Raw genomic sequence first — 120,752 nt, 5'->3', positions numbered from 1 at the left:
ATATGTGGAGCCTAAATCATATGTCTTTAAGGTGATCAAAATCGATAAAGAGGTGATGGAGGTGTTGGGCTTCCTAAGTAGTTCTAACAAATCTTTAAACGTTTTTGTGAAGGGTGGGATTAGGTCAGATGTTGGGGCAAATGATGGGCAGATGATGGGTTAGAGTCTGGGGCAGGTGATGGGGAATATCAGCCTTCTCTTAAAGAGGTACTCTCAAACTTACCTACTATAGATTCAAGTGAAGGGGATTGTGTGCTTCAAAGGTATGATGGATCAGTAACCAGTGACTCCAAGAGTGAATATATGCCCTCTAACGAGGAAGAAACTGATGAGGATGATGATCCTAATAGGGAACGTGTATAGATGATGAAGAATATTTGGATGTTAGGCAAAAAAAGAAGGATGAAGGTCCTGCTACTTGGGTTGGGGAGTTAATAGAGAAGTCTCAGTCTGAAAAATATGAAGAAAATGTATCAGAGTATGAGGAATCTGATGAAGATGTTTATAGTAGTGAGAGTGACAGGGTGAAGAGAAGATGGTAAGACCTAAGAAGAAAAAGAGTAGGTATGATCCAAAATTTGATTAGAAACAGCTTGATATCACGCTAGAGCTCAAATTTGCAGATGGGCATGAGTGTAAGGTAGCTTTAACAAGCTGGGTAATTGCAAATGAAAAGTTTATTCAATTTAGGAGAGTATCACAAGATCAATGTGAGGCTATTTGTAAGCCTACATGTCCATGGGGGCTTTATGCCTATGTTTTAAAAAAGGGGCTCATTAGGTATTTGAATGAGGAACCATCAACCTATGTCAGTGAATACTACACAGTTAGTAGGTACTTGCAGACATGCAAATATGCTTTGGAATGATGAGCTGTTGTGGTGACAGTGTGATGGTGACAACTTAACATCAACTGAATGATTTATTCAACTTAACATCAACCGACATCTGATATTCAAATATAATACTCCCTCTGTCCATGAAAAAGAGTCCCATTTGGGACTCGGCACGAGTTTTAAGAAAGTTGTTAAAGTAGGTGTAAGTGGGGAAAGAAGTAAATTTATAGGGGTAGTGTTAATGATTTTTTTTAAATTCTTAATCCTAAATTAAGTTTTGAACTTCAACACCATTGCTACACCATCATTCAATCACCATTTCTCGGCTGAAACTTGAATTCATTCATCAAAAAAAGCTTAGTAACCCTCATACCTCAATTGTCATCACAGGGCGACACAGACCAAGACAAAGCATCAAATGCAGTTTCATGTTCTGATCCAACAGACATCACAAAAATATGGCATCACCAGCCCCCCCACAAAACCAACATTTCAGCCACCACGTAAAATCGAAAAATAGAACAAATTCACCACCACATAAGTAGATTCACCACCTAAAATCGAACAAAAAGAACAGAGGCGGCGAGTCATAGAGAGGCGGCGACTGTGAATCAATTTGTCTATTTGTCGATTCATCTCCGAAAATCAGAGGAAGACGGCGATTTGCGGGAGGCGGCGCCTTAGGGTTTAGGGCTCAGAGGGAGGCGGCGATTTGAGGGAGACGACACCTTAGGGTTTCGGGATCAGAGGGAGGCGGCGATTTGAGGGAGACGACACCTTAGGGTTTCGGGCTCAGAGGAAGGCCGCAATTTGAGGGAGACGATACCTTAGGGTTTCGGGCTCAGATGGAGGCAGCGATTTGAGAGAGGCGGCGCCGAGTTTCGGGCTCAGAGGGAAGAGAGGCGGTCGGCGGTGGCCTTCTTCGCCGGGGAAGAGAGGCTGCGCCGCGCTGCCTGATGTCGCGCCTCTCTCTCTCTAAAATCCCGCTGGCACCGCCACGTTCTCTGTCGCCACCTACATAGGCCATCAATGATCACCAACTTAGGCCATCAGGAGGGGCGGCCTCAGCGGAGAGAGGCGTCACCCTCGCCGGAGAAAGGCGGCGCAAGTGTGGAAGAAAACTAGGGTTCCAAAGAAATGAAAGAAAGTGAAATGCGTTTGATGGAATCAAAAAAGGGGGAAGGATTTTTATTAAGAAAATTGATTATGGTTTAAAATGAAATAAGTAGATTGTTTATGATTTATTGTGGTGGGTCCATAAATGGCAAATAGAGTAAATATGTAAGTTAAAGAAGGGTAAAATTGTATAAAAAGCAAAACAAGACTCTTTTTTGTGGACAAAAAAAAGAGGGGAAACATGACTCTTTTTCGTGGACGGATGGAGTAATCATTTGCAATGATTTATGCACTTTGAAATATTATTTTGTTATTGTTCAATTGATGAAAACAATATATGAGTTTAAATAATAATTTTTTGATAAAGAAAATTTATTGATATTGATTTTTTTATTAAATTATGAAATAATACATATTTATATATTATATAAAGAAATTGTGTTTATCAATATCAATATGAAAAAATTGATATTGGCCTAATTGAAGGGGAGAAGGAGTGCGAAAATATAAATGACAGACTTGAGGAGGGGAGAAAGCGAGATGAGAGAGATATAAACTTAAAATTGAGGTGAATGAGTGAGGATGAGATATAGTTTACTTTGTTGCACCTGTAAAATTAAATTAATGTATTTTTTACGCTTTTGAATTTATTTGATATTTGTATATAGAATATTTCCATTGAATTTTCTTTCCATGTATTATTTTAAGAATATCAATGGTAATTTAAAGGGTGGTCTGTTCTTTTAAATTATTGGTGTTGTAAAAGATGGTCATAGTGTTGTTAAAGTACCACGTGATATTTTGCTCAATCGTTTTGGAGGTTCGTTGCATGAGATAGTGTCAAACACTTACCCACTGTATACTGATGATGATTATTAATTACAGGATATAGCTTACTTGCAATTGAAATGATGCATGTAAATCTAACTAAATTACCAATTTTTTGGCTAATATTTACATGTCTAAATTTTTAAATAAAATTAGGTGTTCGGATATACATAATCATCAATTATTTTTGAAAGTTGAAACTCCAGTTGCTCTATAAAGAAACATAGATAACTGTAATGGAATTATATTGATTATTATTGGTTTGCAAGTTTATAAGGAGAGATTGTGGAGTGGACATAATGTTTAAAATAAGATTTTAAGACCTTGATTATCGTTTACGTCATCAGATCCAAAATTATTGTTCAAGTTCCAATGTTGGCATTTTTATTTGTTGTGTCTTATGTAATAACGATTAATACAAGTTTGGTCAATCTGTATCAAAAGTTACTAATCATCGAGGTATGAAAATTATGATATATATGGAGATGATGATGAAAATTGTACTCATAATATAATTCATATTTAAGTTTTCTAGAATGTTTTATGCAATTATCTTTAATATATATTACTTCAATCGTACACAATATTTTCTTTTTTGAGAACTACTAATTATATTTTATATCCATTCATAGTCAATATTTAAAACAAGACACTACTATTTAACACATCAACTTTGATTTGTCTCTTTCTCCCCTCAATTTTAGAGGATCATTTTTTCCTCTCTTTTTTTCCCTTTATAATATTTATTTAGTGTAATGTTGATATTTCTTGAAATAATCGTTTTTACTTTCTAAGAAATGTTTGTGCTTGACTGTTTTAATTATATAGTAAGTCGTATGTTGTGAAACTCTTTTGTTTTTTCAGTTCCTATTTTTTGTATTATGTAGTGTAAATTTTGAATTTGATTTGATTATTTTCAATTCTAATTCTAAACCCTTTAAGATTCTACTTAGATAAATACGAACTGACGAATTCCTCAAAAAAATTGGCTCAGGGGCTTCCGCCCCCAAACTCTCATGTAGATATTTGCATATGTCTGCTTCAATAAATTTTGTAAACCCTAATAACTAATGATGGATCCACAACTGTTTATGTTGTACTATCTTATAATATAACTGTATGATATGAAAGTCTTTTATTTTTTTATTTTTATTTTTTCCAGATTTTGTATTATGTAATATAAATTTCCATTTTCATTTACTTACTTTGTATTTTATTTTATATCACCTAATATATATTTAAAATTATAGACTACTCTTATTATATATGATAAATACGTATGAATAATCGGACCGTGCACTGTACATCTGGGTGCACTGTACACCCGGGTACACTGTACATCGGAGTGCACAGTCACATCAATTTATATATTACACGTATTATGTATCATAAATACGTAAAAATAATTGGACCGTGCGTAGCACGAGTATAATCAAGAGAACAAATTGTTCGGTGGGATGATGTATATAAAATAATTATTTTATATTTTATGACATAGATAAAAAAATCTAAAACTTTTCCTTTTTTTATTATTTAAATAAATAATAAAAAAATTGATATGTAGAATCTAAAACTTTTTTTTCGTAAGTCCAATACATATTTAATGCTTTTAGTCCGATTACTTACTTGCTCTTGGGCCTTCATATTTTGTTGTGGGCCAAATTAAAATAATAATAAAAGAAACTATGGATTTTGGTTCATATGTAGAATTACTTTATATGCACATAGATTTTTTTTTTATGTTTTTTAAATATTTTTAATACATAAGTTACTTATTTAATTATTTAATGCTTTATATTTATAAAAGAAAATATAATTCTAAATATATATTCGATACAATATCAAAGTTTTTCTGTATATCATTTTGTAGAGTCAAAGTGCTTACATATATAATTTTATGTAGTAATATAAGTAACGAAATATAATTCTAAATATATATTTGTGTCGTACTATCATTATATTTGTGTTGTACTATCTTTTAATATGAACTGTATGATATGAAAGTTATTTATTATTTTTATTCCTATTTTTTGTATTATGTAATGTACATGATTAATTTTGTTTAACCACTTTCTACTATGTTTTGTATCACTTTTGTTTTTCTTTTTACAATTCTATAGTACCGCTACTGTAATACCCCGTTTCCTCGAGCTAAGTTTAGAATAATTTTGAACTTAGATTTAAGATGATTCACGCCGGATTGAGAAAAAAGAATTTATTTAATTCCAACAAAAATGATTTACGAAAGCATTTGTAAATTTTCAAGTTATTTAAATTTTATTTTGTGCATTGCATATTAACTTTTTAAGAGGGTGATTCCTCTGGCGAGTGATTTCTCTGCCGAGTGATTCCTCTGGCGAGTGATTCCTCTGCGAGTGATTCCTCTGGCGAGTGATTTCTCTGCCGAGTGATTCCTCTGGCGAGTGATTTCTCTGCCGAGTGATTCCTCTGGCGAGTGATTCCTCTGCCGAGTGATTCCTCTGGCGAGTGATTTCTCTGCCGGGTGATTCCTCTGGCGAGTGATTTCTCTGCCGAGTGATTCCTCTGGCGAGTGATTCCTCTGCCGAGTGATTCCTCTACCAAGTGATTCCTCTGGCAAGTGATTCCTCTGCCGAGTGATTCCTCTGGCGAGTGATTCCTCTGGAGGGTGATTCCTCTGGCGGGAGTGATTTCTCTGCCGAGTGATTCCTCTGGCGAAAGCTATCTCACTGCTCCCCGTGTTTTCCCTGGTATCACCATTCCTCTGCTCAGACAGAGAAATCACCATTCCCCTGCTCTGGTGCGGAACTAACTTTAGAGAGAGAGAAGTCAAAGCAAGTGGATAAACATAGTTAACGGATAAGATATTTTATGCAAGTGGATAATTAAGCATGTGTTATTTATCCAATACTTGCTGAAATAGAAATTTTATTGAAGAAACACAAAAACCCTTGAGAGCACAGGCGCAAACAAGTATTTATCCAATACTTGATGGCTAAGTAAATGGGGTTATATAAATAACACCTTTCTCTTTCATCCCTCATAACAGACGTCTTTTTCCTCTCTCTTCTCTCTCTCCTCTCTCGACTGTCATCACCCAACACCATTGATAAGATTACTCCACCCTTCTCGGTACATTCGTTATCCGTTCAGTAAGAAGTTAAACCATCAACTCCTCATTCAAGCAACAACAAGAAAGAATCTCAACCGAAACCTCTTAAGGTTCCCTCTTGAGCCCTTATCTCTTTTACTCAACTGTAAATTCAAGCATATCAATGGTGTCATTCCAGTAAACCAACATACCAGTATAATTTTTTGCAAGTGCATACACTCTGTTCGTTTATAATTTTACAAGCATGACATGAAATTGTATTTTTATTTTTCAATAAAGTATTTATGATTTAATTGGTTTTATTTATAATTCCATTTACTAAAGAAAGATGAGTAAGAATATTGTTGGTGTTCTTAACTCAAGAGAAACGTTTTCAATTATTTATTCATTAAATTTTGAAAACCCGGCTAAGTGAATCATAGAATATTAAGCACTTCACCGTGACTTAAGATTAGATTCAAGGAGACCTATTGAGAATAGATTTCTTGTAGGCTTTGAACGTCAGGAGGATTAGCACTGCTATTCCGATTCAGAGATAACGTTAACGACAGGCTTTGCCTATACAGGTGGGCTTATTTTTTCAAATGTATGATTTAGCTACTGAGCTTAAATGTTCGTGAAAAATAAACTGTTTATCCAATAAAATGTTTATGTGCACTCTGCTCTGTTTAAGGCTCGCCACAACGAATCAATTGAGGTTCTCTTATGGCCTAACACGTTATTTGAGAATTGTGTACACCGTTAGCTGACTCGGTGGGTTGATCTCCATTCGGGCACTAACTAAGAGGCGTTATAAGGGTGCTTGCTGGATGTGTTCCGAAGCATGTAATGTAAGGGCCTGTCTGGGTAGCGTCCCGAGGTCAAAAGTAAACTTGTCTGGGTTACGCCCTCAGTTCGAGTAAATGGGAGAAATGGATCCGTCGGTGGCTAAAAGGTCCGGGATCACAGCGAGTAACAGAAATGAGTGTGACATTTGCGCGCAAAACTAAGTATATCTATATATATGAAATGTTTTAACATGCTTAGAAGTTCTTTCATTTTTAAAACCTTCTAAGTCATGTCAAGTACGATTGGATAAACTGTTCTTCAGGTTACGAAATGTTTTAAAGTTGCAGCCCACTAAGTACATTAGTACTTAGCCCAAATATTTTCAAATGTTTTTCAGGTTGATGGCTGGTGTTGACGGGGAGAGCTGAGGCTAGAGTTCAACTCCGTGTTTTGACTTTCGCTGTAATACTAGCCTTTATTTGTCTTTTATTTCTCTGACTTAAGACCTATATGTAAATTCTGAATTATGTTTCTTATTGAGCTTAGACTCTCAACTTTTATATATATTTTGTTGAGCCGAGACTATTATTTCACAAGTATTTCATTCTAAATGTTGGTTATCAGAAGCATGACACTAAACTTGTGATCCAAAGGGGACTAGCCCGACTTGTTATTTTATTCGGGTTTTAACAAGGTTGTTCCTTGTTTATTTCTATGAATTAGTTGCACCTCGATTATAGTTTTTTTTCCTTCCAGAATTGGGGTGTGACAGAGTGGTATCAGAACATAAGTTTTCTTTCATGTCTCTGATAACCAAAAGCTTCTAATGATTAAAGTCTAGATTAGTACCTCTAGACTTCTAAGAAAGTTGTTGAACCTCAGCTCGCCGTTACACTGTCGCAAGTAAGGTACGTTTTAAAAGTTATTAAATATTTTGAGAATTTTCAAGAAGTGCGCGCTTTCAATGAATGATGCTATGTGAATTGCTTAACGCTTTCCATATGCTATAAGTTATGAATTGCAAATCGCTTTCATATTGTTATTTTGAGTCTTCGACTCATATAACCAATGTTATATCGTGTTAGGGACTACCCGAACCCTTAACGATAGTTTCGTGTTTGGGACTACTCGAGCCCTTAACGAATCAATGATAAACGGTCGAGTTTGATTCCTTGAATCTTTCCGGCAAAAGCAAAAGTTTTTAAAGAATGAGACATTTATTGTCCACGTGTTTTAAAGGTTTCAAAAGAAACAAACAAATGAATGAACGAATGAGAAAGTTTATGTTATCGTTTTAGGTTCACTGCCTATACGATCAGAATGTTAGGTCCTCTTACGAACTGTTTGAGTATCACCCAAGAATACCTTAGGAATGTTAGTCGTGAAAGCTCAGCTTGATCGATTTAAGTAAGGACTGGTAAGATAGAGACGTTAAACATAGATATGTTATAACGTAGAAGCAACGAGATGAGATTAAGAATTCACATAAGTACTCCACTAAGTTAAGATCAGTTTCCACATAAAATTAGCCTTTCACAGGGTTACACTATAGAAGCATACCTTGGGTATATCTATGTATGTATACATGTATGCATGCATGCGGAATGAGTCTCACTTTTGTGTTGATATCGTCCGTTAATCAGAATGGCAGATGCGCCGAGAGGACGCGCTAGGGGACGAGGACGTGGTCGCGGCAGGGGATTCATCCCTGAACAACCTATCCCTCAAGTAGCACCAGAGCGTACTGCTGAGGAAAAGTTTCGTAAGGAAAAACCTCCAACGTTTGATGGTCTAGGCGATCCCGCGGACGCCGAGAAATGGGTCAGGGCAGTAGAGCGAATCTTCAGCTACATCCGTTGCGATGACGAGGACAAAGTGACTTGCGCGACTTACCAACTGGTAGACGAAGCCGACTTCTGGTGGGAGTCGGTGAAGCGCACAATGACTGAAGAACAGTGGGAAAATTTTACATGGGAGGATTTTAAGAATGAGTTATACGAGAAGTATATACCAGGCTGCTATCGACAGAAGAAACAGAACGAGTTCTGGAATTTGAAGCAAAGGGCTGGGACAGTAACTGAGTATGATAGGGCCTTTAACCAGCTGTCAAGGTATGCTCCACTCTTAGTAGACACTGATGAGAAACGCGCAGAGAAATTCAGGAACGGACTGCGCCACGAGATATCAATCTCCCTAGCAAGTCAGGGAGGTTTCACTTACGCACAAACACTGAGCAGGGCTCTCACCATTGAGTCATTGCTACCAAGGGAGAAAGGAAAAGCTCCGGGACAGTCTGGATTTGTACCACCTCAAGATGGTGGTAAAGGAAAAAGGAAATGGAACGAGAGAATGGGTGGAAACCCTGGAAATGGAAATGGATTTGGAAAGAAACCATGGGCTGTAAACCAAAATCAGAATCAGCCTCAGAACCAACAACATCAGGCAATTATTAAAACACCTTGCCCGAAGTGTCAGAAACTCCATCTGGGAGAATGCCTGAGAGGAATGAATGTCTGCTTTACCTGCGGAGAAACTGGGCACTATGCTCCGGCATGTCCAAGGAAGAGAGGAGGAGCACCGCAACAGCCACAGAACCAGGGTCGTGGAGGACATCGGGGGCCACCCCAAAATGCTAGGGCATATGCCCTTAACCAAAATCAAGCAGCGGGAAACCAAGGAAACTTGGCAGGTATGATTAATGTCCTTAACGTGCCGATAATAGCTTTGTTTGACACTGGAGCGTCCCACTCTTTCATTTCACATGCTGCTTGTAAGAGATTAGAACTGACTCCACAATTGGCTGAGACAACTTTAGAGGTTAGCACCCCTGGTGGTGGAAGATTGGCTGCTAAGGACGTTATCTTGAACTTAGAGCTAAATATAGGTGCTGAAACGTTTAAGGCAAAATTGTATGTCATCACTATAATAGATTTTGACATGATCCTAGGGATGGACTGGCTTACTCAAGTCGGTGCCACGATACTATGTAACGAGAGAAAGATCTCTTTCCAATCCGCTGGAAAGGAGAAAGCAAGTTTTCATGGTATAAGAATGGGAGAAAGAGTACCAGTGATTTCAGCAATAAAGTCCACGAAGATGATGGGAAAGGGAAAATGTCAGGCTTTCCTAGTCAGTTTGACAGGAGAACATGAAGTAGAGAAAACGATCGAAGAAGTTCACGTGGTTCGAGAGTTCAAAGATGTGTTTCCTGAAGAATTGCCCGGTTTGCCACCAGACCGACAATTAGAATTCACGGTAGATCTGGAACCTGGAGCAGCACCAGTGTCCAAGGCACCATACAGAATGGCCCCGCCGGAGTTACAAGAATTGAAAGTGCAACTACAAGAATTGTTGGACCTAGGTTTCATACGACCTAGCGTATCACCGTGGGGAGCACCGGTCCTTTTCGTCAAGAAGAAAGATGGCTCACTAAGGATGTGTATCGATTATAGGGAATTTAACAAGCTCACGATAAAGAATAGATATCCTCTTCCGAGGATAGATGACCTATTCGATCAGTTGAGTGGAGCCGGTGTGTTTTCCAAAATTGACCTAAGATCTGGTTACCACCAACTAAGAATGAAAAGAGAAGACATCCCAAAGACAGCGTTTCGAACGCGTTATGGACATTACGAGTTCACCGTGATGCCTTTTGGTTTAACGAATGCCCCAGCAGTCTTCATGGACCTGATGAACAGAGTTTTCCATCAGTATCTCGATAGTTTTGTCTTAGTGTTCATTGACGACATCCTCATATACTCTAAGACTGAAGAGCAACACGAGGAACACTTGCGCATCGTACTCGAAACCCTGCGTAATGAGAGACTGTTTGCCAAATTCAGCAAGTGTGAATTTTGGTTGAAGGAAGTGATGTTTCTCGGTCACATAGTGTCGACTGAAGGAATCAAAGTAGACCCCGCCAAGGTCGAAGCGGTCAAGGAATGGAAAGCACCATCAAATGTCAATGAGATTAGAAGTTTCCTCGGGTTAGCAGGTTACTACAGAAGATTCATCGAAGGATTCTCAAAATTGGCCAGGCCATTGACTCAGCTTTTGAGAAAAGGGACTAAATACGTTTGGTCTGAAGCGTGCGAACAAAGTTTTAAGGAGCTCAAGACTAGGCTGACTACTGCGCCAGTGTTAGCAATACCAAAAGAGAATGAAGAATTCGTGGTGTACACTGATGCCTCGAAACTAGGATTGGGTTGCGTGTTGATGCAAAATCAGAAAGTGATAGCATACGCGTCTCGTCAATTGAAACCCCATGAGCTTAACTACCCAACTCATGATTTAGAACTAGCAGCCGTCGTGCACGCGCTGAAGATTTGGAGACACTACCTCTATGGAGTTAGGTGTGAGATCTTTACAGATCATAAGAGTTTGAAGTACTTCTTCGAGCAAAAGGATTTGAACATGAGACAACGAAGATGGCTCGAATTAGTAAAGGATTACGATTGCACCATTAGTTATCATCCAGGAAAAGCGAATGTAGTAGCTAACGCCCTGAGTCGAAAGACGAAGGCTAAGTTAGGGTATTTCATCACCCAGCAGAGGGAACTGATTCGTGACTTCGCCTCCCTCAGTTTAGAGATTGTTTATCCTCCGAACACAGTATCGGGTTGTGTAGCTGCCTTGATAGCTAAACCTGATTTGAGAAAAAGAATTGTGCAAGCACAAAGAGAAGATTGGTTCTTGGAGAAGATGCGTCTCGCTGCAAGGACGAATGAAACGAAAGGATTCACTGAAGCCAAGGATAACGCACTTATGGTTGGTGAAAGATTGTGTGTGCCACATAAGGAAGAGATAAAGAACGAGATTATGAGCGAGGCTCATCATACTCCTTACACTGCACATCCAGGCAGCACAAAGATGTACCAGGATTTAAAGAAAATTTTCTGGTGGAAAGGGCTCTGTCACACCCCAATTCTGGAAGGAAAAAAAAACTATAATCGAGGTGCAACTAATTCATAGAAATAAACAAGGAACAACCTTGTTAAAACCCGAATAAAATAACAAGTCGGGCTAGTCCCCTTTGGATCACAAGTTTAGTGTCATGCTTCTGATAACCAACATTTAGAATGAAATACTTGTGAAATAATAGTCTCGGCTCAACAAAATATATATAAAAGTTGAGAGTCTAAGCTCAATAAGAAACATAATTCAGAATTTACATATAGGTCTTAAGTCAGAGAAATAAAAGACAAATAAAGGCTAGTATTACAGCGAAAGTCAAAACACGAAGTTGAACTCTAGCCTCAGCTCTCCCCGTCAACACCAGCCATCAACCTGAAAAACATTTGAAAATATTTGGGCTAAGTACTAATGTACTTAGTGGGCTGCAACTTTAAAACATTTCGTAACCTGAAGAACAGTTTATCCAATCGTACTTGACATGACTTAGAAGGTTTTAAAAATGAAAGAACTTCTAAGCATGTTAAAACATTTCATATATATAGATATACTTAGTTTTGCGCGCAAATGTCACACTCATTTCTGTTACTCGCTGTGATCCCGGACCTTTTAGCCACCGACAGATCCATTTCTCTCATTTACTCGAACTGAGGGCGTAACCCAGACAAGTTTACTTTTGACCTCGGGACGCTACCCAGACAGGCCCTTACATTACATGCTTCGGAACACATCCAGCAAGCACCCTTATAACGCCTCTTAGTTAGTGCCCGAATGGAGATCAACCCACCGAGTCAGCTAACGGTGTACACAATTCTCAAATAACGTGTTAGGCCATAAGAGAACCTCAATTGATTCGTTGTGGCGAGCCTTAAACAGAGCAGAGTGCACATAAACATTTTATTGGATAAACAGTTTATTTTTCACGAACATTTAAGCTCAGTAGCTAAATCATACATTTGAAAAAATAAGCCCACCTGTATAGGCAAAGCCTGTCGTTAACGTTATCTCTGAATCGGAATAGCAGTGCTAATCCTCCTGACGTTCAAAGCCTACAAGAAATCTATTCTCAATAGGTCTCCTTGAATCTAATCTTAAGTCACGGTGAAGTGCTTAATATTCTATGATTCACTTAGCCGGGTTTTCAAAATTTAATGAATAAATAATTGAAAACGTTTCTCTTGAGTTAAGAACACCAACAATATTCTTACTCATCTTTCTTTAGTAAATGGAATTATAAATAAAACCAATTAAATCATAAATACTTTATTGAAAAATAAAAATACAATTTCATGTCATGCTTGTAAAATTATAAACGAACAGAGTGTATGCACTTGCAAAATATTATACTGGTATGTTGGTTTATTGGAATGACACCATTGATATGCTTGAATTTACAGTTGAGTAAAAGAGATAAGGGCTCAAGAGGGAACCTTAAGAGGTTTCGGTTGAGATTCTTTCTTGTTGTTGCTTGAATGAGGAGTTGATGGTTTAACTTCTTACTGAAGGGATAACGAATGTGCCGAGAAGGGTGGAGTAATCTTATCAATGGTGTTGGGTGATGACAGTCGAGAGAGGAGAGAGAGAAGAGAGAGGAAAAAGACGTCTGTTATGAGGGATGAAAGAGAAAGGTGTTGTTTATATAACCCCATTTACTTAGCCATCAAGTATTGGATAAATACTTGTTTGCGCCTGTGCTCTCAAGGGTTTTTGTTTTTCTTCAATAAAATTTCTATTTCAGCAAGTATTGGATAAATAACACATGCTTAATTATCCACTTGCATAAAATATCTTATCCGTTAACTATGTTTATCCACTTGCTTTGACTTCTCTCTCTCTAAAGTTAGTTCCGCACCAGAGCAGGGGAATGGTGATTTCTCTGTCTGAGCAGAGGAATGGTGATACCAGGGAAAACACGGGGAGCAGTGAGATAGCTTTCGCCAGAGGAATCACTCGGCAGAGAAATCACTCCCGCCAGAGGAATCACCCTCCAGAGAAATCACTCGCCAGAGGAATCACCCTCTTAAAAAGTTAATATGCAATGCACAAAATAAAATTTAAATAACTTGAAAATTTACAAATGCTTTCGTAAATCATTTTTGTTGGAATTAAATAAATTCTTTTTTCTCAATCCGGCGTGAATCATCTTAAATCTAAGTTCAAAATTATTCTAAACTTAGCTCGAGGAAACGGGGTATTACATCCCTCCCTCCTTAAAGAAAATTTCGTCCACGAAATTACATACCTTGGCACCAACTAAGAATGAAAAGAGATGTAGCCTTATTTGTGGAGCGATGTCTCGCTTGTCAACAAGTGAAGGCCGTGCATCAGAGGCCGTATGGAATGCTGCAACCACTACCAATTCCCGAGTGGAAGTGGGAGCACATCAACATGGACTTCGTAGTGAGCCTACCGAAGTCGGCACGTGGAAACACTGCTATTTGGGTCATAGTGGACCGATTATCAAAGTCAGTGCACTTTCTGCCAATTCAAATGACTTTTGGATTGGAGAAACTTGCAAAGTTATATGTCAAAGAGATAGTACGCCTTCATGGTGTACCTGTATCTATCACGTCAGATCGTGACACCAGATTCACATCGCGTTTCTGGAAAGGTTTACAAGAAGCAATGGGCACTCAACTGAATTTCAGCACAGCGTACCATCCTCAGACTGACGGGCAGTTAGAAAGAACGATTCAGATTCTAGAAGATATGTTGCGAACGATTGTCACAGACAAAGGTGGAAGTTGGGAGGACTTGTTACCTCTTGTGGAATTCGCTTATAACAACAGTTATCAAGCAACAATTGGAATGGCTCCATATGAGGCTTTGTATGGCCGAAAATGTCGATCACCACTTTACTGGGATGAAGTGGGTGAAAGAAAGCTGTTAGGTCCTGAACTGGTCCAACAGATGGTTGAGAAAGTCGACCACATCAAGCAAAGAATCAAAGAAGCTCAAGATAGACAAAAGTCTTACGCTGATAAACGTCGATCAGAGTTAGAATTCAATGTTGGGGATCGAGTTTTCCTCAAAGTTTCTCCCTCAAAGGGAGTTATACGTTTCGGAAAGAGGGGCAAGTTACGACCCCGTTATATAGGACCTTTTGAGATCCTAGATAAGATAGGCCCCGTCGCCTATAGGTTGGCTTTGCCGCCCAGTTTTGGAGACGTGCACAATGTGTTTCATGTCTCTCAATTAAGAAAGTATGTGTTTGATCCAAAACATGTGATTAAGCACGATGAAGTAGTCCTGGCCCAGGACTTAAGTTATGAAGAGAAACCAGTCCAGATACTTGATCGCAAGGTTCAAGTTTTACGGAACAAGAACATTGTTCTTGTCAAAGTGAAATGGAACCATCACGGGATGGAAGAGGCCACATGGGAACTTGAAGATTCAATGAAAGTCAAGTATCCCGAGCTAGATTACCAAGGTATGTAATTTCGTGGACGAAATTTTCTTTAAGGAGGGAGGGATGTAATACCCCGTTTCCTCGAGCTAAGTTTAGAATAATTTTGAACTTAGATTTAAGATGATTCACGCCGGATTGAGAAAAAAGAATTTATTTAATTCCAACAAAAATGATTTACGAAAGCATTTGTAAATTTTCAAGTTATTTAAATTTTATTTTGTGCATTGCATATTAACTTTTTAAGAGGGTGATTCCTCTGGCGAGTGATTTCTCTGCCGAGTGATTCCTCTGGCGAGTGATTCCTCTGGCGAGTGATTCCTCTGGCGAGTGATTTCTCTGCCGAGTGATTCCTCTGGTGAGTGATTCCTCTGGAGGGTGATTCCTCTGGCGGGAGTGATTTCTCTGCCGAGTGATTCCTCTGGCGAAAGCTATCTCACTGCTCCCCGTGTTTTCCCTGGTATCACCATTCCTCTGCTCAGACAGAGAAATCACCATTCCCCTGCTCTGGTGCGGAACTAACTTTAGAGAGAGAGAAGTCAAAGCAAGTGGATAAACATAGTTAACGGATAAGATATTTTATGCAAGTGGATAATTAAGCATGTGTTATTTATCCAATACTTGCTGAAATAGAAATTTTATTGAAGAAAAACAAAAACCCTTGAGAGCACAGGCGCAAACAAGTATTTATCCAATACTTGATGGCTAAGTAAATGGGGTTATATAAACAACACCTTTCTCTTTCAACCCTCATAACAGACGTCTTTTTCCTCTCTCTTCTCTCTCTCCTCTCTCGACTGTCATCACCCAACACCATTGATAAGATTACTCCACCCTTCTCGGCACATTCGTTATCCCTTCAGTAAGAAGTTAAACCATCAACTCCTCATTCAAGCAACAACAAGAAAGAATCTCAACCGAAACCTCTTAAGGTTCCCTTTTGAGCCCTTATCTCTTTTACTCAACTGTAAATTCAAGCATATCAATGGTGTCATTCCAGTAAACCAACATACCAGTATAATTTTTTGCAAGTGCATACACTCTGTTCGTTTATAATTTTACAAGCATGACATGAAATTGTATTTTTATTTTTCAATAAAGTATTTATGATTTAATTGGTTTTATTTATAATTCCATTTACTAAAGAAAGATGAGTAAGAATATTGTTGGTGTTCTTAACTCAAGAGAAACGTTTTCAATTATTTATTCATTAAATTTTGAAAATCCGGCTAAGTGAATCATAGAATATTAAGCACTTCACCGTGACTTAAGATTAGATTCAAGGAGACCTATTGAGAATAGATTTCTTGTAGGCTTTGAACGTCAGGAGGATTAGCACTGCTATTCCGATTCAGAGATAACGTTAACGACAGGCTTTGCCTATACAGGTGGGCTTATTTTTCCAAATGTATGATTTAGCTACTGAGCTTAAATGTTCGTGAAAAATAAACTGTTTATCCAATAAAATGTTTATGTGCACTCTGCTCTGTTTAAGGCTCGCCACAATGAATCAATTGAGGTTCTCTTATGGCCTAACATGTTATTTGAGAATTGTGTACACCGTTAGCTGACTCGGTGGGTTGATCTCCATTCGGGCACTAACTAAGAGGCGTTATAAGGGTGCTTGCTGGATGTGTTCCGAAGCATGTAATGTAAGGGCCTGTCTGGGTAGCGTCCCGAGGTCAAAAGTAAACTTGTCTGGGTTACGCCCTCAGTTCGAGTAAATGGGAGAAATGGATCCGTCGGTGGCTAAAAGGTCCGGGATCACAGCGAGTAACAGAAATGAGTGTGACATTTGCGCGCAAAACTAAGTATATCTATATATATGAAATGTTTTAACATGCTTAGAAGTTCTTTCATTTTTAAAACCTTCTAAGTCATGTCAAGTACGATTGGATAAACTGTTCTTCAGGTTACGAAATGTTTTAAAGTTGCAGCCCACTAAGTACATTAGTACTTAGCCCAAATATTTTCAAATGTTTTTCAGGTTGATGGCTGGTGTTGACGGGGAGAGCTGAGGCTAGAGTTCAACTCCGTGTTTTGACTTTCGCTGTAATACTAGCCTTTATTTGTCTTTTGTTTCTCTGACTTAAGACCTATATGTAAATTCTGAATTATGTTTCTTATCGAGCTTAGACTCTCAACTTTTATATATATTTTGTTGAGCCGAGACTATTATTTCACAAGTATTTCATTCTAAATGTTGGTTATCAGAAGCATGACACTAAACTTGTGATCCAAAGGGGACTAGCCCGACTTGTTATTTTATTCGGGTTTTAACAAGGTTGTTCCTTGTTTATTTCTATGAATTAGTTGCACCTCGATTATAGTTTTTTTTTCCTTCCAGAATTGGGGTGTGACAGCTACAATACTTCACAAATACGTATCAATATTCATGTCGTGCGAAGCACGGGTATGTTACTCTTATTATATATGTTGTGCGAAGCACTGGTATGTTTTGTATCATTTTTTTTTTTTGCTTTTTACAATTCTATATATTAATGTTATTATATATGATAAATACGTATGAATAATTGGGTCGTGCGTAGCACGGGTATAATACTAGTTTATAAGTATACTGAAAAACTAAATTCAACTAAATATATTTGGGCTGAATATTAAAAAAAAATCAAAAAATAATTAAGAATTCATAATAATAAAAATTGACATAATGAAAAGGCAAAAAAAAATAAGTTAAAAAAATAAAAACAATATTAAAAAATAGAATTATTCAAAAAAAAAGGATGAGAGGAGGAGATAGATTTTTTTAAAAATATTTAAAATATAATTTTTACATTTTAAATCAAATATTTACATAAAATATATCAAATAAAAGCTTTTATCGTGATCATTAATTTGATATGGAAATTAAATATTTTTATAATTAGTAGAATTTTATAATTTTGGAAATAAATAAAACAAAAAATAAGAAGATAAAAGAAGAAAAATATAGTTTACAAACAAATCTTCAATTTCATTATAACTTCAAAATTCTCACCCAATCTTGAAATTAATTTCAAATTAAAAGTTACTTTTTTAATATATTATAGATTATAGATATTTAATAGAACTACAACTTAATTTATATTAAAATAGTCAAATCTTATTTATAATAGGATTAAGCCTTAACCTATGTGGCATATGCCGCATATCTAGAATCTCACCATTTAAAAATTTACCATATATAATCTTCACCATTTATTAATTAATAACTATTACATTCTATCTAAAGATTCATTAATCTTAATAAATATAATTAATAATAAATGTATATATATATATATATATAATAACTTGCATATAATCTAAATTAATAAATTTTACTATTATTATTTTATCTCGATAAAAATTAGATTTACATGTCTGAGAAGAAAAAAATTATAATTTATATACAATAAATGATTTTAATTGAATTATTAAATGCGATTTTATTAAAAGAGAAAAAACCTAAAGAAAACCCTTGAAAGCACAAGAGGAGCAGACTAAGGGCCGGGCCTCATTAAAACCTTTTTACGGAAAACCCAGTGGGAAAAACCGTAAAAAGGAAAAAGAGTACCCGTCTAAAAGAGAGGAGAGAGCGGAAGAGAAAGTTTCCGGGACTCCGGCCTAACCATCGTCCCCAAACAATCCCGGCTCTCACCCAAATAACGTAGAAGGAAAAAACGTAGAAGGCCGAAGAGCCAAAACAGAGAAAGCTAAACGGCCGGTTAGGCTCCGTCGCCGTTAGCACAAACCAGAAAACCCAAACTAACAAAATGTTAGTGATTAGATGTATATTTGTTATTAATTTTATATTTCTCAAAAGTGTATATATTATATGTATATGTTGCAATATATTATACTGTATGAATATATATATATATATATATATATATAATATTTATCTTCTTAATTTTCAATAAAATCAATTTTAAATTGAGTTTGAATTGAGACATGCACGTGTATGTAAATTATAAACGGGTTCGGTCATTGATTTACATGTTTTAATAATAAGGCAAAAATTCTATAACCCGATTACTTTAAAAGAAAATCTTATTTTATGTCTATCAAAATAATTAAAATTTTATTTTTATTTTTTATAAAATATATCCGTACATTTTATTTGTATAGGGAAGAAAAATATATTTTTCATATCTAAAAACTTTATTTGTTTCAGTTTCGTCAATAATAATAATAATAATAGATAAATTATGAAATTAGTAATGCATAAATGAAGAATTTAGATAAAGAACAATAGAGGATATGATGTTAAAATACATTACAAATCTTTAATTATGTTTAAATTTATAATAATCTCAATCGAGTGAAGAATTCATATAAATCACCTCATTTCACATTGATTATTTTTTATAAGGTTTCACTAAAATAAAACTTATACAAGAAGAAGCTCTTGCTCTCCAAATTAAAAATTTATACTTAATTGGCGGAATGATTGAGACTAATACAATTTGAATATCTCCTAGCGAGATGATTCTCGGAACCCAATTAAATGATGATACTCACAAGTTAAATTTATTTTTTCAAACTCTAAACGAGATGATACTTCGAACCCAATTATAATATTTGAAACTAATAATGCATAAAAGTTTGTCAAGATTTTTTCAAGTTCCATACAAAATGATGTTTACAAGTTAGTTATGATATTAGAAGCTTACAAGTTCCATATTCGACGGGCTAAAATATATGTTTAGAAGTAGTTATGATCCTACAAGCTTAAAATGATAATGATCTTTAAAGCTGCACACGAGATAATTTTTGTAACTTAGTTGTGGTCATTAAAAGTTCAAATGAGATGTTACTCACAAGTTAAATTTGTTATTTCAAACTCCAAACGAGATGATTCTCGAAACTCAATTATAATATTTGAAGCTAATAATGCATAAAATTTTGGGCAAGATTTTTTCAAGTTCCATATAAAATAATGTTTACAAGTTAGTTATGATGATGGAAGCTCCAAATCATATAATCTCACAAGTCAACTTTGAGTTTTGAAGCTTCAAATAGTGGTGTTAAAAAAATTGATGCATAAAAACTCATTTTTTGTATTTTAAAGTCTACACGAGATGATGCTCAAAAGTTTAGTGTTCAAACATTAGATATCGTCTTTCAGGCGATAGATAATAATATGATCCTACATAGTTTAGACGAGATGATGCTCAGATGAAAATCTTCAATCTTATATCGACCTTTTCCAAAACATTATTAAATAAAAATTTATATAAAAATAATATTTATTATTCTAATAAAAAATTAACATTTAATTAAAAAATATGGTTCAGATTAATATAATTTCAATTATATTACCTCAAATTAAATAAATTTAAAAATAATTTATATATAAATAAATGTTCATATAAAAATAATATTATATAATTTAAATAATAATATAAAATAATGAGCAAATGGGCTCACTTAGCCCTTCCAACTTAATAAAAGGAAAAAATGTCCACTCAAATTAAAACATGGAAATAGTAGCCTTTAAGACTTTTTTACCCTTATTTGAATTTTTAATAATTTATGAAAACTGAAAAATTAAATCCTATTTTGTTCAATTAAAAATATAATTAAATCAAATAAAATTACATCAAAAAATTACCATATCAAATTTACCACACCCAAAATTCACACTCAAACCCTAACATCTCCCCCCCCATCGCCTTTGAGTTCTCACGCCGCCGCCGTGTCCGGCGCCGGCCGCCCGCTCCGCCGCCGTTCCGTCATTGTCCAGCAGCTACGCCTGTCAACGGCTGCCGCCTCTCCTCTCCTCTCCCACTGCATCTCCTTTCCTCTCCCGCTGCGAGGAACGAACCGTCGCCGTCCTCCACGGCTGCCGCCTCTCCTCTCCTCTCCTCTCCCGCTGCGACGTCGGAACCGGCGCCGTCTCTCTTCTCCCTCTGTAAGTTCAATCGGTGTTAAAGGATTTAGGTTGTGTATTATTTCAATCGGCGCCTCTCTTCTCCCTCTTCAAGTTCAATCGGCGCCATTGTTACACACAAAAACGAAAATATACTTGTTTACACACAAAAACGATAGTTACACGCATTATCAATTGTTACACACTTTATTCGAATGTTACACACAATTTCGGAAGATAATGTGTGTAACAGTGCAAAATTTGAACTGTTACACACATTATCTTCCGAAATTGTGTGTAACCGTTCAAAATGCTTCATTACACACATTATCGACCACAAATGTGTGTAATGGTTCAAACTACACTGTTACACACATTATCAGCCGAAATTGTGTGTAAACGTGAAGTGTGAACCATTACACACATTTGTGGTCGATAATGTGTGTAATGAAGCATTTTGAACGGTTACACACAATTTCGGAAGATAATGTGTGTAACAGTTCAAATTTTGCACTGTTACACACATTATCTTCCGAAATTGTGTGTAACATTCGAATAAAGTGTGTAACAATTGATAATGTGTGTAACTATCGTTTTTGTGTGTAAACAAGTATATTTCCGTGTAACCATGAACACAATGCAAAAATCACAAATCAAGAACCAACAACAACAAGAATATTCACTAATACTGAACCAAATCAACCAAATCTCGTTATTTGAACATCATTACAACGGGGATTAACACATCCCTCTATTATGAAGATTTAGTCAACAAAATTTCAAAACACCATTTTTTCAAAAACCTTTCGACAAATTCCGTGTTATGAGAGATTAGGAGGCTGTGACTTACCGGAAACGAGAGGAACAGAAGCAAAACGGCCTTGGAGACCGCCTCACGGGACCGCCGGAAAGAGGTCGCCGGAAAAAAAGCCGCCGGAGACGGTGGTAACTTGGGGAAGAAGACAGTAACTTTTTTTTACCCAAATATGATTTAACCTAAAATATAGGTTTTGTTTTTTGTTTTAACTTTTTTTGATTTTGCTATTTTCTAAAATTTTCGAAAATTACTAAAAAAACTAATTAATCAATATATATTATTAAGGGTAACTTTGTCAATTCAACACTAAAAAGGCTACATTTTCCATATATTAACCTTCATGGACATATTTTCCTACAACTAAAAGGTTTTGGCTAGAGTAGGGGTTTTGCTCTAAAATAATCATGTTTCTGCAAGTTTATGAAAAGAGTTGTGCTCACCAATGTTCACCATAGGTCGTTTCCGTTTTGTACTGATGGTAAGTGAAGACGGCATTGGTGAAGTTGTAGCATTTGAAATTGAAACAATATTAACATCAAATGTTTTACTAAACATTCTAAATGATTAAGTATACTACATAATTATACTCACTTACCATTGGCTGAAGATTCGCACTTCTCTCTACCCTCTTTGTCATATACTTTAACAAGAAAAGTTTTCGGAGCAGTCAATTGCAATAGAAGGTAATCACTTTCAGTTAGTTTCACGAACTCTCTAAAGTTTCTCATGTTGCCCAAGTACCAAATTTTTTTACTTCCAGATCTGTTTTGATATAGCAATATGCTGATGTTCCAGGATTCGAATTTTTTACCTGGTCAATTTCTTCGCCCGTCGACGATCGTTTTCGCGGCTGGGTTTGTTTTGCTTGAAGAACGAAATATGAAGAAAAAAAGATATGGATGCCCACTACAATAATTGTGAAGAAAAAAAGAAAAAAAGATATGGGCTGGTCAATGAGCAATAATTGTGAAGAAGAAATAGTTATTCCTTAAAGCCCACTACAATATTAAAGCCCACTATAATATTAAAGCCCACCCAAACGAAATTTTTGGGTTTGTTATTTAAATTTGATTTTCCACCTTTAGCTATCTTAGCTTTATTTATTTGTTTAAAATCTCATTACCATATATTTGATGACTTCTATAAGTGAGAATGTTATTAATCACGATTTAAATTTGATCACTCAATTTTACTTTCTATTTCTATAATCTCTAATTTCATTTTACAACTTCAATATACTTACAAAAATTTATAATATTACTACTATGTATTATAAATTCGTATGAATACATAGACCGTGCATCGCACGGGTAAAAACTAGTATAGATTGACAATCTGATTAAGCTGCAATGAAACTTATTTTTCTTTTGCGTTTTTAAATAGTTTATCGTCTTGCTTTTATTTAGTACAATGATAAATGAAAAAGTAAGGGTGAAAATATTTATAAATAATTTTATCATCTATCTCCTATATTTAATTTTGATATATATTGAGTATTTTATCATTAGTTAAACTATATAATTATTAGAAAGAAAAAATAACATAATTTTGTTTTCTTGAAAAGAGATCAGCTTATTTTAACTTGTGGAAATATCCATTATAGTGGAAAGAGAATATAATGACTTTGCCTAGGAAAAGCCGAAAAAAATGTTGCAGTTACAAAACTAAAATTTAAAAAAAAGGTAGAATATTACTGTTTAACTCACGTTTTATATATAATATAGATATAGATTAATGTAATATTGAATTTTAAATTTTGATAAAATATTTAATTTTAAAAAACAAGAGTAAAAATAGGATTAAATAAAAATGGAGATTATGGCGTCATTTATATAGCCAATGCACTACAGAGGGGAGGCGCTAAGGTGGGGACCACCAATTAGCGCCTCTCCTTCTCCCATTGTGAATGCTCTAAGAAAAGGGTTTAGTTGATAATCTAAAAAAACAAATTAATTTGGAAATATGATAATCATAAATAAATAAAAATTAAAAAAATAATTAAGTCCAATTCCAAGCAACATAATCATTAATAAAAGGGACAAAAAAGAAAGACAGAAAAAAAAAATACATTTAATTGTTATTTCAATTTTCTTAAATTTTGTAGCACTAAATAAAAATATTTTAAGGGTTAAGTATCAAATAAGCCTATATCATAGTAGCCCTTATCACGTTTAGCTCCTTATAGTCGAAGTTGGACCAACTAAACCCTCATACTACCTAAAATCCCTCTGCCCTAACAGCGACTTAACACTGTCAATTTTCGCCGGAAACACTATTTTGGGGAAGCCCTTCACCACCACCACCACCACCCACGGCGACGGAACAATGGCGCCACCTTCCACACCCTCTGCCCCTCCATTTCCTTTCCCTCTTCCTCTCTCCCGCACTACGTCTTCTCCCTCCTCCCCCACCTCCGCCTCTCTCATCGCCGCCGCAACCCGCCGCCGCATCCCCCTCTCTCCCGGCTCTTCCTCGGCGCCATCATCTCCCCTTCCAATCCCCTATCTTCCGACTCCGACATCTCCCACCAGATCCACCTCACCAGACCGGCGATCGCCTTCGTCACATCTGCAACTGCCGCTGCCCCAGGGAATAGTGGTGCTCGACTCTCCTGAGTTTGAATCCCTCCTGCTCCCCTGTGGCGCCGAATTTGATCCACTGGAGGTGTTCCAGTACGACACGACAGCGATTCTCTATTCCTCGAGCACTACGGGAAGGGTGAAGGGGGTGTTTCCGGCCATTTTTCGGTGAAAATTAATGATGTTAAAAAAAATTAAAAAAGTTAACGATGTTAAACGGTCTTTAAGTCGGAGGGCCTGATTGTTCGAAATTAAGGACTTCAGGGGTTTAATTGGACCAACTTCGACTATAGGGAATTAACTATAAATTTGTATTTCAACTATTATAAATAGAGTTAAGTACTAAATTCCCCCTATCGATGGCGTCCCTATCGCGTACAGGACGCTATAGTCATGGTCAAAGCTGCTTACTACCTCAACGTGGCAAAATCGCACCAAATTTCCCCCGCCACTTAACGGACGTTAACACCGTTAGAATAAATAATTTTATTTTTATTTTTAATTGAAGTGGGCCCCTATCGTTGTGTTTTCCAGCAACGATTCACATTCTGCAGCGGAGAAGGCCGCTGCCCATCCAACCGTCGCCTTATCTCTCTTTGTCCTCCGGCGACCGTAGTCACCCTACCGTCGCCTCATCTCCCTCTCTTCGCTCGTCCTTGGCTGGGCAGCAGCGGCAGAGCTGCCATCGTGCCCTAGCCTCCCTCATTTCTCACCTCTCTTTCTCTCTCTCCACGGCCAGTATCCAGCCACCGTTTCGATCAGAAAAATAATTTTGGGATTCAATGAAACTTTTCCTAATCTTAATAAACGAAAATGACAACTATAGCCTTTTCGATCAGAAAAATAATTTCGGCAATTATATAAAAAAAATAAAACTATTATATTCCTTAAATCTGGTACGTTAGATCTTATTGATTGAATGGTATAAATTTGTTCTTACTTCTTAATGTAAGGGGTTCTTTTCTATTGAATTGAACCCTATATATATATAGGGGAAGGCTAAAATAAGAACGCTTCTTAAAATATAAATTAGGAACCATTTTCAGCTCTTAGATCATCAAGATCTACGGTTGATTCATCACCTTGTTGGATAAATTCATGGTCTTGAGTTTGAATCCCAAAGGTAGCAAAAAATTATTTTTCGCAATTCATGCCTTTATACAGTTTATTCATGCGTGTTATACATAAAATTCATGCATTTTTGCTGGTTCGTAATTCTTAAAATAAGGGTGGTTTATTGAATAACTGCCCCATATATATATATATATATATATATATATATATATATATATATATATATATATATATATATATATAGGGATTTATCAAGATCTATGAAATATTAATATAATGATTTTTAGATATGAAAATTGATTAAAAGTTTAGAAAAAAATAAGAATGAATGAGAATTGAGGAAAATTAGAATAGAGAGATTATACGACACCACGTAGGATATGATTTATTTTGCTATTATATATAGATATCATTATAAGATTAATGCGGGAATAAAGATTTATTTCAAATTATTTTACATGGAAAATTAAATTGAAAATTTTATTTATTTCATTTATATCCTAGTATCATTTTCTTTATTTTATATGACCAAATTAAATTGAATAACTTATTTATTTAAAATACATTGAAGTATTATTTTATGTATTTTATATGACCAAATTCAATTGAAGAACATATTTATTTCAAAAAACATCTATACTTTTTTATTTAGGTTTGCAAATATTGAAATCTAGTTACAATCTTTTAGACTTTAAAATTATGAAGTTTAATATAAATTTAATGTGAAAAACTATTGCAACTATAAAAAATGTGGAAAACTATTTATTTGAAATACATATTATAAATATTTCTTTATCTAGATTTTCCCATGATTAAATTTAATAGAAAACCAATGTGGGAAAGATAGACGAGCTAATGTATTCATGGGAGATTGAGCATTTTATTTAGGTTATGAATTGATAAAGTTCAGTATAAATTCAATGTGGGATATATGGAAACAAATGTAAAAATGTCATATAGTATATATAGAATTGAGAGAAACTAAAATACTAAATTGTTAAAATTTCACATAGGATAGAGAATAATGGAGAGCTCTGCAATATGTAGCTCTATCTATAATAGATATCGAAATCATAAATCCATGCCTGTAATCATTTGAAAACAAAAAAAAATATAAATATTTTACTATATGTTTTGATTTCGGACCAATTTATAGTAATACTCACCATTACTCAATCTTATTTAAACTTATAAAATATCTAGATAATCAAATATAATCTGCTACCTTAAATGATTATTCATCTCAACCAGAATTCGAACAATACAAAATAAGTATTTAATATAAATGTATAAATAATAAAGGATTAAAAATGATGACAAATTCAAATAGAAATATCAACTGACATGATACTACAAACTCTTGAATGCATATGCTAAAAAGTTTAAATAAAAGTTTCTACTCTATTTTTTTTTTCAATTCTTTGATTTTTTTGTCGAGAATTTATAATTAAAAACTACAATTTCTAATACAAAGTATCTCAAACAAATATATTCTCTTGCGAAATTATAAATGCATACCTGTAATCATTTAAAATATATATATATATATATATATATATATATATATATAGGGAGAGGTTCAGGAAAGAACCATAAATAAAAGAAGACCGGAGAACCATTTTCAGCCATTCGATCATCAAGATCTACGGTGGATGCATCATCTTGTTGGATGAATGCAGATCCTGGGTTCGAATCCTGAAGGGAGCATTTTTTTTAATTTTTTTGAGTGCATTAATTTTAACAGCGGATGCATTAATTTTTACAGTGAATGCATTAGATTTGATGGTTCTCCCGTTCTCACAAATAATGTAGTTCTCTCTAGAACCACACCCTATATATATATATATATATATTTCACTATACGTTTTGATTTCGGACCAATTTCTAGATAACCCTTGATATGGCAACGCATAGCTCCGTTCATATTAAGTTATGAGACCTGAACTGAGCTTGGTCTGGGCGGAGTTCGTCATGGAGTTCCCAGAGCTGCACGGGTTCTTGCGCTGGAGACAAGAGCAGAGCAGTCTTCATGCGGCGATCAGAGCAGAGCTGGTTCCAAGAGCAGAGTGGTTTGCAAAGCAGAGTGGGTTCGTGCTCTGGAGGCCAGAGCAGAGCTGTTCACAAGCAGAGCATAGCAGAGCAGTCTTCATGCGGTAACCAGAGCAGAGCTGGTTCCTGAGCAGAGTAGTTTGCAGAGCAGAGCGGGTTCGTGTTCTGGAGGCCAGAGCAGAGCTATCCATAAGCAGAGCAAGAGCAGAGCAGTCTTCATGTGGCGACCAGAGCAGAGCTGGTTCCTGAGCAGAGTGGTTGGCAGAGCAGAGCGGGTTCGTGTTCTGGAGGCTAGAGCATAGCTAGCAGAGACCAGAGCAGAGCAGTCTTCATGCGGCGACCAGAGCAGAGCTGGTTCCTGAGCAGAGTGGTTGGCAGAGCAGAGCGGGTTCGTGTTCTGGAGGCCAGAGCATAGCTAGCAGAGACCAGAGCAGAGCAGTCTTCATGCGGCAACCAGAGCAGAGTGGTTTGCAGAGCAGAGCGGGCTCGTGCTCTGGAGGCAAGAGAAGAGCTGTCTACAAGCAGAGACCAGAGCAGAGCAGTCTTCATGCGGCGACCAGAGCAGAGACCAGAGCAGAGCTGGTTCCAGAGTAGTGATGTCCTCAGAGCTGACTTGCTTTCAGGGCTTCAGAGCAGGTCACCTCATTCCGTTACCAGAGCTGAGAGTTTGCTAGAGCAGAGCGGGAGTGAGCTCTGTGGACCAGAGCAGAGCTGTCTTTAGGCAACGTCCAGAGTAGAGCTGGCCCCAGAGCAGAGTTGTTTCCAAGTCTCAGAGCAGGCTTCTTTACGCCACGGCGAGGATGGTGAGGTGTTTGCTGCGACGGCGTATTACCGACTGTTAAATACCCTTGCTTCTTCCTTTGGCTTTTCTTTCTTCAGTGTGAGTTTTTGAGGTTAGTTAGTTTCTGGCGACGGCGTCTCTCCGGCCGAAACTTTGCCTCTTGTTTTTCCCTTCGGGGTGGTCCCGGTAGTACGGTGCTTCCAGCGACGGCGTATTACTAGCCGGGTAGCTACCGTTTCTGCTTTCTTCTCGGGGACTGTTGGGTTGTTGGTTGTGGGATGCTTACGGCGATGGCGTATAACCGGCCGTGGAGCGTTCCTTTTTTCGTTCTGGGCTCGTTTGAGGTTGGCAGTTAGGCGACGGCGTCTCACCGGCCTTCTGCCTTCCGAGTTTTTTGGGTTTTGTTCTTCGTTGGGTTAGAGCTGAGATTGTTTGGGGACGATGGTTAGGCCGGAGTTCCGGAAACTCTCTCTTCCGCTCTTTCCCTCTTGCTTTTCGTCTTTTAGACGCGTACTCTTTTTCCTTTTTACGGTTTTTCCCTTTGGGTTTTCCGTAAAAAGGTTTTAATGAGGCTCGGCCCTTAGTCTGCTTTTCTTGTGCTTTCAAGGGTTTTTTTTAGGTTTTTTCTTCTTTTTAATAAATCGCAGTTTAATAAAATATCTAGATAATCAAAATATAATCTGCTACCTTAATTGATTATTCATCTCAACCAAAATTCAAACAATACAAAATAAATATTTAATATAAATATATAAATAATAAAGGATTAAAAATGATGACAAATTCAAATAAAAATATCAAGTGACATGATACTACAAACTCTTGAATGCATATGCTAAAAAGTTTAAATAAAATTTTCTATTCTATTTTTTTTTTTTGAATTCTTTTATTTTTTTGTCTAGAATTTATAAAAACTACAATTTCTAATATAAAGTATCTCAAACAAATATATTCTCTTGTTAAATCGAAGTTGAATTTTATTGTTCTTTTGTTTAAGTTATCTAAATGATTATGTCTACTAAAAGTTTGACGTGAGACCTAAATTTTTTGATGAATAAAAAAAAAATTATGAATTTCATTGTGACGTAATTTCACCATTACTATTTTTTGTAATTATTTTTTATTATATATATTTTAAACGTGTCATTTTTAGTTATTAAATTTATATTTTACAGCAATTTAATATATTTTCTCATATGTTATGTTATGGATGTATTATAATGAAAGTCATAGTTATTTGATAAAGATACAATTTTAACTCACTTGGTGAATACGAAAATTTATATTTTGTAATAATTCAAATTTTTTCCATGATAAAGTTTAATATAATATCAATGTGGGAATAATGAATGTCTAATGTAGGAATGATGAATGACCTTTTATTTAGGTAATGAATTGCTAAAGTTTAATATGTTTTCAATGTGGGATAAATGATTTAAGATAACAAAGAATAGTGAATGGAGAAGATGCCACCTAGGTTTGAGGATGAATTTGTCTTCAATATGTAACCTATTATATAATATAATAGATATATTTATTTCTCTCTCATCCACATACAAAGCCACAACCTAATATAATTTATACTCTTATTAGTGACACTAATTAACTCAACCTACATATTTTTTCTTTTCTTATAAAAGACCTTATTCATTAAGCTAATAGAAGTGTTTTGTTAGAGTATTTAAGTGGTCATCACCGTTACAAACGTCCAAATAGGATACTTCTTTATCATTATACTAATGTTGATAGGGGTGGATCGGTACGGTATGCCGAAATTTTTTCGTCATACCGTATACCATACCGTAAATTGTGGTATGAGAATTTTCATACCGTTGCCGTACCGTACTTTTCGGTATACCGAAGATCGGCATACCGAAAATTTCGGTATGACAATTTCCATACCGTTGTCGTACCGATAATGCGGTATACCATACCGAAAGTCGGTATACCATACCATATGGTATATCGAAATTATTGGTATATTAATATTAATATATATAATATATAATACGTAAATAGTTTTTTATTATATATAACATAATATATACGTAACCCTATAACTTTTAAAATATTTTAGTACACTATAATTAAGTTAAATTATCAACTTAGATAACAATGAAATTATATATATTATGTATCTAATACTTAATAAATAGTTATATTATTATTTATCTTTTTATGAGATATATTGATAAATAATGCATTATATAGTTTTTATTTATATTCAAGGATTTAATGAGTATTGAATAATAATTTAATGAAAATATAGTAAGTATTTCATTGTTTGATATTAATTGCTTTTATTTATATTAGAAAAATAAAATAATTATATTTTTTCCCTTAATTAAATGAATCAAATATTTTTGGTTTAGTTTGGTATTAAATTCAAATTTTTGATATTCGAATACGAATTTTTGTGATTAACTCGAATACAAATATGAATTTTTTTTTTATTTGATTAGTTATCAAATATGATTCGAAAATCATAATGCTCGATTCAGTATTTAAAAATAAAGAATAAAATAGATATAAAGTAAAATAAATAAAAAATTAATATTTACTTAAATTAAAAATAATATTAATCAAAGTATTAAAAACATTGATTTCAAATTCAATTCATATGAAAGTATTTCCTATTTTGAATTAAATAGTAAGAAGTCAAATGAAATAGTAGGAAGTATTTCGATTTATATTGTTTAAAATATACTTGTAAAAAATTGAAACGGATATTTGATTCGATTCGAATATTTGCGAATCAGTGTACGAATCGAATATGAATAGCAAATAAAATTTGAAAGATATTCGAGTAACCATTGGAATATGCAATTATTTTTATGAATGTGAATCGAATCCAATAATATTCGCTTCAATTCGATTTGTTTACTTTACATTCGTAGAATTAACTTATTCTAAAATTATAGTCTACATATAAAATATAACTATATAGCTCACACTTATATATATAGTTATATATTATAATTGACTATATATTGATATTCTAGTTTCATCAATAACCTAGTAAATCTTGTCATTATTGTTTGAGTTTTATATTTACTCAATTTATTTACTTTTCAAATTTTACTTATGACTTATTATTATCTATTAGTTATTTTTTTTTATATAACATGAATGTAACTTATTCTAGAGATATAGTTATTCTAGAATTAGAATTATAGTATGTAGACATATAAATATAGATATATATGTAGCTCATAATTGTATAGTTATGTAATATACTTGTATACTTTTCAAAGTCCTTTAGTTAAATAACATAGATGCAATTTATTTTATATTTATTCAATTTATTTACATGTTTTTAATTATTAATAAATATATATTTCATAAGTTGTCATTAATTTTTTAGTAATTATGAAAAAAAACTTTTTAATAATTTACCACTAATTATATATATATATATATATATATATATATATAATTTATTCTGACGGTATACGAGTTTTTTCGGTATATACCGGAACAACGGTATATATCGTAGAACGGTATATACCGAAACAACGGTATATACCGGTTTTTCGGCATATACCGCGGTATCGGTATCGGTATATATCGGTATACCGCGGTATGAGGAAAATCGATATCGTTGCCGTACCGAAAATTTTCGGTACGGCACAATACCGTACCGAAATTTCGGTATTTTCGGTATTTTTTCGGTACGGTAAGTGCGGTATACCGATTTTTCGGTATTTTGCTCCACCCCTAATCTATCATGCGTCGAGGAATGTTGTGCGAAAGAACATATGATTTCCAAAAGATGTGGCTTGAATTTCTAGATAAATTAAGGAAAATAATTATAAAATACATATTATATCGCGATGGAGAAAGTTTTAGATCAATTGATGAAAATATATTTACTATGCTTCTTTATAGACAAATTAAGAATTTATGAATAATTTTGTTTTGAGAGGAAGAATTTATGAATAATTAAAATAATACATTTATTTTCTTATATAAAATTGCTTGTTAATCCTTGTATCTCTAATGGCTACTGAAGATATACACAAAACGGCCTTTGTAACTACTAGGGGCTTGTATGCATTCAAGGTGATGCCATTTGGACTCACCAATGCCCCAGCTACTTTTCAAGCGCTTATGAATTCGGTGTTCAAGCCTTTCTTGAGTCGATTTGTACCGGTATTCTTTGACGACATACTAATATACAACCCAGACATGACTACTCATATTGAGCAGTTGGAAATAGTTTTTCAAACATTAGCTAAGCACCAATTATATGCTAAAGCATCCAAATGTTTGTTTGGACAGAAGCAAGTGGAATACCTCAGACATATTATCAGTGCACAAGGGGTAGCAGCAGACCAAGGGAAGACCCAGGCAATGAAAGAGTGGTCTAAACCAAAAAATATTAAGGCATTGAGGGGCTTCTTGGGACTCATAGGTTACTACAAAAAATTTATCAGGCACTATAGAATGATTGCAAAGCCTTTAACTGACATGACTAGATTAGGTCAGTTTGTATGGAGCCCAACAGTAGAGGAAGTGTTTGAGAAACTCAAGCTAGCTATGATTAGTGCTCCTGTACTTAGACTCCCAGATTTCAGCCTTCCTTTTGTATTGGAAGTGGATGCATGCTATAATGGAATAGGAGCAGTGTTGATGCAAAATTCTCACCCTCTAGCCTTTATTAGTAAGGCTTTAGCACCAAAGAATTTAGGCTTATCTATTTATGAAAAAGAGTTATTAGCTATTATCCATGCTGTAGAGAAATGGAGATCCTACCTCATCCATAGCCAATTCGTTATCAAAACAGATCACCAAAGCTTAAAGTTTCTGTTGGAGCAAAAAATTTCTACTCCGGTGCAACATAAGTATCTCACCAAACTTTTGGGATTTGACTACAAGATTGAATATAAAAAAGGCGTGGAGAATAGAGTGGCTGATGCTCTATCACGAAGAGTGCAGGAGGAAAGTCAATGTTGTACTTTAACTTTGGTGAAACCTGATGATAGAAATACAAGCAAGTTATGAAGGGGATGAGGAAGCACAAAATTCCATGATTGAGTGTAGTACCAATCCTTATAATATGTCCTGTGCTCTTACACAGAAGGGGTATTGAAGTATAAGGGCAAGTTGTATGTGGGGCGACATGGCGACATCAGGAAGAACATCTTGAACTTTATGCACTCTTCAGGTTATGGGGGACATTCAGTATCAATGCTACATATCAAAGAGTAAAGTCTATATTATGGTGGCCGGAGTTGAGGGGGGAAATTCAAGAGCTTGTGGCAGCCTATCACCTTTGTTAAGTAAGCATGAGATAGCCAGAACACCAGGACTTCTACAACCTTTACCAATCCCCACTCAAGCGTGGCAACATCTAACAATGGATTTCATTGAGGGCCTGCTTATGTCCAATGGTAAAGATTTAGTTTGGGTAGTAGTAGATAGGTTCACTAAATATGCTCACTTCACACTACTGCACCACCCTTATACTTCTTCTCAAATTGCGCAATTGTTCATCGACATCATTTATAAATTGCATGGTTTACCTGTTAGTATAATTTCAGATCGTGACAAAATATTCACTAGTCTGTTTTGAAAGGAAATGTTGTCCATTCTAGGTGTGCAACATCATCTCAGTATCGCTTATGATCCACAGACCGACGGCCAAACGGAGCGCGTTAATCAATATCTTGAAACTTATTTACGATGCATGTGTAGCCAAAATCCAAGGAAATGGGCGCGGTGGATTCCTTTAGCAGAATTTTGGTACAATACTTCATTCCACTCATCCATTGCACTGACACCTTTTCAAGCTGTATATGGCTATGTTCCTACTCTATTAGCTTTGTCTACATACACTCAACCACAAGTGATCGGCGTGGAAGCATCAGTTCAAGAGAAGAGGGAGATTCAGATCCAGCTCAAGAAGTTTCTACAAAATGCTTAAGATCGCATAAGATACTTTGCTGACAAGAAGAGAAGTCCAAGGGAGTTTGCAATCGATGATTTTATAAAAATATGGATATTAAAAGTTGGGATGGGGTGAGTATCATATTAATTTTCAAAAGTAGTGAAGTTGGAAATCCAAATAACGAGAAATTTTTTATAAAATCAATTAGAATTTCGTATTCTTTCCCCTAGAACTTGATGGAAGTTTCTAGAATCCTGATCGGACATATTGGAATCAACGACGACGTCGTGGCTCGTTGCCAACCAATCTAGATCGCAGAAAATCATGGAAACATCTGCTACGATGTCGGAGCACGGAGAAAAATTAGCGGATGTAGATCCGCCGGAATTTAGCGGCAAGGAGGCTTAATTTGTAACTGAGAGCGTCACTTAAGTATTTCTCAGTGACTTGAAGAGCATAGCAGTCTTGGAACATGTAGGGTTCGTGATCTAAGTCGTCTTTCTCCATTAGCATCTGCTTTATGTAGTTGAAGTAGTCGCACAACACCGGAGCTTCACTGCATGTGCACCTCACATGGTAGCTTTGCCTCGTGATGATAATGATGAATAAATTCAAGTCGAACAAAACAAATGCATCCAATTCTCAGTGAATTGGTCAAGAGAGAGAGAGAGAACGAGAGAAAAGAGAGAGCAAGAGTAAATTTGAGTTTTTTAAAAAAAATGATTATTTTTTAAGTCTTTTACGTGAATGGGTAATTTTTATTTTTATTATAATAAAGTGTTCATTTTCATATATTAATTCAAAGTTAATTAGATAAAATAATATTTATATACCAGGTCAAAGAAAAAGGATCCGGTCAACCCATAACCCAGTTTAACGTATGAGATTGGTCTCGTACAAAAAAAAAATCAGTTTAATAATTGCTGTTCAATTTTCCCAACCAAACCAAAAGTAGATGCTCTTTTTTAACATTTTACTTGCATCAACATAATAGCTGATTAACATGTTATAATATGTAAGGATTAGGTTTGAAGGTGTTAATTAATTGATACTTATTTAACGAAAAAGTAAACTTAACCTGATCACCTGTACCAACTTCTAGCCTCAATATTAATATAATGCACACGTTTCAATCATTATTTCTTTATCTGGATGCATTCTATGTTACTAATATCGTTGTCATATGAGATGAGAAGTCAATTTATAAAATCTAATCGCAAAAGATTAGGTAGGTAGCATCTGTACAATATACACAAAACTAGTGATAGAGAGAGCTGTACGTACATCCCAGCAGTCAGTCGGCCCAACTACAGCACATGCTTCATGAAAGTGTGTAGCTGCTGCTGGGCACATTTTAAGTCATCTCCTATTTAAGATTTAGCATAATATGCATTCAACCAAGACTTGCAATGTCAAAGTCATCTGGCAGTCTAAATGTATTGGCCGCACCTAACTTCTTTCTCTCTTCGGACTCTTCCTCCTCAAACTCACTACTGTATGCATCGTGCATGGAGTTGCTTGTCGAATAAGGCGCCGTAATACTTCTGGACAGACAGTGACTGTTAGCAAGAATGCCAACTTGGCCGAAGTGCGAAATCTCAATCATGACAGTGTCATCATCCTGTGGGAGGGGCTGCTTCCAGGGTTCCCCGTCGATCCTCATGTATGCGTGATCAGCAGCACCCTTTTCAAACTCGAAACGGATTCTGTTTGCCTATACACAAAGATAAGCAATTGTACTTAATAATAAATTTCGAGTCTAAAAGGGATGATTATAAACTTTTGACACACATATTAAGTGAAGAATGTAGGCTGCACTCGAAATAATATCATCTCAAGCAGATATGGAGATTATAAATCATAATGACCGATTGAAGTTAAAAAAAAATCGCTTACTTGTGCAAGGCGAGTCCCATGTCCATTTGGAGTATACAATACAAGTCCATGCCATGCATCTCGAAAGCCAACCAACTCGAAGAATCCATCATCCACATAGGGTGGAGTTAAGTCTCTCTTTGGGTAACAGGAAAAATAAATCAGTACATTATTTACGTAGAATGTCAATGTAATTCGATGAAATACGATTGCAGGATAAAATGAATACTGACTGAATGAAGCTTCTGCTTGCTAGGTCTTCCCCAAGGATTAAGACCCCCTGAGAAACTAGGCAAGTTAAGGCAAACAATGGATCTGATGCTGTATACAAAATTACAAACAGCAAGTCCAGGTGAGAAGAAACATCATACTAAATGAGGAAAAACAATATACTTCCATAATATTTACCTCCGTGGTATGTCAAGATTTATCCACTGCCCTGGCTTTTTCATGATTTTAACCTTTGTCAACTGAGCTATATTTCTGTAAATAAACAAACAGGATTATCGTCCTCACTATATAAATTTGGAAGGGGAAAAAGCACTATCCATACGCAGACCAAACTGATTCAGATAGAAATTGGCACAGTAGAAGAGGAAGGAAGATGGTTAGAGCATTCAGATTTATGGGATTTGGAGAAAGGAAAAAACAAATATTTTTATCCAATAAATTTCTAAGAAGCATTCTATGCATCTCTTTCTGTCCCAATTCTGACATTGTGGATATGGGCTTGATATCAACAAATGAAAATGAATACAATAAAAAGCAACCTAAGCTTTAATAATCCAGGGAGAGGGGGGTCTCTCATGGAAATGGGGACTAAAATGATCGAAAAAATTCAGATCAGGAAGGACAGTTGGTGATGTTACCTTGAAGATGGATGCATTAGGGAAGCACAAAACCATCCTTGCTTACAGCTAAGCTTTGCATAAGTAGTCTACATAAATAAATAATAGTTGATAATGAGATTAAAGAACAACATGACAAAAATGAAAGATTAAGAGTACAATAACCATATATAGTTTTTCTAAAACAACACTAACATCATGATTTAACAATTAACAGCAAAGCCACTGATTTTCACTAAATAACATTGTTTGATTCACTTGATACCACTATGCTAGGGTTTGTTACTACAAAAGGTAAGATATAACAATTTTACAAAGGGAGTACACCATTTCTTCCTTAAGAGCAGGCAGTTCAGTTTGGTAAGTCTTATACGAGAATGTGAGACTGACTAGATTCAGGGAGAAATAGCCAGCACTTGATTCATGTTCTGCTCTTGAGCCATTTCGCATAATTGAAATATGTTTAGGTTCTCCCCTAATTACTTCTTCACTTTCAGTCCTATAGAGTCATGATCCAAGATCTACAATATTCTTAACTTTATTCTTCTTTATGATTGACTAATCTCCATCACTATTTTAGATTTACTGGTCTTTCTAGAGTCAATAGTTTAGATTCTAACTGGAAAAGTAAATTTGCACTCTATCCAAAGCCCCATAATCTAAAGGAGATGTGCAAACAGGAAATTTTCAAGCTTGCATTTAAGGGGTCCTCCTGTCTAATCATCTTAAAAAACAAAGAGTATATTGGAGAGAGAAGGCACCAGGCTCTTCTACTATATCTGCAGTATAAGCATTCTAAGTTGTCACATTAGGTTTGATCATGCAGCAGGGAATCAAGAGACTAAGACAGATATAAACCTGATTAACTAATTGATTTTTAAATTTTTCCGGATTCTGCTTTCTCGCTGAGTGAAATGCATATGAAACTTGTGCATCCATACCTGCAGAAACAATCATGTTTAACCATATGAACTACATAAATTTAAAACACACAGAGCAGAAACTAGGAATAAATCTTTTGATTTGTGATAATGACATTATCTCCATATTTGTTGCATAAAATAGCCAAAATCAAACTCTGTTACTTTGAATCATAACCATAGTTCTCAGTACCTACTCTGCAAATTCAAAATGCAGAGTCTGCATTTAGAAAAGCAGGATACATAAGGGCTGGTTGTTAATGCCTGAAGCACCAGGTTATGTCAAAGAGTGCCTCTCAATATCTGAGCATGGAATGGTTGATTCCAGTATATTGTATGGACCTTCCAATTATGAATATTGAGTTATTGTGTGTCCCCAACAATTTCTGCTTATAAGTTTCAATACATCACAATATATCCTCGGCGTTGTAGGGTATCAAACTCATACATATTACCAGCCTATAGTAGTCCAGACATTATGAATAAACACTGCGGTCAATTTTTTTAAGTTTGGTAAAAGGAAAATGGATGGAAACAAATGCTGACACAAACTTCCATGATATCAGTAAGGACAAAAAAGAAAATACTGGAATCAAACAAGGGCATACCTAGATTAACTTGAACTGAAGTTCAACAGAATTTGGCAATTCAGACTAAATGCTAGACTGCATAATCCTTCAAATAATTTCTCTAAACTTCCTAGAACAAAATAAAATTTGAAACAGCAATATGAAGCTGACTACAGAAGAAATATATTTAGCAAGCTGAAAAATGTTGGGACTCTTCACAACTAGAAACATCAAAACAGGACAAAGAAATAACAGAAACAAGCAAGAACTTACCCATGCTAAAGTAATTCCAAAATCCTCCCCGGAATGTGTGGTATCCTTCCTGAAACAACACATTGTGATTAGTACACTTCAGAGTTCAGACTATATCCCCGCAACTAATCAATGTCATCATTAAACAGGCAAATAGTTGATAAAACAAGATAATAAATGATGAAGTCCATAATATTAATCTTCTTCTTCTTCCTCCTCTGTCTCTCTGTCTCTCTCTCTCTCTCTCTGCTTTCTTTTCATTAATTAAAAGCATTGAGTAGCTTAGTACCTCATTCATTTCATCTGTGGCGGATACACGTTTGAAGGCATGCAAGGAGTGAGGAAGGTTAAGAGGTGCAAGCGGCTCATATGAACCTTCTTTAGGAGTTCTCATCCGCATTAGAATATGCCAGCTGAATCAAAACAGAGAAGAAAGGGGAAATGGGTCTCTTGAATAGAGTAAAATTTTATATTGATCCAACAGCTAAAATTACTAAATAATGGCACATGGATTATCTTAAAAAGATAACTTAGACACTGAAACTACATCTACCTGTCAATTTTCATCTCTTTAGCATCTTTGACTTTTTTCAAGAATAACTTCACAGATTGACAGTCTGTACCAGGATTTCTTCTCCCCTTAAAAGGAAGGAAACAGATTTAGGACAAAGATTCTTCAACAATAGGAAAGTATAAGCTACCTAGTACAACACTAAGAAGTGCAGTATAGACTATGTAGGATCACAGTTCACGTAGAAAATGTGCACAGGAGGTCATTGAAGCATGGAATTTGACAAACACAAAATATGAAGGAGGGTCAGCCAGACATACAAGAAAATTCACCGACTAACACATGCATTTAAATTAATAATGAAGATTGTCCGCCATATGTCTCATATCAATATCCGTGGTCATTTTGCTGCTAGAAGCTATGTTGGATAGGTGAACGAATGAAAGAATTCCACTAAAAGATATAGAAAAAAAAGGTGAAGCTATAGACTTGTCACTTGTGCATCAAGTGCATAAGATAATTGGCACATATATGGCACATGATAAAATCTGAAATAATAAGGCTTTTAAATATTTCGCGAAGGTCGTTGTTTCCAAAAGAGAGATGATTTTGAACTGAGAATAACAGAGGCCACGGGAAGGTCTAATCTTACCCAACCAAATGAAAAAGGGAGATTGTTCCCTGTCCCCAGCGGCATAGTAGCAATTGGTGGTGGATGTGCTAGTTTAAGATCAGAAACCACTCCGAGGAGCCACCCAGCTGTTCCATCACCACCAGCAACCTGGAGAAAACAATAGCAGGAGTATAACTTTTGGAAAGAAAAGGAGTAAGTTAGCTTAGTAAGAAATTTTGATTTAGTTAGCTATTGCACCATTGTCTTTGGCACCTCTTAATAGAAAATCTACTTTCAGAAATACGCTCATCACTCATCGGTACACTTTCAACTTACGATGATACGTAATCTTCTCTGAATTTCAGCAGAAAATTGATCTCCATTCTGCTTGTGCTTCTCCAAATTGAAATAAAGCTGGTGGAGCATCTTATCAGGTGCCTTTTCCCCAAGATCAAACACCTGAAAAACCAGTAAAACTAAGCTAAAAGGTTCTCAAGCAAAAGTGTCGACACTCAATCCCAAGCTCATTCTTTGAGCTGTTATGCAGTTAAAACCGAAAACGAACCTGATTTTCGTTAAGAAGACTACGACATGTTAGTAAAAGTTCACTTCCCAACTGCCCGCCACTTTTTGTGTTGATAAATACAATCAGAGGACATTCAGGAACATCAGGTTGTTGTTCAATTTCTGAATCAGGAAGAAGTATGTAATCTGGAATGTAATAATCCTTCAAAATTCCTACTGCTTCTGAATTACCAACCACAGCTTCTTCACTGAATGACAGTAAGAAAGGGACAATAAGGAGAAAGCCTCTAGTGACAATGATGATTCAAAACATCTTCCTCGCAGCAAATCAGGTGGAGGCATAACGGTGAAGCAGATAAAATCATAGAAAACGAAAATATTACTGCAACAATGATTGGGACTAAAGAGGACCCAATTTTTTTCCAAGTGCAATCCAAACTATTAGGTACATCCTTATTCACCTTTATGCATACACTACTTTGAACTGAAGGCGCATCATAAAATCAGTTAATGAAACGAGGACAAGACAAACAGCAACCACGACTGCACAAGCATGCATGTTTCTAATTCCAGAAAAACAGCACAAGGGATGAGTATCACAAAGAATACATCATTCTTCTATGTGTATCCATCGAAATTACATCCTCACGCTTAATCACGAAATTGTACTCACTTTTTAATGAAGATTCTACGAAACGATTGCCTCAGCTCCTGACTCATAATCACCGATTCGACCATCAACCTGCAAGCCTAATGCGTTGAACCAGCCGAAAATCTGTCCACGGAAGACCACAACAGTTCGATTTCCCAATTCCTCATAAATATGCAAATATATCGAGAGGAAAGCAAAAACTGAAAATGATACTTTACCTAACGAACAATTCAGCGAAGACTGAAAGAAGCAAGAAACGAAAACAAATAGTTTTCGGAAAGGATATTCAAATTCCTGAGGGTGGAAGGTCGTGAAGCATAAACCAATATACACGTGCAGACGAATATACTGACGTTTACAGAAGAGGAGAGAGAAAGCGCGTGAATAGAAAAGGAGAGAGAGAAAAGGGAGTGGGTGAGGAATGCATTTGCTGCAAGGATTCGTAGGTTATAAATCAACTGCTCGTAGACGGAAGAAAAAGGGTGGAATATGCAATCAACAATTAGAATCAGAAGCTTTGAGCGCGGCAAATGGGACCCGTAATTTTCTTTTATACATATCGGATTCTAACCCCTACGAGTAGGCCCGCGGCCCGACTTTATTGAATGGTTAATTCAGTTATCATTATTTTTGTTGTTTGAGTCTTTGTGAGCCTAATTTTATTTCAGTTATTATTTGATTAATGGGGAAAGCAAAACTTGACTTTTCGGGCCGTCATTTCAAGGTGATTAAGATTTTTTGTGTTTTCAGAGAGTCAACATATATATAAATTTTGCCAGTCCTTCCATAAAATAATAGGACATTTGTTCACTACATAAAAATCATTAATCATCTCATTAAAATTGATATCCAATTAAAGTGATATATTTCTAATAAACAGAAAAAACACAGAAAAATAATACTCTATTCGTTCACAAAAAAAATATTATTAATCTTTTTTATTGAAGTATCCATAAAAAAAGTCATATTCTATTTATAGACATTACCCCACAATGTTGAGCCGCCGCTCCGTTCGACTACCTCATCTCTCACCGCCTCTGTCTCCCTCTCGGATTCAGGCTCGCCGAGCCCTTGCTCGACTTACCATCTTCGGAGTCTCTCTTCTCTTCCGGCGACTACATCAGCGACGAGCCGCCGCTCTGCCCCCCCTTTCTCTCACCCTCTGCCTCACTGAACCCGACGGAAACCGCCTCCACGCCGCCTCCATCTTCCTCTTCCTTGGCGACGGCGAGGCGCCGCCGCCTCCCTCTATCTCTCTCCCTCCGATTGACAGCGACCTAGCCGCCACCGGAGCCCTAGATCCCCAATTCCATTCGCTCAAAATCCTCTCTGAAAACTCTCACCCTCGGCTCTCTTCTCAGGTTGACGGTAGCAAGTCAGCGGCCGTGTAGGGTAGATTCGGGGAGTAGGCAGAGTAGATTCGGGCAGAGCTATCTCTGGTAAAGTCGGCAGAGCTGAGTTGCAGAGTCGGGCAGAGTCGGCAGAGCTGCCTCTGGCAGCGCTGCACTCTGGCAAGGCTTAGTCAGCTCTGGAATTGAAGAATACTTAGTCAGCTCTGGAATTGAAGAATTCTGACGCCGCCCTTCTCCACCCCCATCACCAGAGCTCCGTCTGTTGGCATTTGTTGAGGAGGATGAGCAGCACTTTCGCCTCCACCATCTCCTTCGGCATCGCTATCATCTTCTTCGATGAGCCTGGGGCCTCCATTGAAGGAATCGGATGGGTGACTTGAAAATTTATCGATTTGGGGAATGGGTTTTCTTTAATTGTTGGGAAATTTTTGATTTTGATCTTGTGTGTGTGTGTGTTAGCGCTGCTGGTGTTGAAAATCAAGCAAATATCGGATAGGGTTGCTGGTTATGCTGTTGTTAGCCAACGCCGAAGAAGATGAAGTCGGTTGCTAGATTCCAATGTCTTTATTGAGTAATGAACAAGTCGAAAATGCCCCTTTTTCTAACCCCGCTTCTTAATCCCCTTCCCTAGTCACGGTTTCCCGGATTAGCTATCCTTAGCTAAGGCCGGTCGTGACATATCTAACCATAAATACAAGTATAAATCTCACAATGATTTGAAATAAATATTAAATCTACAATGATTTGAAATAAATACCACTGCTTGCGCTAGTGAATCTATGTTCTGGCCACGCATCCTAGAAAAGACCGGAGATCTGATTCCTCACCACCCTAAAAAGTATATGTCGGTACACTTAGTACGAAATGGTGAGAAATGACATATTTTGTACCATTTGTGTCACGCATATATGTGATAGGTCTATGAACGGACAGAATGGATGGTGTTAACGGGTGCGTTTGGACCATCCATTCTTCCAGCTGACATGACAAATCTTGAAATAGACGGTACACATTCGTTCAATTCGTACCATTTTGTTCTAGATCTTCTTAGATTTGGATTTTCATCTCACAACTCTCATAGATCTGGAACACCTAGAACTCATAGATCTTGGATAAGGGAAATAGATTTGGAGAAGAGGATATTGATGGCGGCGTACAGGTGAATATGGAGAAGAGGATGGTGACTGCGGCAAAGGCAAAAATTGAAGAAGAGGTCGTCAAAGATATAAAGAGAAAGAGCAACTCGTCGGATGTATAAAGACAAAGAACACCTCATTGAAGAGAGAGAGAGAGAGAGAGAATCGTATGAGGTCTAGCGTTTGAAAAAGTGCAAGTGAAAACAAAGAAAATTGGGCATCAGGCCTGTTTTGTACGTACAAAAGAAAGGGCGCATGGGTAATTCCATCTAAACCACTGAATTTTAATTATAATTTATTGAAACAATGTTGGGTGAGAAACTATTGATTTTCACCATCCCCAATATATATTTCACACCATTAACACCTTATATTTATCCTATAATATACTCCTTCCGTCCACAATAAATTTGCCACAATTTCCTTTTTGGTCCGTCCACAAAAAATTGCCACTTCCATTTATAGTAGTAGGGTCCACACATCTCCACTCACATTTAAAGTGGGACCATCACTCCACTAACAACTTTTCTCACATTTTATTAAAACTCGTGTCATTCAAAATGTGACAAATATATTGTGGACAGAGGATGTATCTCCTAAAAGATATATGAAGTAACAAATATAGTTGGGCTTCATGAATAAGATCATGGAGCTACTCTGAATCATTGTTGGGCTCCATCTGGTTAATGCACAAATTATAATCCCTGAGAACCCAAGACATTCAAGAGAGGAAATGGAACCTAGTGTGAAAATAATGAAGGAAATCACTAACGAATGAGGTACAAGCTTGACAGCAGCACAATGAAGGTTAACCCACGGTGACAACAACTTCTTTTTCTCCTTTATAAATAACAACAATTAAGTGAGAAGTAATAAAAACAAATAGAGAACTTAGAACATTCGAGAGCAAAATACTTGAGATTTATGTATTGAAGATGAATGTATCCTTACAATGAGTGTTTCTTCCTTATTTACACTACACCAAATATGACAGATAAAATCGTCTTTATAGGACTCATGTACACAACATGAATCAGTTACAATCATAATGAGAATCTAGCTAAATTTGACTAATAACTTACTTTTTTTTTTCTCCTCGTATCTCACCAAGATTGTTTAGTCTGGGACCATGTATTTTTCGTGGTGTGCCTTTAAGACCGAGAGACTTCAGGGCTGACCATTAGAAGATGAAGTGGTATTTATACCCCATGTGCCATTCGGGGTTGCCTCATGAGTGGCTCATATGGCCCCTACTCCTTGTTATTAGAATTAACAGTGTGCACATTCTTCTTTCAACAGCCTTGTCAAAAATGACTATACAAGAAATATGTTCAAATATTCTGAGGTCCCATTTTTCATTTGGGACTAAGAATCCTTAGCATAGAAATAAAAGTTCTTCAACCGTGATTGATCACAACATTGAACTCATAATATACTCCACATAACCATCAATTGCGTTGGGCTTCGTAGATAAAACATATTGTCTCAATGATGTGTGACTCGACGGCTACAATGGTTGGGTTTGTTCACTGGTGATAAGATCTTCAGGAATGAGAAGGTGGTGGAGACAAAGTTGCCCAAATAAGATTAAGAAAGAAGGGAATATGTATATTTTATTTTAAAAATGAGATTTCGCAGAAGAAGAAAAAAGAATATTAACATTGTGACAATAATAGAGTTGGTGTTAATTTGAAGATATAATATATTTATCATTTAAAAAAAATTAAATTATAAATAAAATAAAAGGTATATATAACAAAAACTTAAACTCGCATATTAGATTCGGGCTGGATCCGAATCTCAAAAGTAATTATACAGATTTATATCCAAAATTTATATAAATAATTTAAATTCGATTCGAATTTATCGGATCCAAAATTCTAAAGACCCAGAAACCTAAAAACTGAACCTAGATTCATGGATGTGAATCGGGTCAAAATCTACTACTTTATCATTTTTCGCAAGACACTAATTTATGGCTCTGAATATTTTTTTTGAGATACAAATAAACTTTTTTTTAATAAAATTAATAATATTTTATAATTATCTTTGTAATGAGATATTTTAATAAAACAGTCAAATAATAGCAACATAAATATTTACCCTCAATATTTTCAATATATGACTTATTTTGACAGCGGTAGGCCCAGTCAATGTTCAAGTGTTGGAAAAGCAATAAAATATAAAATGGTAGATTTTTTTTTTTTTTTTCATAATTTTGGCGTAGTTCAGGTATTTTACTGTTAAAAGAAATTAGTAGGACCATTGTTTGAGAAACAGGTCTGGTATACTTTCCCTAATTAAAATGGAATATCAGCAGTCCTCATTCACTCCAATGCCCTCAATTCAGCTGATCCGCAAACCAAATGTCTCTTAAATTCCACTTGCCTCATCTCCACCCGGAATTACGCCGGCGCCGATTTCATCCTGATGAATATTGACGGCAAAGTGCCTCTCTATTTCTCTCCTTCCCCCGAGCGCTCTTGATCCCCATGGCTATTTCGAGGTAATTTTTTTGTAAATTGCTCATCTTAGGCAAATATGTTAGGACATTTGGGCTTTTTATTATTGATTCATTCATTCATTCATTATATCCTGTTGACTTGGAGCTAGGAGTTGTTCCACATGAGCTGAAAGAGCTGGTTAATACATGGACATTTTTTAATCTGTTATACCTACAATAGATGTTCGATTTTCATCCTTTTTTTGGCTGTTAATTTGATTTACTTGGAACTAAGTTGTTGGTAAAAGAATACGTCATACCAATTAAGGTTCAAATCGAGTGCAATATAGGAACAATATAGTTGTTCTAATTATGATATTCATTTGAAAATTGTCAATTTTTTTATGATTAGTTTGTGCTTCTTCCTTAATACGTAGTTTGCCTGTTCGTCAACATATACACTTAGCTTTTAAGATATTTATGACACGGCATTGTAATTTTATGTATATTTGAAAATTGCTGTGCTTTTCAACTGGCAGTTTGAGGCGGGTCGCAAAATGCCTTGTACCAAGTGCTAGGTCTAGGTGTTGTGAGATAACTCATTGTCTGCGAACATCCCCAGTTGGATTCTGTTATGGTACCAACAGATTTTACTCACGCTGCAATGCTCCCTGTGGAGGGTTTTCATCACATATGTTTCAAGAGATCAAATACACATTATGGAGGAATAAGGGGTACAAAAGTGTAGATTTGTCATCTGCAAGCTGCAGACTTTCATACCGTGCCCAAATTGCATGGAGACGGCTTTTCGAAACATATTCCTATAATGGACCAATGTTGCCACCCATTAGTAGGATAGCACGTGCAGTGAGTCTTGCTATGTCTCGGTCGAATCTGGTAGCTCCTGGTATTCTGGCCTTCATAATTGGAGAGTTAAGATGGAGCGAAAGAAGTTTAGCACATGCTGATTGCTTCCCTATAAAAGACTCTCTCTACATGCATGCACAAGGTGGGCATGTTTATGCAACTTCATTTATATTTTCTCTTTTAGAGGGACTGGTACTGTTTCTGAGAGCCATATACTTGGCAATATTGTTTTCTCCTTGCATGGTAATGGCTCCTTTTGCTGATTCTCTTGGCATGGAGTTCAGGAGATCATGGCTTCGTATTGTCCGGGTAACATTAGAGAAGGCTGGCCCAGCATTTATCAAATGGGGCCAATGGGCTGCAGCAAGACCTGATCTGTTCCCAAGTGATCTATGCCAAGAGCTTGCTGAACTTCACAGCAAAGCACCAGCACATAGCTTTGCATACACGAAAAATGCTGTCGAGAAGGCATTTGGCCGCAAGCTGACTGAGATTTTTGATAAATTTGAAGAAGAACCTTTGGCATCTGGCAGTGTAGCTCAAGTTCATCAAGCTACTTTGAAATTCAGATATCCTCGACAGCAGGTTAAGCCTATGCTCGTTGCTGTAAAAGTTAGACATCCAGGTGTTGGTGAAGTAATCCAAAGAGACTTTGTATTGATTAATTTATTTGCAAAAGCTTCAAAGTTCATCCCTACATTGAGATGGTTGAGACTAGATGAAAGCATTCAACAATTTGCTGTTTTCATGATGTCTCAAGTTGATCTTGCCAGGGAGGCTGCCAATTTGAGTCGATTTATCTACAACTTTCGTCACTGGAAGGACGTCTCTTTCCCAAAACCTCTTTATCCTCTGGTACATCCAGCTGTTTTGGTGGAAACTTACGAACATGGAGAAAGTATCCTACATTATGTTGACAAGCTTGAAGGACAAGCACACATTAAAACCGCCCTTGCTCATATTGGAACTCATGCGCTCCTAAAGATGCTCTTGGTATGAATTCCTAATTTATGGGACTCATTCGCTGTTCCTTTGACCATCAAAATACTTCTCTTGTTGATGGAGTTGCATATCTAAAATATATAATTGATAAGTAATACCAATGTTTATCATATGCGAGCTATGCTCCAATTTAATTGGCAATGTGGTATTAGTCGTTACGAGCTGCTGTATAATTTTTTTCTACTGGAGTCATGATGCCGTAGTTTACATGCAAATAACTCCTTATTATGGGAAGTTGTTATGCGTTCATTTTACCATAATTTCTTTTGGAATAACTCTAATGATGCAATAATTTGTGCACATTGTGCCGGTCTAGTTACTGAACTAATTATGTAAAAAAATTTAATTGCAGGTAGACAATTTCATCCATGCAGACATGCATCCTGGAAACATTCTTGTCCGGGAATTGCCAAGCATACTTTCAGCAAAATCTTTGTTTAAACCAAGACCTCATGTTATATTCCTTGATGTAGGCATGACTGCTGAACTTTCTAAAAAGGACAGAGACAATTTAGTGGATTTCTTCAAGGCTGTGGCACTTCGTGATGGTCGCTGTGCTGCTGAGTGCACTCTGAAGTTATCTAACAAACAGAGCTGCCCATATCCAGAGGCATTTATCAAGGTGTGTTGCCAACCTAATTCTGATAGCCCTAGGATTTGTTCTGCTTAAGCTATAGTAGTATTGTTTAACAAGGACTTCATAGTTCATAGAAACCTAAATCAATTGCCTTTGGAGGATGTTTCCCATGGCATGCGAGTCGGGTGCAATAAAAAGGACTAAGTATAATATTTTTTAGTTATTGAACTTCGTTCTGCTTAAGCTATAGTAGTATTGTTTAGCAATTGGTATGAGATAATCACAAAAATTCTGTTCTGTTCCTACCACTAGGATTGGTCGTTCAACTTTTGAGGCTTACGTACTTCAGGATCTTTATTGAGTTCCTCTATTGCCTGCTATTATGAGAGACTGGTTAGAAATTCAAGCTGCTTGTCATTTTATATATAAACTAGCAAGGGATTACATCCCACCTAAAAACTTGAAGTTCTGAAAAGGAACTCTTAAAGTTGGCAAAGGTATTAGAAGGCTTACATTAAAATCAGCATCCTGTCCAAGGCACCATTCCTATAAGCAAATCTCGGTTGAAATTGCAATTACCCTGAAATTATTCCTCCCATTTACTTTTAGCCATTGCTTACTAATGCTAATTTAGATTTATTTTATTGTGTACTTATAGTTCTTGACTAGATTTCTAAATGCTGGAGAGTACATAACTGAATTTTCTTTTGGTGAATCAATGAAATCATGAGAGTTTCTGATCTGGATAGGAAGTGGACAATACTTTCAAATTCTGGGGCTCGGATGAAGGTGATTTCCTTCATCCAGCTGATTGCATGCAACTCATGCTCGAACAAGTTAGGCGTCACAAAGTCAATATCGATGGCCATATTTGTACTGTGATTGTAACCACCATGGTGTTGGAGGTACATTCTGAATTCTGTCTGAATTTGAGGCCATTTATATTCTGCATGTCTTCCAATATTCAATATATTCTTGCTCCTCTGACATCTTTAACTTTCATTGAGAGCAAAATCTTCTTCTATGCTGTTATGGGTTCATATTCATTTAATGCATCTGAATATATCTTTCGATGAGTGTAAATAATTTAATACTATCATTCAAGTCCAGTAAAAGTTAATGAAGTTATACTGAGTTTGTAAATTTGCTTACTTATACATGGGGAATTCATTACTTCCTTTCCTTTTCCTTTTTGGGTGGAGCTGGTTGAAGGTGCAATAAGCCCTATTAAAAACTATGATACGCTAGATAGAATAACTTTTATATAATTTCTTATTATTGATAATTTGATGAAAACTAATTGGATTAGATGATCAACCAAAACAACAACCATGACTGTCAACGCATAGAAGATTCCTTGGTGTTGGGGAGAAATGGTAATTTAGAAAAATATATAGACAACTCCTATTAGCATATGTTAGGTGAAGTTGGTAGAAAGAATTCAATGTTTGATTTATGATCACTTGATCAGTATAGGTTCTGTAACTAATTAAGAAGCTGTATTTACTCCTAAATCTACATATTCTCTTACCCATTTCTCCTATTATTTCAATTATTATGTTTCATTAGGTTTTGTGTTAAAAATAATGAAATTTGGTTGGCGTTGCAGTTACACCTTGATTTTTGAATTACCATTTTACTAGAAATTTGATTGATGTTTTGATTGCTGAAAATTGAAAATTAGTGCTGTATATAATTGTTAGTATAATTTAAAAGCCATGTTACAATTAAAAATAATAAAATCAACCAAAGTTTGTGATTCTAAGGCACTTATTATTATTATTATTATTATTATTAAAAAAAACTGAACTTTTTAGGCGGGAACCTCCCAGGCAACTTTGGGAAAAGAACAATTAATGTTAAAAGGATGAATATGCGTCTAGTTATTACGAACTTCATAATTTTGCAAGTGTTTAAAATGTCCTTCCTTTTGAAATTTTATTGTTGTTGCCTAGGAAAAGAAACAGCTTTCATACAAGAACTCTAGTTGTTATTGCAGCTTGATATTTTGTGTGTACCGTGATGAAGTTTGAAATATTTTGAACCTCATGCCTGTTTACCAATAGATACATATGCCGTAACTTCAATACTCTTCTCCTTGGACTTTTCCCGCAGGGTTGGCAGCAGAAACTTGACCCAGCGTATGATTCCTTACAAGCTTTGCAAGCATTGCTTTTCAAAGTCGATTTGGTGGATTCTCTCGCCTATACAATCGGAGGAGTAATGGCCCCATAAGCTGCCTCATCAACATGAAACAAATTTAACGACATTACTTCTTCGGGAGGTACACTAATTTCGACATTACTGACTTATTAATGGATACTGAGAGGAACTAATTCCTAAAACCAAATTTTGTTTCGACGCTCTGTATTACCAGGTGATATGTTGCTGTGTTTTCTTAGTAGGAAAAATGGCTGTAGTTGTAGGTGCCTATAGACAGATAAAATAGTACCAATGCTTCTTGGGATTGAATGTTGTCATTTGAGTTAGACAGCATTTTTGAGTGCGAGGAATATCGGAAACAAACAAATCAAATAAACATACCTCAGAAGTTAGAATGTGAATCTGGGGTGGGGTGTTCCAACTGCTTTAAGAATTAAAAACATTATTAAGTGCAGCGTCAATGAAACGACATCCGGAGAGGAATGACGATGTCATCAACGCTGCACTCAATGAGGTTTTTAACCCCTCAAATCTTGTTTGGTGCATTGGATTCAGTTCTAAAATGTTAATATAGTGCTTTGACAGAGTACTATTGTTGTATCAACATTGTACATTTGTACTATTCTTATTGCTGCATTGCATACAGTTGATGGATTTGTTGTACTAAAAGAGGCATGTTAATGTACTACGTTTCGGCGTTTTACCTGTTCCACTTGCCATTTATTTTATATTTGGAAATTCAACGCTTCTCACTACTCACGTTCAAATTCAACTAGTACGTCCGCCCGTGTCATACACGGTGAACATTGAAATTGAATTATGTATTTAAATAAATAAATATAAATACTAAAAATAATTAAAATGTAAACAATTGTAATTTTTTAAAAATAAAATAATCTACATCAATCACTCAATAAATAATCCAAATCCGAACATATAAATTTTTTATTTTATATAAAATGTAATGATAATTATAATTATTAAATAATAATAATAATAATAATAATAATAATAATAATAATAATAATAATAATAATAATAATAATAATAATAATAATAATTACTTTCTAATGATTTATTCGTTGTAAATTTTATTTGAATTATTTCTACACCAAATTAATGATCATGTCATAATCTTTAATTTAACATGTATACAAAATATCTTTTCATAAACCAAATTTGACAATTTTCAAATAAATAAATGGTAAAACAACTTATTTTGAGAGACGGTCTAATTATATATAAATTTATATTACATATATTTTTAATTTAATAGTATAAAATAGATAAAAATAGATTTAAAAAAATTTTAAAAGTTGTCTCATCTTTCTCTCTAATCTTTTTTTTCTCTCTCATCTTTCCTTTCTATATTTTCGACTAATTTCAATAATTTCATTACTTATTCTCTCTTCTCTCTCTCTTTACATTATAAGAGAAAAAAAATTGAATTTGGGAATTCTAACTTTCATAATATTTTTATTTAAAATTAATTTTTAACATGATATATATCAAATTAAAGCTCTTTTCGTGCTCTTTAGTTTGATATGCATATTGAATATTTTTTTTATTAATCAAACTACACAAATTTTAGAAAGAAATAAAAAAGAAAAAAGAAATAAAAAAAGGGAAATAGATAATAACTGTAAGGTGTAACTCTATCATGAAAATAGGAATCATTAGCGTAGAAAGGAAAAAAAAACTATGTAAATTTGCGTGAACTGTTATTTGAAAAGAAAAAAAGTGAGTTTGCATTACAACTGAGCGAAAAAATAGGAATTTCGCGTAGATAAGTAAAGAACTGAAAATTAAATTATGGCGCCAAAATATATCCGTTAAACTGATGTTTTATATATTATATAGATAACTGAAAACCAAAGAATTTGCGCAAGTAGTGAGATGGGTTTGGTCATGTTGGAGATCTTTCCTCAAATCAGTCGAAAATGTGAAAAGAGTGTTCTGTTTATAAAATGAAATATTTCTCACCCCTATCATATGTTAGTAGGATGATTTTCATAAGACGTCATTTTGGAAGCTCTTTATCCCATTATTAAATAAAGTATTAAAATTTAAAATGAAGTATTTAAAGAGTAAAGTAAATAGAGATCGCTTATTTATGGTATAAAGTAAGTTGGGCGCTTTAAAGAGAAGTAAAGAGGAGATGTAAAATAAGTTTGGGTAGTTCTATTCATAGCTCCCGTTTTACTCAAATAAGCAGCAATAATTAGGGGTGAGCAGGGGGTTGGACTTGGACCGATCTGTCAGGTTTGATGGACCAAATTTTTTAAAATGTTGGATCGATCCGGACTGAATCCTAGGTGTGGACCGACCCGGTATCTGGTCGAACTCGAACAACTGGTCTGGTTCGGTTCGGGTACGACCCGTCGACAATGTAATTTTTTTTTTTTTATGTTTTGCATTTAATTTTATTAATATTATTATAAATATTAAATATATAAATTTAATACATTACTGGTAGAGATGAGATTCTAGGGAATAATAAGGATTAAGGTATTAAAATTTATTAATATTATTATAAATATTAAATATATAAATTAAATAATTATATTTTATAAATGTATGGGTCGGTTCAGGTTCGGTGTGTTCGAGCGGGTGCAGACCTAGACCGATCCGAAATATTTTCGGTCCTATAAATTTGATGAAACAAGAAACTTTACCCTAATTAAGAAACGATAAACGAGACAAGAAGTACGTGGTTCGATCATAAATGATCTACGTCCACGGGAGTTCTTCGTTGGTTTCACTATACTTTGAGAGAGTATTTACATATTACAAGTGTTGTTCCGAAAATAAATCATCCTCCAATCTATGCATCAAGGCCCTATTTATAAGCATGAACATAAACCTAAGGCCCTTGGGCCCATAAGACCCCTAAAGCCCATTAGCCCAATGAACTCTAATAATTGGATTTAAGCCCTTTAATGCCTTAATACACCTTAATCTGGATTCGACCCGTCTACGCTGTCCTTCATTGGTGAAGCGGCTAACTCCGGCTCTAACAAGGCCAGCTCTGCGCTCTGGCTGCGCTGCTGTTCTACGCTACTCTACTGCGCTGCTCTGGTCTGTGCTGTTCTGCTCTGGCTGCGCAGCGCCGCTGCGCTGCTCTAGTTTGCGCTGGTGGCGTTGCACTTTAGCAAGGCAACATCTCTGCACGTTGGTCAAGGCTGATTGACTCTTCGTATTCATTCGTTAGCAAGTCTTTTTAGTTAGACCTGCGCTCATTAGTTCCTGTGATAATAATAACAATAATAGTAATCATGTAAGATGTTCTTGTATTGTTAAGCACAACGCTGATGAGTATTCTAGTCCTCATCAAAATTGAACCCAGACCGGACCAACTAGTATTATTGCGTCGGTTCGATCCGGACGGAACCCGTCAGTCCGAGTGGATTCTGAGGGTTATGCTCACCCCTAGCAATAATAGATAATTATAAATTTATTAATTTATCCTGTAATTTATAGCTCCTAAATTAAATACTTTATACTAACTCATAGTCTCAAATTAACCTACAATACACACTATCAACATAGAAAATATTCTGCAAATTCTTGTTTGAGCTTTACGTTCTCTCTCTTCATCACAACTGGAGGTTACTGATTCACCGCTACCTCTGAGCAGGGGCGGAGCCACATTTTCGATTCAGGGGGCGCAAAAAAAATTTAAAATGAAAATTAATAATTAAATTAAAAAATAAAAATTAAATTAAATTAAAAATAAATGATAATCAATAACACAATTATAATATTATTTAAATTACAAAAAATACATTTTAACAGATTTTCAAGCTCATATTCATGTTACGATGTATTTTGTAATAAAATTACTAAATATTGAATATTATATATAGTGAAAATACATGATATAGTCTCTTTCTAATTTGGATAAATTTTTAATTGAAATGGTACGAAACAATATCGTTTAGGCCTCACAAAAACGTCGTCGTTTTTATTAATCACGTAAGCTCCAATTCAACACTCTAGTGATCGAAAAAAATTGGGGAACAAAATTGCAAAACTTGAAAAAATAGTAATTTAATTCGCCACACTCAAAAGACGTTAAAATTGCAAATTCAAAATAGTTCGTGATTTTATTTTCCAAAATCCAATGAAACTTTGTAAGGCAAAGTAACTTTGAATATCAAATTCAAAAAATAAATCTCTGGAATCCAATCCAAGCATGATATGCATAAATTAATTATGTGTTTATTTATTCTAAACGTCTTAACTCTAAAGTTTACATATCAATTACAGTATAAAATAGCTCAACAAGATAATGATGTAGATAAAATTATATACTTTTTATTTTTAATATAAAATTGTAAAAATATCCAAGTAGTATTTTTTAAAATCCCGGGAGGTCCAGTGACCCTCCTGCCCCACCCCTAGCTCCGCCCCCGCCTCTAAGTACATGATTCTTATCAGATCCATCTTCTCTGTAATCCATTGCGAAAATCAAAATCAATGAAAAAACATACTTATTCGCACATATCATGTGAAAAAGACTTGCATATTCCAATTAAATCATGGAAAGAATTGAATAAAGATAAAAGAAAAAAGTAAATTAACGACAAATCATTTTCACATTTGTAGAACATTAGCGAAACATAATCCTTCCAAAACAAACAACAATATAATTAATCTGAGGATTAAAATATTTAATTATCAAGATCAAAGTACTGCGCTTCTTGATGATTTGTGGAATTAATTCACTCACAAGAGTGTAGTTTGATGGCTGAGGCAAGTTGAGGGATTCCTCTCTTGTTTTCAAACATACAGTGAAATGGAGCATGAGGATAGCAGCGAAAGCTATAAAACATTGATTTAGCCTCTAGTGCCTTCACCGAGAAAATGCAGCTGAGTAAATTTCTCAAAATCATACTCCCTCCGTCCCGCCCAAGATGCTACATATTCCTTTTTGGGCCGTCCCAACGAAGATGCTACATTTCTATATTTGGCAAAAATAAGGAATTTAAACACTTAATTAACACTAATTAAGTATTTCTTTATTACATTCTCTCTCCTACTTTATCACTTTATTACCTTCTCTCTCCTACTTTATCACTTTATTACCTTCTCTTTCTTACTTTATATTACTTTCGCTCTCCTACTTTATCACTTTATTACTACACACTTAAAACATTAATCTACAACTCCTTAAATCCCGTGCCGAAGAGCAAATGTAGCGTCTTGGCCGGGACGAAGGGAGTATTTGTTTCATACGTTGATAGTGTGTATAGGTTATAGGATATCTAATTTGGGGCTAGGGATTATAGGGTAAATTAGAATTATCGCGTTTTCATTTTGGGTTAAAATTAAGAGTTAATTAATAACTTAATTAAACTCATATATAAAGCTCATTTATATCATAACTCTAATTAAAACTCCCTCACTACTCCCTCTCTCTCGTTCTCTCCCACTCTGCCAGCGCCGCCTCTCGTCTCTCTCGAAAATTCTACGAGCCTGTCACTACTCACTCACTACTCCCATTTATTGAAAATTGTTGTTCATTAAATGGTTTCTGATTCTAGGAATACTTGAAAATTCTGGGAATGCTTGAAAATTTGGAAATTTAGACAGATCTTGTGTAGAAAATTGTTGTTCGTAAAATGATTTATGATTCTGGGAATACTTGAAAATTTGAAAATTTGGGTGAAATTTGAGCACAAAGCCACCGCCGCCTAATTAAAGTAAAAGATAATTATTAAAAAATTCATTAAACTCCTTACTTTCCCTAATTTTATTTTTCTTAATCATTGTGTCTAAAAGGTACTCCCTCCATTCCAAATGAAATGACCTATTTCTTTTCAGCACGGAGATTAAGAAATGTGTATAAAGTAGATAAAGTAAGTTGATGGAAATTATTTAAATATTAAGTATAGAGGGAGAGTGTATTGCCAAAAAATGAAACATTACATTTCGTTTGGGACAGCTCAAAAAGGAAAACATGACATTTCGTTTGGAACGGGGAGAGTATGTGCTATGAATAATGGGACGAATAGAGTATTATTTTAGATAGAGACTGTAAAATGGGAGCTATGAATAGAATTGCCCAATAAATTTATGATGTAAAGTAAATGAATACTACTCCCTCCGTCCCCCTTTAAATGACTCTATTTCTATTTTGGTTGTCCCACTTCAAATTATCCAACCCAAATTTAGAAATATTTAACAGTACTTTTTGGATGGTCACACCACCACTGTACACCTTTATCACACATTCCTTAATCTTCGTACCAAAAAATTTATGGCCATTTGAAGCGGAACGGAGGAAGTACTTTTTTACAGTAAATGAATACTACTTGTTTAAGGTATAAAATAAATTGGGCATGAGAATTAAGAAGGATTATAGCCTTTAATTATTTTTGTTTTTGAAGTAGATTATTTATCAGTGAGACATGAAAATGAAAAATAGATCATTATCAATGGAACGGATGTAGTATTACTGAACTTGCTCAAATTGTCTAGTTTTCAAGCGTAGATGGTCGGGTTGAAATCACTAAATCCCCTTAATTATTACCCCATCCGTCCACGAAAATTATGACACAATTTCTTTTTTCGTTCCTCTACAAAAAATATATCATATCCATTTTTTATACTAGATCTCACATCACTCCATTAATATTTAAAGTGAGACCCTTAATCCACTACCAACTCTACTCACATTTTATTAAAATCCTTGTCAAAAACCATTGTAGCGTATTTATTGTGAACAAAGTGAGTATTATTTTAAGAAAAGTATTCCCCTGTATTATTAGTTTGACAATAAATTATAATGACTATAATTAGGGACGTTTACTTTGCATGATTGAATATTCTTTTTCTCAATAAGAAAATTTCTTCAATTCCGCTCTTTCAATAGGATATAAATGAAACAAAACTAACTTAAATGATATAAATAATCAAAAGCTTTGAAATATCACAAAATTTCAATTCATCAAAGTAAACAATAAATTAACTTTACTAATTTTATCTATTAAAATTCATCCTCAAAACTGCATGTCCCTTGAAGGATAAAATTACATAAGCTGAACACGCCTAAGGTCCTAGAGAAGGTAAATTTAGGGACAAAGTTTCGTTTGTTTGAAAAAGGGATACTCCCTCCGTCCAACCAAAGTATACGACTTTTGGTGGACACAGATTTTAATAAAATTGGTGGTGATTTTTATATAGTAGAGAAAGGATTCCATCAATTTTTGAAATGAGTAGTTGAGATTGACTTGGTGGTGATTTTTTTGTGAACAAAGAGTATTCATCAGGATAAAAGATAAAAAAAAAAAGTTGTGAATCCATGCTCCGAAAAAGCAAGTGCTGTACAATGGACATTCAAAATGACAAAAGTATCATACTTTTCGTGGACGGAGGAAGTATCATTTGATACTCTACTAGTTTTAGCCCAAGTGTAATGCCGGAGCAAATCACAATTTGAGGTTTATTAGATCGGAAACAAATCGATTGAAGATTATAACTGAATCCAGCCTCTGGTAATTGAAAGCATATAATACGGGAAGAGAACATATTTGATATTTCCTAAATTCTGGTAAAGAAACACCTGTGCCTGTCATTCCATTGTTACCAACTGAAGGTGGGGAGCCAAAAAGTAGATTAATAACAAACAAACAAAAAAAGAAAAAATGGGTATATTAAGATCACTTCGTCTCTTCCACACCTCAATCCTGGACTTCAAGGTTGCCAGAGGCAAAAATAAGCACTGCCAAAAGACTACAGAAGATTGCTTGAAGCGCACCTCCTACCTTTTGCAACACACTAATCCCGTCCAGTGGAGTGTGTTCGAGTAACTCAGCCATCAATTCTCTCAAAAAAGTACAAGTAACCCATGTCGATTGGTGGATTCTTTGAAACCCCAACTTTATCATCATTGAAGATCACCCACCTACCATCTTTGTAGATATGGGCAACATAATGCCCACAATGTGTAGATGTGCCAATGTGGCTCACTAATCCGATCAGTCTGTATCCTGAAGAGGTAACACGAAAGCCTTAAAAACAGAATGCAATTATATACCAATAATAAAAAAAAAAGAACATCAGAAGGATGAAATTGTTTGGTTGGTGGAAATCAAGAAATTTAAGAATCGGCAGAGCAGAAATCAAATTCTAGTGGGAAAATGGTAGCTGTAAAAGCACACAAGCAATTTTTTGAAAGGAAAGAAAACAACTAACTTCCTTGTCCATCTGGCATAGCAGCATCGACGACATTTCCGCTGCTACTAGGTGTAGTATCCATGTTTGACATATCAGAAGGAGGATTAAATATCCATTCAGTAGCCTTCTCAATATCACCACCCTGTAAATAATAAAATAATCCATTACTTGGTAATACAGCATTTCAGTCGACAGATGATTCTAATAAAATTACAAAATTTCAAAGTATGATAACTAGTTTTTTACCGATGCCTGTAGAGCTTTACGAGCAACTTCTTCCTCAAACCCAAATGATATCAAAGTTTCAACTTTTGATTGATCAACATGTGGAATACCCTTTTGTGCTTTAGTAATAGGTTCATCGATGTCTGATGGAAGAAACTATCAAAAGAGTTACCGAAAGTACTATAAATAACATAAACTTAGCAAGGCCAATCGTAAGATGGCATACCTGTATCACTCATATGGTTAAGTAACCAATTCATTGCTTCTTCCACTCCAACATTCATGGTATTAATAGCAGCTTTTTGACAATGAAGATATTGAAATCCCATCGACGCAAGTTGGTTCACGATGTCCTCATTAGCGCTTATCCCATCATCCTCAGCAGCTGAACATAATAATAAAGAGATGCAAAATAGCAAACATAAGCTCACGTATGCAGGGAGAAAGAAAGAGAGGCCAATAGATAGCCTGACAGGACAGAAACAAACTTAGAACTTTCATAACAGTTGTCATGATATATTAGCATGCTAAACCATGTAATGATTTCGTAGAAGTATCAGTCAGCAACATCATGGAATGGTTCCACTTTGAGAAAACTTTCATAATCAATAATGAGGTTTGATGCAATAAAGTTTTCTCCTATGATGAAAATCTGAAAGACATTATATTGCTAGTATGGGACTAAGATCGTGGAAATTAACTGGAAGATCACAAACCCCTAGTTTGAGCCACAATGGCAAAATATAAGATCAGCTCCTCTATAGGAAATCTGACCTAGGAATTTGAGTGAGACCCAAATCTCATAGAAAAATATAACTTTCTTTCTTACTTTATTTACAGCTCATAGTCTCTTCACACAGAATTACAAGGAACTAAATGCACAAGACAAGAACTAGGACATGTACAAGTATGAAATAATGTTATCCTAAATGATTGCCTATAAGGCTATAAGGTTGTGAAACTGAACTTCCAGGATCCAGCTCTAGAAATCAGATAAAATAAAAGCTGTATTCAACTAAGTCCCGCTTGTCTCCTCTGATAATGCAATTGTAACAGACAATGAGATTATCAGCATCAAAATTTTCAGTTCATAAAAATCAGTGAAGTAATACTGGCACAAGAAAATAATAGCATTGGAGATATCAATTATTAATAGCATGCAGATGGGATGTAGAACTCACTTAAAGTCTGAAAGGGATAAAGATGCAATTGCTTGACAACTAAAAGAGGCACAGTGATAAATATTATGCATCATTCAAATATAAGTGAGCCAGCGTGAAAACATTCCAAGTACTTCACCTTCAAAATCATTGAGAAAATAAGAAGACAGGTTAAGCAATGATAACATACCAGCATCAGGTAATAATTCCTCCCCAGGTTGAAGACCTTTACTGCGCATAGGACTGATGTCTATGGTATCAGGAACATCTATGTAGACATCTACAAGGGGGGAGAAAAGATGCAAGTAGTAAGTATCATCATTCATCACAGACAATCCTACAAATTGGTCGTGAAATAAAATAATGTAGCAGAGTACTTACCAAGTTTTTTTGGGACCCAGCCCTCCTCCAAGACGAATTTTCTCATATGCAATACCAAATAATCGGGAAATGAAGTCAGGCCTACACTTCTGCAAAGACAACTGCATTAGCTACATGTGGAAAACAAGGACGAAATAAACATTCAGCATAGCCTGCTGGATGCTAAATCTTCTTCAGCATAAGTGGTATCCAACCTTCTATGCATTAAGATAAGCTAGAGTAGGAAGGTTGAGGGCAGGACGAAAACTTCTACAAAGTTCGATTCCGTGTTTTCCCAGCAAAGTAATAATGTGAGGAGAACACTCACTTGATTGCAGTTGTCTTGGCATTTAATGCAGTACTGTAAAAATCATGCAACTCCTCAGGAGCAGCAAAGCAATCCAAACAGTCCATCAAAGGTACCCTTGGGCGAACAATTTCATCTGAAGAACTGTTTCAGAAGACACATTAAGTACAGTAAAGGATGGAATCAAACAAATGCCACACAGATAGAAGGGTTCAACTCACAGTTCTTCGCCCTTTGCATCCTTCTCAGCTTTTAACCTTTTGAAATCTTCTAATTCTTCTGAAACAATTAAAAAAATTGTGCAAGAATTAGGGATATGGTAGTTAAATCATGCATCATCTTGTACTTGCAAGTTGCAAAAATGAAGTGAAGCAAACTCACTTTTGTTTGTAGCTTTATGGAGTGGAATGTTTAGAGAGAGAATGTAGTCACATCTTTTGTTATAAGCGACTTTGCCTGATGGACATTGCAGCCGCTCTTCAACACCAAACTTGAAGCTTCTTGAAGGATCCAATACATGATTCCCAGTGTTGATCCTCTCAACTTGGTCAATAAGATGTAGGAAGAACTCCAAAGCATCCTATATAAAACCAACTTGTCAATCATTGATTTGTATACAGAAATATACAGAATAGGAAGTGAACGTATTTAAACCAATTCCTAGAAGTACACCATCCCAAGCTGCAGCACAAAGCAGTATAAGCTAATTACGGGATACAGAGACAACACACATAAGCCAAAATATTGTGTGCTTAGTTCAGCTGAATAACTCTAGCATTTTATTAGTCTGGAGCTACAAGCCTACAAGTTCCTACAGAAATTGGAAATCATGATTGCCGAAGAACCATCCACTAAAACATATAAAAAGAGGCGAACATAAAAATCAAATAACATCAACCTAACTAAGTTATGTACCTGATGTCTATAAACTCAAACCTCATGACTTGTTAACAATCCAAGCTTTAAGTATACCTGTTGTCGCATAGTTGAAAACTCAGGATGATTTGCAGCAATGACGGACTTGAACATACGAGGGGGAATTCCTTCTTGTTTCTGAAAATGAAGGCAGTAAAGAACTCAGGACAAGGGCCAGAATGCATCTTGTGGAAAACTTACAGCAATAAGTAACTCTTTACTCAACTTCAATATTGCAAATTATCTTACTAACACAAAATATAGTTGTTCACTCTGTTTCTGGACACTCAATCTCTTAAACATCATCATACTTGTTATCCTCTACTTCCAATGACAAGAAACTAGTATAAGTGGATACAAAAACAAAGTGGGGCTTACATCTGTCAATGTAGTATGTGCTGAATCTCCTGTGTCGTCTTTCTGTGAGGAAAAAACAAGGATGTCAGCAGCAGCAGAGAATGGAACAGAGGAATAGCACTAATCAAAATGCACCTAGCATACCTTGGTAGCTGGAATGGAATATTTTCCAGAGAGCAACCCATTGGCTAACTTTGCACTGCATAAAAGGAGGATGTCTCAACTAATGAGCATTGGAAGTGGCACTAATTAAAAAACACACACAAGTGTCTCTTCACAACCATAATTCGTGGTGCAGAAGAATAAACTAGAAGTTCGATACTGCGAATAACCACCATGACAACATCGATTGTACTCCAACAATTATTTCAACTCTTGCAAAACCAAATGTATGACACAGAATACACTTTTTATTTAGTACATTTCATATTGAAGAAGGCACTTACAGTTGGGTATTTAAGTCTACAGTTGGATCGGCTGGAGCTGAATCAAAAGCTGCTTTCAAACTTTGGTTCGTATAGTATCTAGAAAGTGAATCCAAAGAAAAAGGTAGAACCTTAAGAGCTAGTATAATGATAACAACAGCTCAACTGCTGCCAAACTTCAGCTACTAAATAAAAGACAAAAGTGCAGTAATTGACCTTGAACAGAAGCCACGTGTGGAGAACACAACCTGCATAGTTGCAGCCAAGTAACAACTGCAAAGTAAATTTATTAGGAAACAGTTTGGCAGAACAATAAGATTATAATGTTTTTAGTACAGAGAGGGACGGAACCTGTTGCCAAGATTCACAAGTCCTGTATAACCCGGTCCAAAGAGTGGTTCAACTTCTTGTCCACTCTCTTGAATACGGTTCCAGTCAAAATTGGTGTTTTGATCAAGTTCTCTCTCAGCAGTTGTCATTTCGGTCTAAACAATTTCACAACCAATTCCATGGTCGGTTATTGTATGACAACTTAAACAATAAATAAAGGGCAAAAAGGTGATAATGAATGACGAAATTATGAGATAATCAGATAATGACAGCTAAGTTTCTAGGGACTAACAAGATGACAAATAAGCTATATCTGTAGCCTGTAGGGTAACCCATGAAACGTGAAAGACAAACAAAATACTCAAAATATGAAATGCATCAAGTTTCCAGCCTTATACCTTTTGCAAGGATGAAAAGTCTATGCCAAAATGTTGCAGATGCTGTGCTAGAAGTGGGTCTACAACACTTTCATCCTCGGCATAAGAGAAAACATCTGAGCTGCCAAAGTTTGAATTTCATGATTATACGGGAAAAAGGCAATGAAGCTATTAAGTTGGCTGCCACTCATACATTAGCCATGAGGCTGGTTTTATTTCTAGTCGTTCTGTTGAGACTGTTTTCAGAATATATATTTTGATGGAGCATCGGAAAAACATAAACCATAAAGATATGCTTGAATGTTTCTTTGGACAAAATGAGGTGATGCATAATGGATTTCTAGGATTAGGACCAGCCTCCTTACTTTTCACTGTATTGTCGTTCATCTTGTCAGTGTTATTTAGTGTGGATACTAGAACCTTTTCCAACCCTAGATGTTAGAGCTTTTCTGAAGTGATTTTGTAGTTGTTAGTCGATGCAATCAGGTGTCAAATCATCTTTGCAGTGCAATATACAACTAATACCTTGGGAAAGTGAAAGTGCAAATCCTATCAGGCATAAAAACAAGCACAATTTTAAAGAAGTGAAATAAGTCAATGAAACCAAATGTCTGCTTACATGTTAAACCAAATTACCAATTATGCCAATCATGCAATTGTTTATTTTGCAGACTCATTGGAAACTGACATAGGTAAGAGTACTGATGACTAAATCAAAATACTGCCCCTGTATGAATACCAGCAAAAGAAGTCAAGAAACAACACATACACTTAATGCCAGCATTGGTGTCTCTTTACTATCACATTTGACTGTCTTCCACATACACCAAAACTAGTCAACAATTTCTCCACATCTATCAATAATCTTAATATATATAGGAGAAGAATCAGGCGAGAATGCCATTTTTACGTGAGAACCGTGAGAACATTGCAAAAACCCATAAAATCCATGAACAAGAAATGACGAGAGTGAACAAATTAATTCATGGACAACCACATTGGTTGATTTTCAATCATGTGCAAGTGTTATATTCATTTGTTCACTCTGGCCGTCTCTTGTGCATGGATTTTATGCGTTTGTGTATGTGTTCTCAGCTCTCACCGAAGGTATGATTCTCACTAGATCTCATCCACACACACACACACACATATATATACACTGAAAATTAGCTTCACAAAAGAAAGAGGGAAACAACAGAAATGTCCTTGCATCCATCCTCCACATACAAAAAAAGCATAGGAGACATTTCAACGGGAAGCCAGTCATTCAAGCTTAACATGTTACTAAATGTATTAAATTCTCAGGAAAAGATAAACATGCATTCTCTCCATCTCCATTCAGAGTAGCAGGAGACAAAAGAATGGCTAATTGCCAGGATTAGTCAGCAGGTAGAAAATGACGAGAATGCAGGCATACCTGCTGCCTCTAAATCAGCAGTTATAGTTCCAAGCTTCACAGCAAGAGGATAACCAGTTGCGCGGTAATGATTAACTGCATGGTCATTGCCCCCAGTTCCATCCCAATTTCTTCTACCACAATGGATTGATCCGTCTGTTAAGTTTAACCAAAGATTTTCCCTTTTATCACATTTCTCACACTTCCAACTGGATGGAGGAACAATCACCCCATTGTCAAGCTGTTTTAATTCAAGTGCATGTTTACTGACATGTTTCGTGTCAGCGGTCCATACAGCAACTTGTTCTTTCTTCTCAGCACCCACATTCATAATAACAGCATCAACTGCTAATCTCACCTACGAGTTCAACAAATTAAACTTCACCTATCTGCTCTTATAGTCTTATTAAAATATAATTAGAAAGGTGAAGGACAGAATACCTTTTCTGGCAAATCTACAGATGGAAAGGGAAGGTTGACGTAATCCGGTAAAATGACTATTTCATAGCTCTGTTCATATTCTGGGTCATTGTTATCAAATCCACCTTCAACACCTGCAAGCCAGAAAGCATATTAGAATGGAAAGTTTTCAAGTAACAAACTGATGCACGCGATATCCTCCATCAAAACAGCATAGAAGAACAAGAAGCTCGCTAAAAGTAAGGATTTGATGCATCTGACAATGTCCAAGAAAGAGTTTAAAGTAAGAGAATTCCCAAAACCCTTGGATAAAAACATGCTAAAATGCCCATATCTAAGTAAGCCCATTAACGAACAAATTGAGTTTTCAGAAGCATACATCCAGCACAACAAAAATCACATAACCTGATAATCACCACTATGTATATCAATCAATTCAGTCTAAAGGAGATCCAATACTCAATATATACCAAATGGCTAAGTTACAAAATTAGGGCTTCTTTTGCAAGCTATAAAGGCAGAAATTAGGAGATAAATCTGTTGATGAACATGAACCTACTATAAGAATGCCTAATATGAAATCTCTCCAATTAACATGTAATATATTCAGTACCTATGGCTAGAAGTGTTGGTTTCTTCGATGGTCTGTCTTCGGAAACTGGCTTTTTTGTTTCTTTGATGTGCAAATAAACGGGATTTCCACTCTTCCTATAGTTCCAAGCCACAAACTCCTTGCCAAAAGCAAGAAATGAATTCATATCTACAAACAGCCCACCGTCTGATCTCTGCAAAACATAAACATGAAAATCAGCTTTACATGGCAAACTTATACAATATTAGTCGCAGGGCTACACAGCACCGCATTTTAGTAACTCAGCATCTTGACACGATCTTGAATTCTCTACGAAATCCACAAGTGATAAGACCACACGAACCATAAACAATTTTCTCACATCATCTCATAAACCCTAATTCAGTACACAAGAAATCATAACCCAAAAACGATAGTATGTAAATAGGAAACAATACCAAAAGAGGAACAAACTAGTTCCCACTGCATAAAAAGGGGCCCCAACATGACACACATTGATAAGCAGTTAAGCACATCCAAAATCAAAACAATAGCGTGAAAACAACAGAGAAAATACATACCGGAGTATCGAACGAAATGCAGCATTCCTGCTTGTAGATGCGATTGGTAGGTTCCGGAATTCGAACACGAGAGAGATTTGATCGGAGCAGCTCCATCAGTTATTCGTTTTCTACAAAATAATGTCCTAATACAATTTCGCCGCAGCCGCCGGTTTAAAGTGCGATGGATAGACCGACGTATTTGCGTATATATGTATAGGTGTGTATACTGGTTGCCCTAAGTCTTGGCAGAGTGAGACAGTGATGAAAGAGAAGAGAAAACAAATGGGAAGCTTTTATGGCGTGTTGGAGCGGTTTTCTCATGTCATCTCTCTTAAAAGAAGCGATCCGTTAACGCTTTATCGCTTTACCAAAAAATAGCGACTTCAGCCAGACTTACAAATTACAAATTAATAGCAATGATCTTTCTTCATGATATTTTAGCAAATACTCCCTCAATTTTCACGATATTAGTCATACTTCAATATTTACACAAATTAAGAAAATATATTTCATTTACTTTTTAACATACAATTTATATTCATTTATTTTATTTTGCCCTTATTTATTATCTCACATATTATTTTTGTAAGGCACAAGATCGATGTAATCGCAGCTCTTGAGCCTCAAACGCAATCGCGATCAACACAGGAAAAAAAAAGCAAGAAAAATAGACATGGCGATATACGTGGTTTAGCATTTCAGCGTACGTCCACAGAGGGTTAACGAAGGTGTATATTAATCAACTCAAGATCAAGAATACAAGTACAAAAATGAGAATCAATCTGAGAAGCAACAACCAAGCTTCAAACCCTAACTCTCTTCTTTTGTATCTCTCCTTTTCTTTCCTCTCAAGTTATGCACACAACGTGCTCTCTCTAAAATTGGAATATGTGAATGAAAAGAAAAGAAATACACATTATATATGTCACAAGAAAAAATCTGTTACGCTGCACCCATCATACTCCCAACTGAATCATAACAGACTCAACATATGATCTCCTCAGCTGCATGCATGCATTTAAACAAATTGCATGCGAATCATTTGACTTTGCATATCTGTGTAGGCACCCCATTCACAGATCTCCACCTTGCATATAATAATATGCAACATACAATATACATCAGAACCAGATTCCCTTAATCTATAAGCCCCATTACAGAGCTCCCCTTAATGAAAACTTAATAAGAGAGTAAGTTCACCAACTTGCAGCAATACTTGAATTTTTCCGCTAGTAAAGCTTTAGTTAGCATGTCTTCGGCGTTTTCATCTGTTGACACCTTCAACACTTGAACAACTTTCTTGTTTACAATGTTTCTGATAAAATGCAAACGCACATCTATGTGCTTTGATCGTTCATGGAAAACCTGATACTTTGCTAAGTGCAAAGCACTCTGATTATCACACAGAACATTAACATTTCCCAGCTTTATGCCAAACTCTCCAATGATTCCTTTAAGCCACATAGCCTCCTTTACTACTTTAGTATGCCCCATATACTCTGCCTCGGTTGTGCATAAAGCAACCACAGATTGATGACTGGACTTCCAACTAACAGCAGTACCAAACAATTTGAAAATGAAACTATACTGTGACTTCATTGAATCCATGTTTACTGCGAAATTTGAGTCAGCATAGCCAACAAGAGTATTATCTTGATCAAACTCTGATTTCTGAAACATAATCCCCATAGTAGCATTTCTTTTCAAATATCTGAACAATCACTTCAGAGCTAACCGATGCTCTCTCCCTGGTTCTGCCATGTACCTACTTATTACACTAATGGAGTGTGCAATATCAGGTCTGGTGCAAACCATAATGTGTTGGAAATTGGTTGTGAGTAACCAATATTTGATAATTTTTTGAGTACCGAAAACATTTAATTTAGTAGAATTAAATGAGCCAGGATCGATCTACGTTCCGAGTAGATGATCGTAGAATATTTATTTACTCAAAACCGATTTCCGGTGAGTGAGAAATAATTATTTAAAGTTGGGTACTTGAAACATGGAGCTGTGGGAAAAGATAAGCATTAAAGAAGGATTAATGTTTATCCCACATTGAAATGTGGATAACATTTATTACAATATAAATGCTATTACATCAGAGCATGTAATAAAACTGTGTGCACACATGACGGGTTGCAAAGCCCACACGCGCGCGTCGCCGCCGCCGCCCGCCCGGCCCCGGCCCCGGTCCCGTGGCCGTAGACTTGGATCTTGGCAATTGGTCTTTGGGTGGCCTTTGGGATGGCCTTTGGGCCTACCCTAGGCCCACACCGACTCTTATCTTTTTGGACCAACGAAAACTTGGTTCAAAGGGGACGAGGCCCAACTCGGTTGGGCCTACGCGCACGCACACGAGGCCCGCTAGGGCTTGGCCCGGGAGGACCCTTGGTCTCCCAAGAAGCTTCCCACGTAACTGCTATCGGAGGAGTCACGGCAGATTCAAACAGCCCTGCTGTTACGTCTGTTACTGCCTGTAACTCCCGACACTATTTGAATTCCATCAATGGAATTAAACCCGCAGGCTCCCCCTATTGATGTGGTATGTGCCTATAAATAGGAAAGCCTCCATGCATCATACACACATCAACAAGCAAACACATACTGATATTCTGCTGCATTCTGCATCGTTAAGTTCTGTTCTCGCCTCGTTCCAGTTCGCCGGAGCTTGTTGGTCTGCGGTGCTGCTACCTACGAGACGAAGCTGTTTCATCTTTGGGGACGACACGCCAAACCGAGAGCACTACCGGGGCGTATCTCGTCTTGCGGACAGAGGACCCTCATCGACTCGGCTGTTTTTCCTGGTTTCATTTTCTTGTAATTTCAATTCAGTTTCTCCTTTGTAATCTCATCTCCTGCTTTCTGTTTCATTGTAACTACGCCCGCGAGCTTATATTCCAACAATCGCAAGACGAGATAAGCTTGCAACGTGGGAGTTTTTTTTTTTGAACTTGTAATTGAACTTAACACTTTCGAAACCTAATACCTTTGCTGGAGATGTCGACCGGTCCTGCGAACTCCACCGAGGCTGCCAACGCCGTTGCTGCTGCCAATACCGCTGTCGCTGCCTCTGTCGCCGCTGCTGCCGCCGCCTCCGCTGCCGCCGCATCAACCGTGGCACCCGCCACCTCTGCCGCTGCTGCCTCCACCTTCAGTGGTGGACATTTTGGTGGTTCAACACCGCTACCTTTCTTGTTTGGTGCTAACCAAACGACTCTTGGAGGAGTTAGTTCCGTGCAAGGAACGGTTGGCCAAACCTCGTTTGGATCAACGATTGGTTCCACTTCGAGTGGTTCCGTGGGGTCCACTTTTGGACGAACGGTTGGGGCCTTTGGGACCAACGTGGTGAGCTATGGCAACATGGCGGGATCGGTGCCAATGCAGCCCCCGAGGGCAAATGCAATAGCCAAAAAGTCACCTAAGTTTGGTGGGTCACACTTCAAAATGTGGCAGCACAAGATGATGTTCTACATCACAACTTTGGGCTTGGTCGATTTCCTGTGGGAAAACGAGCCTCCTGCGCCGGCGGAGAACGAGACCAATTTCTGGGTGCATGCCGCATATGACGATTGGCGCTATGGCGACTATCTTTGTAAACATTTCATTTTAGAAGGTTTAGAAGATAGTTTATACAATGTATACGCCAATGTAAAGACCTCCAAACCACTTTGGGAGGCACTAGAGAACAAGTACCGTAGTGATGATGTAATAGCTAAGTTCTTAGACTTTAAGATGATCGATGGTAGATCGATCATGGATCAAGTGCAAGAATTCCAACTTATCTTGCATGAATTGGAATCCGAAGGGATGAAAATGCCCGAAGCTTTCATCACTGCGGCGGTCATCGAGAAGCTACCGCCAAGCTGGGCTGACTTCAAGAGCTACCTTGTGCAAACCAAAGAGGAGATGACTCTTGAAGATCTCATGGTTAAGCTACGCCTAGAATTTGACGTGAGGGAATGTATGACCAAGGTCGAAAATTCATCTCAAATCAAAGGCAACTTGTTGGAGAAAGGCGGTCCCTCCAACAACAAGCGTGCTCGCCCAAATGCCAAGGACAAGGGCAAAGCAAAAATGAAGGATTGTTACAACTGTGGCAAACCGGGTCACTTGGCAAAAGATTGCTACAAGCTCAAAAAGAAGAAGGCGAGACGTGATATCATTATCATTGAGTAGAAGTTGATCAAGACAACTTGGCGGCTTAGACTAGAGTTTGAGTCCAAGTTGTAATAATCATTGTTTAGATAGCACTTTGGTAGAGCATAGCCAATGAGCTTATCTAACTCAATAATAATAAGAATGAGTTTATTTTCTTATCTGTTTGAGTGTTGTGATTTATAGCATTGTAGACATGTGAATCTAAATGTTATAAAAAGATTAGTAAATATGGATTTACTAAAAATAAACAAGTTTAACACTCAAAACAAATGTCAAGTTTGTGTTAAAGCAAAAATGACAAAGTCTCCATTTCATTCTGTTGAAAGGAGCACTAAACCTTTAGAACTAATCCACACTGACGTGTGTGATCTAAAGTTTGTGCAAACTCGAGGTGGTAAAAAGTACTTTATCACTTTTATTGATGACTGCACAAGGTATTGCTATCGTTATCTCCTAAGAAGTAAAGATGAGGCTATTGAAGCTTTCAAGAACTTCAAAACAGAAGCCGAGAATCAACTTGGTAGTCGAATTAAGATGGTTCGAAGTGATAGAGGAGGAGAATATGTTGCTCCATTTGAGGAATTATGCAACGCTAGTGGTATAATACATCAAACAACTGCTCCATATTCACCTCAATCTAATGGTGTTGCTGAACGCAAGAATCGAACTCTTAAGAAGATGATGAATGACATGTTGATTAGTTCTGGGTTACCCCAGAACATGTGGGGGGAGGCTGTTCTATCAGCCAACTATATCCTCAATAAAATACCACTCAAGGGAAAGGACGTCACTCCCTATGAGTTGTGGAAAGGCAGAAAGCCCTCATACAAATACCTTAAAGTGTGGGGGTGTTTAGCCAAGGTGCAAGTGCCTCCACCCAAACAAGTCACAATCGGTCCTAAAACAATTGATTGTATCTTTATTGGGTATGTACTAAACAGCAATGCACATCGTTTTTTGGTTCACAAGTCAGACATTCCAACAATGACTGTAGGAATGACGATGGAATCAAATAACGCTATCTACTTTGAGAATATCTTTCCTTGTAAAGACAAGGAAAATGAAGAAGCTAGTACAAGCAACAATACTAGAGAAGAAGCTACTAGTTTTGAACCTGTTGAGACAGTGCTCGAATCGCGAAAGCGACCAGGCTCTGACCTTGAAGTGTCAGAACCAAGATGTAGTAAACGAGGCAGGATAGCCAAGGACTTTGGTCCAGAATATATCGCCTTCATGCTAGATGAAGAACCTTCATCTATCAAAGTGGCGTTTTCTAGACCAGACGGATTACTCTGGAGGGAAGCAGTCCAGAGTGAAATTGATCCAATCATGCAAAACCACACTTGGGTGTTGGTTGATTTACCTGAAGGTTGTAAACCCTTAGGATGCAAGTAGGGTTGTAAATGAATCGAATATTTTTGCTCGATTCGAGATTCGATTCGAAATTGCTCTATTCGTATTCGAAATTATTCGATTCGTATTCGATAACAAATATTCGATTCGATTCGATTATTATTCAAATACGTATATGAAATTATGATATTCGATTCGATATATAATATATAATATATTTAATATTTAATTGTAATTTTATAATATCTAATTCTAACCCTAATTGTATATATATATATATATATATATACTATATATATATAGAATATTAACATTTTAATTATAATTTTTGTAATATCTAATTTTTTAACCTTCCATTACTTAATTAAATTCGATTCACATAATAAAAAAAAATTATAGCAAGCTCATTGATTTCTTCACGCTACAATTTATAGATGTATATGTATCTCAAGATTTCGAAACTAGTCCATGACACCAGCATTAAGAAAATTTAGTTATATATATTTATTTATTTATACACACACGCATATGATTATTAATTTATTGCAAAAAAGTTGTGACAACTAGAACACTAGATTCCAAAAAATAGTATAAACAATTCTAACCCTAATTCATTTCTAACTAGGCGCGCCTCCATTTCCAGATCTGAAACATCCTTCCTCTAGCGGCCTGCCTGAGCTTCCTCTTCTCTTCTCCACGCACTTCCTCTTCTCTTCTCCGCGTGATCTCTTCTCCACGCACTTCCTCTTCTCTTCTCCACTCACGTCGCGTCGCCGCGCAGCTGCGTATCCCTCTCCGTCTGCTGCAGTGCTGCTGCTGTCTCCATCTGCTAGCGTCGCTTGTCGCCCTCTCCGCCAGTCGCCAGCACCTCGCCGCGGCGTCGCCCTCTCCGACTGTTGCTACTGTCTTCGTCTACTAGGCTCGTCGCCTGCCGCCAGTCGCCATCACACGCCTCATCTACTGTTTTTTTTCTTCACAATTTCGAATCGAATATTTTCGAATCGAATGATATAGAATACAAGTCGAATACTCGAATCGAATATTCAAATTGAATATTCGTAAGAAAATTAAGAAAATTTCATAAAACGAACCGAATACTCGAATCGAATCGAATAATTCGTACATAACAACTAATCGAATATCGAATCGTATTTAATATTCGAAATCGAATCGAATCACGAATCGAATATTAGTATAATTTCACGAATACGAATCGAATATGGTGATATTCGCTTCGATTCGATTCGATTACAACCCTAGATGCAAGTGGATCCTAAAAAGGAAATATAAAGTTGATGGATCAATAGACAAGTATAAAGCGCGCTTAGTCGTTAAAGGATTTAAGCAGCGTGAGGGGTACGATTTTTTCGATACCTATTCACCAGTGACGAGGATTACATCCATTCGAGTGCTTCTCGCGATTGCTGCTCTGCACAATCTTGAGATTCATCAAATGGATGTCAAAACTGCGTTCTTAAACGGTGATCTGGAAGAAGAAGTCTATATGGAGCAACCTGAAGGGTTTGTAGTACCTGGACAAGAGAAAAATGTATGCAAACTAGTAAAGTCTCTTTATGGACTAAAACAAGCGCCGCTGCAATGGCACTTGAAATTTGACAATGTCATGTTGTCAAATGGCTTCAAAATCAACGAATGTGACAAATATGTCTACATCAAGAGCACTAGTAATGGGTACGTTATGGTGTGTCTCTATGTAGACGACATGTTGATTATGGGAAGCAACAATCGTATCATTGTTGATACAAAGAACATGTTAAAAAGGAATTTTGACATGAAAGACATGGGGTTAGCTGACGTGATCCTTGAAATGAAAATTCTCAGGACCACTGATGGAATAATTTTGACGCAATCTCATTACATTGAGAAAGTGCTCAAAAGGTTTAATGCGTTTGACAAATCGCTTGTAAAAACTCCATTGGAACTCAACGTTCACATGAAGAAGAACATGGGTGAACCTGTCGCACAGGAAGAATATGCAAGAATCATTGGGTGCCTTATGTATATTATAAATTGCACTCGACCTGATCTTGCATGCCTAGTGAACAAATTGAGTCGTTATACAAGTAATCCAAGTAGAGAACATTGGAAAGGACTTGAGAGAGTCTTGAGATACTTAAAGTATACTCTAAGTTTTGGAATACACTACACGAGATACCCCCCAGTACTTGAAGGGTACTGTGATGCTAACTGGATATCCGACGCGAAAGACTCGTTATCAACGAGTGGTTACGTGTTCACTATAGTGGGAGGAGCAATCTCGTGGAGATCTACAAAATAGATATGTATTGCTAGATCCACCATGGAATCCGAATTCATCGCTTTAGACAAAGCAGGTGAAGAAGCCGAATGGCTACGAAACTTTTTGGAAGATATTCCATGTTGGTCGAAACCCGTGCCACCTGTTATGATAAACTGCGACAACCAAGCAGCTATTGGAAGGGCGAAAAGTGGGTTGTGTAACGGTAAGTCTCGACACATACGTCGACGACATAATACCGTAAGACATTTGATCGAAAGTGGAGTTATCTCAATTGACTACATAAAGTCAATAGATAATCTGGCCGATCCGCTCACTAAAGCTTTGAATCGAGATCAAATGTATAAATTGCTAGAGGGAATGGGTGTAAAATCCACAAAATAAGGATGATTATAGTGGTAACCCAACCATGATGACTGGAGATCCCAAGAACGTGGTTCAATGGGAAAACTAAGCTATAAGATTCCAAGTAGAACACTCAACTACTTACATTCCCTAGAGAGCAACTGAGTGTTGAAACCTGCTTAGTGGTAAGGTTAAGTCCTTGACTTTTAATGATTCCTAAACACCTCGGGGAGGTTGAGTATAGCAGGATACTCGGGAAAGAATCACCTATATAAGTGAGATATGGGGGCCGCATCGACCTAACACTTATGAATCCAAAGAGCTATCTAAGGCCCGCAAAGGACAAAAACGTGAGAACGAAATGAGGTTGAGGCGTTAGTGTGTTAATACTGTTGTCTCGGTATACACGAAGGAGAAATGGTTCAAAGACATCAAGTTCTACCAATTCACCAGTATATCCGATAGTATTAACTAAGGATGGTTCAAGGCCGCAAACCACCTATTCTAATGCACTAAGGTCTCTTGAGAACAGAGCTTGTGTCTGCATTTGCATTTGGCTATTTCCACTCATGTGGGGGATTGTTGGAAATTGGTTGTGAGTAACCAATATTTGATAATTTTTCGAGTACCGAAAACATTTAATTTAGTAGAATTAAATGAGCCAGGATCGATCTACGTTCCGAGTAGATGATCGTAGTATATTTATTTACTCAAAACCGATTTCCGGTGAGTGAGAAATAATTATTTAAAGTTGGGTACTTGAAACATGGAGCTGTGGGAAAAGATAAGCATTAAAGAAGGATTAATGTTTATCCCACATTGAAATGTGGATAACATTTATTACAGTATAAATGTTATTACATCAGAGCATGTAATAAAACTGTGTGCACACGTGACGGGTTGCAAAGCCCACACGCGCGCGCCGCCGCCGCCGCCCGCCCGGCCCCGGCACCCGGCCCCGTCGCCGTCGCCCGGCCCCGGTCCCGTGGACTTGGATCTTGGCAATTGGTCTTTGGGTGGTCTTTGGGCTGGCCTTTGGGCCTACGCTAGGCCCACACCGACTCTTATCTTTTTGGACCAACGAAAACTTGGTTCAAAGGGGACGAGGCCCAACTCGGTTGGGCCTCCGCGCACGGACACGAGGCCCGCTAGGGCTTGGCCCGGGAGGACCCTTGGTCTCCCAAGAAGCTTCCCACGTAACTGCTGTCGGAGGAGTCATGGCAGATTCAAACAGCCCTGCTGTTACTGCCTGTAACTCCCGACACTATTTGAATTCTGACACGACGCGCGCGTCCGTCGCCCGGCGCGCGGTATCAAAATAATTTGTGTATGCCCCAGACGGACAGTACACGCTCCTATTGCTCGCAACCAAAGAACAGTCTTAGCAGCAAGTATAGGGTCGATCCCACGGAGAGTGAGGAACTACTTTACTCTTCGGGTGCACAAACTGAGTTGTCACGGTCTCAATCTGTATAATCTACACAATTAAACTTAAACAAAGATCAAATATAACAAGGGGTGAGGTTTACGGTTAGGTCATAACTGTTGTCAATATTTATTTCGGTCATAGGCATACTGATGATCCGTCCATGATCCATATAAACTCAAGGCGTGACCCAAAGACATTGGGGCGTTTCAAGAGGCTATACTTCACACTTAGGATGGTTGAGTCCATTGTGATCACTTGGTCCGAAGGTCACACGATCCCCGGTCACAAGGCAGTGATTCACTCCTCCTTAGATAGTAGTCATACCTGTTACTCACCAAGTATGACCCTCACCAACCTTCTCTCCCGAGGTCCCCAACTCTGCACTTTGAGTGACACATGCCTCCTGGACACAACCATTTCCGGCTTGTTAGCCGACCAGTCATAGACATGCTAAGGCGCAGAAGTTACCTTCCTCGTTTGATAACCATGGCTTGATGCCTCGTCACAGTTGATGGATAGTCTCTAGAGAAGCCCAAGACTGAGGAAGGACAGTGTATCCCATCAATCCTTTCCTCACCTTCCGGATCTACAACGCCTTTTGTTGACGCTGCTCAGCTACTCGGTCGTGGGTATACCGGTTGTCACGCCCTGGTATGCCCTGGCCTTTGCTTAACACGAACAACATTTTACCGAACGGAGATCACCCGTTAGGCCCCTACTGTCCATGGTTTGGCACAAATCCGTCTGGAACCATGAGACTCAACCGAAAGAACAAATGCATCACGAATGTTTACATATTGACAACAATTATTTCCACCCCTTAAACCTCACCAAGGGAACTACTCACACATAATGGAAAACATAAATGCAAAATAAAATGAACACATGAATGAAAGGAAATTTGAAATACTTGATATAAAAATACCTAAGGCAACAACCTTGGCTTTGTTCGTCACAACGGAATTGAAATACGAAAAACAAATAAAGTGTTTGGTGCGAAAAATGTAAAATGACAAAGTAAATTATTTTCTTGGTGAACTAACAAAAGTCTAAGTCTAGAAGAGCACTAAAAACTGATGTGTAAGTGTAAAAATTCGTTCATCCCCCCTTTTGGCAGCCACACATGTTGGTCTTTAAATAGCAGTTCGGTAGTGGTCAAACCCTAGCCTGCAGACCAAATCTGACAGATTATTTCCTTCCATATTTAGCTTGATCCTTGATTTAATTTGATAGATAATGGATCTCCAGCGGATTTGGGGTTGATTCCACATTATTCCAGATCCTTCCATTGCTAGAATTCGCCAGAATCTTCCGGGCAATCTCCTCCACACGTCTTTCCATATATAGCTTCAGCTGTTGACTGCTGTTGACGGGAATGGTCATACTAGCTTTTTTCTTCGGTTGGCCTCATACCAGGTGGTACACTTCGAACGTTCCCGTGCCTCGAATGGTTCTGAGGGGTACTTCGTCGAGCTCTCTTCCTGGTTCATATATAGCTCATCTATGCTGACTGCGACTGCTGTTATGGCCTTACCAACTGCTTCCTTCGGTTAGCCTCACACCAGGTGGTACACATCGGAGGTTCCCGCGCCTCGAATGGTTCTGAGGGGTACTTCGCCGAGCTCTCTTCCTGATAAGTTTCACTTCTGGAAGTTTGGATAATTTTGTTCCGGTAATGCCCATTCTGACCATATTTCGTGTATATGCCCTTTTCCGAGCTTCGTCCTCCTGAATACATGTTTTCTTCCCTAGAGGACTCAAACAAAACAAAAGAAAGAGAAAAATAGGGCCAAATGGCCCAAAAGTCGAAGACGCATCAAATTCCATCAATGGAATTAAACCCGCAGGCTCCCCCTATTGATGTGGTCTGTGCCTATAAATAGGATAGCCTCCATGCATCATACACACATCAACAAGCGAACACATACTGATATCCTGCTGCATTCTGCATCGTTAAGTTCTGTTCTCGCCTCGTTCCAGTTCGCCGGAGCTCGTTGGTCCGCGGTGCTGCTACCTACGAGACGAAGCCGTTTCATCTTTGGGGACGACACGCCAAACCGAGAGCACTACCGGGGCGTATCTCGTCTTGCGGACAGAGGACCCTCCTCGACTCGGCTGTTTTTCCTGGTTTCATTTTCTTGTAATTTCAATTCAGTTTCTCCTTTGTAATCTCATCTCCTGCTTTCTGTTTCATTGTAACTACGCCCGCGAGCTTATATTCCAACATAGTGTACATTACACTACCCACCATATTAACATATGGTCGTATCTTATTCATCTCCTCATTTTCTTCCACAGTAGAAGGCCTTTGATCCTTACACAATTTAAAATATGAAGCTAGAGGAACAGAAACTGACCTTGATTCATTCATGTGATATATTTTCAAAGTCTTCATGATATAGCTTTCCTGATTCAACCACAAGCATCCCTTTCCCTTATTTTTTATGATATTCATCCCAAGTATTCTTCTTACACATCCAATATCTTTCATCTCAAATTTTCCACTTAATTCTTGCTTCAGCTTTTCTATCTCTGCAAGATTCTTTCCAACTATTAACATATCATCTACATACAAAAGTAGATATATGTAATTTCCATCATTTCCCTTTCTCATGTATACACAGCAGTCATGCAGTGATCTAGTAAAGCCCAACTCCATCATATAGTTGTCAAATTTGAGATACCATTGCCTAGATGCTTGCTTTAATCCATAAAGTTATTTCTTTAACAAGCAAACTTTATTTCCTGGCATAGTGAATCCCTCTGGTTGGGTTATATAAATTGTTTCTTCTAATTCTCCATGAAGAAATGCAGTCTTTACATCCAGTTGAAGCAACTTCAGGTTGTAGTGATTCACAATTGCTAAAAGAATCCTTATGGAACAATGCTTGACTACTGGACTGAAAACCTCATCACTAAAATCCACCCCTTCCTTCTGTGTAAAACCTCTAGCAACTAGTCTTGCTTTGTATCTTACATATTCCTTATCAGACACCTCAATTTTTCTCCTGAAAATCCATTTGCAGCTTACTATCTTATGAGATTTTGGTCTTTTTACCAAGATCCAAATGCCATTTCTCAGGAGTGAATCAATTTCTTCTTTCATTGTTGCTATCCATTTGTCTCTGTCCTTACTCTTCTTAGCTTCTGAATAGCTGGTTCTTGATACTCTACCTCTTCTGCTACATTTAAAGCGTAGGCCATAATATCAGCATCTGCATATCTGGAAGGAGGATGAATGACTCTCTTCTGCCTGTCTCTTGCAAGCATGTAATCAGACAAATCTGATCCTTCACTCTCAATCTGATTATCACTAATATCAAATGATCTGTCATCCTGATCTCTTTTCTTTTGCTGTAACTCCACCTCAAAAATGGCATTATCAGAATTCTCATTTTCTGAGTTTTGACCAGTATTTTTTGCCTCAGGATAAGGCATAACTTGTTCCTTAAAATCAACATCTCTACTTATTATAAGCTTGTTGATTCATGGCTCAGTGCACCACAACTTATAGCTCTTTACTCCTTTAGGATATCCAAGATAAACACATCTCAGTGCTCTTGCCTCGAGTTTGTCTTGTTTGATATGTGAGTAAGCTCTGCATCCAAAAGGCTTTAGATAGGAGTAATTTGGTGGATGTCCATTCCAAAGCTCATCAGGTGATTTGAAGTTTATAACTGATGATGGACATTTATTGATGAGAATGCATGCAGTACCCATTGCCTCTATCCAAAAAAGGTTTTTGCCAATCCAGAGCTTAAGAGCATGCATCTCACTCTTTCCAAAATAGTCCTATTCATCCTCTCCACAACACCATTTTGTTGTGGGTTACCTGTAACAGTCTTATGTCTTTTTATACCCTTTTCAGCACATAAATCTTGAAATTCCTTTTATAAGAATTCCAGACCATTGCCTGTTCTCAGATACTTAACTCCAATTCCCTTTTCATTCACCACTTCACTCCACCAATCTTTGAACTTCTGAAAAGCTTCATCTTTACTTCTGAGTATATAGATCCATAGTTTTCTTATATAATCATCTATTATACTCATGAAAAATCTCCCACCCTCTTATCTAGGATCTCAAAAGGTCCTATATAACGGAGTCATAACTTGCCCCTCTTTCCGAAACGTATCACTCCTTTTGAAGGAGAAACTTTGAGGCACACTCGATCCCCAACATTGAATTCTAACTCTGATCGGCCTTTATCAGCGTAAGACTTTTGTCTATCCTGAGCTTCTTTGATTCGTTGCTTGATGTGGTCGACTTTCTCGACCATCTGTTGGACTAGTTCAGGACCTAACAACTTTCTTTCACCCATTTCATCCCAGTAAAGTGGTGATCGACATTTTCGGCCATACAATGCCTCATATGGAGCCATTCCAATTGTTGCTTGATAACTGTTGTTATAAGCAAATTCCACGAGAGGTAACAGATCCTCCCAACTTTCACATTTATCTGCGACAATCGTTCGCAACATATCTTCTAGAATCTGAATCGTTCTTTCTAACTGTCCGTCAGTCTGAGGATGGTACGCTGTGCTGAAGTTCAGCTGAGTGCCAATTGCTTCTTGTAAACTTTTCCAGAAACGCGAGGTGAATCTGGTGTCACGATCTGACGTGATAGATACAGGTACACCGTGAAGGCGTACTATCTCTTTGACATATAACTTTGCAAGTTTCTCCAATCCAAATGCCATTTGAATTGGCAGAAAATGCACTGACTTTGATAATCGGTCCACTGTGACCTAAATAGCAGTGTTTCCACGTGCCGACCTCGGTAGGCTCACGACGAAGTCCATGTTGATGTGCTTCCACTTCCACTCGGGGACAGGCAGTGGTTGCAGCTTTCCATACGGCCTCTGATGCACGGCCTTCACTTGTTGACAAGCGAGACATCGCTCCACAAACAACGCTACATCTCTTCTCATTCATTTCCACCAGAAAATTTTCTTTAAATCCTCGTACATCTTTGTCTTGCCTGGATGTGCAGTGTAAGGAGTATCATGAACCTCGCTCATAATCTCATTTTTCAATTCTTCTTTGTGTGGCACACACAATCTTTCACCAACCATAAGTGCGTTATCATTTGCTTCAGTGAATCCCTTCGTTTCATTCGTTCTTGCAGCGAGACGCATCTTTTCCAAGAACCAATCTTCTCTTTGTGCTTGCACCATTCTTTCTCTCAAATCAGGTTTAGCTGTCAGCGCAGCTACACACCCACCCCACGCGGTTGTAGGCTTTACTCATATCCAACTTTGTCGCCGCAAACCCCAAACTCTTATTTTTTCTTTGTCTGATCCAATGCATACATTCGTATCTCACAATAATATTATCAGAATTCAAACGCCCGGGAATGAATGCACTTTGCGAGTCATCAATAACATAATCAAAGGTGCTTTCGAATGCGGTTGACCAAAGCTTTTGCCACAATTTTATAAGTCGTATTACAGAGGTTGATCGGCCTGAAATCCTTCACCATTTTAGGCTTTGTGATCTTGGGGATGAGAACAATAAGCGCTTTATTCCACTCCCGAATACTATCTTCATGGTTCATACAACAGAGGACATTTTGTGACCCCTTCGCCAATAGCTCCCCAGTATTTCTAAAAGAAGAATGGAGGAAAACCATCCGGGCCCGGCGCTTTATGAGGGTTCATTTGGAAGAGGGCCGCCCTCACTTCTTCCTTAGTAAAATCCAAGTCCATTTCCTGTCTCTCTTCAACATTGAACTTCTCATCAATTACGTTTGGTTGGGTGTTTTTAGAGGTTGGAAAGGGATTCAATTAATTGAATCAATTACTTGTTGTTTGGTTTGGGTAATGAGTTAACCAATACCCTTACTTGAGGGTAACCCAATCACCCAATTTGTTACGCCTCAAAATAGAGGGGAAACAAAAGAAAGAGAATCCCTTACTAATGATTCATTTTCATTGTTAAACCAAACATTCAATAAAAATAATAGTTATTGTTACCATTTCACTCATTTATTTGATTTCATTCCCTTTCCATTCCTTTACTTGAACCAAACGAGCACTAAAGCTGAAACCTTTGAAATATCCTCCTGACATGAGCCATTAGACTTGAACAACGCAACAAAATATCGTTGAATCATCGTCGCCTTATCCTTCTCTTTTTTCATCTCAACACCATTATCATCGATAAGCAAGTTATTAGCCAAGAAGAATTAAAAAAAAAAAGTTATTAACCAAGAAAATTATTATTAGAAAAATCGGTATCTTAGTGAGCACGGCTAAAAGCAAGTTGGCGCCATAATATAGTTATAAATAAGGCCAAAAAACGATAATAGCGATTAAATAGAATTATAGTCAAAAAAGGGTAAAAGCAATTTCACTCCTATTCTGACTCAAAACTAGATACGAAATAAATTGAAACACCGCGACAGACGGCCATCCGCACGCACAACACACTAATAATTAGGAAACAACACGTTCCTTCGTTGTCTCAGATATTTACGCCACTACTATTTATACAACTCATATGCTATTTATCTATAAATATAACCGTCAATATTTTCCAAACATTTCGTTTATTTATTTTTTCTTTAGGCGGGGATAAATAGTTAGAACAAATTATTTTATATTTGTTCAGCCATGTAAGGGGAGAGAGTGAAGGAATTTAGACCATCGAAATATATTTGTATATTTGTCTCTCTCTTCTTGTTATAGTAATAGTAATTCCCACCCTCTTTCTCTTAGTTTTCGTCGTGTTTCTTTTCGTCGCTTCTCCCATCAACATTGTTTTTCTATCCAAAGCCTGCATGGATTGTATTCAGCGTTAGGCGTGTAAATGGATGCAACAAGAAACCGTGGGAGGGGCAAAATTTTTGCCTGTTTTAGGCCGCTTGCCATCGAAGACTATGAACCGGTCTCCGACTCCGCTTCGGTGCAATCTTCCGGCGACGAGGGCAGCCCATGGAGGAAGAAGAGGCTCCGCCGTAGTTTGTCCGCCGCCCTCAAGGCCGTTATCTTTAGGACCGCACTGGTAATTTTTTACATCCCCAAAAAGTAAAGAAAAAAAAAATATGGTTTTTGATCTTTTGTTTTTCTGGTTAATTAATTTCTATATATATCTTGGTCTGTGATTTTCTGACTAATGGTGGTAGATAATGTTTTATGAGTGGGATAGAAAATATTATTGGGTTAATTGCTTTTAAATTAATGAACTTTAATTTGTAGCACTAATTACACTAATTTGAAGTTTATTGTAATTTTCCTCCGAATTAATGGAACCACGGCCAAATTGAACTTGTGGTTAGTAGTAAATAAAATATACATATTTTAATTTGGCCAGAGTTCTGTTTCGGGGAAAATTGTAAATAACTATAAGTTGATTTATATTAGAAGCAATTAACTTAAATATTTTATATGACTTATAAATCCCAATTCCCACCTTTTGCAGGCATAATGGAACTATTTTTTAAAACTTCAAACCCTCTATTATAATTAATTTGCTCTTAAACATTAGCGATCATCAAGTTATGTTGATTTGAATTATGATCAGCTGAAGAAATCTAAGAGCGCAAATGATGGCGGAGAAGATACCGATGGATACAGAATCAACTTCTCACCCTTCAGAGGCAGAAGTTTTATAAAATCAAAGAGGAAGAATGCGTCGAACAAACCGCCGTTAGCGCCCGACGGAAGTTTCTGGTCCCACTCCAACCGTTCACCGCTATTCTCGTCGGACGGAAGCCGAACGCCGTCGATGTCTTCGCTCTCCGCGTCCTCCCGCTCCTCCCCGGCTCGGTCGGAATCTGACAGCATCCAACGATGTGTTTCCATCGACTATTTCAGGCAAACAAACCCGAAGCAAAGAATGATGAAAAAATGCATCATACCTTATCTGGAAATATGTGTGCTATTGGTGTGCTTGGCTGCATTGATTTGGGGGAAGGTTTTGGCGATAGTGGCTTGCACTTCAGCGTGGTTGTTCATCGCTCCCGGCGGCCGGAGCCGCAAGCTCAGACGGGCTGACTCGTACGAGTTGAGCGACTCGGAGGAGTACAAGAAGCGGGTGATCATGGAAGGGTTGCTGGAGAGAGATCGCTCTAGGGTTTTGCAGTATTCAACATAATTTCTACTGGTGGACAAATTGAAAATTCTTAATTTTCTTTTTGTTTTTCTGTGTTTTTTGTCGCTCTCCTTCTTGTGAAGGAAGTGTTATTAATAGTTATCGGTGTTTCTGTTTTTCTCAGGGGGCTAAGCTAAGTTTAGCTCACTTGTAATGTGTATCAAATAATTGTACATAATTAATGTAATCTGTATAATAAATCTTTGATCTCTTCTTGAATCAGGGGTGTTTTTTTTTATTTTTTTGGTGTAATAATGGTGACGAAAATTCAATCACAATGAAAATTTATCTTCTAAGCTTTCGCATATCCTACACACAAAAGTGTGAACAATTCATGGTTGTTACTCCCTCCGTCTCATGAAGCATGACCCATTTCTTTTCGGCACGAGAATTAAAAAATTGGTATTTTGTGTTTTAAGTGGGGTAGGTGAAAAAGTGAAAATATGAATAAAGGATAAATTTTTTGTCATTTTTAGACATAGGTCAAGCTTCGTGAGACATACTAAAAAGGAAACTGGATCATGCAGCTTCGTGAGACATACTAAAAAGAAAACTGGATCATGCTTCGTGGAACGGAGGGAGTATCTTCATGAGACTAAAAATAATATATATATATATACATATATATATATATATATAGGAATGAGATCATATAGATCCCAATGCTTATAATAGATCCTAGATCCAAATCTTGACCACACATTTATGACATGTGGCGCATCAAGATGGTGACACGTGGCAAGGATTTCAAGGCAAAATCTGGAGGGGTAAAATTGGAATGTAATTTTTGGATTTAATAATTAAAAAAATATATATATTTTTTTAGATTTTCTCAAAATAGATATATTTTAGATGCATATAGTTTCACACAAAGATGCATAAAGTTTTCACATGAAATGCATAACTTTGAACAGAAAAATGCATTTAATTTTTCCAGTTTTGGTATTTTCACCACCCCACCCCATACCACCCCCCAATCCAGCCCACACCACCCCCCAACCCTCCCCATTACCACCCCCCAAAAATATGCATGTTTCACATGCATATAAAATCAAACAAAAATGCATAAAGTTTTCACATAAAAATGCATTAAATTATACAAAAAATGCATTTCATTTTAATAAATCTGGTAGTTTCGCCACCCCACCCCTGCCCCTGCCCCCCACCCCACCCCCCCCCAAATTTTTTTTTTTTTTTTTCAAAAACTGATTTTCTAATTGCTGGCCCACCCCCACCGACCCACCCCCCACCCCCCCCAAAAAAAAATTATTTTTTTATTTTTTTAAAAACTGATTTTCAAAAAAAAAAATTGGGGGGGTGGGGTGGGGTGGGTGGGTGGGTGGGGGGGTCAGTGGTCAAAAAATCAGTTTTTGAGAAAATAAAAAAAAAATTGGTGGGGGGGTGGGGGTAGGGGTGGGTCAGTGGTCAGAAAATCAGTTTTTAAAAAAATAAATTTTTTTTTTTTTTGGGGGGGTGGGTGGGGGGGTGGGGTTCTGGGGTGGGGTGGGGTGAAATCTTATGCATATTTATATGAAACTTTATGCATTTTTATATGAAAGTTCATGCATTCTCGTATGAAACTTTTTGCATCTAAAATATACCTATTTTGAGAAAATCTAATTTTTTTTTTTTTTTGAATTTCGAAAATTACATTCCAATTTTACCCCTCTCCAGATTTTACCTTGAAATGTCTTGCCACGTGTCACCATCTTGATGCGCCACATGTCATAAATGTGTGGTTTAGATTTGGATCTACGGATCTATTATAAGCATAGGGATCCACCGGTACCCAACCCTATATATATATATAGTATCTTCACAATGGTTGTTAAATTCCCAAAAAAAAGGTTCTTTATTAAAGTTGCTAAAATATCTTTTACTAATCTTTGTTTGAAAAACAAAATTCGTATATGACTTATACTATTTTTAAGTAATTAATAACAATAAGTGGACGTGCCGGAGTGGTTATCGGGCATGACTAGAAATCATGTGGGCTCTGCCCGCGCAGGTTCGAATCCTGCCGTCCACGTTTTTTTGCATTCTTCCATTTCAGAAAAAACTTTAAGCATATTCAATTTTAGTTATACTAATTTATAAATTTTTCCCCAACCCAACATCTTATATTCTAATTTGAAAATACGCCACATTTATAAAAAAAATTTCCTAACCCAACATCTTATATTCTAAATTAATTATACTCTCTCCGTCTAATTAGAATAAGCTCATTTTTTTTTAACATAGAAATTAAGAAACTTACTTTTAAGGGGAAAACTAGTGTTGCCCCCATGCTTTCGCACGGGCAAACACCTCTTTTTTCTTTTATTTTATATTTTTTAAATATAGAAATTAGTAAATAATTTAAAATTTAAATATATTTAAATATGGGTTAATAGCCGAAAAATACACGAAATTTTACGAAATTTGCAAATTGCACATGACCTTCAAAAATAGCCTCAGAATACATCACCTTTTAATTTTGTTGCAAATTGCACACGGCGAAATTTCCGGCGAGGAATAAGTTTGACCGGTGATTACGTGGACATTACATGGCATATTGCGTGACTTTTTTTACACGTTGGCAAGCCACGTGGTCAAAACGATGTCGTTTTGATATTTTGAAGAATTTACTAAAAAAAAATGTCTCCCTGCTTCTCCTGCGAGGAGCAGCTGCGCCGTTCAACCGTTGTGTCCCCTCTTCCACCTCCACTCAACCGCCACCTCCACCACCCATTCATCATCGACGCCGCCACCTCCCGCCGCCTCACATTCCTCCGCCAAACCCCGCCTCTCTGTCCGCCTCCTTCAATCCTCTCCTCTGTCTGCAGCTGAGATACAAGAATTGAGATTTGCTACGGCGGGAAGCCGGGATTGCTGCTGTCAACGATGACCATCTCTAGATATTTATTTATTCAAAAATAATTAAAAATTGAAAAGAAAATAGAATGAATTGGACGGTATTTGGAGTTTAATTCTGAGGGAAAACAAGGATGGTTGATGAAAATTAAGGTACACGAATTTGAAGAGCCTTATGAAGATGAGGACATCGAGGCCGCAAGTGTCGAGGATCTCGTCCTCGGTGATGGAGAGGGCGACGCGGATCAAGGCGGGTGAGGGTAGGAGACAGCGGATGGTGAGGCTGGGGTGGAGGGAGACGGGGCGGTGCTGGGAGATGTGGCAGGCGAAGTAGATGAGGGCATTGAAGGGCTGCTTCTGGAGGATGGAGAAGAGAGAGAGAATGAGGAGAGCGAAGCTGATGTTGATGGAGGCGGAAGCCAAGCAAGATCTCTGCATTCATGTCAACATCAGTTTTTGTGGGTTTGGATTTAGGGAAAGAGAGATAGTGAAAATTGGGGAAGAAATTCGCCATGGCTCCCAAAATAGATGTTCTCCCACCCACACACACCACACAACAACAAACACCAAACCCCAGCTCCTCTTCCACCTCGCCGCTGGCCCCAAATCTAGGGATTTCCCCCTTGTTTTACAGATTTGCGGCGGCCTTGCGAATTTACAGATTTCAGCCGCCTCCGATCCATCAGAGCGTCGTTTGAGCAGCTGATTTCCTTTCCGCGCTAGTCGTCGGAGCGTCATTTGAGGAAATCGGAGGAAGAAGGTGCAGACGGGAAGAGATCTAGGGATTTTTCCTTTTTTTTTTAATTTATACTCACTCAAAATGACGTCGTTTTGAATGCCGGTGAGTCCACATCTGAAAATTCCGGTGCCACGTCAACACCTATCAAGGTGGTGGTCAACGCGTGTGCAATTTGCAACAAAATTAAAAAAATGATGTATTCTGAGGCTATTTTTGAAGGTCATGTGCAATTTGCAAATTTCGTGAAAGTTCATGTATTTTTCGGCTATTAACCCTTTAAATATTTAAATGTACTATGAATAATAATAAAAATATGCATCAATAATTTGATGTTGTACAATTGACGAATTAAGAAGAATCTAATTTCAATCGATTTTAAAATTACTGTAAATTATTATATTATAATATTTGTATCATATATTGTTAATTTATAATTTTATAATATAATGAAAACAAACTCCAAATTTTTAGCACCAAAATTATTTTCTTATTGGTACAATTGCGACATTATATAGTGATGTAGCCTTGATCTTTGTTAGAGAGTCTAGCTTATAATACATAAACACAAAATTATATATAAAATATTTATAAAGTTGTTATATTTTAGAAAAAATATAGTTTAACATTAAAAACTTAATAAGATATTAGAGCATCTGCAACGCATCTACTCGAGCGCCTACTCGAGTAGAGCGTTGCGGGGGGGCCTTACTCGAGGCCTACTCGATCCTTCGAGTATACACGAGTGATGTAATTTTTTTTTTTTTTAATTCTCTTCTCCTCTTTAAAAATTAAAAAAATCAAGTAGGCTATCAAGTAACCTCATTGCAGCACTACTTACTCAATGTGATCCTCCACTATCAAGTAGGCTATCAAGTAAGCCCATTGCGGATGCCTTACTTTCCACATCTTCCTAATTTTATTTTTTTGTCCACGAAACATTTTTATAATTTTGGTTATTGGCGTATAAATACATGAATTTTGAACCAATTTTGGGTTTTCACATGAATTTTAAAAAGTAGTATAAAAAAATACACCAACTTATTGATTGTAATATTTTTTAACACGAATTTTATTTACTTTCATATATACAATTTGAGACGAACCAAAATAAATATCTTATAATTTAATATAATTCGACAATTCAATTTTGTGTTGAAATTACTATAATTTGATTTGTCCACATCAACATTTCAACATGCTAAGTAAGATTTAATTTGGCTGAATATATAATTCGTGTTACAACAATCAATAAATTACTGTGTTTTTTTGACACTTTTTAAAATTCATGTTAAAAATCAAAATTGATTAAAAGTTGGTACATTTATATGCCAATAACCCTTATAATTTTCTTTTTTCATCCGTTCAAAGAACATCTTCATACATTTTTTTTGGACGTAATCTCACTAATTAATACTCTTAAAATTTTCATATATTTACACATATTATCACTACCATATTTTTTTAAATCTGTGTCCATTACTTTCAAGATGACGCTTCATAGATGAAAAGCGTATTAAAATTATCTTATAAACATTTTACTTATTACAAAATTAGGGGGTGTATTCAATTTAAAATTTAAAGGATTTTTTTGTATTTCAAAAGTCGATAGGTATTCAATTAAGATTTTTAGAAGTCTTTAAAAATCTGTTGATATTCAATTATGATTCTTAAATATCCATCAAAATATGGTGATATTGAAAATTTGTAGGATTTTATTATGTCATAGACTTTATAGGATTTTTAATGCCCTAATATAAATACAAAACTCCTCCACAGATCTCACCTCTCCGTAAGAGATTTTGACAATCTGCCTCTCTTCACTATCGTCCGTCATCTCTCTCTTCAATCTGGTGCCTCTCTCCACCGCCGTCTACCTCGATCGTTCGAGCAGCGGCAGCCTGCTGGACCGCCGTCAACTCGACACCGCCTCACCACTCTGTCTCCAAAAATTGACAGCAAAAGCCGATCATCTACCCTCAATTTCCCAACAATTTCGAAACTTGGGCAACAAGTGGGAAGAAAACTTGAACAGATCCCATAAAATAAAGTTGTCGTCAAGCCTCATCAGATGTTGGAAGAACGCATTGATATAATTCACCTAAGTTCCATGTAATATGGTTTACATTTTGTTGCTTCGTTTAGTCTTTCTTGTCCTAAAATACCGTCTTTGATTTGAATAATTGCTTAGCATATATACTCGGGCATTTAGGATTGCAGATTATGTATTTGGTGACTTTTGGTATAGTATTGATGGTTTAATTGTAGTATATAGCTTTTGATTTGAAGAATTATATATTGCAATGAAAATACAATCTGTATAAACAATATCAATATGCTCTGTTTTTTATTTGTGGAAAAGCTTTGCTCCATTAGCAAGTGATTAGACATGCTAGTTAAGCTGAAGCTTTATCCTTTTTTGTCTTCCTGAATTGAAGAATTAATAAATTGTCAATTGTAACTAGAAGGCATCAATTTATGAAAAACTTTATGTAATCTTGAGCTGATAAGAGGACGAGAAAAAAAAAATATACTGCATTGTGTATGCTTATTTCAATTTATAGTTATTTATTATATCATGGAGTATATTTTATTATAGATATTTTTTTTATTACTATAACAATCTATAGATTTATAAAGTCTATGAAAATAGAGATAAATCAATCTAACAGAATTTCATAAACTCTAATAGAATTAAACAATCCATAAAATTTGGTGGAATCCACAGATTACAAAAAGTCTGTCAAAATCTTTTAAATTCTGAATTGAATACTGTAATGGGCAAAATTCGTATAGCCCATTTAAATAAATATTTATAGTCCAAATAATCAGCCCAGTCCAAAAATTGAGTTAATTCTAATTAATTCGACTCATACGCCAAGTCAGTAAGGCCCAATTGCACCCTACCCTAGAAAGGGCAGCGACTTGGAGGAGAAGGCAGGTCAAGGAGATGATCCCGTAAATATCGGAACAACTAGGGTTTCACGGAAGGTCCCGAAAGAAACCCTAGCCATCAAGATACCACAGTATATAAGAAAATTAGCTAGGTCATTCGACCTATCCAGTCATTCACGCTCCAACACGTTCTCTCCGCCTTCTCTCCTCACTCGCATTACTCCGCCTCCACGCTTTCAATCTAGGAGATCCCGACAACCCGTTGATCCAGGACGCCCCGACGATCCCAGCTGATTGCTGAACGACTCTCTGATCCACCAACCCGATCGATTCGATCTAATCGATTTTCAATATATTTCAATATGATTTCCTATAATGTTACTGACTTGAGCGTCGAAGGCCCTTCCATCGACACCTCCACCGGTGTTCCTAGAAGGGCTCTAACGTATCTGTGGTTTCAGGTTGCTAATGCCCACCGTCCAAGACGGCCCCGACGTTCTTATCCATAGTTGTTGGACTTACCCCCAACAAATACAACCCCCTTAAACTTTATTTTGACACAAAAAATATAAAGTAATTAAAAGATACCAATTATTTGCAAAATTAATTATGAATTATAGGACAGAATCAACACACACCAAATGTAGACGAAAAATGCCAAAAATCAAACCATGGGCACAAAATAACATGATATCATTTTGCCATAATTATACTCATTCAACTCATAAGCATATTGCTTAAAACACACACACACACACACACACTTGGCAAAAAACTTATTTTCACCAAAATTCAATGTAGTTTGTTTCCTAATATCTTAGTCCTCGTTTAACTTATTGCGTAAATATAAAGTAGACACAAGGAGAAGGTCATATTAAATATACTCACTCGAAAACTCGTATATTCTAACAAAATATTAACACTATCAATTTTAATATAGTGTCACATAAGAAGGGAGAACAAAAAACATTACTTCGATCCAGGTCTAATTTCTCAATAAATCACAATTAAATATTATATCACATAAGAAGGGAAAAAAAGTGACTTTTATCTAGATATCCGATCCCCAATGAATCACGGATTCACAATTATATAGACAAATTTCAATTAGCATAAAAACCAGTAAACTTTCACAAGAACGAATTAAAGTAACATTAAGAAGCAGCATCGATCCTTCACCTCTCTCATCCTATCATCAATCTACTGCTCTTTCTTTCCAAAATAAAGAAATACAACTAAATCTATTTTCATTCCTTTCTCTCTTAAGTCGATTTGCAGAAGGGTATTTCTAGAGAGAGAGAATATAATTTAAAGAGAAATGGTTTTATTCGCCTGAAAAATCTTCCTAGCAGCACCCACATCACACAACACCAAAAAAGCAAACAGAGATAATGAGAAATTATTTATGATGCTTTTTTTTACCTGATTTAGGAAAAAGTGGGAATTTATTCAAACATCTTCCTAAAAATAAAACCAAACCCACATCACATAACACCAACATTTTTTTTAATTTCTGATTTTTTGCCGGAGAAGGGTTTATAACGTGGTTTCTAATCTTTATCTCCGACGAAAGAGAAGCCATATCCTCCGGTACTTTCTTCATGCGAGCTAGTGAGATACTATGACTCCGTGAAAGTATAAGGAACAAAGCTGCATGTTGAAATTCATTGTCGGGGTTGGGGATGTGGTTATCGATTTTTTGGAAAGAGAGAATATGGTATGTGGAGAAAGAAAAAATTTGAAAATACCACAAAGTGTTACTAAAACATTAATTTGGGTAGTTGAATAGTTTCTGTATTGGATTTGCATCGGATTTGAAAAAAGCTTTATGGGAACATGTACTCAATGTCTACGGGAAAATAATCGAAATAATAAAAAATACTTTTGCATGAAAATACCTAATTTTGAGCGGGAAAAGTAATGTTTTAGCGGGATTTTTCATGCAGACTACTTTGCTTTAGTATAGTACTAGTATGCCCGTCCGTGCGATGTACGATAAATATCGAAATTAAACGAAATGTTTATATAAATAAATAAGTAATATAAATATTAAAGAGAGTCAAAAATATGGACAAATACTAAATTTGTTTTAAAAATAAAATAATATAATGAACACGAATTAATCAAAAAACTCAAATTTGAAAACATCAAATTTTCAACTTTATATAAAGTTTAATGATAGTAATAGTTATTAAATAATTAAAAATTATTTGATAATAATAATAATAATAATAATAATAATATTATTATTATTATTATTATTATTATTATTATTATTATTATTATTATTATTATTATTATACGTCATATTTGATACAAAAATATAACTAATATTTGATACAAAAATATAACTAATATTTGAAATTATATTTATATAACTATTTACTATCTACAAAGTTGTATTAAAATTAATACAAAAAAAATATTTAGAAAAATAGTTATATTATGAACCAATATATTTTCATTCACCTTTGTTACATTCTAAACTGTTGTAAAGCAAAAAATATGCTATCTACTTATTTTCCCTTTAAAAACACAAAATAAAATTAAATACATATATTGAAGAAAAATATAGCATAAAAAAGTAAACATGTCATTAAGGAGAGAGGATTAAGAAAAACAATAAAGAGAGTAGAGAGGAAGTATACAAAAAATTATTTTAAAATTTTAAATTACTATAACTTATACATTTTAAATTTATTTTTTTATGATTTTAAATTTTAAAAGGTCTAAAATTTTATAAGAAATCTTAGCAAAAAAAAATTACAATTATATCTGTCGAATCATACTTTTTTTTTAGAATTTATGAAATAATACTTAAACATGTTATGCAAAAAAATAAGAGGATAAAACCGAAAAGCAAAAAGAAAATAAAAAAAATATCTAAATGTAAAAGAAATAAGTGAATGATATACGAAAACAAAATATAATAAATCAAATAAAAAATAAATCGTTAAAGAAAAAGAAGTAAAATAAGAGAGAGGAGAGAGAAAATAATTTAGTTTGAAACTTTAAATTTTAATATCTTTATCATCCTAAATTTATTTTATACTTATTATATATCAAATTAAAGCTAATTTTATGATCTTTAATTTGATATGCATATTGAATATTTTATCATTACTCACATTACATGATTTTCAAAAAGAAAGAAAAAAAAAAGTAAAAAATAAAAGAAAAGAAAAGAACAAAAGAAGTTTGAATTGAAAACAAAAAACTGCTCCATGCCACCACCGAATTTATCTATATAATAAAATCATCAATGTAAAAGTGAGTGGAAACATACTTGAATAATTGAAATTTAAAAAGTAACTATAATTTTAAATTATGGCGAAAAAAAATAGCCGTTAAACTGTTCTTTTATATAATACTATATAGATATATAGAAATATAGAATATAGATAGTGTGATCACACCAATTGAGCATTTTATATATATTATTAATCTCCCAAAATGAAAACGAACATATTCTAATGGGACATCTAAATATATATATATATATATATATAGGAATGGGATCATATAGATCCCATTCCTTATAATAGATCCGTAGATCCTAATATCAGCCGTTGATCTATTATTTTGTACGGTCCAGATCTGATCCGATTTTTATACCTAATTTTTAAATGCGGAAGGGTATTTTCGTCTTTTAATTCTTAGATTATATTTCGCATGCTACTTCGTTTTACCTCGTCGTCTGTTATTTTTTTACCTCGCAGTCTTCGCGCTTGTGTTTCTATATTCATTGCGATTCTCTTCATCTGTGAGAATCGTTCGTTTTCTCGTTCATGACGATTGAGGAATCAGGTATTGTTTGTTATTTGACGTTCATGACGATTCTCTTCATTTGTGAGATTATTCGTCGTTCAGTTTGTTCTTATTGTGTTTTGAATTGAGGAATCATGTATTGATTATTCGTTGTTCAGTTAGTTGTTTTTTTTTTAATTCGTTGTTCTTCGTGATGAATATTATTTGTTCCTTGTATTTTTATTTTCTTTAGTTTGATGATTTTATCGTTTTTTTCTTCTGCATTATGTATAATAAATCGAAAATTACGTTTGCGTTATGTGTTGATATGAAATCTGTATTTTTTGTTTGGTTTTTTTTTTTTATTTTAACTTATGTGTTGTGCTATATTTTTTTACGTTAAATCTTTATTTAAAATTTTGCATTTGTTTAATATATATATGCATGTTTGTGGTTCGGATTATGCACGTGTGTTTAAATACTTTATTTTGATCGGATGTATTTATTTTGCTAATATATATTATGCATTCTCGTGTTTATGAATTATGCATTTGGTTATTTGAGATTATGCATTCTCATTTTTATGCATTCTCATTTTTATGCATTATGCATTTTTTTAATATATATATGCATGTTAGTGGTTAGTATTATGCATGTGTGTTTAAATATTTTATTTTTATCGGATGTATTTATTTTGATAATATATGTTATGCATTCTCTTGTTTATGAATTATGCATTTGGTTATTTTAGATTATGCATTCCCGTTGTTATGCATTATGCATTTGGATTTTTGAGATTATGATTCATTTTTATTTTTATTTTTTGCAGATGGTGTTTTTTCTGATCAGAGTTCAACTTTTGATACAGTGTTTTTACCTGAATGTGATGATGAGTTTAAACCTATTGTTGTGTCACGACCGCACTTGCTAAGGATAGCAAATTCGGGAAAACCGCGACTAGGGGAGGGGATTTAGGAACGGGATTAGAAAGGGCATATTTAGCTACTTGATGACTCGACTTTGTATAAGGGAAACAATCGAAATAACTAGACATTTACGAAAGCCACAAGGGAACCGTACATAATAATATCCAAAGGGGGTACTCAACGAGTTTGAATACATTGTTTATAATACATGATGATTCGACAGAATGACATAATATCTTAGCGTAATCAGTGTTCGCAGCGGAAAAATAACAACTCGAGTATATGTATGAAGACATATACTCTGCTCTGAAACTCTCGGCCTAGATTGACAAAGCTCCGCTTGCACACCACATCCCCGATCACCGCTCAACCTGCACATTTAGAAATACATGCAGGGCTAAGTACGGAAGTACTTAGTGGACACTTGCCGAAATTTACATACATGCATAATATTTTATTGTCAAGCCTTTCAACAGTAGTAAGATACGAGGGTTTTCCTTTAAAGACTCGCATTTACCAAAAATAATATCATTTCTTTCATCAATAGCCCGCGCAGGCATTTTAATATCATTAATCACCATATCAGTAACTCGTGCCGAGAGGGAGGCCTCCCTCTACGGACACTATGATCGGCCAACCCGCTAGATGACTCACGATCACAAAGGTGTACACTAATTCCGAAGGGATTTGCGGTCCCATCCAGAATCCGAATTCGATTAACATCAGATAGGCAATTAATAACAAAACATAAGGCATTTAGGCATTGACAATATCATTTAAATTCATAAGCATAAAGTCTTAACAATTCTAATATATGGTTTTAGTTTATACGTAGAAAGCCCACCTGGTAGTAGAGACTCACGGCTAAGCCTTAAACTCTTGTGCTTGACCTTTAATACGAGAAAATAAAGCAATGTTTTAATTCGAGGAAATTCTCAAATAAATGAGGATGCGTAATGTAATTATGCATGGCTCATATTCCTTTTAGTTATTAATCCAACTATTGGATTAAAGCTCGTCTTATGAAATCGGATAGTTAATCTTAATAATCCACTCATCTTGAATTAGTCTAACTCACTTACCAACTATTAATTAGTAAGTTTTAAAATTAATCACTAATTAAATATAATTAGGATTAATAATGAGGGCCTAAAATAATAATTCTTATTGGGTTCAAATAAATAATTCACATTGGACTTGAATAACTAAAAGTAGGGGCCTAAATAGTAAAAATTGAAGCCCATTTTAAATAAAAAGAAGCCCAAAGGAAATAAGAAGTGAGGCCCAAAATCCTCCCCCCCTCAACACTCGGTTTCTCTCTCTCTCTCTCTCGTTCAAACACGCCGCTGCCTCTCCAAAATCTCTCGACTCTCGGCCTGCCTCCAGTCGAGACGTCTGCCGCCGCCGCCTCCTTCTCCGGCCGTTCCAGCTGCCGGCGTGGCCGGCGTTCATCTGTTGACCACGCCGCCTCCTCGCCCTAAACTCTCCCTTCATCAATCGATCTGCTACTCCTTCATCCTGCCGACGCCGCTCGGCATTCTGGCCGTTCCGGCCGCCGGCGAGGCCGGCGTTGCTCCAGACCCCGACGCCGGTCTGCTCCCTCATCTCCTCTCTCTCGATTCGAAGCGCCGGTGGAGAGCCCGAGCCCTAGTTCTACTTTTCCCCAAATCGAGCCCTAGCTCATCACCTTCTGCAAATCTCGCCGTTGCCGCCGCTGCAGTAGGGAGGCCGGCGAGCACTCCTCCGTGGCTGTGGTTCAGTTAATGGCGAGCAGGGGGTCCGCCATTTCCAGTGTTTCTCTGAGTTTCGAAGCCGAGGGAAGCTCCGTTGTCGCGCCGATTACGACGCCTTCCTAAAAGCTAAGTTATCTACTTTCATTCTTCTTCTACTTCAGTTTCTAGTTGTTAAGCGTGGGGGTTCTCATGATTCGCTGTTCTAGGGTGCAGAGTATAACAATGTATGAATCATAGACTTGTTGAGAAATGCTATCGATCATGTATGCATATGTGATTCGCTATATCCCTCTGTAATATGTTTCATCCTATGTTTCGAAATTCTTTTATATGAAGTGAGGGAAGTGAAATGCATATATGAAGATAGTGAACTGAGATGCATGAAATACCTTGAATGATGCTTGGTGTTTATTGGCTGCTCGTTGGTGCTGAATGAAACAGGGATTAACTTGAAGTTTTAGTAGAGAATGAATGACAGCCCTTCTCATTCGTTTATGGAGTATTGAATGAAGTGAAACTGAAAATGAACGTATCTGTTGTTGCTTAATGATTGCAGGTGAATCAAGGTGGGGGTGGATGAATTAAACACAAGATCTCACCTTGAATGTGGGCAAAGCAATGAATGCAAGGCAAAGGCAGTTCCTCCTGCTCCTTGGTGTGTTTCTTGTTTCAAAATGGAAGAGAATGAAGTTCTTGTATGCTGCAAAGAGATTTAACAAGGAAGGATTGTTGGCTGGAGCTTGAGTACCTACTAAATGGTAGGGTGGCTGATGTGAGTGCCATGTGTACCTTGGGTATGGCTGTACTGTTGGAGTGTGAGGAGTGCAGCAGGCTGGAGAGAAGGGGGAGATAGGGGAGTGTGCAGCTGCTGCAGCACACGTCTCTCCACCCTTTTCCTTTTTCCCTTTTCCTTTCTTTTCCTTAAACTTGGGTGTTGTGGCAGAGGTGAAGTGCTTACTGCTGCTACAGTTGCTGCAGAAAAAGGGGAGGGGACGCAGCTGACCTTATTCTCCCCTCTCTCCTTATATTTTTCCTTTGTTGCAAGTGGTAGAATAGAGTTGTAGTATACATGTAGGGTTGTAAGGTTGTGATGGTAAGAGATTAAGAGTTGTGAAGTGATTTAAATAAAATCCTTCAGTGTTGGTCGTTCTGTATTTGTAATACTGGTTTCGTGTTTTGCTAATATCGTGTACTTAATCAACTACAGATTAATCCAATAAATATTGTATCTCGATATCTATTTTCTCGTCTTGCAAAAATCTACATTATATCTGTAGATTTAATTTGTTCGTCCTCCTAATACTTAAATTAAATCCGTAGATTTAATTAGCTTCAAAGTCGGAAATAATTCACGACTTAAGTAACAATATGAAATAAACTCCATCTTGATTAATAAATAACACAACTTCGCTAAGTTGGTTATAACTTCGAGTAATAATTATTCATCGACTCAAAGATTCTCGTCGCGGTCTTAAACACGCGAAGATAAATAAAAACATACTGCTAGTGTAGTGACACTGTCTCCAAAATTCGTAATTCAAAAACATAGTTGAAAACATAAAGTGCTTCATTTACTAAAGATAGATAAATAAACACGCAATACTGGAATTAATACTGATAAAAGAGCGGGTTGTTACATGTTGGGAAGAATTTTTCTTCATTAGATGATGGTGAAAAGTTTTATATGGCTTATGCTAAGCGTTGTGGATTTAAGTCGCGTCTTGGTGCTGTTAAGCGTAAGAAATCTGGGGTGATTATTTCTAGACTTATTTTTTGTAGTCGGGAAGGGTTGAGTAAATCTGGTGGAAATATTAGATCTAGGATGAGTACAAGAGTAGATTGCAAAGCTCGTATTATTCTTCGTGTTGTTGATGGTGGTTCTTACACTATTGTGAATTTTATTGAGGGTCATAGTCATCGATTTGTTTCAGATAATCTTCAACATTTTATGTTGTCTAATCGTAAGTTGGATCATGGGCATAAGAAGTTTGTATTGAACTGTGTTAAAACCAATATTGGTCCTGTTAAATCATTCCATTTGTTTAAGAAATTGGTTGGGGGTTATGATAAAGTTGGATGTACAGCGGTGGATTTTAAGAATTTTGCACGTGATTTGCGTGCATATGTTCTTGGTTCTGATGCTCAGATTCTATTGAATAATTTGTTCAATAAGCGTGAAATTTGTAGCGATTTTCAGTTTGAATATGCAGTTGATAGTTCTGATAAACTTACAAGGCTGTTTTGGGCTGATCCTTTATCAATTCAGAAATATGATGCTTTTGGTGAATCTGTATCATTTGATGCGACATACTCAACTAACAGGTATGCATACTTATGATATATGTTGTGCATCTTGTTATATAGCATTATGAATTGTGTTTTAAGTATGTTTTTCTTTTATTTTGTTGCTACAGATATAATCTTATATTTGTGCCATTCACTGGTAAAGATAATCATGGAAGTTGTGTGACCTTTGGTGCTGGACTAATTTCTCATGAGGATGAGGAATCATATTCATGGGTTCTTGAGAAGTTTGTTGAATGCATGAGGAGAAGACCAAGGATGATTATTACAGATCAAGATCCAGCTTTAAAAAAATCTGTTGAACGTGTTTTATATGATACGCGTCATCGATTTTGCATGTGGCATATCATGGTTAAAGTTATGGATAAGGTTCCACATCGACTTAAGACCGATTTACAGTTTAAAAAGGATTTTAATCGTCTTGCATGGTCTGAGTTTACTGAGCCTTTGAGTTTTGAACGAAGATGGAATGATTTAATGGAGAAATATGGTTTGGTTGGTGATAAATGGTTTGATTCTATGTTTGCTCAGCGTAGTTATTGGATTCCTTCATTTTTTAGAGATTGTCATATGAGTGGGTTATTTAAGACAACGTCTATGTCTGAGAGTCAGAATAGTTTTTTCCGTAGGTATTTCAATAGGGGTGCAAATCTGATTGAATTCTTTATTCATTTTGAGCGTGCTATTGAAGCTCAAAGAAATCAGTGTGATGGTCTCAATAGTGTTGATGTTTCTTGTTTCCCAAAGTTGGTGACAGATCTGGCAATTGAAAGGCATGCAACAACTGTTTATACTAGTGGGATGTTTGTTGAGGTTCAAAAGCAGATTGTTTCAGCTAGTTTCAGTTGCTGCATATTGGAGATTAGGACTGGTGTCGGTGAGAATGTTTATGTAGTTGAAGATGGTGAAAGTGGTAAATTTAGTGTCACTTATAATTTGGCTGACTATAGTTGCAATTGTGATTGCAAGCACTTTGTGAGGTGTGGTTGGCTTTGTTCGCATGTATTTTGTGTGTTGAAGAATGTTAAGATTCAGAGGATTCCTGATCAATATATATTAAAGCGTTGGACAAAAGGAATTTGCGTTGGTGGAAGTACAAATTCTGGTGGGACAGATACTCTCTCTCAGTTATATTCTTTAGCTTATAGTTGTATAGGTTTGGTTCAAGGTGATTCTGTAAAGATGGAGAAGTTATTTCAAACTTTGAAAGGTGTGCATGATTCTTTGTCCGTGAATAGTTCTAGCAGTTCAAATGATGATCTTTTTAATGAGTTTTATGGTGGTGCACCTCCTGAAGTAGTTGATGTTCACCCACCTGATATTGTGAAGACAAAAGGTAGTGGAAGTCGTTTGAAGTCGAGGATTGAGAAGGCTTTAAGGGATAAAAATAAACCGAAACGAAGATGTGGCAATTGCAAAGAGATGGTGAACCATGATGCTCGTAATTGTGATCAGGAACGTGCTGTTAAATAGGTTTTTTATATTTTATTTTAGATTTTTTGTATAGTATTCTTGATTAAGATTTACATAAATAATTGAAATATTTCATTTTTCTACGTTTTGCGTATTATTGTTCTATATTATACGTTATTGTTTTATCTGTTATGTATTTTATTGTTAGTTAACAGTATAAGTTAGACAAAACTATTATGCATTTTCGTATATATATTTATGCATTGTTAGTTAACAGTATCTGCATTTTTTGTTTTTGATTATGCAGTATATGCATTTCTTGTTTTTGATTATGCAATATATGCATTTTTTGTTTTTAATTATGCATTGTTAGTAAACAGTGGATGCATTTTTTGTGTTTGAATATGCATTGTTAGTTAACAGTATAAGTTACACAAAACTATTATGTATTTTCGTATATATATTTATGCATTGTTAGTTAACAGTATCTGCATTTTTTGTTTTTGATTATGCATTGTTTTTTATTATGCATTGTTTTATAATATTTTATTTTAGTGTTTAGTTTTTAGTGTTTAGTTTTTAGAGTTTAGTGTTTAGGGTTTAGTTTTTAGGGTTTAGTGTTTAGTGTTTAGGGTTTATTTTTTTTTTTAATTTTTAGTTCTTAGTGTTTAGTTTAGTGTTTAGTTTTTAGGGTTTAGTTTTTAGTTTTTAGGGTTTAGATTTTAGTGTTTAGGGTTTAGTGTTTAGGGTTTAGGGTTTAGTGTTTTATTATGTTTAGAGATTATTGTTTAGGGTATAGGGTTTTTTTTTTAAAAAAATGTATTTACAAAAATAATTATTTGTAGTTAAAGTTTTATGCATTTTCATGTAGTAATATTTGCACATTAGTGTACGAAATTATGCATGTAAATTGGAGATACTGGACAAATTAAAAAAATATATGATAGCCTGGAGACATAATAAAATTTCATCAAAATATCATAATCTAGGACATCAAAATAACCTGGAAACATCACTGTTTTTCATCGACAGATCAAAAAAGGAAAGAAAAAAAAAAGATTGTTAGTTGTTTGCCATAGACATTCAGAATCATGTTTAAAGTCATAGCTTAAACCCCTATTCACATCCAGTGATCAAGCCAAGAATTGATGAGCTAAGGAAGAAGTATTTTGGGCAGATTCAATGACCCATCAGCACATGATACTCTGTATAAGATATTTGCTTCTTTCAGGTTGTGTGCTTTTTGCTCGTTGCAGTCACATCCGAGTATGTATGCGCAATACTTCATCCTCATTCTCATCATTTGCTTCTTTGCTTTGTTGGTCAGTCCGTGCCTCCAACTGTTTACGTCCCCCTTAAATGTTTCCATGTGTCTCATGACGTATATGCCACAGTCGGTGCTATTTTGTTTCTCGGCCCATGTTATCCTTGGAACTGTGAATGTGGGGTTGTCTAGCTTCTTTGCCTTTGCTGCCATTTTTCTTGTTCCCAATAAATTCTTCATGAATTCCACCTGGTTTAAGATTTATTAACATTTAGTTAACTATTATTTATATAATTACATACTATGAAATTGACACTATATATAAATGTTTTTAGGAACTTACCAACTTGATGCACATTTCATTGTATTTTTCAAAGTTACAGTCAACTGCAGTCTGATTTTTGTTGTCCAATATGAACACTGTTCCCACCCGTATGTCGATGCATATTAGGAAATAGTGTTCATACCTATAAATAGGGAAGAAGAACTGCAAAAACAATTAAAGTATGTGAGTTACAATGTGTTAAAGTTTTATATGTGTAAGTTTTGAATATATTTATTACATACCATGTCTATTTCCTTGAGCTGAATGCTTTTGGTGTTATCTAGTTCATACTGAAACTTTTCTTGAAAAACCTCTTGCATTTTTTCATTGGACCAGTTGGTATTTGGCATGCTGATTGTGATGAGCTGTATAGTATAATTTTGTTATGAAATAATTGTTAGCTATCATGTATAAATTAATAATATTAAATATAAGATAATTTTATTATACTTACAGAAGGTTCTGTTGTAGCAAAGAATCTGACTGGTGAATCCTTTGAACGGACTGATTCGTTTTCATTCAGAATCCTGCTCCAGATATCAATTACTGATATGTTTATGTATTCACCATGTTTCATTGACATTATCTCTTGTCGGGGGAGCTGCGTTTCCTTGTTCTTGAATAGGATGTCATTCCTGTTATGCATTTATGTTTATGTTAAATTGTTGATGTGTTTTGTAAAATAAATCTACAGACAATAAAATAAACTTAGAAAATAAATATACATGGTGTCTTCGCTATTGTGCAGAGCAAAGTAGGCTAGCTGGTTCTCTTGTGCTGTCATGCTTTCAGAAGCACTTAGTGATCGTCTTGCAAAAGGCGATACTAGCATTGCTGTCTTTTTTGTCTCCCTCTTGACAGGCACTTCTTCCGCAGGTTCAGTATTGCTTCTGGTAGTTCTCCTCTTTGTAGGAGTGTCATCCAATTTCTAAAAATATGGTAATATTTTATGTTATAATTGTTGTCTAATAAAAGTTTTATTAATATGAATCATTACCTCTTCTTCTTCCTGCTTTCTTTTGCCTTTGACCTTTGTTATTTTTTTCTGACTTCACTGCTTTGAGTTTGTCCATTCTTGCTTTCATTTCCATCTGTAGTTGCCTCTGTTTTTGTCTTTCTGCAAGTGCCTGTTGTTCCAATTTCTTTCTCGCTTCTGCTGTTTGATCTTCCAATTTTTTCCAAACAGTTTCATCAAACTGTTTGGCCTGTTCTTTCTTTTTCTTGCTGTGTTTTTTCTCAGCTTCTTGAACAACCTGTATACATATATATGTAAATTTTTGAATCATTATTTACCTTAAACCTGTATACATATATATTATTTGTACCTTTTCCATTTCGTTTTCGAATTGATTTTGTGCAGTGTGTTGTTGCATTTCATCTATCACGTCATTCCCCTGTTCGTATGCATGTATATGTATGAAAACATGCATTGTAGTGATCTAAGGTATGCATTATATATTAATTATTTAATTTCTTCTACCTGTTTTTTGAATTTTTCAAGTATTTTTTCTACCTGGCCTTCATGTTCTTTCTCTTCTCCTGTCTCTGTCTGTTCTTTCTGTCCACCTTTTTGTGGTTCTTCCTCGTCCTTGTCAAATGGTTCTTTTTGAGGTTCTTGCTGGTTCTCAAATGCTACTCATCCCTGTTCATCTTTTTCTTGTTCTTCCTGTCCTTCTTTTTGTTGTTCATCTTCCTGTCCATCATCTTTTTCCTTTTCTTGCTGCACTTCAGTCTGTTTATGCATATTAATGTATTTAGAAATGCATATTATAAGACTATAATAAGGATAATATCTTTATAATTTATTACATTTACCTCTGGAATTGTAACTACTACGATTTCCGGCTCTTGCTCCTCTTCAGGCTGTTTACGCATACTTATGAGTTAAGAAATTCATATTTTTTGATAATATATGCAATAAATATAAATTATGTTTATATTATATATAAATGCATTACCTCTTCATTTTCATCTCTGTTTGGAGTTGAAAAGATGAAATTGTCATCATCCAGATTGATATTGTTGTCATCTGTGAACATTTGAGAAATTCCAAGGCTGAATGTAGGAGCATTGTCCAATTTCTGTATGTATTCCTCTCTCATTAGAACAGCTTTAATAATATCATCTATTGCCTTGCATACATCATTCTGGCCCCAGAATATATCATCCAATTGAGATTCTCTCATCTCAGAACTGCTTGGTTCAGTATCCCTTGGCTTTTGGCTGATGTCATATCCAATCAATTTGTGTGCGTGTTCCATTGTTTGCATGAAAGTGTCATCATCAAATGCCTGAGCAGGTACTGACTTTAGTTTTTGCACAAATGCAACAAGTTTTGTTGCAATCTCGCTGGCATCTTTGATGATTTCACTGACTGCTTCCTGAATTCCACTGGTTTGTTCTTCTGTTTCGAATGAATTGAAATCTTCATTCTGTGGAACTTCAATTGGGAAGCACACAATTCCATACCCAAAACCTCCAGCACCGAATTCATCATCTTCGCGTTGCCTCAGTTTCTGATAATCCCAATTTGAGATTGCTGGGTAGTTCCTTGAATATGACTTTGCAGCATAAGTTTTTATTCTATCCACATAGAATGCCTGCATTTTTTTGAAAGATTAAAGTATATATTAATGTTATAGAAACTTATGTTCAAAAATTATAAAATTTTAAAAACTCATTCTTACCATCAGGAATAATGTAGGCCCACAGAAGTTTTTCTTTTTGTCTTCCCATGCTTTTCTTTTTGAAATGAGAGATTTAATCAGAAAATCTCCCCAGTCAAGATTTCGAGCATCTTCAACATCATCGAAATGGTGCATTGTTGGAGCTGTGATATATCCAACATTTGTGTTCTCTATCAAAGATGCAACAACTAGAATAAGGAAATGGCGTTTGAACCAAACTCCTCCTTCCTCCAGTGCTAACATTTGAGTAGCAATCTGTGCGGGGCTTATTTTGTTTCTGTTTGGAAAAAAGTCAAACCACTCTTCCAGCAAGTCCTGTCCCTCATTGTTTGTCCTCTTCGCGATCTGTTTCTTCCCTTTCGGGAAACCAAAGACTCTGTAGACATCTTCTTCTTCAATTAGTAGAAACTTCCCTTTTGCAAGCTGTAAAGCACAATCTCTGTAGTCAAAACTCTCCACAACCCAGTATGACAAAGTTGAAGGGAATTCCTTAACTTTTATCTTCAATATGTTTCCAAAACCAAGCTCTATTATTTGTGCTTTTTGTGTTGGATTCATTCTCTCTATAGCATCAACTAACGAGTAGGTTGTTGTCCTACTTGTTAGTCTTTGCCCTCGACTCTTCTCTTTTTTCGTTTCTATTTGTTCAGCATGCACTACATCCTCTTTTGAGCTTTCGGATTCTGGACTTTTTTTGATTATCAGCCTTTTTGATTTTCTCCTTTCCTTCTGCTTTTGCTTTTGTTTTTGTTTTTTGGGCGTTGCGGTCGCCTTCTGTTTGCCCTTTCCTTTGTATTCTACTATTTGTTTTGATTTAGATCCGCTTCCTGTTGGAGTCTCTTCGACAAAATCATCATTTGATGTGTCTGTAACAGAAAAATGCATAATATATGATACCGAAGTGCATAGTGCAATTAGTGGAAATGCATATAAATACTTGATGGCATGCATATTAGTATAAATGATTATGCATGTACAGAAATGGACATATGCATAAAAAACAAAACCAAATGCATTAACTAACATAACAATATGCACAAAGAGTATGCAGAACATGTTCACTGTACAGAACATAGTATACAGAATATATTCAAATCATTTATAGCCTCACTAACTTCTATTTTTGGATCTATTCATATTTACTGAAATGGACATATGCATAACAAACAAATCAAAATGCATTAACGAACATATCAATATGCACAAAGAGTATGCAGAACATATTCACTATACAGAACATAGTATAAAGAACATATTCAAATCATTTATAGCCCCACCAACTTCTATTTTTGGATCTATTCATGTTTTGAAAGTTGTAATTATTTGAGTAGGGACAAATAAAGTATACATTTTAATGAAAAGTGAGGACCACATCTCTATAATATGCATAAACAATTCATGAAAGTCATAGATCACATAAAAAAAAAATATAAATTTAGTGCTCTTTTTTTTCGATTCCATAAATAGTAAAGTTAGGGTTTTCTATATCGATTTAAAATATAGTTACTCTTGTTTGAAGTATGAAATAAGTTTAAAATTCCAGAAGATGCATAATCATTTGTAAGCAAATGCAAAACCCTAGATAGACGAAAGCAAATTCAAACACTATGAACTGACCATCATCTTTCTTAGAATGTTTCTTTCTTGCTGGTTTTTTTATTCTTCTCGCCATTATCAGTGTTCTTGTACGAAATCGTCGGTTAAAGTAGAAGAAATCGGAAGAATGCAGAAGAAGAAGTGAAGAAGATGAAGACTGTTGATTTACGGATGCATTCGCGATGTAGTAATAAATTATTTACTGTCAGAAATCAAATTATTACTATCGCGACCGCCTCAGTAATAGTGTAAAATTACAATGCTACCCCTGTCAAATTGTTAATTTACAAAAAAGGCGGAACGGGTCGATCCGTTTGACCCGCGTTGGATCCGCGTGTTTATACACGTGTCAGCATCCTGTTTCACCCGCTTTTTTGATCTAATGGTCTAGATTTGGATCTACGGATCTATTATAAGCATAGGGATCCACCGGAACCCAACCCTATATATATATAGGGGGCGGTTATTCAATAAACCACCCTTATTTTAAGAATTACGAACCAACAAAAATGCATGAATTTTATGTATAACACGCATGAATAAACTGTATAAAGGCATGAATTGCGAAAAATAATTTTTTGCTACCTTTGGGATTCGAACTCAGGACCATGAATTTATCCAACAAGGTGATGAATCAACCGTAGATCTTGATGATCTAAGGGCTGAAAATGGTTCCTAATTTATATTTTAAGAAGCGTTCTTATTTTATCCTTCCCCTATATATATATATATATATATATATATATATATAGGGTTGCATTCTATAAGAACACATCCCTATATAGAGTAATGAGTCATAGTATGGTTCGTTAGATCAAAATCAATCAATGGACGAGATTGCAACTTCTGTTAATTATTATAATCATTTTAATATTGATTTTAATGAATCTGAAGTTCGTAGGGTCAAAAAAGTAAACATACAGTGAACATTATTTGGAAAGAATTATAGTATCCCACAAATTTCGCAGCTACCGAATCTGTAGGAGGTTTTCAATCGTTTTGATGGATTTGGACTATAGCTATGTGTTTCTTATTGATATTATCACGGAGGATGTTAGGTTAGTGAGTTATTGTGTGACTTCCGCCGTCGTCGAAATCTCATTTAACAATTTCTGCATTCGCCGGTCAGCCACTTACATTCAATCATCACTTTTCCCTTTCTCGTTCACAGAAATCGCCGACAACCACATATAACTCACATCTGATAGCTGCCATCTACTCCAGGTTAGTGACGTTGATCGTCGACGAAAATAGTTCCAGATTATGAAAAAAGTTCAGGCATTTAAAAATTTCCAGATTCATTCATTATAATTTAGCATATACTGTAGTGTGTTACATGTTATAGATCATGAATATTTAAATATTGTCTAGTATTAATATTTTTGTGCATTCATTCTGTGTTCGACCTAAAGTTATATACACGTTCAATATATACATAACTATCAGTCTATATTTTTGGATGTATGATAAAAGTTACGAACGTCCGAACGTATGCATAATAAATCAATCAATTTCGTTTATTGTAAATGCAATAAGATATAACAAAATTACTCTGTAATAATTAAACCAAATCTCCATCATCTTGCATTTGTTATATCATACTGCATCATCAGGGCAATGCTCCATCATCAATTAGATAATTTACTTTGAATCTTTATGATTTTAAATGTGATTAATATAATTAATTTTGTTTGTAACATATATTTCTCCTCTGCGCTGAACTGAAATGATGGTACCAGGTAAATACTATCCAATTATCTTTATTTTTGGGTTGTTTTATTTTATCTCGATGCTTTAACTATTGGATTTTATATTGTAGACACACCAAGTGACTCGTCAATTTCTCCAGGCAAAAATGCAAGAATTTGATTAATCATCACCGAACAAATATAAACAAAGGTAAACAAACGATGAACTATATCTCTCTAATAATTAAATTAAATATTTGCATGTCACTCTGCATTCCTCAATTTAAATTTGATCACCATTTTAGGCAAATCACCTGTTTCCTTTCGTTCACATTATTATGTTCATTTGTTTTCCTACGAAAATATCGACGAACATTAGTATGTTCATTAGTATGTTCATTTATTTTTTTACGAAAATATCGATGAACATTCGAATGTTCATTTATTTTTTACAAACATATCAACGAAAATTAGTATGTTCATTTATTTTTTTACGAACATATCAACGAACATTAGTATGTTCATTAGTATTTTCTACGAATACTGCGTTCTGTGGATGCATTATTCACATAATAGACTCTTCATCAAATTAATATTCCATAAATAAAATATTTGATTGCCTATCTATGACAATTAACGAAAATATCAAATCTTCACCAGATGAATCATCACCCTTGGATATACCAAGATCGACACATAGGATTTGGTCTTCGTTCTTCGAATTTTTGATGGTCTCCATAGAACTCTATCCCAAAGAACATACTCAGAACAGCTGAAACTAAATCCCAGGTTAATGGATTTGTTGTTCATGTTGCAGCTGATAAAGGAACAGTATGCACTTCAAAAGGTGTGGGTGCTCTACGTCGTAGCATAAGACCACATGGTCCTTATGAAATACGACTTGGGAGGAAGCCCATATTTCCATCGTTGAACACGAGGACAACACCTGCCACATTCAACGATACTTTGTTAAAATTGAGTTCTGCTAAGAGGATGCAGTTCGGGATATTGGATTTGGTAATTTGCTAGAGTTGAAGGTGGAGGACCTGCCATGGTGTTTGGCATATTGGACATTGAATAACTTCATCCCAATGACATGAAGACTGGAAATTAATAACGGTTGTTGTGTGAAGGTTACTGGTGATGATGTATATCGTGTCTTCAAAATCCCAAAAGGTGTTCAAAAGATTCGTGCGTTCGAACGACAATCAAACAATGAACTATTTGAACAGTGGTTTTCGTTTTTCGATGTCGACAACAGAGACAAGATAAAGATTGGAATTGTTTTATAGCTCAAATGATAAATTGTAAAAGTGGTGGCATCTGGTTTAAGAGACATTTTATTATTGCTATGAGTTTTTCATTATTCGAGAGTTGCTAAAATGGTACGGTCCACCCATATCTTTTGAATACTTTATCTGATGTTAACAATTTAGATAAAATGGGATTGGACCGAATATATGATAAGAAGTTTGGTAGACAATCGACGGGACGTGGGTTGGAGATGAGTCGAAGGTGTACACAGGTCCATCGTGCAGGTCGGAAAATAATCATCTAACAGGAGTTAATAATTAATCTCAATCGTGTAGGTTGGAAACATAAGTTGAAGTCCGAGCATAAAATATTTAAAATGCACAGACAAAGTTATGATAGTAAATTAAATATGTCGACTTGTACATTCATATTGAGGTGTATGAAAATTTAAAATATTATATATTGTGAGGATGGCTAAAGGTTAAAAATTTTCAGCTTTCTAAAGTAACAAAAATCATTGATTATACATTATTAATTTTAATATAGGTTATATGAACAACGAACTTTGCATAATAAAGGATTTTAAAATGTTTTACAAAAACACACCATGATAAACATTCATGTTGCTGCGTATGAAAATTTAAAATATTATATTTTGTGTACTAATATATTTTGAAGCAGTGAACATGAATTATTTTATATTTTTTCATAATGTTATGTCAGAACCACATTCCGGAGTGCCACTTACAAATGATTGGGTCGAAAACGTGCAGATGGTCGTAAGTTCAATATATTAACTTAATAAGTTCGATGTTGAAAACCAGCAAATTCATTAAAATAAGTCATTATGTTCGAAACATTAAAACCTCGAAAAAAAATTAAAATCATTTAACAATAATTAATAATTAAACTCAGATAGAATTTAAGTCAGTTGAGTTTTACAATAATTGAATATAGACAAAAAAATTCAGGAGTGTGTATCTTTGTTATATTATTTTCAGGCACAAGTTCAATATATTAACATAATAAGTTCGATACAAAAGACATTCAGGTTCATTATAATAAGCGATTACGTTCGGAATATTAAAACCTTGGGAAAAAGACAGGAGTTAATAAAACTTTGATAAGCCAGTAATACAAAATTGAACAATGTCAAACATGAATAAAACTGTTAACTTATTAAAAATCCACGTAACGACCAAAATTGAAAACGTTTATTTTGAAGTTCACCATAATAGAATCAAACTAGGAACACCAAAAACTAGGAAGTTCATCCGCCTTTTCCCACACTCCTTTTCTTTTGCAAAGAAATAATCTATAAGTAATAGTTCCATCGTCTGATCTCTGTATAGTGTTGAATCGAGTCTCGAAACCACAAGAAACAGCATAATCCTTGTAAAATTTTTCAACTTGTGGTAAAGTATCAAACGTCTGCCCATGGTATGGTTTGATTGATTCCGGACATTGAGGAAAATTTGTATTGACTACAATATATAGACGTTCACAACGCTATTTGGAAGTTCAACATATTACATGATATGTTCGTCACTTAGTTCATAACAGTTATAAACGAGTATAAATAAAATATGTCATTTTATGTGTCCGTAAATTCAATGAATCGTGAAGCATTAAAGGACAAGAATATTGCAATGAACAATTTTTTGTGGGAATTACGTATATAATGATAACTAGAATTATATATTTGCCCAACTTCGCACGAACGTGTTCGGTGATATGGACTAACCTTGAGCATCCATATTAGAGCTTTAGAATCTGCAGTTCTTCTTCAATGGAAGATGCAAGATCTACAAGGGGAAAACAAAAGAATTAACAGGCTATGTAATATTCGTTTAATGCTAAAAACATCTAACGTATCTACCGAACAAATCTACCATAAAAGAAAAGATTTGATTACATATAATGAGGGTAAGTTACAGTTACATAATTTATGAAAATACCAACTTATCCTTTTGAGTATATGGTGCCGCATGAAATCAGGATTATTTATTACCGTCCGATTTCACACAATCAACGAACAAGATTACGACTCTAGACTCTGCAAATATTTGTGTTCCTATTGAACTTTACCCTATATATATATATATATATATATATATATATATATATATATATATATATAAAGAGCCTATTCTAATGGAACAAATGGAGTAATTGATTTTTTTCTTAAAATAAAAAGGCGAATTTATAATAATTGATACTACCTCCGTCCACGAAATGAGTACCCATTTGTGGACGGCACGGGTTTTAAGAAATGTATGGAGTGTAGTGTGAATAGTTTAAGAGTCCCACTTTTTGAGTGTATTAATTAAAGAGATGTGCGGGATATACTTACCAAAAAGGGAATGGGGTACTCATTTCGTGGACGAATGAAAAGGAAAATATGGGTACTCATTTTGTGGACGGAGGGAGTACATCACATACTTTTGTAAAGTTTGTGTTATACGTGGGTCGGTTTCAGAGCATGTACGGGGGTATAGATTCCCTCTCGAATCCACCCCAATAAAATATATTAAATTTTATTAATTTAATTATTTTTTTATGTTCAAGAACATATTAAGGGCCATTGTTATTAATTTTAACGTAGATTAATGGGTGCGACCGTCGACCCGGCTCCAAACCCGCCCTCCTGACCCTGAACCCTGACCCGCATGGATTTGACCCATGCTCCTAATTATTACATTTGTTTATAATAATTGTTACTTTTAATAAACACAATATATACATTTGTTCATATAAATGTATATTTATGTGAATATAAGTAGTTAACTTCAATATTGTGAAAATTGTAATATTTAAAAACATTATCTTTCTTTATAATAATAATAATAACTTTTTATTATAATAATAAATAATTTTTATTACAACAATAATTACAATTAATATAATAATTTTGAAACATTACATTTCTCCATATCAAATATTACTTTTTATTATAACAATGATTATTTTTAATAAGCATAAATAATTACATTATTATTTGATCAAATAATTATTATCGTATGAAAAAGTAATTATTGATATGTATAATGTTTTATATTGAATGAAGGTAAATATTTATATTAATATAAGTATACATTTTTGCGACCAAATGTATATCTTATGCTTATTAAAAGTAAATACTCATATTAGGGTTTAGTACTGTTCAGGCTTAGGGTTTAGTTTACAGGGTTTAGGGTTTAGTTTATGGAATTTAGGGTTTAGAAAATATAATACTTTATATTAAATGAAGGTAAATACCTATATTTATATAAGTATACATTTGTGCGAACAAATGTATATTTCATGCTTATTAAAAGTAATACTTATTATAAACAAATGTAATAATTTAGGATTCAGGATTTCGGGTCTGGGCACGGGTCGGGTCGGGGCGGACCCGTCGCACTGGAGTGCGACCGCCGCATGCAAGACCGGCCCTAATTTTAATTTTTTTTGTGAATTTTATGTTGTGATAAATCAATTGTTATTTATATACTCCCTTCGTCATATTAAAAGTGACATATATTTCATTTTGGGCTGTCACTCTATAAGTAGGGGTGAGCAAAAAATCCGAAACCGAATAACCGAACCGATCCAAATCGAAATTTTAAAATATGGTTCGGTTTTTTCGGTTTTTCGGTTCGGTTCGGTTTTTTTTTCCATAAAATTTCGGTTTTTCGGTTCGGTTCGGTTCGGATTTTTTAAAACCGAACAAAACTGAAAAACCGAATTATATTTATAATATATATATAAATATATGTTATAATATTTTATTTATAATTTTATAATATCTAACTTCTAATATTTTTTTAATTTTATAGTTTTTTTTTGGAATTTTCGGTTTTTTTTTCGAAAATTTCGGTTTTTTCGGTTTTTTTTCGAAAATTTTGGTTTTCTTCGGATTAATTCGGTTTTTCGGTTCGGTTCGGTTCGGTTCGGTTTTAATTATAAAAATTTTGGTTAATTCGGTTCGGTTTGTTCGGTTAATTCGGTTCGGTTCGTTTTTTTTTAAAATCGAACTAAAATATGGTTTGATTTGGTTTTAGCAAAAACCGAACCATATAACCGAATGCTCACCCCTATCTATAAGTGACATGTTTCATAAACTAAAAAATTCAACACATTCTCCTTAATTCTCATGCCGAAAAGTTTTAAGCCACCTATTATGGGACGGAGGGAGTATTACTTTTAAAAAATTATGTCTACCCAAAAGGTACCCTTTCCCCACTGAATAATCCCCGCCCCGCTCCTGCCCCGATTTTAAAATGGGTATAGAGTCGAATTTGATGGTGAATTTTTGGAGCAGGTACTAGAGTGGGAAAGCAATATCCGACCCTGCCCGACCCCATTTACATTCCTAAGAGAAAATAAGACCTAAATGAGGGAGTAAACAAGACTCGTAAATGAGATTTTTCTTAAAAGCAAATAATGTTTTTTATAAATAAAATAAAACTTTTCATATACTAGCTGTTTTGTGCAAATTTGTTATACTTTGTGATGATTATTTAGCTATGATAAATTCACCTTAAGCCTATTATTCATGTATTATGTGATGTATTGGTAAGGATTAATATATTTCCGTGTTATGAAAATCAAGAGCATATGATTAAGTTGTGGGTCATTTTTCCTCGAAAAATGACCCCGCAGTCGCGCCCTAACCGCACCTTCACTCGTGTCCTGCATGTGCATTTCCCGAAGTAGAGCCCCACTTCCTAGGCTGCGGTTGCGACCTTGTTGTGAGCCGTCGGCACTCTGCCCGCTCCTTTGCTCGTTGCCAGGCCAACACTCCCAGTTTAACTCCACGATCGCGCCTTAGGCTGCGATCGCGCCCTAATGCTAGGTTGTCATCGAGCCCTGGTACAACGGTCGCGCCCTCGTAATGACCAGCTGTGCCCCTTCGACGTGGTCTCCGCCTTCCATGAGTCGCCGTCGCGCCATACCTGTGACCGCGGTAATGGAGTTCTTTGCTGCACCTTTTTTGAAGCCTATAAAAGCTGGCCTTGGCTTTTTTTGACCCTCCCCTATTCCAAACACTAAAAAACAAAGAATTGAGTTTAGTTCTTAGGCTTTATTTCTTATGTTATTAATTATGTTTTATCTAGAATAATTTAGATAGAGTGGGTACAAAATTCTCCTTCATTATCCAAGGATTATCACACAGATTTGTTGTGAGTTTATTTATATTCTAGATTAATGTTGGATTTTATGTCTAGTTTGGAGAGTAATTTATTAGTTCTTTTCGTATGCTTTTTGTTAGATTAATTCGCATTTTTGATTTAATGTGGTTCCTAGATAATTGATGCTCTTACTGTTAGTTTCTCTATTGAGTTATTGCTTCCTCAACCCTAGCTTAGAATCCTGGTTTAGAATTATAGATTTTCTTTATTGTCTTGTTTATATGCTTTCATTTATTGTTTCTTCATATTTGATTCTCGCCTAAATATTTTTATTGATTTCTTTTAATTATGTATTAGTTCATCGGAGCTTGAATGTCAGACCAAGCTTTTATTTAGAGTATTTAGAATTGTATATGCTTTATGTGCATAGCATGAATTGTTGCTTTGCTTAGACTTCCTTGAGATATACGACTTGGGTTAGCTTATATTCCACTACAATTGATCTCGTACGATTGCGAGTCAATTCATTAGGTGTTTTGAGTTGAATAAAATTTTGACATCGTTGTCGGGAAAGGCTTTAGACGATTGTTTGTGTTGCTTTGTTTATGTGTTTATTTTATATTGATCGGTAATGAATGACCCCCAATTTTACACATAAAAGTCCTATTCATCGATTATAGAGAAAACCAAGCATTGAGGCCCAATAATTGAGAAAATTAGGCATAAGTCTCATTACAACGGTCTCTATCTTGGAGTTGATTATTAAGGTTGGTGAAGCTGACATTTAAAGTTGGCAGAGCTGACTGCCATGGCTGGCAATAAGTAAGGCCGATAGCCAAGGTTGGCATTCAGCAGAGCTTATACGTTAATGTTAGTGTTTGGCAGGGCTAACCCGCTAAGACTAGAGTTCGGCGAGGCTGATCTACTGAGATTGGCGATCGACGATGATGATCCGCCAAAGTTAGCGTTCGACGAGGCTAATTTGCCAAGAATGGCGTTTGATGGGGCTGTCAAGGTTCGTGTTCGACCGAGCTGACCATCTAAGATTGATTCTCAATAGAGCTGATCCGCTATGGTTGGAGCTCGACGAAGCTGATCACCTGCCAAGGTGGGCGTTCGGCGGGACTGACCCACCAAGATTGGAGCTCAGCAGAGCTGATCACCAAGGTTGGCGTACGACAGGGCTAACCCGTCAAGGTTGATGCTTGAGATGGAGCTAAGCTCCAAGGTTGACGGAACTGAAACTTTTTTTTTTGTTTTCATTCTTTCGTCTTTGACTGAAAGCAATCAATATTAACTTTCTCCTTTGATAATTTTCTTCCACCAAATTTGATTCTTTGCCATAATCCATAATTTTCATAGGCCTAGTTGAAAAGAGGAGCATAATATCATCCACATCATCTACTATGTTTAACAATATTACAAGGTATAATACAAGATCTCTTGGTGATCAATCTTTACAAATTAGCTGCCTAAGGTTAAAACACCTATCTACTACTTGCACCTAGAATGTTGATTCATCTCAGTTAAGTGACATATGGTTAAACGACCAAAGAACAACATGATACGCTCCAATGACGCATTGGTCTTCGATTCATGTCCTTGCCCTCCCAGCAATACAGAGATAACTTTTACAGATTAGATATCTAAGACTCCTCTGTCAAAGCAAGACTTAAAACAATCGTTTCATGTTTGTAGTAGGAAAGTGACGAAATAGTTGTGATGAATGTTAGCTCTGTGAAAACACACTTCCAAGTCGTATGTTAGATAGAGCCATCTTGCAGCCTTTATAGAGTCACATATCATGTTTAATAAGCACCATTTCCCACGTCCAAATTCTACGTACAACTGTTGCAATTAACTCCCGAAAATCATCAATCAACCTGTATGTGGAATGTTGGTTGAGATCATGTTCTTGAAAATAGGAACAACTGCCTCACTATCTTGGACCCTAATTTAACCACTCTTTCACATATTCAAAATGTGGATAGCTACACAAGATAAGTTATTCCACAACCAAAGAATGTGAAAACATAAAAGAAAGAGAAATATTAATAATATTCAGTTACTCTTGAAGAGTCAAAGTCCAGTTTAAGGGAAAATTTTCGGAATGTTGGCTGAAATCTAAAACTGTTGATAACAAATGTTATCAATATTCTATCTAATATTATTGGAGTTAACATTGATTCTACCGACTACAAATTTTTATAATAATTGCAGGTAATTCAATATTATAGATATGTTTATATATAGCTTTATAATTGGTTAATTCTATTAAATTATTAATGAATCTATAATTTTGATAAATACCATATTTAGTTTTAACATAAATTAATAGTCTTTATTGAAAATGACCTGGAAGTTTCAAAATGTTCTGTAAACCCTCAAACTATCAAATTTTTATCAAATATTCTGCATCTATTTTTCGGTCACCAAAAACGTAACGTGGCTCGCCGGATGCCACAATATAATTTATATTCTATTTTTTTTAAACTATGTCATTTTATATTCTATTTTTTCAATTCATGTCATTTTATAAATGAAAATCCACCCTTCCCATTAAAATATATTCTATCGGTGGTTCCAATTAGTAAAAAATTCGTAAGCCCGTAATTGAAAGAAATTATAAATTATGTTTGATTCTTCTAGATTATGAGAATTCAATTAAGAGTCCAGTCGAGAGCCAGCAAGGAATTGACCGCAGCAAACTTATCGACGTTGCCCCAAGCCTCGCGCTGCCATTATTTCTCATTTCTCAGCTCCCGCGACGACAATGGCGGCCACCACATCCCGATCCCCAATTACCCCCTTTAATTCCGGAATCGTAAACCCTAACTCTAAGCTTAATCCATTCTTCACGCTTAAACTTACTAAACGACGTCGCAACATCCATTTCCACGCCTGCAGTAGTGGCAAAAGTAGCAATGACAAAACCCAAGCAATCGAGCTACAGAAGCTCATGCAAGATTCCCCTTACGAGTTCAATTCGAGAGACTCTCCTCCATCACTTCCGCGTCCGTCTCAGTTTGACGATCTTATTGGATTCCCCCCATATTTAACGTTATAATTTCTATTAATTTCGTTTGATTTACCTCCCTTTCTGTGTTTTTCGAATTGTCGATTGTTTCAGGGCCTTTGACCTCTGCTCAGCTGTCGAATTTGGCGGCGGAAGGGTCTCGTCTCCGCGTGGCGTATCAGGTTTTGCTCCTCCTTTTGAAATTCATTGCATGAAAGGTGCAAGCATTGGGGCTTGCGGTACATCATGTTATTGCATAAAGTCCAATGCGTTGATGTTGTATTTGATGCCTCGTGAGTTGTACCACCCTGTGCTAGGAGAGAGCATATGGTTCTGATTTTGATTATATATTTTCAAAGGGCGTTCGAGGTGCGTACAGCGAGTCTGCAGCCGAGAAGGCTTATCCGAATTGTGAGGCAGTACCATGTGAACAATTTGACACAGCTTTTGAAGTCAGTATCTTATGCCTTTTTTGGTGTATTGTAATTTGTATTAATCTGATTTGTTGAAATTATTCTCTACTATAGTTGAAGTATGACATTTCTATTTATCAGATTATATATTCTGATAAATACTTACAAGTTTTGGAATATATAATGATTGCAAACTGTCTTCACATTTTGATTGAATGCTGAAATCCTATGCTTAACCACTACTGCTACAGGCAGTAGAGAGGTGGCTTGTTGATAGGGCGGTTTTGCCTATCGAAAACTCATTAGGAGGCAGTATACACAGGAACTATGATCTTCTACTCCGACATAGGTTACATATTGTTGGGGAAGTTAAACTCGCAATCCGGCACTGCTTACTAGCTAATCCCGGTATCAAGATTGAAAAACTTACAAGGGTTCTTAGCCATCCTCAGGTATCTCAAGCCCAATGGAGCTAGGTTATTTTTTCTGGAACATGAAGCTTACAATCTGTAACACCTGATACTGCAGGCTCTTGCACAGTGTGAGAATACCTTAACTAAGTTGGGACTGGTTAGGGAAGCAGTGGATGATACTGCTGGCGCAGCAAAGGTAGTATTCTCTCCGTCCACCAAAAGTATGCCACTTTTTGCGTCCACCATGACACTTTCTTTTTTAGGACATGGCCCCACATTTTTTCCGTATCTTTTACCTTTACAGATACCCCTTATTTATAAAAAACCACCCCTAGCTCACTCTTAATTCATCTTTAACCACTCATTTCATACAATGGTGGGACACTTTCTCCACTACATAGAAATCACCATTTTATTGAAACCTGTGCCCACCAAAATTGCATACTTTTGGTGGACGGAGGGAGGATTATTTGTATTTTTGTTAAAGTCTGATAGTAATATAGTTTTACAAGTAACTGCATTCTACTATATTAAGTGCCTAACTGCCCCCCCCCCCCCCCCCCCCCCCCCCCCGGTGTAGCATGTTGCTTTTCATGAACTTAATGATGCCGGGGCAGTTGCTAGCTTGACTGCTGCTAAGATCTATGGTCTGGATGTACTTGCTCAGGACATTCAGGTTTGTTTGTGGAGTTTGTAGGTATCATATTGACATATGAGTTGCATAAACATATTTTTACAGATTTGAAATGCTGTCATTTGTCTACCTTGTCTTCTCAGGATGATACTGATAATGTGACTCGATTCCTTATGCTAGCTAGGGAGCCTATCATACCAGGCATTGATAAACCTTTCAAGGTTAGAGTTTCGTTTTGAGCAACTATGAGGATTGGCTAGAAAACCAATTACTCATGACTTTAAATTTGAGCATCTTCAAAAATAAATTCCATGTCACACATTTTTCCCCCTAACCCATCTAGTCATTCATTATATTATTTTTCGCAGACAAGTATAGTCTTCTCATTAGAGGAAGGTCCTGGGATGCTGTTTAAGGCACTAGCTGTATTTGCTATGAGGAATATCAATCTCACCAAGGTGAGTTCGTCTTTGGCCTCCCAGAATATCTTCAATACTTTCTTGTGTATGCCTCAACTACAACGCATCTTTTTGTGATACTAGATTGAAAGTCGTCCACTGCAAAAGCAGGCTTTACAAACATCAGACGACAATGCCATTGGCTTTCCTAAGTAAGTGCAACAAATTTCCATATTGTAATAGCGGGACATAATGGCAAGTTCATGACATTGATACATACATAATTGTGTCTGTCACGGCTGCTGTGAAGTTTCCCATATTTGTTTGTTTGAAGTACAGGGTGTGCTGTTTAGCTAATATTTTTAGAGTGCCATGGTTACTGTTTTTCAGAGTTTCATATGTATTCGATAACTTTCCCTAGATTAATTGTGTAATCAAATGGTCTCATTCTTGCATGCAGGTACTTTCCCTATCTTTTCTATGTTGATTTTGAAGCATCCATGGCTGATGAAAGAGCTCAAAATGCTCTTGGTCATCTAAAAGTCTGTGCTATCCCTATGTTCTCCTGCATTTTTTTTCTCCCTTCTTTAGTGTTACACCCCAATGTCTTGGTTTCAATGATTTTATTATGTATAACCATAATGATGTACAATCTTGACAGGAGTTTGCAACATATATGAGGGTTCTTGGCAGTTACCCTGCAGACAATGGCCTTGTGTAACTACCTTGCAATTTTTTAAGGTACCTATATTTGTGAAACTGGTATGCTTTAGATCCGTGGCTATGCTTTTCAACTGGTTTACATTTGACTTTTGAGCATGTAACTTTATATAGTCTACATTTCAGCTCTTAGCCTACTGCCTACGTAAAAAACTTTGAAGTACAAACTATGGACCGAGTTTTACTTCCTAATCTTTTTGAGAATGTTTTACTTCCTAATCTTAAGCTACAATTGTTTATCTGGTGAAGCATATTTGCTGTTGCTGCAACTGACGTAGATAACTAATTATAGATGAAGAAAAGCAAGACTTTAAAAAAAAGCTAATTGGTTTTTTAACTTCCTAAATATGTTTCATGCTTTACAATGATGCAGGACTTCAAGATTGGAGGATAATAATTTATATCAGAGATGATAAAGGTTTGAAGGAGTTCATAGGTTGTGCTCCCAAATACAGAATTGAAGAAATAGAGAGTAAAGATGCTAGAAGAAAGCGCATATGTTCTTGGCACTTTGCACAAGTTGCAGCTGCACCAATGCCGCTTATCTTTCTTGTAAGTACATCATTTGTTTTGTTCTTTCTTTTCCTTCTTGGGCTGTAGTTTTCTCACTGCTGTAGGTGGAGAAACCTAGCTAGAGACAATTATTTAACGAAATGCATCTGTATGTTTTTTGAAGCTTGTTAGCCATCTATTTCTTCATTTTTTTAAAGCCTTCTATTTCTTCATTTTAAGAACATTTTTGTTAAGAAAACGAGCTTCAAGTAAAATGATGTCCATTATTATTATTATTATACATAAATAAAAATATTTAAAGGCCGCACCAAAGGTTATAGAATATTGTGTTTCAGTTTAATCTTTTAATGAAATAAACCGGAATTCGAAAATCTCTCTCTCTCTCGACTTGTTACTGTCGGTGCTTTAAATTTTGAGGGGCAATGGGGCATTACGCATATGATACCTGTTTTATTATATGGAATAATTTTGATTCAAGAAAATAGATTAATTTCAAATTTATTGGTTTGGACAAAATTAACATATTTCAAGTTCGTTGTAAGCTTATCTAAATATCAATA

The 120,752-nt window shown here is 35.9% G+C and overlaps 7 protein-coding genes, 1 long non-coding RNA gene and 1 other non-coding gene across 10 annotated transcripts; 6 read left to right on the top strand and 3 right to left on the bottom strand.

Annotated features, from left to right (window-relative positions):
• Window positions 1-8,282: 8,282 nt before the first annotated feature.
• Window positions 8,283-10,708, top strand: LOC131008233 (uncharacterized). Its single transcript, XM_057935126.1, has 4 exons — window positions 8,283-8,847; window positions 9,361-9,861; window positions 10,315-10,483; window positions 10,633-10,708. Exons 1-4 carry the CDS (start codon window positions 8,283-8,285, stop codon window positions 10,706-10,708), a joined length of 1,311 nt encoding a protein of 436 aa, XP_057791109.1.
• A 24,475-nt stretch (window positions 10,709-35,183) lies between these two features.
• LOC131007681 (diacylglycerol kinase 1-like) lies at window positions 35,184-41,402 on the bottom strand. The gene is made up of 14 exons (XM_057934614.1): window positions 40,983-41,402; window positions 40,786-40,887; window positions 40,153-40,360; window positions 39,924-40,046; window positions 39,627-39,755; window positions 39,017-39,102; window positions 38,753-38,876; window positions 38,485-38,533; window positions 37,581-37,663; window positions 36,744-36,811; window positions 36,283-36,357; window positions 36,108-36,195; window positions 35,896-36,012; window positions 35,184-35,713 (listed from the first exon to the last, which is right to left on the bottom strand). The coding sequence occupies exons 2-14, from the start codon at window positions 40,848-40,850 to the stop codon at window positions 35,393-35,395; spliced, it is 1,536 nt and encodes a 511-aa protein (XP_057790597.1). The 5' UTR covers window positions 40,851-40,887; window positions 40,983-41,402; the 3' UTR covers window positions 35,184-35,392.
• Window positions 41,403-45,499: 4,097 nt separating this feature from the next.
• Window positions 45,500-50,973, top strand: LOC131007678 (ABC1 family protein YPL109C, mitochondrial-like). Of its 2 annotated transcripts, XM_057934612.1 has the most exons (6): window positions 45,500-45,758; window positions 46,235-47,555; window positions 47,917-48,186; window positions 48,891-49,046; window positions 50,257-50,425; window positions 50,519-50,973. In XM_057934612.1, exons 1-5 carry the CDS (start codon window positions 45,745-45,747, stop codon window positions 50,374-50,376), a joined length of 1,881 nt encoding a protein of 626 aa, XP_057790595.1. In that variant the 5' UTR covers window positions 45,500-45,744; the 3' UTR covers window positions 50,377-50,425; window positions 50,519-50,973. The 2 variants fall into 2 exon arrangements, with proteins under 2 accessions (XP_057790595.1, XP_057790594.1); XM_057934611.1 differs by having other exon boundaries at window positions 50,257-50,973.
• Window positions 50,043-50,829, bottom strand: LOC131007712 (uncharacterized). The gene is made up of 2 exons (XR_009096206.1): window positions 50,686-50,829; window positions 50,043-50,377 (listed from the first exon to the last, which is right to left on the bottom strand). It is a non-coding gene; the product is annotated as an uncharacterized LOC131007712 (long non-coding RNA).
• A 6,848-nt stretch (window positions 50,974-57,821) lies between the features above and the next one.
• Window positions 57,822-66,280, bottom strand: LOC131007675 (ubiquitin carboxyl-terminal hydrolase 14). The gene is made up of 20 exons (XM_057934607.1): window positions 65,910-66,280; window positions 65,371-65,542; window positions 64,779-64,891; window positions 64,359-64,695; window positions 62,963-63,057; window positions 62,586-62,719; window positions 62,451-62,507; window positions 62,256-62,333; window positions 61,954-62,008; window positions 61,831-61,872; window positions 61,510-61,590; window positions 60,919-61,117; window positions 60,759-60,816; window positions 60,559-60,681; window positions 60,252-60,340; window positions 60,061-60,150; window positions 58,937-59,095; window positions 58,732-58,853; window positions 58,504-58,627; window positions 57,822-58,298 (listed from the first exon to the last, which is right to left on the bottom strand). Exons 1-20 carry the CDS (start codon window positions 66,003-66,005, stop codon window positions 58,120-58,122), a joined length of 2,403 nt encoding a protein of 800 aa, XP_057790590.1. The 5' UTR covers window positions 66,006-66,280; the 3' UTR covers window positions 57,822-58,119.
• Window positions 66,281-81,980: 15,700 nt separating this feature from the next.
• On the top strand, window positions 81,981-83,769 carry LOC131007696 (uncharacterized). The gene is made up of 2 exons (XM_057934628.1): window positions 81,981-82,461; window positions 82,981-83,769. Exons 1-2 carry the CDS (start codon window positions 82,267-82,269, stop codon window positions 83,551-83,553), a joined length of 768 nt encoding a protein of 255 aa, XP_057790611.1. The 5' UTR covers window positions 81,981-82,266; the 3' UTR covers window positions 83,554-83,769.
• A 1,728-nt stretch (window positions 83,770-85,497) lies between these two features.
• Window positions 85,498-85,579, top strand: TRNAS-AGA (transfer RNA serine (anticodon AGA)). The gene has a single exon. It is a non-coding gene; the product is annotated as a tRNA-Ser (tRNA).
• A 12,517-nt stretch (window positions 85,580-98,096) lies between these two features.
• Window positions 98,097-100,217, top strand: LOC131008232 (protein FAR1-RELATED SEQUENCE 5-like). Its single transcript, XM_057935125.1, has 2 exons — window positions 98,097-98,762; window positions 98,855-100,217. Exons 1-2 carry the CDS (start codon window positions 98,125-98,127, stop codon window positions 100,215-100,217), a joined length of 2,001 nt encoding a protein of 666 aa, XP_057791108.1. The 5' UTR covers window positions 98,097-98,124.
• A 16,524-nt stretch (window positions 100,218-116,741) lies between these two features.
• LOC131007686 (arogenate dehydratase 2) lies at window positions 116,742-120,388 on the top strand. Its single transcript, XM_057934619.1, has 12 exons — window positions 116,742-117,099; window positions 117,216-117,283; window positions 117,461-117,553; window positions 117,766-117,966; window positions 118,043-118,123; window positions 118,508-118,603; window positions 118,705-118,782; window positions 118,930-119,019; window positions 119,104-119,171; window positions 119,420-119,501; window positions 119,621-119,700; window positions 120,053-120,388. The coding sequence occupies exons 1-11, from the start codon at window positions 116,859-116,861 to the stop codon at window positions 119,678-119,680; spliced, it is 1,158 nt and encodes a 385-aa protein (XP_057790602.1). The 5' UTR covers window positions 116,742-116,858; the 3' UTR covers window positions 119,681-119,700; window positions 120,053-120,388.
• The last annotated feature ends 364 nt before the right edge of the window (window positions 120,389-120,752 follow it).

This window comes from Salvia miltiorrhiza, chromosome 2 (assembly GCF_028751815.1).
Source record: "Salvia miltiorrhiza cultivar Shanhuang (shh) chromosome 2, IMPLAD_Smil_shh, whole genome shotgun sequence".
Lineage (NCBI taxonomy): Eukaryota > Viridiplantae > Streptophyta > Magnoliopsida > Lamiales > Lamiaceae > Salvia > Salvia miltiorrhiza.
Note: the sequence above shows the minus strand (reverse complement) of the source record. Positions and strands in the feature narration are given on the sequence as shown.

Excerpts from the sequence above, each read along its gene's own strand:
- LOC131007681 (XM_057934614.1), bottom strand. The coding sequence starts at position 40,850 with ATGGTCGAATCGGTGATTATGAGTCAGGAGCTGAGGCAATCGTTTCGT. Across the intron at positions 38,877-39,016 it reads AAAGAGATGAAAATTGACAG|CTGGCATATTCTAATGCGGA; the intron begins GTAGATGTAGTT and ends GTTTTGATTCAG. Across the intron at positions 36,812-37,580 it reads AAAATCAATTAGTTAATCAG|ACTACTTATGCAAAGCTTAG; the intron begins GTTTATATCTGT and ends TTATTTATGTAG.
- LOC131008233 (XM_057935126.1), top strand. The coding sequence starts at position 8,283 with ATGGCAGATGCGCCGAGAGGACGCGCTAGGGGACGAGGACGTGGTCGC. Across the intron at positions 8,848-9,360 it reads CTCCCTAGCAAGTCAGGGAG|CTTTGTTTGACACTGGAGCG; the intron begins GTTTCACTTACG and ends TGCCGATAATAG. Across the intron at positions 10,484-10,632 it reads CTGTTTGCCAAATTCAGCAA|GTTACTACAGAAGATTCATC; the intron begins GTGTGAATTTTG and ends TCGGGTTAGCAG.
- LOC131007686 (XM_057934619.1), top strand. The coding sequence starts at position 116,859 with ATGGCGGCCACCACATCCCGATCCCCAATTACCCCCTTTAATTCCGGA. Across the intron at positions 117,284-117,460 it reads GTCTCCGCGTGGCGTATCAG|GGCGTTCGAGGTGCGTACAG; the intron begins GTTTTGCTCCTC and ends ATATTTTCAAAG. Across the intron at positions 119,172-119,419 it reads AATGCCATTGGCTTTCCTAA|GTACTTTCCCTATCTTTTCT; the intron begins GTAAGTGCAACA and ends TCTTGCATGCAG.
- LOC131007696 (XM_057934628.1), top strand. The coding sequence starts at position 82,267 with ATGGATGCAACAAGAAACCGTGGGAGGGGCAAAATTTTTGCCTGTTTT. Across the intron at positions 82,462-82,980 it reads TTATCTTTAGGACCGCACTG|CTGAAGAAATCTAAGAGCGC; the intron begins GTAATTTTTTAC and ends AATTATGATCAG.
- LOC131007678 (XM_057934612.1), top strand. Across the intron at positions 47,556-47,916 it reads CGCTCCTAAAGATGCTCTTG|GTAGACAATTTCATCCATGC; the intron begins GTATGAATTCCT and ends ATTTAATTGCAG. Across the intron at positions 49,047-50,256 it reads TAACCACCATGGTGTTGGAG|GGTTGGCAGCAGAAACTTGA; the intron begins GTACATTCTGAA and ends CTTTTCCCGCAG.
- LOC131007675 (XM_057934607.1), bottom strand. The coding sequence starts at position 66,005 with ATGGAGCTGCTCCGATCAAATCTCTCTCGTGTTCGAATTCCGGAACCT. Across the intron at positions 61,118-61,509 it reads TTTCAACTATGCGACAACAG|GATGCTTTGGAGTTCTTCCT; the intron begins GTATACTTAAAG and ends GGTTTTATATAG. Across the intron at positions 58,299-58,503 it reads TATGCCAGATGGACAAGGAA|GATACAGACTGATCGGATTA; the intron begins GTTAGTTGTTTT and ends TTACCTCTTCAG.
- LOC131008232 (XM_057935125.1), top strand. The coding sequence starts at position 98,125 with ATGGCTTATGCTAAGCGTTGTGGATTTAAGTCGCGTCTTGGTGCTGTT. Across the intron at positions 98,763-98,854 it reads GCGACATACTCAACTAACAG|ATATAATCTTATATTTGTGC; the intron begins GTATGCATACTT and ends TTGTTGCTACAG.